Source organism: Hyperolius riggenbachi, chromosome 10, assembly GCF_040937935.1.
Source record: "Hyperolius riggenbachi isolate aHypRig1 chromosome 10, aHypRig1.pri, whole genome shotgun sequence".
Taxonomy (NCBI): Eukaryota; Metazoa; Chordata; class Amphibia; order Anura; family Hyperoliidae; genus Hyperolius; species Hyperolius riggenbachi.
In genome coordinates this window covers 33,938,941-34,083,119 of record NC_090655.1, presented here as the reverse complement: position 1 = coordinate 34,083,119, position 144,179 = coordinate 33,938,941, and the positions used below count along the sequence as shown (strand labels likewise).

Genomic DNA, 144,179 nt, shown 5'->3' with positions numbered 1-144,179 from the left:
CAAGTCCCAAACAGGGTGCAGATTTCAATTAGCATGGTTCAGAAGGGGACCACTGTAGGACCACTACAGCAAAAAATAAGCAGTTAAAATGTGACAGCACCAACAGGTTAGACTACTCGGTCTCCTCATGGAGATGGACTCATCCAAACATACCTTAGCAAGTAAATCGCCACACACACACACAACACATGCATTATGCGTACACACACAGCATTGACATACTGTATATGCTATTAGCATCCAAAGGAATACACAAGCCACACACCATGTATATCCTTATTGATTCATAAAGCGCCAACATATTCCGTATTGGTGTACAACGTAAGAAACAAACATGGGGTAATACGGACAATGGTATACACCAATATTAGCAATATACGAAATACAGAGTTGGTACAAAGTACAGTATTGGTAATTAAATTGGCAAAAATTAATTTGAATACATGTGTAACAAAATCGAAGACACAAAAGGAATAGAGCACATGGCAAATATTTGAAAGTAATTTTTGGACCATGTTTTAGAATGATAACATACAGGAGGCTTCGTTAAGCCTTTGGCATAAGTTACCGATTTATGGGTTTGCATTTTTTTGCAATCGTTCAGCACACTGCTTACAGCAGAATACACGGCGTTTCTGTATAAAGGTTGTAGAGGCTCAACAAAACTGCACAATAAACCTCCAGATGTACTGTAGATAACACACACAAAAAAATTGATTATATAAGAATGAAGGTAGAATAGCTTACCATTTTGTATAAGAAAAAAAAAAAAGAATAGCTTATTCTTTTGTATAAGAAAATAGAAAGAAAGAAATCATAAACTGTCGTCGTCTTCTCATTTTTATTTTCATATTTAGAAGCGTTACAGCGTTTTATATTAGCAATAATACATTGATGATGTATTTTGTTCTTTAGCACACAGAATATAAGGGCGAGTACTGGGCAGATCATCCCACCATTAAAATCTTCTGGGACGTGTTCCACGAATTATCCTTGGAAAATAAAAAGCGGTTCTTATGTAAGTTACTCATATTTTGTTGTTGTATTAGTCAAAAATGTTCCTTCTGTTCAGAAAGATTAGTTACGCCTTTAATAACAGCTGCTGGGCAGCAGAGTCCTGGTGTTGTGGGAGGTCCTAATTAGATTATGTGTAAATCATGTGTTTTTACAGTCACCACTACCGTCTGTATTGTGCTTTGTACAGCAGTTTTCCAAAACATGGACTGTTGGGCCTTAAAAGGGAACTTCAGCCTAAACAAACATACTGCCATTAAGTTACATTAGTTATGTTAATTACAATAGATAGGTAATATAATCTTTTACCCACCCTGTTTTAAAAGAACAGGCAAATGTTTGTGATTCATAGGGGCTGCCATCTTTGTCATGGGGGCAGCCATCTTTTTGGATGAAAGGAGGTGACAGGGAGCAGGAGACACAGTTCCAACTATCCTGTGTCCTGATCACCCCTCCCAGCTGCACGCACTAGGCTTCAAATGTCAAATTCAAAATGTAAAAAAAAAAAATTGCACCAAAACAGCAGAACGAAAACAGCAGCATCAGAAATCCCATCATGCTTTGCACAGCATAAGGGGAAAACTGCCCGGGCAGTTTTTTTTCTGTGCAGCTAGAAATGAGGCTTGTATAAGAGAAACAAAGTTCTGATGCTGTGAAACTGTTAAAGAAACACCAAGCCTTTTCAGTGCTGCTGAGTCGATTTTTAGTCTGGAGGTTCACTTTAAAGAGAATCTGTATTGTTAAAATCGCTCAAAAGTAAATATACCAGTGCGTTAGGGGACATCTCCTATTACCCTCTGTCACAATTTCGCCGCTCCTCGCCACATTAAAAGTGGTTAAAAACAGTTTTAAAAAGTTTGTTTGTAAACAAACAAAGTGGCCACCAAAACAGGAAGTAGGTTGATGTACAGTATGTCCACACATAGAAAATACATCCATACATAAGCAGGCTGTATACAGAATTCCTTTTGAATCTCAAGAGATCATTTGTGTGTTTCTTTCCCCCATGCACTGAAGTTTCAGGCTGCTCTTTTCTTCCTGCAAACAGCTTTGCCCTTGTTTGTAATTCCTCAGTATGTGAAAGCCCAGCCAGCTCAGAGGACGATTTATCCAGCTGATTAGAGGAGCTTCTCTCTTCTCTCTTATCTAAATAATACACAGGCAGTGTGCATAGAGGGGCCAGAAAGGGTGAGTTCATAGCAGAACCACAACACTGAAGAACTTGGCAGCCTTCCAGACACAGGCCGACAAGTCTGACAGGGGAGAGATGCATTGATTTATTACAGAGACTGTCATAGTAGAAAGTGCTGCAGTTAGCCAGAACACATTAGAATAGCTTTTGGAACATGTAGGATGATAAAAAACAGGATGCAATTTTTGTTACGGAGTCTCTTTAAGGACAGGGTTGGGGAACTCTGATGAAAGATTGGAGTTTGCCACGGGGACGGCAGGTCAATCGTGCAATCACTTCTAATAACTCTTATAGAACAGTGAGTGGGTGCAGCCAGCATATATAACCAAATTTAAAGAGCTGCATAAATTGGCCATAAACGCAATTTCATCCTAGTTCAATAGTCATATCTTTATTGCACAATCAATTTCAAGTCACAGGTATGCTCCTTTAAGGAACCAGTACACATATAGCATTAAAAACTGTTTCTGCGCAAAACTCAGTGAATTTAAAACTAAAGAGTCATTCCGCATGCCCCGTGAATGTTCAACCGAGGCTTGTGTGCATGGAGTCTGTCAAAAGGACTCTCATGCTCCATGCATGCAAGCCCAGTCTGCCTAGCTGTCACACATCAGCATACAGCCATACACACAGCAGCTGCTTCCCCCTAATGGGGAGAAGTCCTTTGTTTGGTAGCAAAGCTGCAGCAACCAACATTGGCCGGCTTAATCCTGACGCAGTTCATCAAACTTTTATATGAAGCATTACCGCTCAGGCATCATCCCTCCATTAGTCAAACATTAGATCATATGTCAGTATACTTGCGCTAGCCCATTAGTGTGGCGTTCTCCAGCTTGGTTCAGCTTGTACTGTCACATCCATTGTTTGTTGTTTTTTGTTCATAGTGGTGGACACTACTTCTGTTCACCTTAATGGAACCAGGCTTTGCCGTGGTTACTTCCGGTGTTCGCACGCGAACCGCTACTCCACGGGTGTCCTCAAAGGCATGAGGGGCACCCTCGCTCGGTATCAGCCGCACCTTGCCTGTGGCTGGCAGTTGGCAGACGCCGGCTAGTTGTGTCGGCATAAGGCAGCGGGGACACTTGGGTTGCGTGATGCGGCGTCAGGCTCCCATGAGAATTTGCATGCGAAATTTGCATCTGCATGCAAATTTTTTCCAACGTGATTCCCACTGCACAAGTGGAAACAGGCCCTTAAGCCTCATACACACGGTACAATTTTCCATTAGATTAACCTGTGACCTGATTAGAAGTTGCATCGTGTGTAGACATCCAAATTTTCCCAGATTGATAATGCGATCAATTTTGCATTGATAACTACTCAAAAACGATCAGAATCCGATGGGACCAGTTGGAAATGATCTGGTTGATCTGATGAAAAATTGTATCGCGTGCACCCAGCTTTAAAGTATTAGAGGCAAAGCATCAGCACAGAAATCAGGCATTGTTTATCAGAGAATGAAGATGGCAGCCTCTGTATCACCCTCTCTTCAGGTTCCCTGTGAAATGCAATCAGGTGTCCACTGGGCTTCCTTTTGTGGGTGCCATGCGGTCACATCTAACTAATCTGCTAAGGACCTGAATCCAGAGAAGAAATGAAGAAAGCAACATTGCGGTTTCCAGCACATATGGGCAGAAAATCTGGAATCCTGTCCGTCACTTTGCTTGTGTATATATTGTTTATATTTAATGCGAATTTGTGAATATGGATGATTAATGAGATGCAAATATTTCCAAGTTCATGCAGAATTATGCAAATATATGCAGCTTAGAAATGGACCAGTCAAATGTAGCTGCATGTACAGTATTTCCATACATATTTCCATAATCCTGCATGAATTTGGAAATATTTGCATCTCATTGATCATCCCTATTAGTGAACATTTTTTTCAGTCATATAGTTTATGAACTTTATTTAGATGTGTACTCTTTACAAGGCCTATGTTTATTAAGCAGCCCATGATGTTACTACCAGGGCTGTGGAGTCGGTACAAAAATCTTCCGACTCCGACTCCTCAGTTTCTGAAACCACGACTCCGACTCCAACTCCGGGTACCCAAAATTGCTCAGACTCCGACTCCTCGACTCCGACTCCTTAGTCTAATACTTAACAGGGCTGTGGATTTTGTCCAAAAATCATGCGACTCCGACTCCTGACTCCGACTCCTCAGTTTCTGAAACCACGACTCCGACTCCAACTCCGACTCCGGGTGCCCAAAATTGCTCCGACTCCACAGCCCTGGTTACTACTGTATTTCAAGTAGCTCTTGACACAGGCTGTCTCTACTCTAGTATAGACCGAGATGTATCTTGCTCCTAAAGTGGCTCTCAGAGCAAAATCTTGGTTTATACTCGAGTCAGTGGGCCCTCCTCCCCCTAACCAGCATACAGTAGAGGAAGGGGAGACCACTAGGTACCAGGTACACTCACTGTATAGTAGGGGGGGTGATCTGGTATGGAAGGTTTACTATGGGAGAAAGGACCACTAGACACCAGTGAATGCTCGGAGGGAGGGGAGATGATTAGACACTGGAAAACGCTGTATGGGGAGGAACCAGTAGAGATTGGGAAACACTATATGGGGGAGGGAAGGGGAGACCACTAGACACCAGGCAACCAGACAATTACCAGACAGCTGTATGGGGAAGGCAGGCAACTAAACACCGGGAAATGCAGTATGAAGACGTGAGGGGGGACCACTAGATGCCAAGGAATGTTGGAGATGTTGTAGTTGGCTGAGTTTCTACACTTGGTTTATACTCAAGTCAGACTATTTGTCAATAAACTAAATATATATTCTGTATTGTTTTATTCATGATTTATATTTTTAGAACATTAATTATGATGAATGGACTTTGACAAGCAGACGTAGCACCTGTGTACCTGGGATCTACAACAACTATGAGGACTATCCCGAGATAATGTTCTGTTTTTCTTTTGCAGTATTTTTGACTGGCAGTGACCGCATCCCCATTCTTGGTATGAAGAGTTTGAAACTTATAATCCAGCCAACGGGAGGAGGGGAAAGTTTTCTGCCTGTCGCCCACACCTGTTTCAATCTATTGGACCTTCCCAAATACACCAGTAAAGAGACACTGAGAGCCAAGCTGATCCAAGCCATTGACCATTACGAAGGCTTCAGCCTTGCATAAGGGTCACATCATGTGAAGGGGTGCTTCTTCCATTGGATGAGTGTATTTACAGACCCTTCATAACTGAGCCAGCCAAAACTATATTTAATATTCTATAAATTATGGTTTTCCGATGGCGTTTTTTTGAGGTTAGCAAGGAAACCTGTACAGGCTGTGTAGTTGCAGCACAGCATCGGATTAGTGTATATAGCCACGAGGTACTTCGCCCGGCCCTTAAATAAATTAGAATTTCTGTGAATACAAGTTTCACTTTTCTCAAAAAAAGGATTTCAACCAAGTACACTTTATTTTATGCTACACATGCTTTGTAAACTATTCTGTTCAAAATAAACAAAGGTTTTTACATTGGGCTTTGATAATTCTATGTCATGTGCTTTTGTATTCATTTCAAAGGTTGGTGTAAGCTGGCCACGCGCGGTACAATTGTTCTATTTGCATTTGAGAATTACAACACGTGTGTCCAGTTTTTCCTCAAAGATGAAAAAAATAACTGAAATGTAAAAAAAAAAAAAAAAAGATTTCCACCATAACCAAATGAAAAATGTTGGGGGGGGGGGGGGGGGGATATGGGAAAAAACATTCATAGTGAAAAAAATGGAAAATAAAATGGAAAATAAAAATAGATCCTGACCCAAGAAGAGGAAAGGCTCTGGATCTCTTAGAGCCTGCCTGTTCCTCTCTGCATCTTATAGCCTTCCTGTTCCTCTCTGCATCTCTTAGAGCCTCGCTGTTCCTCTCTGCATCTCTTAGAGCCTCCCTGTTCCTCTCTGCATCTCTTAGAGCCTTCCTGTTCCTCTCTGCATCTCTTAGAGCCTTCCTGTTCCTCTCTGCATCTCTTAGAGCCTTCCTGTTCCTCTCTGCATCTTTTAGAGCCTTCCTGTTCCTCTCTGCATCTTTTAGAGCCTTCCTGTTCCTCTCTGCATCTCTTAGAGCCTGCCTGTTCCTCTCTGCATCTCTTAGAGCCTTCCTGTTCCTCTCTGCATCTCTTAGAGCCTTCCTGTTCCTCTCTGTACCTCTTAGAGCCCTCCTGTTCCTCTCTGTACCTCTTAGAGCCTTCCTGTTCCTCTGCATCTCTTAGAGCCTTCCTGTTCCTCTCTGCATCTCTTAGAGCCCTCCTGTTCCTCTCTGCATCTCTTAGAGCCTTCCTGTTCCTCTGCATCTCTTAGAGCCTTCCTGTTCCTCTCTGAATCTCTTAGAGCCCTCCTGTTCCTCTCTGCTTCTCTATAGCCTTCCTGTTCCTCTCTGCTTCTCTATAGCCTTCCTGTTCCTCTCTGCTTCTCTATAGCCTTCCTGTCCCTCTCTGCATCTCTTGGAGCCTTCCTGTTCCTCTCTGCATCTCTTATACCCTTCCTGTTCCTCTCTGCATCTCTTAGAGCCCTCCTGTCCCTCTCTGCATCTCTTAGAGCCTTCCTGTTCCTCTCTGCATCTCTAATAGCCTTCCTGTTCCTCTCTGCATCTCTTATAGCCTTCCTGTTCCTCTCTGCATCTCTTATACCCTTCCTGTTCCTCTCTGCATCTCTCAGCGCCTTCCTGTTCCTCTCTGCATCTCTCAGCGCCTTCCTGTTCCTCTCTGCATCTCTTAGAGCCCTCCTGTTCCTCTCTGCATCTCTTAGAGCCTTCCTGTTCCTCTCTGCATCTCTTAGAGCCTTCCTGTTCCTCTCTGCATCTCTCAGCACCTTCCTGTTCCTCTCTGCATCTCTTAGTGCCCTCCTGTCCCTCTCTGCATCTCTTAGAGCCTTCCTGTCCCTCTCTGCATCTCTTATACCCTTCCTGTTCCTCTCTGCATCTCTTATACCCTTCCTGTTCCTCTCTGCATCTCTTATACCCTTCCTGTTCCTCTCTGCATCTCCTAGAGCCTTCCTGTCCCTCTCTGCATCTCTTATACCCTTCCTGTTCCTCTCTGCATCTCTTAGAGCCTTCCTGTTCCTCTCTGCATCTCTTAGAGCCTTCATGTCCCTCTTTGCATCTCTTAGAGCCTTCCTGTTCCTCTCTGCATCTCTTATACCCTTTCTGTCCCTCTCTGCATCTCTTAGAGCCTTCCTGTTCCTCTCTGCATCTCTTATACCCTTCCTGTCCCTCTCTGCATCTCTCAGAGCCTTCCTGTCCCTCTCTGCATCTCTTAGAGCCTTCCTGTTCCTCTCTGCATCTCTTAGAGTCTTCCTGTTCCTCTCTGCATCTCTTAGAGCCTTCCTGTTCCTCTCTGCATCTCCTAGAACCTCTCTGTTCCTCTCTGCATCTCTTAGAGCCTTCCAGTTCCTCTCTGCATCTTTTAGAGCCTTCCTGTTCCTCTCTGCATCTCTTAGAGGCTCTCTGTTCCTCTCTGCATCTCTTGGAGCCTTCCTATTCCTCTCTGCATTTCTTAGAGCCTTCCTGTTCCTCTCTGCGTCTCTTAGAGCCTTCCTGTTCCTCTCTGCATCTCTTAGAGCCTTCCTGTTCCTCTCTGCGTCTCTTAGAGCCTTCCTGTTCCTCTCTGCATCTCTTAGAGCCTTCCTGTTCCTCTCTGCATCCCCTCGTTCCATCCTTCAAGTGGAGGTAAGAGAAATGTAAATTAGCTATCTTATAAACTATCACATGCACATCTGTACAGTAAAAAAATTCTAGTTGTCTTGTATTTGTTTAAAAGAAAAGTACACCCACTGGTGCATGTATGGACAACAACTGCGTGACTACTTCTTGCTACACCTCCATATAAGGTCTTTTCATTCATTTTAAAGTGGAGCTGAACTCTTGCACAGAACAGAAGGAAAACAGAGAAATCCACCCTGATTGTATTTAGAGAGTTTAGCCTTTCGAATCCCCCCTCATTTGTGTTTAATCACAAGTTGTAGTTTGATCTCTCCCCTGTGTCAGCTGACTGCAACGGCAGATGAGGCAGATAAGCTCATATGAAAGCGCAGGCTGTAAACAATATGTCTGCTTCCATGAATCAGGAAGTAGAAACTGTGCAAATGTATTGTAGGATTTGTATCAGCTGTAACAAATATATGTTTTTTGTTTAAAGGTTATTATGCTGTTGAGTATCGTTTAGAGTAGAGAGGAGTTCTGAGTTCAGGTCCACTTTAAATAAATCAATGCCAGGCTTTAAGATAACGTGTGTTCTAGAAAGAGTCCTATCTCTACAGACGCTTGGTAAATCGGGCCCACTGTCTCACACCTCAAGTGACCATATTTAGTTACTTTCAATCAATATTAGTTGCCCAGCAGTCCTGATTTTTCTGGCTTCAGTAGTTTCCCACAGCTAGCATGCAGCTAATCCAGTCAGATATCAGTCAGAAATGCCGAATCTGCATGCTTGTTCAGATATAATAATATGCTAGGTACACACTAGGAGATTTTCTGGCAGATTATTTCCGACATGTCCGATCTGATTTCTGATCAATTTCCTATTGTTGTGAACGGAAAACTATCAGAAATCAGATATGTTGCAAATAATCGGGCTGACAGCAAATCTGGAAGAAAATCTCATAGTGTGTATCTAGCATTAGAGGCAGACGATCAGCAGGACAGCCAGGCAAATTGCATTGTTTAACCCCTTCTGGCGGTTTATTAGAGTCCGCCAGGGGGCAGCACAGCCGGTTTTTTTTATTTTTTATATCATGTAGCGAGACAAGGTCTCGCTACATGATAGCCACTGCTCAGCGGCATCCCCCCAGCCCCTCCGATCGCTTCCGGCGATCGGAAATCAGGAGATCCCGTTCAAAGAACGGGATCTCCTGGGATGATGTCACCGACGTCATCAACGTTGTGACGTCAAAGGGGACTCAGATCCACCCCTCAGCGCTGCCTGGCACTGATTGGCCAGGCAGCGCACGGGGTCTGGGGGGGGCAACTGCGGCGCGGCGGATCGGCGGGGAGCGGCGGCGATCGGATTGCACACGCAGCTAGCAAAGTGCTAGCTGCGTGTAGCAAAAAAAAAGTTATCGGCCAGCGGGGCCTGAGCAGTGCCTTCCGGCGGCATAGCCTGAGCTCAGCTCAGGGTTACCGACAGGAGGGTTAAAATCTGTTCAGGGTCGTGCTTTAGGGTGAGCCTGTATCCAAATCCTTTGAGGTAAGGCAAAGCCTTGAAAATATTCCTCGTGTTATCTCTATATATAATTGGCAAGTGTCCCTGCGTCTGTCCCTGTGCCAGTGCTTTTTAGCACTGCGCATGTGCAGGGACGGACGCAGAGACACTGTCGAGAGCCGGAGGAGGATGGGCCAGAAGGGGCGGGTGTGTGCGCGCGGCGGATTACTGACAGACCTAGCCCATTTTTAAGCGGGCTAAGGTCACTAGTGACCTTATAATTGTTCCATGTCTGGGTTCAGTTAAAATTTTCTTTACTTCCCCTCAGCTCCCTCTTTTTTTTTTTCAAATTTTTGGTACCGCCCACTTGGCAGCACTAGATTGCATAGCATTTAAAGAGGAACTCCAGTGTAAATAATAAAAAAAAGTGCTTCATTTTTACAATAATTATGTATAAATTATTTAGTAAGTGTTTGCCCATTGTAAAATCTTTTAAATCCCTGATTTACATTCTGACATTTACTACATGGTGACATTTTTACTGTGGGCAGGTGATGTAGCTGCTGCATGCTTTTTTGGCAGTTGGAAACAGCTGTAAACCGCTATTTCCCACAATGCAGCAAGGTTCACAGACAGGAAACTGCCAAGAGTACCTACTCAGAATTTCTTTGTGGGAGGGGTTTCACCACAATATCAGCCATACAGCGCCCCCTGATGGTCTGTATGTGAAAAGGAATAGATTTCTCATGTGAAAGGGGGTATCAGCTACTGATTGGGATAAAGTTCAATTCTTGGTCAGAGTTTCTCTTTAACAGAGGGCTTTGTATTCTGTTAAGTGTGAAAGGGGCCTAACACAGATCCCCAACCAGCCATGACCACTCCCCTATAATTCACCTGCTGTGAGAGTAACCCTGGCAGGCAGTACTAAGGCTGCAGGCAAAAAGTAGAGTGATGCTGGCTCCTCCTCCTACCCGGTAGCACCATGTCATGTGTCTGGTGATTTTAATATTTCTCCTCAACTGTCACCACAAACAGTAGCAGTAGTAGCGGTGCTGACTGAGCCCTGCAGGCTTCATCAGGCCAAAACACTAGAGGTGAGGAGGAGGAGTTATAATAGGCTGTGGCAAGTTGGGAATGAATTTTTTTTTTTTTTTTTTACAAGTAAAAATTTCGGGACGTTTAGCAACACTGAGGCTGCTTTCACAGTGGGACGTTACAGGCGCACGTTAGAGCAGCCTGTAACGCACCCCCACCACACAGCAATAAAAAATCAATGGGCTGTTCACAGTGCCCACGTTGCATTACACAGTAACGCTTCACGTCAAGACAACGTACTGCATGCAGTACTTTATACGCGGCTAAGCCGCATTAGACTGTTTGCACATGCTCAGTACGGGTGCTTTTTTTTATTTTAGGGGCGGGGAGAGGCCACTACGTAGCCAGGCACATGGCTACTTGGCATTCACTGCACTTGCAGTGTTTACCCTTTGGAGTGGCCGCTGATTGGCTGGCGGGACCACGTGATGCGGAGAGCTCCGCTCACGTGGTCTCCGCAACGCCTCCAACAGAGCAGGCGCACCAAGAGCTGCTTGTAACACGGCTCTTGGTAAAGTCCTGCTCCAACACCACCAGGCGTTGCGTTAGGGGCACGTTATGTGCCCTACAACGTCCCCTAAACGCAACGTCCTCATGTGTAAGTAGCCTGAAATATGGGCTATTACAAGGATGTCTGGTAAACCAAATAACCATGTAGTTAATTCCAAATAATATTGCAGTTCTCTCTTTTAAAATTTTGCGTGTAATACCGTAAATGTCTGTCTGCTGTTGATATCTGGAATTGTGGTCCGCCAGTCCGACCCTTCTGTACATGCAGATAGCGCAATGCAGGGCCAACTGTGTTTACACACAAAGGACTGCCAGCCATATCACAACTTCTATTCATTACCTTGTAAACAAAATGCAGTTTTTGCTTAAAGAGAATCTGTATTGTTAAAATCGCACAAAAGTAAACATACCAGTGCATTAGGGGACATCTCCTATTACCCTCTGTCACAATTTCGCCGCTCCTCGCTGCATTAAAAGTGGTTAAAAACAGTTTTAAAAAGTTTGTTTGTAAACAAACAAAATGGCCACCAAAACAGGAAGTAGGTTGATGTACAGTATGTCCACACATAGAAAATACATCCATACACAAGCAGGCTGTATACACCCTCCCTTTTGTATCTCAAGAGATCATTTGTGTGTTTCTTTCCCCCATGCACTGAAGTTTCAGGCTGCTCTTTTCTTCCTGCAAACAGCTTTGCCGTTGTTTGTAATTCCTCAGTATGTGAAAGCCCAGCCAGCTCAGAGGACGATTTATCCAGCTGATTAGAGCAGCTTCTCTCTTATCTAAATAACACACAGGCAGTGTGCATAGAGGGGCCTGGAAGGGGGAGTTCATAGCAGAACCACAACACTGAAGAACTTGGCAGCCTTCCAGACACAGGCCGACAAGTCTGACAGGGGAAAGATACATTGATTTATTACAGAGACTGTCATAGTAGAAAGTGCTGCAGTTAGCCAGAACACATTAGAATAGCTTTTGGAACATGTAGGATGATAAAAAACAGGATGCAATTTTTGTTACGGAGTCTCTTTAAATGATCGAAAGAATACTTATTTGTCACCTGAAATTAGTATTTGTGATAGTTTAGAATGTGTGCTGCTGTCCCCCAAGGTGGCTGGCCTACCCTGCAGCAATCTAATTGAATGGATTGCTCTCACTTGATGTCACTTTAGTCAAATGACAACTGAAGTGACTGGTATATAGAGGCTGACATATTTATTTTATGTTAAACAATACCAGTTGTCCCTGGCAGCCCTGCTGGTCTATTTGGCTGCAGTAGTGTCTGAATAACACCAGAAACAAGCATGCAGCTAATCTTGTCACATCTGACAATAATGTCAGAAACACCTGATCTGCTGCATGCTTGTTCAGGGTCTATGGCTAAATGTATTAGAGGCAGAGAGGATCCGCAGGACAGCCAGGCAACTGGTATTGCTTAAAAGGGAATAAATATGGCAGACTCCATATCCCTGTCACTTCAGTTGCCCTTTAAGAGGAACTTTACCAAAAGATAGTAGTATGGGGAAAAAAACCAATACTTTGCAAAGCGAGAAGGTAAAAAATGTATCAAGAAATGATTGATATTCGCGGTGTTTGTGATGTTTGAGCCATCCGAAGTGGGTAATTATCTTTACTTCTGGCAGATAAGACAAAAAAAAAAAGTCAACTGCCATTATCTATAAACACACCCACTAGCAATGTGATAGGCTAAAAGGTTGGAGGGTTTATGTTTATATGCACAGAGGGAGATACTGCTTGCTTGGCACTTGGTGCCTAACCCTAAGACCTCCCTGGTGGTGGCTAACCCGAAGTCCATGGCAAAAGATCAAAGCACAATAGTGTGGCACATCCCATAGATCAGGCTTTCTCAACCAGGGTTCCTTGAGCACTCTGCAGGGGTTCCTTGGCATTTTCCCCCATCATGGGGGAAATATAATAGAGCACATTATAATAGGTGGTACTGCAACAAGAAGCACTAAATTGGGGGCTCAGGAGACAGTATAATGAGTGGCAGTGTAATAGGGGTAGTGAAATAAACAGCCACACCTACTTTTAAAGACCATGCCTCCTGCAAAATAAATGCAGGGGTTCCTTGAGATGAAAAAATAGTTTGCAGGGGTTCCTTGAGATCCAAAAGTTATAAAGCAGGGTTCCTCCAGGGTGAAAAGGTTGAGAAAGGCTGCCATAGATTGTTATGTGAGCTGTAGCTAAAATCACACTGGCATATTCACTCTCAGACCATTAGGCAGCACCTGTACTTGCTGTCACAGGATGTGTGCTCCGCATACATGCAGGAGGGAACAATACAATCTGAACAAAACCCTAAGTCCACCCTGGTGGTGCCTAACCCTAAATCCTCCCTAGTGGTGCCTAACCCTAAATCCTCCCTGGTGGTGCCTAACCCTAAATCCTCCCTGGTGGTGCCTAACCCTAAATCCACCCTGGTGGTGCCTAACCCTAAATCCTCCCTGGTGGTGCCTAACCCTAAATCCTCCCTGGTGGTGCCTAACCCTAAATCCTCCCTGGTGGTGCCTAACCCTAAATCCTCCCTGGTGGTGCCTAACCCTAAATCCACCCTGGTGGTGCCTAACCCTAAATCCTCCCTGGTGGTGCCTAATCCTAAAACATCCCTAGTGGTGCCTAACCCTAAAACATCCCTGGTGGTGCCTAACCCTAAGATGACCCTCCTGGTGGTGTCTAACCCTGAGGGCCTTTATCCACTACACAGCTGAATCGCAAAATCGCTAGTGATTTTTAAATTGCTAGGGTTGCTACTTTATCACAGAAATCCTGAGAAGTATTTTCCACTATAGTGATTCGATTTGCAAATCACAATCGCTTTCTGGAGCAATTTTAAAAGGGATAATGTAATGCAAATGAAAGATCGCAATTGCATAACAAAATTAATGAACAAATCACAATCGCTGGCGTTTGTGATTGCGATTGCTAGTGGAAAAGGGCCCTAAGACCCCCCTGGTGGTGCCTAACCTCAACACCCCCCCCCCTGATCCCCGCGAACAATACTATAAATTTCAATGTAATTGCAGCTGCCCACTAAATAGGGTAACGGCTTTCTACATTACGATAAATAACAATTGTGCCCATTTTTGGATGCTTCCTCCCATATGTAGCCTACAGATTGGATAAATATAATGCTGGGTACACATCATGCGTTTTCCCGCTCGATCGGAATCAATTCGACTATTTCCGACGTGCTCGATTCGGGCTTCGATCCTTCCTGCCGTCGATTTGCATGTCAAGCATGCAAAATCGACGGCAGGAATGATCTAAGCCCAAATCGAGCACATCGGAAATAGTCGAATCGACCCGTGGATCGCGCGGGAAAATGCTTGGTGTGTACCCAGCATAAGCAGTGCCCTGACATTGTGTCCCTGTTATCTACCGTAACGGCTCGAGATGCCAAAACCTACGCCAGGCCTATATACCAGCCCGATTCATCTAACTTCAGTAAAATTAAAAGCAAGAGCCACCCGCCTGACCTGGCAACAAAATTGAAAGATAATCTCTGGGGAAGATACACATCTCATTTTTTCTGTCTCTAAGGAGGGTAGCATTTTGTACACAATACATTGTTGCCTCAAACTTAAAAACACATTTTGAAACGGATATTAAATCTCACCAGCAGATAAGGTTGTCCGTTTTATTGGCTCTTGCCTTATTTATGGGAAAAGACAGCATATTATGTGCACTACATACAAAAATGTTTCCAGTAGTAGAATATAGAGAGCTGCATATCCTTCTGGATTTCCTGTTCAGTGCACACGGCTGGAGCCTGGAAACAGTTAAATATTTGTTAGGGCTGGTGCACACCAGAAGACCTTTTCTGAGCGCTTTGTGATTTGAAAAGCTCCTGCTAACGTTATCCTATGTGTGTGTTCACACTGGAGTGATGTGATTAAAGGATACCTGAAGTGACATGTGACATGATGAGATAGACATGTGTATGCTGACCAGGAAGCTGTTAGGGGTTAATGGCCATTTTCAAAATGGAGGATGGAGAATTCCATCAATAGTGGACAAACAGAGGGTGCAGGAGAGGAGAAAGAGATTGATGAGTAGACTACACAGGAGGTAAGTATGATTCATGTTTATTCTGACTTTTATTTTTCAGTTCAAGTTTGCTTTAAAGCGGTATTGTCACCATAAAAATCAAATTTCAACAGCAACTGGTCTGAGTCTATTAAAGGGAACCAGAGAGGAACGAGGGGTGAAAAAAGGCAAAGATTTTATACATACCTGGGGCTTCTTCCAGCCCCATAAGCCTGAATCGCTCCCACGCCGCCGTCCTCAGCTTCCTGGATCCGCCGGTACCGGGCCCGTCACTTCCGGCGGACGCGGCCAATTGTCTGCATCACAGGGGCTCCCTCCATACATGTACGCATGCGGCTGCGCAGTAAGCAGCCACATGCGTATCTGTATGGGGAGAGCACCCTGTGATGCGGAGAATTGGCCACGGCCGACTTGCCGACTCGCGGCAATGACGGGCCCCGGTGGCGGCGGATCCAGGCAGCGGAGGACGGCGGCGTGGGAGCGATCAGTGCACTGGAGGAAGCCCCAGGTATGTATAGTTCCTCTCTGGTTCCCTTTACGTGATAAAGATGCTAATTCTGCATTTAAAACTTTTTCTGCTGTTATGGTTTGGAGTTCTCATACTTTAGGAGCACTGGCCCTAGTGCCAAACAGTGCCAAAGAGTTGAATGCTGGGAGTTCTTTTTATCTATAATATATTCCTCCTCTTCCATTTATTTCCCTGCCTAGCTGATCACTTGTGTTTACAAGCAAGGCTGAGGTGACTCAGTGATTGGATGTGTAAATAAAAAAAAGACTCTGGGAGGAGGGCAGCTTATAAATACACAATGGGCTCTATTCATAAAAGGTTACCGCAAGTTTTCCGCTCAAAACAGCGGACTTTCTCGACCATTTAGCAAAGTGGGCATTCATAAAAGCTGTTCCCGCATGAAAATCTACAATCCCCCAGCAGAGCGAGAAATTTCCGCCTTCTCCAGTGTTTTTCTAGATTTATCTAGAAAAAAGTAACAAAATGGCCATTCATAAAGATTAGAGGAAGCGGTATGTGGACGGGAAATACCGCTTCCTCTGATTTTGCAGATTACATACAAGTGAATGGGACAGACCTCCCAGAGAGAGCAGTGTACGGAGGGACTCTGCCGGCTGAAGTGTTTCCGCATGCCTTCCGACAGCTTACTGCCAGCTTTCAGCGGGAGATCTCCGCTCTTGCATCGCAGCTGCCAACATTTTTTTTGAATGACCACCCAGAAGTCTGATATACCGCTGCGGTATTTTCCCTCCAGGAGTTTTTTCGCCACAAAATTTTTATGAATAGAGCCCAATGAGCAAGAGAAGGGAGGGGGGGAAACAAGAGTCAGGGAGGATATGATGTCAGCATTAGCTTGGCAAGATGGCCACTGCCTAGAATAGGATTTTCTGCTTTTCCTTTATAAAATTCACAGGAATCATTACGTGGATAGCACAATACATCTGTTATGTAAGCAGAAGTAGTATTTATCTACTTATATATGTGTTTTTTATTTCTAGGTTAGCATGGGTGTCGCTTGTTCTTTAAAAAGTCACATAATTGGTGGAATGAAGTCCAGCTGTGGGCAAGTGTCACATGATCTGTCAGGTTTGAACACATCTTTTCAGAAAGGCCCCAGAGGCTTCCAAACCACTAAGCAAGAGGCATCACACCATGAAGACCAAGGAGCTCTCCAAACAATCAGATGCAATGGTAGGTAGGAGGGGAGACGCCCGATGCTAGACGTTTCTTCACCCGTGATTGGCTTGATGAAGTCAGTTGGATCTTACGAAACGTGTTGCCTTGTGCTCAAAAAAATTAGTTTTCTTACCATACCGTAAGTGTCATTGTCTTTTGGATATGAGGATACAGCAGCAGAGTCTTTTGAGGTTCAGTACGGGGGCGCCTCTGATTTACAATTTTAAAATAAAAAAATTGACCATTTGTAATCAAGTACATACTATACTATAATGATTAATGCTGTGTACACTAATGGGGTATTAAATAGCATACCTTAATTGGTTAATATCACTCTGCTCATAAGTATCTGTGCAAAGCTACAAGACTGAAAAAAACTTTTAAAGGGGAACTGAAGTAAGAGGTATAAGGAGGCTGCCATATTTATTTCCTTTTAATCAATACCAGTTGCCTGGCAGCCCTGCTGGTCTATTTTTCTGCAGTAGTATCTGAATAACACCAGAAACAAGCATACAGCTAATCTTGTCAGATCTGACAATAATGTCAGAAACACCTGATCTGCTGCATGCTTGTTCAGGGGCTATGGCTAATAGTATTAGAGGCAGAGGATCAGCAGGGCTGCCAGGCAACTGGAATTTAAGGAAATAAACATGGCAGCCTCCATATACCTCTCTTCAGTTGTCCTAACTTTAACCTCTTAAGGACCACAGTCTTAAACCCCCTAGTGACCAGGCTATTGTTTACAAATTAGGCCACTGCAGATTTTCAAGCCTCGCTGCAGGGCCGTACAACTCAGTACACAAGTGATTTCCCCCCCCCCCTTTTCAGCCCACCAACAGAGCTTTCTGTTGGTGGGCTGTGATTGGCTGCTCCCAGGATGTTTGTTTATTTTTTAATACATATTTTTATGTGTTTTTTGTTTTTGTTTTTAAATTTTTTTTATTATCACTTATTTCCCCAGCTCTCCCTTCCCCCGCCAGCCAATCAGCGTGATCGGCAGTCATAGGCTTTAGCCTATGGCAGTGGATTGCTTCACTGCCGCCCAGGGAGACACCAGTCACACGGCTGTCCCCAGTACAGCGCTGCCATAGATCGCAGCGCTGTACACAGTAAATAGACGGCGGTTTCGCAGTCTAACAGTCTTCTAGCGGCGATCACCGATGGGAGTCTGATGGCGGGGCGGCACAGCGCACGCGATCTCCTGCAAAACCCCGCCCCAGGACTGCACGCCAATTGGTGTGGAGCTGTCTTTCTAGTTAAGGGCCATTACACACCAAATGTGTCAAGTAGCATTAAATCGCATGAAACTAATGCAATGTGACTTTTTTTGCCATAGCGATGCAACTTTTCATTTGTTTGCCGCCCTCGCCTACCGCATTGCAACAAAATGGTGCGCGCAACCCAACTCACAATTGCCGTGGGTGCCTCAACATGTCATGGCGCACTTCTGTTAACAAAAGTCAACGCAAGTTTGCCTGAAAATATGACTCAGTCGTGTAGCAAATGCACCTCTTGTGAAGCTTGCACCTTGTAAGGGGCACATGCGCATAAATAGCGGGGAGATTGTCAACCAAAAATGATCAGCCGTGTGTTGTACTGCCTGCTAGGGATGTGCTTCCGAGTAGCTGTGAGTTTGTAGCTACTCTGATTTGAAATGTTAATTAATACTGATGAAAGCAGGTGTGACCTGGTTAAAGTGACCCTGAGCAGTGACTTAAATGAAAAGATTACACTTACCTGGGGCTTCCTCCAGCCCACCGTAGGCTGCGAGGTCCCCCGGCGGCATCCTGGCTCCTCTCCGTGTGGCCCCCGGGCCAGGTGTCAGGCCGGCTCTTCCTGACGCATGGCGTCATCACGGTGGCCTGTGTGACAGGTCTGCGCATGCGTGGTTTTCTAATGCTAAATTGCGCATGCGCAGACCTGCCATGCCGGCCGCTGTGATGACGCGTAGAGGCTGGCGTGATGACACCATGCATCATGAACCAGGAAGAGCCGGCCCGGGTGTCGCCGGTAACTGGGGCCAGCGGAGGCACACGGAGAGGAGCCAGGAGGACGCCGGGGACCTCGCGGCCTACGGTGGGCTGGAGGAAGCCCCAGGTAAGTGTAATCTTTTCATTTAAGTCACTGCTCGGGCCATTTAACTTACCCAGAAGTCCACGGGGTCCTGTGCAGTCTATTCGCATCACACGTGAAGTGATGGCAGCGTTCCATGACTCACTACTGCACTTCCTCCTTCCGGCCGGAACGCGGTCAACACTTTGCATGTGACACAAATGGATGGCACAGGACCCCTGTACCAGAGGGGACCACTAGGGTCTCCCTTCATCCATCTTATTAGCTCTGCATTAGTGCTATGCTGGTAATGAAAACCTCTATATGTGCATTGAAGAGTGAAAATCCTTAAAGGGAAGATCTGCGCTGCACATAAAAAAAAAACTGCACTCACCTGGGGCTTCTTCCAGCTCCTGGCAGTCGATCGGTGCCCTCGCCGCAGCTCCTCTCCCTCCCGCCGTCCAGCGGTGAAGAAGCCGTCCTCGCCAGGTCAGCTTCCAGGTCGGCTTCTGTGCACTCTACGACGCAGGGGGGGGGGGGGGGGTCACGTGGTATAGGGACGTCACTGGGTCTCTACTGCGCAGGCGCAGAACTACTACACCACGTGACCCGCACCATGGATCGCACATGATGCCGACCCGGAAGCCGACCTGGCGAGGTCGGCTTTTTCACCGCTGGACGCCGGGAGGGAGAGGAGCTGCGGCGAGGGCACCGATCGACTGCCAGGAGCTGGAAGAAGCCCCAGGTGAGTGCAGTTTTTTTTTTTTTAATGTGCAGCGCGGATTTTCCCTTTAACTGTTTCCTTAGGGCTCATTCACACTAGAGGCGTTTTTTGGATTTTTTTTAAGCGCAGGCGATTTGTACAAATCACCCTAAAAGTGCTTACACTATGCTTTCCAATGACATAGTTCTCATTGGGGCGTTCTGTTTGCTTGCCGCTGACAAAAGCGCTGCCTGTACCATTTTCAGGTCGATTTGCCCTGAATGGAAGGTATAGGGAAATCAGAAAAGCGCTTGAAAAAACGCTCTGTATAGTGATTTAGCCCACGCTTTAATGAATAAATAAATTGTATTTATTCAATCCTGGGGCAAAGTAATCACTTCCTGAATGACGCCAGGAAGTGATTTAAATATTTGCTCTGCTAAAGCACTTACAAAAGCGCTTAAAACACGCAGAGAAGAGCAATTTAAGAAAAAAAAAATCGCTCAGAGCGGGCGTGAGCGGAACACAATATGAACGAGGCTTTAGTGCTGGAACCCAAAAGGGCGATTTTTGAGAGCATTTTTGGAGTGTTACAGAGCGCTAGCGTTTTGCCAAAACGCTCAGCTAATGTAATTGGATGGGGCAACTTCCACTGGAGCATTTTGGGAGCATTAGCGCTTCAATGTAAAGTATATAAACACTGGCGTAATCGCTCATCAAAACCTGCATGGAGCGATTTTGCTAGCGTTTTAACGTTAACACACACTGTAACAAAATTAAAATTAATTGAAAGAACCAATCAGACTTTAAAATGCTAATCGCTACACAATCGCTGGCAAATTGATACACTTTGTAAAATCACTTCCTAAAACGCTCATGAAACCGCTGACAAACTGCTCATACAAAATGCTAGCGCTTGCGTTTTGCAGTGGGTTCCAGGCCTTACTCTGATTACACCTCTTTGACACTGCAGCTGTCCTTGATAGGTTTTGGGCCTCCATATTCATATATAACCGCCTAGGAACATCCAGCTCTGCCGGACCCACCAACACTGATGCAAGGCTCATGCCGTGGACACCTAGCCATCCAGGATTTCTGTGCAACACCTGGACCGTAACATACAGTTCTGATCATTGACCAGGAGTTGGGTGAGCATGTTTCATGCTATTACAAGTTGCTACAAGCCTGCATACATGTGCTGTTTGCATTGTGGCTGTTCCTGGTTGATATGAGTGTGGACACGGATATCATGTTGGAATTGTGGCTGCTATTGGGCCGAACTGCGTTCATGACACTGGATTTCCTCTGTAAGGCCTAGTGCACACCAGAGCGGTTCTGCTGCGGTTTGCGATCCGCTTGCGGATGCGGATCCGCAAGGGTAATGTATTTCAATGGGCTGGTGCACACCAGAGCGGGGGGCGTTTTGCAGTAACGCATAATCCCGGGCTGCTACAGATTTTGGATTGCGGATGCGTTTCTGCCTCAATGTTAAGTATAGGAAAAACGCAAACCGCTCTGAAAAACGGCACTTCAGAGCGGTTTGCCAGGCGGTTTTTGTTACAGAAGCTGTTCAGTAACAGTTTTACTGTAACAATACATGAAATCTACTACACCAAAAACGCTTCACAAAACCGCAAAATGCTAGCTGAAACGCTACAGAAAAAGAAGAAACCGTTTCAAAATCTGCTAGCATTTTGCGGATCTGCTAGCGGTTTTTGGTGTGCACCAGGCCTAAATCTTGAACTATTTAACACGGCTGTGATTGAGCCGGGGCTTTAACCAGGACACTAAATATGAATTGATTCAGGCAGGGAACACACTTGTCTTTCAGTTTTCTGCGTGCATTTTCCTGCATACTTTTTCTGCACACCAAGTGTGTTTCTATGCAGGAAAACACGCGCAATTTTTCACAGCAGCTGATGTAATTGATACAAAAAACTGACAAAATGTGCTGAGTCATGATGCAGAATGTCAGTTTTTTTCTGCACGCGAACAAAATATTAAGTGTGAACTAGCCCATTGATTAACATGAGTTCTCAGTTTTTCTGTGCAGAAAACGCGCACGAAAACAGTCAAGTGTGTTCCCTGCCTCAAGCTTTGCATATGCTGCTTAATTGGACAGTCACCCATCTTTGGCCTCGATTCATAAAGCATTACCGCATGCGTTATCGCCCAAGCGGTAAATTACCGCATGGTATGTTGTTGATAGTGGATTCATAAAACGCATGTTTTACCGCATGCGGTAATAGTGCCATAACGAAAACGTTGTTTGTATCGGTAAACTGAATGAAGTGTATTCATGAAAAAAAGGGGGAGTAAGGAAGCGATAAATAACATGTTGTTATCGCCAACAAAGACCTGGGGAGTTTGCTCTACACAGTAGCATTTTAGGTGACAAATGGAGCCCTTTCAACCTAATGTCATGGATTTTTTTAAGGATACAGAGGAAGGGTGGTTGTAGTATCACCCAGGCTTTTAGAAATTGTACAGAGTTAGATAATTTATAAGAATAATTATATATTTATATATAGTATAGTAATTTCTAATTTATAAAAAATAAGTCACGTGTCTAAAACTGCCCACTTCTACCCGGCATGCACGTTGTTGTCATTAGGAAGTCAGTGGCAAACTACCGCACTCAGCAGATTATACCGACAGCTCTCCGCACCACACCGCACACTTACTGCCTTCTATCGCAATCACCTCACACTCAGAATTTTTTTATGAATTCACTGCAACAACCCTCATTTACCGGGGTAATTTCCAGCCCTTCTCGGAACTACCGCACTCATTTATGAATCGAGGCCTTTCTGGGATACTTGATTCGTTTCACATACATTCGAGCCACTGTTTGGTGTGTTAAGACTACGTATAAACATTGCATGGTCTTTGGACTGCAGCTGACATCGACCAGTACTGGGGACGCCAAGTGTGGTCTGACCAATTGCATCTAACAGTGGATGGCGGCAGGGTTAAGGGGGTCTTCAGGCTCTCTTTAGATAGGTGGGGGGTTTGTGTATGGGCACATGTGAGTTTTACTTGGGTGGATACTGATCAGGTTTTGATTTGTTTTTTTTTTTAATGGTCTCCTAACCCTCCTGGCGGTCTATTAAAAACCGCCAGGGGGCAGCAGAGCAGTTTTTTTTTAAAAAAGTTTTTTTTTAATCATGTAGCAAGCCCAGTGCTCGCTACATGATAGCCGCTGTGCAGCGGCATCCCCCCACCCTCTTCGATCGCCTCCGGCGATCTCCGATCAGGAAATTTCATTCAAAGTACGGGATTTCCTGGAGTGCTTTCCCTGTCGCCATGGCGACGGGCGGCGTGACCTCACTGGGAGTCCCGATCTAGCCCTCAGAGCTGCCTGGCACTGATTGGCCAGGCAGCGCACGGGGTCTGGGAGGGGGGGGGGCGGCACGGTGAGCGGCGGCTAATCGGCGGGTAGCGGTGGCGATCAGAATGCACACGCAGCTAGCAAAGTGCTAGCTGCGTGTTTAAAAAAAAATCATGCAAATCAGCCCAGCAGGGGGGGGGGAGGGGGAGAGAAATCCTCCTGCACGGCATAGCCCGTGCTCAGCACGGGCTTACCGCCAGGGAGGTTAAATCATTACGAATTAATAAAATATTTTTCATATGATCTACATGATTAACGGAGGGGATAAAATGCCTGATTCTCCATGTTGTTCCATAGTTATATGCAGGCACTTCCCTTCCCCCATGATTTAATTCTAATTTGTATTTGGTTGACGTTGGTTTCTTTTTTTTGTTTGTTTTTTTGTTTTTTTTCCCCTTTATATAGAGGCACACCACCCTTCCACTATAGCATAGCTCCCCAACCCTGTCCTCAAGGCCCACCAACAGTAAGGCCCCGTTCACACTGCACGCGTTTCCAGCCGCGTTTTGGAAACGTGTGCAGGTGGCCGACACGCACGACATCAGACATTGCATAGAGTGCAATGTCTGATGTTCACACTGCATGCGTTCCGGACCTGTGCGGTCCGGGAACGCATGCTGCACGCATTTTTTGTAAAAACGCGTGGCTGTCCCATTCACTTTTCAGCATACGAATGCGGATGGCGTGCGTTCGTACGCGTTGCGGTCCGCATGCGTTGCGGTCCGCGTTCTGCAGTCTGAACGGGGCCTACATGTGTTGCAGGAAACCACAAACATGCACAGGTGAGGTAATTAGTGTCAGTAGAGCTGATTAACTACCTGTGTGGATTTATACAAAACATGCACTGTTGGTGGGCCTTGAGGACAGGGTTGGGGAACACTGCACTATACTATAGTTGTTTTTCAATAATATAATTCTGGTTAAATAGGGACACAGAAATACCATTCCCCTCAATGAGATACAAATTTTGAGTTGCTACAGTATTATGCACATTTTCTATGCAAATGTATGCATCTTGACCATGAACCAATCAAATCCTGCTGAGGTAAAATTTGATTGGTCCATTTTCAAGCTATATAAACTTGTATAATCCTGCATCAACTTGAAATTATTTGCATCTCACTGACCCTACACATAAATATAATTTTGGTTAAATAAAAAGGAAACCAACTAAGTAGGGATTTCACATTTTGGCTCTTTTCTGTAATTTATGTGAAAATGAAAGTGACGTGTCTACTGAGAAATGCACATGAGACACAAGTGCCAAAATGCTATGCAAAATTATTCAACTCAGAATTTTAAATACTGACTTGAATTAATTTTTTTTTTAATTTCTGGCAAAATTCTGATGCAAAAATCAATTCGAATTTACAGAAAATCTGTGCACTCATGGGATAGCGAGAGAAGCAAACATAAAGCTGTTAATAGTTGTTGATAGTATTTGAATCATACAAAAATAGATGTTTGCTTTGGTCCCTAAAAGCATGGAATATTTTCTTCAATACTGAATTGATAAAAAAAAGGTTCTCTGGATTAAATCACTTCTTCGCTGTGATAAATAGTGGTATTTTTATTAACAAGTGAATGAAGAAACTGAGTAACTACTGTGTTGTAATAAATAAAATATCTCTGAAATAGGGAGCGGCTACAAAAATAAGGCATACATGTAACGCTATACACAATAGAACAAATACATCATGGTAACAAATTAAGGCATACATATAATGCTATACATCAGGCCTGGATTTACATCACTGGAGCCTATAGACACAGAAGTCTTGGCACCCTAGACTTCGCTATCCATGAACCTACAAACCCCCGCTGAACCACGTGTGTGCTGGCTGGCCCAGCTGTCACTTCTCCCTTAGTTCCCTTGCCCGTCATAGCTAGCTACAGGTGCCTCTTAGTATTATGGAGCCAGAGCTATCTTCAGTATTAAGTAGCTAGAGTTGCCTCCGACTGAAGGGAGATCTGGTCAGTGGAATGCCGAGATCTGGGTGAGTAACCTCTCATTTACAGTCCGCTCAGGACTCGGCATAGGGAAGGAGGGAGGAAGGCACTTGGGGAGGGGAGTTAGCCACCTTTACATCATCCGGTGCCTGTAGGCACGTGACTACAATGCCTTATGGTAAATCTGGCCTTGCTATACACAAAAGAACAAACACATCGTGGGTTCAAAAATAAGGCATACATGTAACACTATGCACAGTAGAAAGAATACACAGTAGAAAGAATACATTGTGGAACGGTCACTGGAATACTTGAGGTAAATGTTTTTAGATTTCATAATTTCTGAATTTCCGAAGCAGATCTGAGGGAGCCTCGGCCGACCAGCGGAAGCGCAGGAGACAATAGGTCATATCCGAGCTTCCTGTAATGGAGAAGATCAAAACCATTCAGAGGCAAAATCAGTGCTATTGATAGTTTACTGTATGCTATGTTCAGTTATCCTCCATGCAAAGTACAAGCACTAGCTCAGACTCTGTGTCGTGTCTGTGGTGACCTCTTCTTAAAGTGTAACCGAGGGGCAGATGGAGGTCACCCGAATCAGATAGTGTGTGTGTGTGGAGCCCACTGAGGCGCTACACCTGCTATTGCTGGAATTCTGTTTTGTCCCCACGTTTATTGCCTAATGAAGCGGGCTCGGCCTGCGAAACGTGTTGCACTTTTGGGGTACTATAGAATAAATGTGATTGCTACTTTTTAGACAATCTTTCGTATCTGCTTTATGGAGGTAAGTCCACCACTCCCTCCTAGCAAATTTTAAAGGTTTTATCCACTTTTATTCTGCTGGCGCCTCTGTTCTCCTACTGCAAGATATAGGTGTATGCACAGTCCCAACTCCCAATCCTACATAAAACCAGTTGGTAGAAGAGTACTGCACATTGTGCAGTTAGTGCAAACTTCAAATACATGGTCAACGTGCGCGTTACAATACAGTGATGCAAGTTAACCAAATATTGCTTATTATCCAAAGTAATGCTTGTGTTACTCATGTACTTCGGATCACCCGAATTGTACAAGGCTGTACTCTGCTGGCATTGGTATCGGTAATATTGATGTGCACCACACCTTAGAGAGGAGTGGGGATATCCTGCCCACACCTCTTATGAGGGGAAGACGGGACTCTGCTGGCCACACTTATTATTTTATGTGTAGAAGAAAGTATATTGCACTGCGGGAGAGATTTGTAGTGGCTTCCCTTGATTTGGGGTTGGAGGAGGCTGTTATGCAGAGCAGGGGGGATTGGTAGCACACTTGGTAGAAGGAGAGGTTATGGTGGCTATATTTGTTGTTGCAGGAGGGTTGGAATGGTGACTAGACTTGATGGGGGAGGACTCAGACAGCCACCGTTATCTGGTTATGAAGGCTGCACTTGTGATGTGATGCCAGGTGTCACCATGAAGGGGGGGGGGGGGGGGGGGATCGGTCTTGGTTTTGTAGGTACACCCTTAGTGAAAGGTGTTTTATGAGATCTTTCATTGTGATGTTACCTTCAGGGCTTTTAGGTGACAGCATATCAAAATGTTCTTGTGATTTCTCCAAGACTGGATCGTTCATGTCGTCAGTAGGTTGGGTCTTTTCTTCATCATCTATGATGTCATGTGGTGCTTCGTCTGGAACTTTGTTTGGAGCCTCCAGCATGGCTTCCTTCTTGTTCTTCACAGCCCAATGCATGGACTAAAAAACAGAATATTAAAGGAGAACTGTAGTGAGAGGTATATGGAGGCTGCCATATTTATTTCCTTTTAAAGAGAACCCGAGGTGGGTTTGAAGAATATTATCTGCATACAGAGGTAGGATCTGCCTATACAGCCCAGCCTCTGTTGCTATCCCAAACCCCCCTAAGGTCCCCCTGCACTCTGCAATCCCTCATAAATCACAGCCACGCTGCTGACAAACAGCTTGTCAGAGCTGGCTGTGTTTATCTCTATAGTGTCAGTCTGCTGCTCTCCCCGCCTCCTGCAGAACTCCGGTCCCCGCCTGCATCCCTTCCCTCCCTGCTGATTGGAGGGAAGGGACAGGGGCAGGGACCGGAGCTATGCAGGAGGCGGGGGAGAATCTGAGACTGACACTACAGATGTAAACACAGCCTCACAGCAGGGCTTTGATTTATGAGGGATTGCAGAGTGCAGGGTGACCTTAGTGGGGTTTGGGATAGCAACAGAGGCTGAACTGTATAGGCAGATCCAGCCTCTGTATGCAGATAACATTCTTTAAACACACCTCGGGTTCTCTTTAAGCAATACCAGTTGCCTGGCTATTCAGCTAATCCTCTGCCTCTAATACTTTCAGCCATAGGCCCTGAACAAGCATGCAGCAGATCAGCTGTTTCTGACAAATTTAGACAGATATGACAAGATTAGCTGCATGCTTGTCTCTGGTGTGATTCAGACACTTCTTTAGGCAAATAGACCATCAGAGCTGCCAGGCAACTGGTATAGCTTAAAAGGAAATAAATATGTCAGCCTCCATATCCCTCTCACTACAGTTCTCCTTTAAAGGAGTTGGGGCATACATTACACACCTTACAAAACATGGACCATAAACTTGATATGGTTGATATGGTAGTAATAAAACTTGAAGTCAGCTTGCCATAAATCATTATTTTATATATTAAATATTAGAGTCCATAGGGGTTGATGCATGAAGCTGCAGTAATATTGTTGTGCGCAGACAGAACATGGCAGCACTACCGTTACTATCGGCAGAAGGTTACCGCGAGTTACTCTACTAGCACAACCTTTGGTATTCGAGCAACACTACTGTTGCTACGGTAACAGCAATACTAACCCACGTTACTCTAGCTTTACCAGGCTTTATTTAGGGCCTGTTAGCACCAAAATATCATAACTCTGGATGTAGTCTTGAGGCTAGTGCCAACAAGCAAAGTGAAAAACAGCCAATAGGAAAATGAACTGATAATCACTTCGGAAGTGGTGGTTTGGGTGCAGTCTAATAAAATACACACACACACGTTTTCGAAGGATACTACCAATCAAAGGTGCTGAAGCAGAAATAAGGAAGGAATAGATTACCCTTAGTCATATAATTAAAATTTGGGATGGGAGAAAAAGTGGAAACTTTTTCAAAAAGACCTTGTAGTTTTTGAGAAAATCAATTTTAAAGTTTCAAAGGAAAAAAGTATACATGTAAATACATTAACTGTCATTTACCACATTTTAATGTATACTATTTTCCTTTGAAACTTTAAAATTGATTTTCTCAAAATCTATAAGGGTTTTTTTTGATAAAATTTGCTAAATCCGTGATCACGAGCCAGGATTTGGGCCATGATAACGGGTGCATTCGGAACTGAATCCGTGATCAAAAGGCGATCACGAATCTGAATCCGGCCTTGTGATCAGGAAAAACAGAGCAACACTATTTATTTGTCCCTCTTTCAGGACTTTCAGGACTGATGTAAAAATCTGTGTAATTATATGTATTTTCTAATGAAAACATATGTTTAATTGACTTCCATCCTTTTAAATTGATTTATTTCTGAACCAGGATTGAAAGGACCAGTGTGGTTTTAATTCTAAAATATATTTTTCCTATGAAATCTTTTTGGTATGTGTTAAAAGGGGTGGTTGGGGGTGTGATTAGTGGTGTGCCGGGGGCATAATTAGGGGTGTGGTGGGGCGTGGCTTAAGTGTCCTTCTTTCTTATTTCATAAAGTTGGATAAGGTACAAGGCTAATCATTCTGTTGTACAAGGCTCTTCACTTGAGCATGTGTACAAGGCTCTGTTGTACAACTGCTTCTGAAAGTATTTGGTACATTAGCCATGTCTGTGAAGAGTCCAGATTAGGAAATGCTTATTTGCCAACTTCAGAGAGAGCGTGCAAAAGGGGTTACTGTAGAGCAGGCAGTGACCCATCTGGAAATCACTACAAAGTTTGGATTAGGAAATGTCTATTTGCTAAATTCCGAGGAAGAACAAAATTTGTTTCATCCCATTTAAACAAACTATTGCAAAACACACCATTATACAATCAAAACAAAGAAAGATGCCAGCAGACTCTTCCCCCAATCACAACATAGTCTTTGTTGGGTCACATGACACACCCACCCCGCTCAAATGAAATCCAGGCAAAACATAACCGTAAGCACATGTGTGGCTACATCACACTCACGCAGTGCTTTGTCTAGTCGGGTAAATGACGACTGTTCCTAAGAAATCAGTAATTAGGAAATGTACCATTTTGAGAGAATCCTGCAGAGCTTCCCATTGCGTAAATGGAACTTTAATCCCGCTCCGTCTCCAGTAATCATAGCGAGCCCTGCTCTCCTCGTTGGTTAATGTGTCTTTGGCTTGCTGAAGTTTTTGAAACTCTTCAACTGAAAAGTAGCAAAACAAATTGAAATACTTAACATGTGTTGTGTTATAGAGAAAATAACTGCGTCAGAGCGCAAATAACTGCATCAGAGCTGGTTATAGGTAAATTATAGACTGAGTTGCATCTTTAGGTTTTATTACTTTTAGTATTTTAACCACTTCAGCCTTCAGTGTATTTTCACCTTATGCATCTGAGCAATTTTCACATTTCAGCATTCCTCCCATTCATTTGACAATAACTTTATTACTACTTTAAAATTATTTATATCTTATTTTTTCCACCGCCTATAAGGCTTTCTTTGTGTGGTACATTTATGCTAAGAATTATTTTTTTCTAAATGCATTTTAATGGGAATATTAAACAAAAATGGAAAAAAATCATTACTTCTCAGTTTTTGGCCATTATAGTTTTAAAATAGTACATGCTACCATAATTAAAACCCACGTATTTTATTTGCCCATTTTTCCCGGTTATTACACCATTTAAATTATGTCCCTAGTACAATGTATGGCGACAATGTTTTATTTGTAAATAAAGGTGCATTTTGTTAGTTTTGCATCCATCACTATTTACAAGCTCATAATTTAAAAAATAACAGTAATTTACCCTCTTGACATACATATTTAAAAAGTTCAGTCCCTAAGGTAACTATTTATGGTTTGTTTTTGTTTTTTTTTAATGTGTTTTTTTTTTATGCAAAAGTTTCACGTGGGTATTTATGGAAGAGTGTGGGAGGTAAGGGGTTAATTATACATTATGTGTAGGTCTCTTTATTCAAATAAATGTATATAGGTGTCATTTTACTATTTGGCCACAAAATGTCCTCATTATTAGCTTCCTGCTCGTGCTTTTAGTACGCAAAACAGGAAGCAATGATTGTAAAGGTAATTACAGTGTTTACAAATGACCACAGGCATCACATTGATGCTGCGATCATTGACACGGGGACCTAAAACAATGAATGTGAACTGCATTCCCATTTATTGATCTCCAGTCTAACGGGTGGCAGCAAGAACAAGTTCAGGATCACACACACGGGCGAGCAGGAGAGTTCACAGTGGAGATTTCGGCAGAGTACGTATATTTACTCCCTTGAGGCTTAGATTACGTTTTAAGGGGAGTAGATATACTACTACTAAAACCATTAAGTGGTTAAAGAAGACTTTTACAGAATAAAATTTTATTCACGCCAGAAATTAAAAAAAGAAAGACAGGGATTTTTACATGAGGCATTTTCCAGTCCCCCCCCCCAAATAGTATGTCAGGGTCCCTCAAATCCCTTCTATTGCACTGATGCCAGCTCTGAAAGATCTGCGACTGGAACTCTGGTTGCGCCTACTGCGCATGCGCAGCCTCCTTGAATGCTCCTGCTTCTGGGAGTTTCCTGTGTGCTCTCAAAAGATGGAACCGTGCACGCGCACAATGCTCTGGCAACAGGAGCCCAATCAAGGAGGCACGCAGAAGGGACCACGCATGTGCAGTAGGCATGACTGGAGATCTTGCAGAAGCACAACAAAGGGCTATCGGGACGCCAAAAGATCTGAAAGACGGGGGGGGATTGTTGGAGAAAGCCAACAGTAAGTGTGAAATAAAATTGCTTACTTATCTAGTCAGTGTTCTGCCCTTGGCAAAATCTTTCCTCACCCTGATTTACATCACTAAATTTATCACAGGTAGCAACATCTTTAGGGCTCATTCACACTTAAGCGATTAGCGGGTGATTCCTTTTTTAAAGGAATACTTAAGTCATCAAAAAAATATGACTTCTACTCACCCGGGGCTCTCCTCAGCCCTCTGCAGCTGAACGGTGCCCTTTCCGTGTCCCTCCGATGCGCCTGGACTCGCTGGCGGGCACTTCCGGTTTGGCCGTCACCGGCCGACAGGCTGGGAACGCGGCTAATTAGCCGTGTTCCCGCCCGCAATAGCGCCATCTATAATGCTATTGCGGCCGGGAACGCAAGGAGGAGAGCCCCGGGTGAGTAGAAGTCATATTTTTTTTTTTGATGACTTAAGTATTCCTTTAAAGGGCTAGTGCTTTGTTACCCTATGGCAGTGCTCTCACTGCCGCGATTCGCTCTGATAGCGGGTTTTTTGCGACTAGCGGCAATGCAAATGTGTTACCTGCAGCATTGTTGGAGGGATTCAGAAGCGATCCTGGTACAGTGATTATAAAGCAATCACTCTGAAATTGCAGAAGTGTCCAGTGATTTTACCGTGCTAATCGCAGTAAGATCACCCGTGTAAATGCCGCAGTAAAAATCGCAGTAAAATCACCTGTGTAAATGCTAGCGATAAGCGCTAGTGTTTTGCTATTTTCAGATGTGAACAGGGCCTTACTTCTGGCAAGATGCATCACTGGGGAATGTTGTGTGTCCTGAAGTGAGCAGAGGCACATGGGCCTATATGCAATTCACTCCTAGGAGACAATTTTTCATCTTCTATTTTGAATAACTTTCCTGCACTTTGCAAATGAAAAAGTACCAAAAAGTAGGTGGAAAAGTACTATCAAAACTATTTTAAGTATTTTCTTGCTTGCTGGTGACTTCAAAGGCAATTTATTGACAAGTTTGAAAATATCCCTTAGGAGAAAAAGTGATTGCATATGGGCCCTAGTCTCCTAGAATACTCAAGAAGGAGAATAGGCGGTACCAACTTGTTACGTGCACAGATTAGGACACTTTTTTCACTTTGTCTGAGGAAGCGGACTGTGATCGACGAAATGCATTATCTTGTGAGTGTCTGACTTGCATTAAAGGTTATTATTTTTACATCCATTGGTCTTGCCCTTTCTTGTTAGGCTGCTTTCACAGTGAGACGTTACAGGCGCACGTTAGAGCAGCCTGTAACGCACCCCACCGCACAGCAATGAAAAATCAATGGGCTGTTCATAGTGCCCACATTGCGTTACACAGTAACGCTACACGTTCGTTTGAAGTGCAGCATACTGTGCGTTCTATGTTAGACTGTTTGCACATGCTCAGTATGGGTGTTTTTTTTTTGTGGGCGGAGAGGAGGCGGGGAGAGGCCGCTACGTAGCCAGTCACATGGCTACTTTATATTCACTGCACTTGCAGTGTTTACTTCCAGGAGCGGCCGCTGATTGGCTGGCGGGACCACGTGATGCGTAGAGCTCCGCTCACGTGGTCTCCGCAGCGCATCCGACAGAGCAGGCACACCAAGAGCTGCTTGTAACACGGCTCTTGGCAGCGTCCTGCTCCAACACCACCAGGCGTTGCGTTAGGGGCACGTTATGTGACCTTAACGTGTCATCTAATGCAATGTCATAGTGGGAAAGAAGCCTTAGAGGTGAGCCAAATTTATTCTATTTTAAACCTAAGCCATTTCCTAAATGTACCTTAGGCCACATACAGACATCAGACCATAGTCTTTGGAAAATGAAAGATCACAGACCAATCTTACCACCCTTCCTGTAGTATAAGAGCCATACTCTACACAGTCTTTTCTATGGAGCTGAACTCCACATCAGAAGAAAATCATTGCAAGATGCTGCACACACAGATGCTGTACAGACACAAAAGATCAGTATCTGCAAAAGATCTGTTCCTGCCAAAAATCCATTCCTGCAAATTGCAATGATAGTCTATGAGATCTGCAGATCATCATACACACATGATTTAACTGACATTCATCTGCAGATCAGATCCACCAGGATGGATTTTCAGATCTGCAGATCTGCAGATGAATGTCAGTTAAATCATGTGTGTATGATGATCTGCAGATCTCATAGACTATCATTGCAATTTGCAGGAATGGATTTTTGGCAGGAACAGATCTTTTGCAGATACTGATCTTTTGTGTCTGTACAGCATCTGTGTGTGCAGCATCTTGCAATGATTTTCTTCTGATGTGGAGTTCAGCTCCATAGAAAAGACTGTGTAGAGTATGGCTCTCATACTACATGAAGGGTGGTAAGATTGGTCTGTGATCTTTCATTTTCCAAAGACTATGGTCTGATGTCTGTATGTGGCCTTAGAGTGCCCCCCAACCCCAAGGAGTAATTAAAGTTCCTATCCAATATGTATTGTTGCATGGGTGTCTATTGGGAAGATCCCCTTTCACATACTGCCTGCCACAGAGACAAAATATCCAGACTAATATCTGCTTATTTTTTATTATTATTTCATCCTCAGATTTACCATAAGGCACTGTAGGCAAGTGCCTACAGGTGTCTGATGAAAGAAAGGCAGCTCACTCTGCTCCTTGCGTCTCCATCCCTTCTTCCCTATGCAGAGTCCTGAGACAAGTGTAAATGAGAGGTTACTCACCCAACTCTTGGCATTCCATTGACGAGGTCTCCTTTCAGTCTGGGGCAACTTAATACTGAGGGTACTTCTGGCTACCTAATACTAAGGGGCACCTTAGTAGCTACCTATGACAGGCAAGGGAAGTAAGGGAGAAGTGACAGCTGGGACAGTCAGCACACTTGCAGTGCAGTTCAGTGGGGGATTGTAGGTCAATGGAGGGCACAGTCCAGGGTGCCAGGACATCTGTGCCTATAGGCTCCTGTGATGTAAATCTGGGCCTGATGGTAACGCTAACGATAACACATACTTTCTATTGACCGTATGCTTCACTGTACATGATGCAATGCGCAGATAATGTGCAGTGCTGCTTTCCCATTCCTTTGTGTTCCCGCTGTTACAGGAAGCCCAAAAGCCACTGAACACAGCCTTAAACTTTGTTCCCATGAAGCCAAAATAAGCTTTTGAATACGTTTTATGTATAAGATTTAAACTACACTTTTACTCAAGCTGGCAGACATGGACAGAGGCTTCCTTTACTGAATGCCCAGGTCATACCCCCAGCGTCATTAATCCTGCCCATTTAATGTACAAGACTAACTAGGACTAAAAACCCGACTGTCTCCTATTCTAAGCTTATACTTTTGCACTGACACAGATGTGAGGTCATCACAGGCCCAAAGTGTATTATGCTGTCATTGTGACTTCATGCAGGGGCCTGACAACAGACCCTACAAGGGATGCAGCCGCTGGGGGGCCCAGAAGCAGCAGGGGGCCCCATGGGGGGGGAGAAGTCTATTTTCCTGTCCTGAGAGACTGACAACTAAGGGCATGGAGAGAAAAAATACTTTCTGATCTCTGCACAATTGTTCTAATGACTTCTGCTCAGCCACTGATAAGGAATCCTACAACGTTTTGCAGATCGTCACTATTCAGTGTTCAGTGGGGTCTTGTGTACAGCATTGTTCTGCCCCCAACCTTTCTACCCCTACCCAAGTGCTGTGTAAGGTAGTGATGCTTGAGGAGTCTGGGCAGGGAGAGAAAAAGCTTTCTGCTCTCTCACAATGGTTCTAATGACTGCATCTGTTCAGCCACTGATAACTAATCATACAAAATTTTGTAGACACAGATTTGTAGACAGTCCCTATTCAGTGTGCAGCGGGGTCTCGTGTACAATACCCAGCCCCCAGCCTCTCCACCCCCTCCCCAAGTGCTGTGTACTGTAGTGATGCTGGAGAAGTCTGCAGAGCCAGTTCTGCTCCATCAGAGATGGACAGAGTGAGTGTAATAAGCTGAGGCCGGGAGCACACTCGTATGTCGGTTTTCTGTATGCGTTTTCTGCACACCATGCGTCTGTATGTGTGAAACATGCACATTTTATCACAGAAGCTAATGTAATTGATATAGAAAGTTCTCCCAGTGCCTCACTGCTGTCTGTTTTTATCTGCATGGGGAAAACACATTCAAGTGTGCACTAGCCAACTGACTAACATTGGGTCTCAGTTTACCTGGGTGGGGCCCTTCCTAAGTTTTGCAGGGGGCCCAGTGATTTCTGGTTATGCCCCTGACATCATGGATTTACCTGCTGCATGTTTTCCGGGGTGCTTGTCAGGATGCAATTCAAGAGCTCTGACTTTATATTCTGCCAGAATCTGTTCCACCTGGAGGAAAGAAGAGAAAAAAAAATCCCACAGCATGAGTGGCCATGACACGGTCTATAAACACTACTGTCCTATAGAACAATCTGTATGTATCCTGACAATGGTCGACTCTCCCCACACAGCCCCGGGAACCTGTCAGGATTCATTTTCCACTGCCTTTGCTTTTATGGAGAAGAGCTTTTCCCTGAGTCACTGCTCCTCACCTGATAACAGAGCAGATAAAAGCACAGGAAATCATTACAGGAAACAACACGGGTAAAATATGCAGGAGACAAGCAGCAGCGCTGCACACATCCTCCCTTCATCACCTGCTCTTCACTGGACGTTCACCGCCATACACAGATCAGAAAAGTCCAGACATTTATGGCAACCAGTAATCTACCTTCAGTAGCATAAAGGCATCTGAGCGCCTTATTTTGAAAATATATAAAAAATAGACAAGACAAATAACATTTATATTGCGCTTTTCTCCTTGCGGACTCAAAGCGCCAGAGCAGAGCAGCAGCCACTAGGGCGCGCTCTATTGGCAGTAGCAGTGTTAGGGAGACTTGCCAAAGGTCTCCTACTGAATTGGTGCTGGCTTACTGAACAGGCAGAGCCGAGATTCAAACTCTGGTCTCCCGTGTCAGAGGCAGAGCCCTTAACCATTACACCATGCAGCCACTGCTTACCGACATGTAGCCAGACATGGCCTTGTATTTTGTGTTCAACAGTTGTCACAAGAAAAATTAGACAAGATAGCAGTGTTAGGAAGACTTGCCTAAGGTCTCCTACTAAATTAGTGCTGGCTTACTGAACAGACAGAGCCGAGATTCGAACCCTGGTCTCCCGTGTCAGAGGCAGAGCCCTTAACCATTACACCATCAGCCAAAATATATCTAAAAACGTACCTCCCCTATGATGCAGGTTTTTGTTGGGGGCAGGGTTGATTTACTTACCTGCGGGATGCTGCTCCCTTATCCCCGCCCCCCTCCCTTCCCCGTCTATATGAGGGCATACATTTTGCTGCTGTTGGCGGAGAACTGCAGATTTGTATTGCCCGCAGTGATGTTGAACTTCCCCGGCCACCACAGTGCATGCTGGGAGATGTGATTACATAAATGACTTAAAGGGACTCCGAGCACCTTTTATGGGCATGCCTTTAAGCCAGACAACTTCCAACAAAGTCGTGCTATGACCCCTCTGGAGGAGCGTCTTGCAATGGCCATGCGTGTCACTTCCTCTTCCTGCTTCTCTCAGTGATGCACTTCTCTAACAGAGAAGACAGGGGTGACCCGGAAGTTATAACATAGCCAAGATGGCAGCCGCGATTTTTAAATTACAATTGAATGAAAACTATTTGGCGTAGAATGGTGATTCAGGCATCAAAGGAAAGAGGAGAGCACATGCTACAGAAAGGTATGCATTTTTAAATACTTTGCAGTACTGGTCGAAGTCTTAAAGGCATGCCTATGAGAGGTGCTCGGAGTACTTTTAATCTCCCGCATGCAATGGGAGTTGGTGAATTGCTCAACATCATTTGGCACTTCAAGCCAGCGGTACCAACAGCAAGATGGATGTCCACCTATAGATGGAGGGTGGGGCTGAGCAGCAGCCCCCTGTAGGTGAGTAAATTAACACTGCCCCCCACAAAAGTCCACATAATTTATAAACCTCCTTGTTGGCGGGGGAGGGGCTACGTTTTATATATTTTTAAAATAAGGTGCTCAGAGCCTTTGAATGTACCCATCAATGATACAATCTTACCAAATCTATGTGGTGGAAGGGTAAACTGATTGAATACACTTTGAATTGATACTTTAGGTAGTCCCATATTACATAGAAGTGGTAAGATTATACAATCCAGTGGAGCTGTCCCAAACAGTTCGCATGCAAACTTATTCGCGCGAAGAACGCTGTTCGGATCGGATCACGAACTTTGTCAGTTCGACCCTCCCCCTATACTACATCATTGGGTAAACTTTGACTCTCTACATCACAGTCAGCAGACACATGGCGGCTAATCAGGCTGCACTGCCTCCTGGGACCCCCACCCCCTTATATAAGGCAGCAGCGTCGGCCATGTTCTCACTCTGCGTGCTGCTGTATTAGTGAGAAAAGGGAGAGACATTGGAGAGATAGGGAAAGCGATGGTTAGGCTCTTGTTAGCTTGCTCCTTGCTGATATTTGTTGCTGAAAAAGCACCACCAAAACAGCTCTTGTAAGAGCTAATGTTCTTGTGATTTTTTTTTTTTGATTTTTTTTTTTTTTTTGTGTGGCCCACTGACACTGCATATACAGCCTTGTCTGTCGCAGCTTGCCCTTGCTAATTGCTATACTGTGCCAGGCCCAGCACATTCAGTGCCTAGTGTGACTGCTGCATGCTGTTTTAGATACCAGTCCGTGCATACCTTTCACTGCACCTGTGTGTGACAGCACGCAGTTTTATATACCAGTCACTGCATACCTGTTAACTGCACCTGTGTGACATCTGTGCATTGTATTGTAATACCAGTCCGTGCATACCTTTTCAGTGTGTGTGTGCGTGCGTGTGTGTCAGCTGCACATTGTATTGTAATACCAGTCACTGTCATGGGCGTCCCTACGTCTGGCAAAATGGGGCAGACGCCACCCCCTGGCCAGCTGCTGCCCCCCCTAGCCACCCGAACTCAGAAGTGTTTGAAGCCGCGGCTGCCACTTGCTCCCCGAGGCTGACAGGCTGCTGCTGTACTGCCCATCACCCACCCACTCTCCCCGTGCACTGGGCGGGGGGTTGGCAGGTGAATAAGTCCCGGTGCCCACCCTCCACAGAGTCCCCCTGCGTCCCTGTACCTATGCACTGAAGCGCTATCATCAGACAGATGACAGGCTCTGCAGAGACTGTAGCATTACTGTTGCTAGGCAACAGCAGGAAGCGGTGCCGACTTCTTGCGTGTTGCCTGGGTCTAGGAGAAGTGGCCCCACTTGCTTGTCATCCAAGCCATCATGGGACACGGGAACTTCTGGAAGTCTGGCACTGCACAGTGCTCAGCATCTGACAAGAGACAGGAATCCCCAGGCAGCAGTGAGCTCCTCCACATGACCTCACCAGCCAGCCAGGCAAACTTCACGTGCACTGAATGGCTAGTTGTCGCCCGTACTCTGCTGCAAGACGAAGGTATGGGGGAGGGGGGTAATAGAGGCTGTAAAGCTGCAGCAGAGAGACGTCTGTGAGCATGTCCCCTTCCCAATCACATAACTGTGTACAGGGCCGGCCTTAGGTCTCACAGCGCCCTGAGCGAAACCTGACTTTTGTGCCCCCCCCCCCTTCATCCTCTTCCCACGTGCATATACACACACGCACGCACGCACATATACTAGAGTGACCATATTTTTGTGGGTCCAACCTGGGACGGGGAGGGGGGCGTGGGGGGGGAGGGGGGCGTGGGGGGGGGGGAGCCGCGTCGAAAAGTGGGGAGGACTGAGCGCGCAGCGGCGAAGACTGGGGGGGGGGGGGGGGGTTGCGCGCCGAAAAAATGGGCGTGGCCATGACATTGTATGGGCGGAGCTAACGTAATGATGTAACAGCGAGGCATAAGAAAGCAGTGTTTACGCCATGATGTGGACAAACGAGACTTTGCATCATAGGTGTGCAGAAACTGTGTGATGCTAATAGTATACCGTAACCCCAAAGCAGCAAACATAGCCATCTATGACCATTAAATAATAAATGTAGTAACAGTTACCCCGGACACCAGAAAATAAACGCAATAGGCAACATGTCAGTACAAAATAAACGCAATGCGGGCAACATGTCGGTACAAAATAAACGCACTGCGGGCAAACATTTCACCAGAAAAGAAACGCACTGCGGGCAAACCTTTCGCTAGAAAAGAAACGCACTGCGGGCAAACATTTCGCTAGAAAAGAAACAATGCGGGCAAACATTTCACCAGAAAAGAAACGCAATGCGGGCAAACATTTCGCTAGAAAAGAAACGCACTGCGGGCAAACATTTCGCTAGAAAAGAAACAATGCGGGCAAACCTTTCACCAGAAAAGAAACGCAATGCGGGCAAACATTTCGCTAGAAAAGAAACAATGCGGGCAAACATTTCACCAGAAAAGAAACACAATGCGGGCAAACATTTCGCTAGAAAAGAAACAATGCAGGCAAACATTTCCCCAGAAAAGAAACGCAATGCGGGCAAACCTTTCGCTAGAAAAGAAACAATGCAGGCAAACATTTCCCCAGAAAAGAAACGCAATGCGGGCAAACATTTCACCAGAAAAGAAACAATGCGGGCAAACATTTCGCTAGAAAAGAAACAATGCGGGCAAACATTTCACCAGAAAAGAAACAATGCGGGCAAACATTTCGCTAGAAAAGAAACAATGCGGGCAAACATTTCACCAGAAAAGAAACGCAATGCGGGCAAACATTTCGCTAGAAAAGAAATAATGCGGGCAAACATTTCGCTAGAAAAGAAACAATGCGGGCAAACATTTCGCTAGAAAAGAAACGCAATGCGGGCAAACATTTCGCTAGAAAAGAAACAATGCGGGCAAACATTTCACCTGGAAAAGAAACCTAATGCGGGCAAACATTTCACCTGGAAAAGAAAGCAATGATTTACTCACCTGGCAGAAGTGTCCGGCCTCTGGCGCGCTGCTCCGTCCCGGGACCGTCTTGTTCCTTCTGCTCTTCTCTCCCGCGCCGACAGGGCTACGGCAAGATGGCGCCCGAAGCCCTGTATTGGAGACACAAATAGGTCTCCAGTACAGGGCTTCGGCAGCCATCTTGCCGTAGCCCTGCTCGCCTGCCGGTGTCGGAAACAGACACCGGAAGAGGAGGCTGGAGCGGGGCTGCAGGCAATGAACTGGCACGGCGTCTATAGACGCCGCTGCCAGTTCATTGAGGAGAGAGTGGCCAGAGTCCCGAGGCCGGGACGTTCCGCTGCTGAAAGCGGGACGTTTCCCGGGACCTCATTAAGCCTGGGACAGCGGACCCCGAATCCAGGACGTGTCCCGGGCAATCCGGGACGTCTGGTCACTCTAACATATACACACACAGGCCCATATGCAATTCCCCTTTTCACCTGAGATATTTCCTAGAACAGTGGTTCCCAACCTTTTTGACGTTGTGACACATCATGCCAAATGGACAGATCTCCGTGACACGTCACATTTGTATAATAGAAAAATACTATTAATAACCATGAATGGATGGAAAGTGTGCATTATCATGAATACACTTAAAAATAAAGGCTAGAACCTTTCAGGAATATTAATAAAAAAAAATCAGTGGGACAGTTAGCCGCCTCCTCCCCCATTTAGAATGATAGCACAGCACTGACAATTTGCACCACGCGTTATAGCCACAGTGCGCCCTTCCCCCTCCAAAACGCCCTCAGACTCAGTATAGATAGGTAGCCAGATATAGGTGCCCCCAGTATAGGATCTCATGTATAGGTGCCCTCAATATAGGTTGCCAAGCATAGTTGCCCCAGTATAGGAAGTCAGTTGAAGGTCTCCATCCCCCCCATAGGTAGCCAAGCATAGGTGCCTCCAGTATAGGTAGCCAGGAGTAGGCGCCCTCCCTCAGTATAGGTAGCCAGCTATAGGTGTCCTCAGTATAGGAAGTCAGGTGTTGGAGCCCTCAGTATAGGTAGCCAGCTATAGGTGTCTCCAGTATAGGAAGTCAGGTGTTGGAGCCCTCAGTAAAGGTAGCCAGCTATAGGTGCCCTCAGTATAGGAAATCAGGTGTAGATGCCCTCAGTATAGGCAACCAGCTATAGGCGCCCCCTTGGAAGCTGGCGCCTTGAGCGACCGCTCCGGTCACTCATATCAAAGGCCGGCTATGACTGTGTAGGTGTTCTAAGTCTCCCTGCGCGGTAGAGCCCTCAGTGTAACTGCCTCCCCCCCTCACCTCAGGCATTCATTATGTGTAAGGGGGGTGGGAGTTGATTAGATGTGTGTGTCAGTGTGGTGTATGTGTGTGTGTCTGTGTACAGTGTGTGTGTGTGTGTCTGGTGTATGTATGTGTCTGTGTACAGTGTGTGTGTCAGTGTGGTGTATGTGTCTGTGTACAGTGTGTGTGTATGTGTGTCAGTGTGGTGTGTGTCAGTGTGTGTGTGTGTGTGTGTGTGTGTGTGTGTGTGTGTGTGTGTGTGTGTGTGTGTCAGTGTGGTGTCTGTGTACAGTGCGTGTGTATGTGTGTCAGTGTGGTGTGTCTGTGTACAGTGTGTGTGTGTGTGTGTGTGTCAGAGTGGTGTCTGTGTGTACAGTGTGTGTGTCTGTGTGGTGTGTGTGTGTGTGTATAGTGTGTGTGGTGTGTGTCAGTGTGGTGTGTGTGTGTCAGAGTGGTGTATGTGTGTACAGTGTGTGTGTCTGTGTGGTGTGTGTGTGCCTGTGTCTGTGTGTGTCAGTGTGGTGTGTGTGTGTCAGTGTGCCTGTGTCTGTGTGTGTCAGTGTGGTGTGTGTGTGTGTGTGTGTGTGTGTATATTTTGGCATACATTCAAAGTGTACCTGTCACTAGGGGTAGAAGAGGATTTATTCTTCCAGCCATCAGCTCTGCCATTCTTCCAGCCATCAGCTCTGTTATTGCCCTCCTGGTGCCCTTCAGTGCCAAACACTAACCCTCCCCCTAACTACACCTACCACCAACCCTCCTCCTCCCTACACCTACCACCAACCCTCCTCCTCCCTACACCTACCACCAACCCTCCCCCTACCTACACCTAACACTAACCCTCCCCCACCTACACTTACCACCGACCTTCCACCAACCTATACCTAACAACACCACCACAACTATCAGACATACACACACACACACACACACACACACACACACTCTGTACACAGACACACAGCGGAAAAAGCACCGGTGGAATTTGCACACCTGAGGCGGGAGGCCTCAGGTATGCAAATTCCACCGGTGCTTTTTCCGCTGTCCCTGTCGCTACAGAGTTATGTTCCAGAGTTATGTTGCTACAGTCCCTGTCGCTACAGAGTTATGTTCCATACACTGGGTGGCTCCTGGCGCTACCTAAACTGGGGGTACCTGCCACTAACTGAACTTGTGGGCTCCTGTCACTACCTGAACTGGGGGGCACCTGTCACTACCTGAACTGGGGGGCACCTGTCACTACCTAAATGGGGGGGGGGGGGGTACCTGTCACTAACTGAACTGGGGGACACCTGTCTCTAAATGGACTGGGGGGGGAGCTCCTGTCACTACCTGAACTGTGGGGCCCTGTCACTACCTAAACTGGGGGGCTCCTGGCACTACCTAAACTAGGGGGCATCTGTCACTACCTAAACTATCAAGGCCAGCCAGCCCAGCATCACCACCAGCCAACCAGCCCAGAATCCCTGTCAAAAAGGCCACAGCATCACCACCAGTCAGGCCAGCATTTACTTCAACCAGCCAAGCATAGCCCAGCATCTCCGCCAGCCAGGTCACAGCATAACCGCCAGCCAGTTCAGCCACAGCATCACTGCCAGCCAGACCACAGCCCACACATCACCCCCAATCCAGCCAAAAACAGTATTGCCAGGCCAGCCAGGCACAGCAGCCAGTAGAGGAGAATTCAGAAGCCAGGTGAGAGGTGTCTACCATATTAAAGGATACCCGAAGTGACATGATAATAATTGCAGTATTTGTATAGTGCCCTTCTCCTGTCGGACTCAAAGCGCTTGCGAGGCAGCCACTAGAGCGCACTCAGTAGGCAGTAGCAGTGTTAAGGAGACTTGCCCAAGCAACTCCTTACTGAATAGGTGTTGGCTTACTGAACAGGCAGAGCTGAGATTTGAACCCAGGTCTCCTGTGTCAGAGGCAGAGCCCTTAAAGGATACCCGAACTGACATGTGACATGATGATATAGACATGTGTATGTTACGTGCCTAGCACACAAATAACTATGCTGTGTTCCTTTTTTTCTTTCTCTGCCTGAAAGAGTTAAATATCAGGTATGCAAGTGGCTGACTCAGTCCTGACTCGGACAGGAAGTGACTATAGTGTGACCCTCACTGATATGAAATTCCCATTTTTTACCTCTTTCTTGCTCTCAGAAGCCATTTTCTGCTAGGAAAATGTTTTATAGTTGGAATTCCTTATCACACTGTAGTCACTTCCTGTCTGAGTCAGGGCTGAGTCAGCCACTTACATACCTGATATTTAACTCTTTCAGGCATAGAAAGAAAGAAAGGAACACAGAATAGTTATTTGTGTGCTAGGCACTGTACATACCCATGTCTATCTCATCATGTGACATGTCAGTTCGGGTATCCTTTAACCATTACACTATCCAGCCACTTGACGAGATGGACATGCCTAGCACACAAATAACTATGCTGTGTTTGTTTCTTTCTTTCTTTCTCTGCCTGAAAGAGTTATCAGGTATGTAAGTGGCTGACTCAGTCCTAACTCAGACAGGAAGGGACTACAGTGTGACCCTCACTGATAAAAAATTCCAACTATAAAACACTTTCCTAGCAGAGAATGGCTTCTGAGAGCAGTAAAGCGATAAAAAAGGGTCAATAGTTCATAGATTTTTAGCTGTGGCATGCTTTAATGAATGTGTCATTGAGCAAAAACAATAAAACAGTTAAAACTTAAAAAGTAGATTTAAACATAAAATAAAACTGTGGAATATCTTAAAAAGTCATTTTTAGGAGAAGGAAGAGCGATACAATAGTTTATTTCATTAGTTTATTTTCGCTTCGGGTGTCCTTTAAGGGGGCATTCTGCCTATTTATGTGAAATGCTGTCTTTTTATGTGCCTCATGACTGCTGAATTTGTCTTGTTAGGGCCCTCATGGTTACTGAATTTGTCTTGTTGGGGGCCTCATAATTGCTGAATTTGTCTTGATGGGGGCCTCATGATTGCTGAATTTGTCTTGATGGGGGCCTCATGATTGCTGAATTTGTCTTGTTGGGGGCCTCATGATTGCTGAATTTGTGTTTTTGGGGCCCTCAGGATTGCTGAATTTGTCTTGTTGGGGGCCTCATGATTTCTGAATTTGTCTTGATAGGGGCCTCATGATTGCTGAATTTGTCTTGTTGAGGGTCACATGATTGCTAACAGCGAGACTATGGGAAAAGCTGAATCCTTATCATATGAGAAAATAGCATTAAACCTACTTTTTTAGCTTTTTAAAACAGAAAATAAAACTGGGAGGTTCTAAAAAAAGAATACATTTTTCAGGAGTAGGATGGATGAAATTGTTTATCTTCACAGTTTATTTTCAACTTGGATTTTCCATAGTGTTCATGTATGAGTTAAAACGTTTGTATTTTGTTTAAATTGCTGTTGCCACTTTGCGATAGATAAGTGACTTTTGGGTTGCAGTTTGGGCACTCGGCCTCCAAAAGGTCCCCTACCACTGTCTTAATCTAATGTCCCACATTGCTAAGTTCATGTAAATTTGTCTCCACCCATGACCACACCCACATTCTGGTCCATGGCCACACCCATTTTTCGGCGTGGCGCACTATGCGCGCCGCACAAATTCTCCAACGCTTTCGGCGCTGCGCGCACCGCACCACTTCTTCCTCCCCTTCTTGCCCCCCCCTGGAAAAATTTCTGCGGACGCCCATGGTCACTGTATACCTTTCACTGCACCTGTGTGTGACAGCTGCACATTGTATTGTAATAGCAGTCACTGTATACCTTTCACTGCACCTGTGTTTGACAGCATGCAGTTTTATATACCAGTCACTGGCATACCTGTTCACTGCACCTCTGTGTGACCGCACGCTGTTTTATATACCAGTCACTGGCATACCTGTTCACTGCACCTCTGTGTGACCGCACGCTATTTTATATACCAGTCACTGGCATACCTGTTCACTGCACCTCTGTGTGACCGCACGCTGTTTTATATACCAGTCACTGGCATACCTGTTCACTGCACCTCTGTGTGACCGCACGCTATTTTATATACCAGTCACTGGCATACCTGTTCACTGCACCTCTGTGTGACCGCACGCTGTTTTATATACCAGTCACTGGCATACCTGTTCACTGCACCTCTGTGTGACCGCACGCTATTTTATATACCAGTCACTGGCATACCTGTTCACTGCACCTCTGTGTGACCGCACGCTGTTTTATATACCAGTCACTGGCATACCTGTTCACTGCACCTCTGTGTGACCGCACGCTGTTTTATATACCAGTCCGTGCATACCCGTTAACTGCACCTGAGTGAATTGGTTTTGGCTCAAACAGGTTCTGGAAGTATAGGGGAATAATATCCGAAAGCCAACAGCCGAGGCTTCCATACTACGGCACCACCATTCGCACTTGGCAATCATCTGTCATCCCCAAGGAGACATCTGGGGGGTGGGGGGGTTGGTGGTGGACAGAGGGAGGCAACACAGGAAAATATTTAGTGAACACACCAATTACCACTTGGACCCCCCTCTGCTCCAGGGCCCCATAGCAGTTGCTGTGGTTATTGCTACACCCATATAGACGTCCACAAGGAGGTCCTAGCAATTTTACAGTTACCAGCGGGGTGTACTGGAGACTATTTGTGTCTCCAGTAGAGGGCTTCTGGCGCCATCTTCCCGTAGCCCTGCTCTGCCTGTCAGCGCTGGACTTTCGGAGGCTGGCTGCGCTGCTGCAGGAAGATCGTCGGGGGAGCTGCGCCCAGGGAGAGGAGTCTTCTGCAGGAGAGTAAATGCTTTTCTTTTTACAGGTAATTATACATTTTTAGTGAAAACGCTGCCCGCATTAGGATAATTTTCTGGTGAACGCTGGACACATAAGATTATTTTCTGGTGAACGCTGGCCATATTACGATTATTTTCTGGTGAACGCTGGCCACATTAAGATTATTTTCTGGTGAATCACTGCTGCGTTATGATTATTTTCTGGTGAAAGATTGCCACATCACTTTTATCTTATGGTGAAACATTGCTGCGTTACGATTATTTTATGGTGAAACATCGCTGCATTACGATTATTCTCATCAGGGGGCACCATGCGGGGGGAGGGGGGGGGAGATGAGCGCCAGAGGTTTTCTCGCCTGGAGTGACAAATTGGCTAGAGACGCCCCTGACAACGAGTGGTTAAGATGCGCAATATCTTACCACCGGAAGTAGTTATGGCAAGGTCTACACTTATATTTAAAAAGGGTTAGGATTCTGAAGGGCTTCTACAGCTATGACTGCTCAATAAAGAAAGATGGATTATTTGATCCAGTAAAGAAGATAATTTGTGAGGTTGCTTTTGACGGGAATCTCCTTTCAGCCAACATACATACCTATGCCATTATGAACAGAAGTTAGTTGGTTTGTGGAGGGTCATTACGTTTAGTGTACAGCAGCACAAGCCATTGCATTCTAAAGGTAAAACAAAAATGGGGTATCTGAGGTGCCCTGCTGCACCAATGATCAGCAAAGCAATGCTACCATATCAATAAAATGATCAGTTATATTCCAAAGGAAATGCATTTGAAAGTAAAAATGTACATACAAATTGGTAGTGAACATAAATATGTGGCAAGATCCTGCTACGAACTCATACACTCACCTCATACACTCACCTCATACACTCACCTCATACACTCACCTCATACACTCACCTCATACACTCACTCTCCTGCAGTGAAAGGAAAAAATCTTTTTACAGGAGAATGAGTGTGTGAGGTGATTGTATTTTATTGACTTGCTAGCGTTGCTTTGCTGATCATTGGTGCAGCAGCGCACCTCAGGTACCTCATTTTAGTATTATATTTTCAGTGTGAGGAATCCCTTAATCTGAGGCTGCAACTGACAATCATTTTACAGTCCATAATAATCGTCTAGGCGTAACACTTCCTACATTCCATTTTAAAAGTGCATACACGCAATCAATTTTGATTGGCCATTCACTGTCAATTTTACCATCTCCATGTAGGTGGTAAAATTGACCAGTGATTGGCCAATCAAAATTTGATGTGTGTACCAGGCTTTAGAAAGCAGGTTTCTCAAGATTACCCAATCATAATCCTAGCTTACTTTAAAACCAAAAAAATGGTGCTTACGTATTATACCGTCTGAAGAGTTTGGCAGTTCCTTGTTTAAAGGAGAATAGAGAGAGATGTACGGAAGGTGCCATATTTATTTCCATTTAAGCTATACCAGTTACCTGGCTATCCTGCTGATCCTCTGCCTCTAATACTTTCAGCCGTAGACACTGAACAAGCAAGCAGATCAGGTGTTTCTGACAATTTTGACAGATATGACTAGATTAGCTGCATGCTTGTTTCTGGTGTGATTCAGCCACTACTTCAGCCAAATAGATCAGCAGAGCGGCCAGGTAACTGGTATTGCTTAAAAGGAAATAAATATGGCAGCCTCCATATACCTCTCACTACAGTTCTTCTTTAAGTTCTGTTTTCTCCACTGCCAAAATGTAACCCTTTTTGAAAAGCTGAAAGTCCTGGCTTTCCATTACACCAGGTCCCGTGTCAGTGTAATGCTCCGTTGCCAAGTTAAAGGGTTTTGAGGGAGGGGTGCCCCCTGCATCTTTGCTGCACAAAGCGTGATTGCTGAAGTACCGGACAAACCTGACATTGATGATCAGCAGCATCCCCGGGGAGGTCCTTTTCTGTCGCGGGGGTCTCATTACAGAGGACGAAGGAGCAGACAAGCTACACCCTCCTGACCTCTCTCTCTGTGTGTTACTGGCTGGGGCTTGAGACTCTATTAAGATAAAAGAGCAGCCCAGCTATACACCCTCTTCACCTCTCAAGATGCAGGGGGCACCCCTCCTTCAAAGCCCTTTAACTTGGAAATAGAGCATTACACTGACACAGGACCTGGTGTAATGGAAAGCCAGGAATTTCAGCTTTTCAAAAAGGGTTAAATCTTGGTAGTGGAGCAAACAGAACTTAAACAAGGAACTTCCAAACTCTTCAGACGGTATAATACGTCAGTACCCTAAAAACGTTATGATTGTTCGCTATACGTTACGTTTTCTTTGCACTTGCCCTGATGAACCAGCCCCTTTGTATACATAAATCCTATTAGAGACTGTAGCCCAGGATAAGCACTTTTGTTGCTGCTGCGTTGATGCTTTGTATTCTTTGGTGAAGCAGCGGATGGTGAGTATTGCCTAGCAAAGTAATGAAACCCTCTTTGACGTCAAGGAAAATAAAACAACCGGTGCAATTATCCTGCATGACTAACGTAGAAGGCAAATATGTAACCTGTCATGGAACAGCTGAGGGCTGCACAGCAACGGCAATCTCACAGCTCTGGTACCCAATTCAAATTGACATAAAATCAGTAATTTGGCTACTGTGGATGAAACGGTAGATATGTTTACGTAAAACATTTCATTTTCAAACCATACGCTGAAAAACCGTGCAAACATTTCATCCATCTGTCCCACTCCTTATCTGCTGGGGTTATACAATTAAAAACTGCAAAAAGTTAAAGGATACCCGAGGTGATGTGACATGATGAGATAGACATGTGTATGTACAGTGCCTAGCACACAAATAACTATGCGGTGTTCCTTTTTTTCTCTCTCTGCAGGAAAGAGTTAAATATCAGGTATGTAAGTGGCTGACTCTGTCCTGACTCAGACAGGAAGTGACTACAGTGTGACCCTCACTGACAAGAAATTCCCCTTTTTACCTCTTTCTTGCTCTCAGAAGCCATTTTCTCCTAGGAAAATGTTTTGTAGTTGGAATTTCTTATCAGTGAGGGTCACACTGTAGTCACTTCCTGTCTGAGTCAGGACAGAGTCAGCCACTTACATACCTGATATTTAACTCTTTCAGGCAGAGAAAGGGAAAAAAGGAACACAGCATAGTTATTTGTGTACTAGGCACTGTACATACACATGTCTATCTCATCATGTCACATGTCACTTCGGGTATCCTTTAAAAACAAGCAAACAAAAAAACAAAACAAAACAGTACAACGTGCAGTTGTCAGTAATGTCAGATTGAACCTATCACCAATTTTGGAGGAGTGAAATTAATGAATGGGGATTCCAGATTGTGTATGTTACTGCCCTATTAAAGCACAAGTGAGGTGAGAGGAATATGGAGACTGACATATCTATTTACTTCTAAACAATACAGATTGTCTGGTTGTCCTGCTGATCCTCTGCCACTAATGCTTTCAGGCACAGACCCTGAACAAGCATGCAGATCAGATGTTCTGACTAAAGTCTGACTGGATTAGCTGCATGCTTATTTCAGGTGCTCGACTCATGCTACTGCAGCCAAACAGATCAGCAGGATAGTCAGGCAACTGGTATTGTTTAAAAAGGAAATAAACATGGCAGCCTCCATATGCCTCTCACTGCAGACTGCCTTTAAAGGACAACTGACGTGAGAATATGGAGGCTGCCATATTTATTTCCTTTTAAGCAATACCAGTTGCCTGGCAGCCCTGCTGATCCTCTGCCTCTAATGCATTTAGCTATAGTCCCTAAACAAGCATGCAGCAGATCAGGTGTTTGACATTATTGTCAGATCTGACAAGATTACCTGCAAGCTTCTTTCTGGTGTTATTCAGACACTTCTGCAGGCAAATAGATCAGCAGAGCTGCCAGGCAACTGGTATTGGTTAAAAGGAAATATATATATGGCAGCCTCGATATTCTTCTCACTTCAGTTGTCCTTTAAATATCCTTTTGTGGATGAATCACATACTTTATAAAATTAAATAAATAAATAAATGATATGCACCCTGTAAAAATGTGCAATCCTTTGTTTTCTTTCTTTCCTGCGCCTTAAATTAGCTGCATTACAACCCCCCCCCCCCCCCCCCCCCCCCCCCACACACACACACACACACACACACACACACACACACACACACACACACACACACACACACACACACACACACCCACACACACACACCACACACCCCACCTCACACACCACACACACACACCACACACACACACCCCACACACTCCATATACCAGATGTGCTCTGTGTGCACCTATATAAATCCACAGCTGTACAGAGGCATACAACACACTGACAGAGAAATAGATGAGGAGCATAACATGAGTAAACAGTCTGCAATGTGAATAGGATAGATACATACTGTGGACAGCTCATCACATCCCAGCAGGGTGTAATAATCTGGCCCCAGGGACTCCTCAGTGCAGTTCAGAATAGCATCCATCTCTTGTAACAGGATCAGCACAGCTGGGTACTCTAATCTAATAGCTGGGCTACACCATCCTTTATTTGACTGGGCAGCTCCCCACTTGTTGCTTGCTATTGGCACATGAAAAGAGGTAAGGCTGCTGTGTTTGCAATGCACCATGGGATTTGTAGTGTACAGGCAGAGAAGGGGATAGCTGACTTCAGTCACATACCAGAATGACAAGGATGTGTTTTTGATTATTTTAAAAAAGCAGGTCATTGACTTGGAATAGCTACGTGCAATACGTGCAAGCGCAAATAAACAGAACAGGGGATGTCAGAGGTTGTAATTGTTTGATCAAAGTTTATGGGAGGTTCAATAAGATGCAGTATGTTAAAAGAGAAATCCCAGTTTTGTTGAAAAGAAAATTAAAACGTATTACAATTCGTACAGCTTTGTATACGGAATTGCATTAATGAGCAAATGAACAGGTGTTCCTAATAATCCTTTAGGTGAGTGTATTGCACACATGAACAAAAAGACACGTATTCCAGCTTGCTTAACTGTTTTTATGCACATATAAAACTTTAAAAAGTGTAAAAATTGTTTTTGTGTCTAGACAACCTCATCAATGATGTTATCATTGTGCAAATCTTGGATTTTTTTTCTGAGGAACATTACATGGAATTGCATCTCATTGTGCAACTCAATTGGTGTATCAGGTCCAGGAACTTTCTGATGGAATCTATACAGTCCCAAGTCGTAGGCCTAGTGCACATCAGAGCGTTTCCGCTGCGGTTTGCGATCCGCCTGCGGGTGCGGATGCGCTAGGGTAATGTATTTCAATGGGCTGGTGCACACCAGAGCGGGAGGCGTTTTGCAGAAATGCATACTCCCGGGCTGCTGCAGATTTTGGATTGCGGATGCGTTTCTGCCTCAATGTTAAGTATAGAAAAACCGCAAACCGCTCTGAAAAACGGCACTTCAGAGCGGTTTGCCAGTCGTTTTTTGTTACAGTAGCTGTTCAGTAACAGCTTTACTGTAACAATACATGAAATCTACTACACCAAAACCGCTACACAAAACCGCAAAACGCTAGCTAAAACGCTACAGAAAAATAAGAAAAAGCGTTTCAAAATCTGCTAGCATTTTGCGGATCTGCTAGCGGGTTTTGGTGTGCACCAGGCCACAGTGTTGAATCATATGGTATATACTGTATGTGTGATGGTGTGCACCTCCACTAGAGATGGCCCGAACGTTTCGACCGCGAACTTCGGTGGTTCACAGCCGACACAGTGTAGCCAATCAGGCTACACTCCCTCCTGGAGCCACCCCCCCCCCCTCCTTATAAAACGCAGGCAGCGTCAGCCTTTTCACTCACTCGTGTGGCTGCAGTAATTAGAGAAGGGAGAGAACCTTGCTGCTGACAGGGAAAGCTTAGTTAGGCTCTTGTGTTAGGCTTGTTAGGTTGCTCCTTCTTGCTGATACTTATTGCTAAAAAGCACTCCTCATCCTCAACAGCCCTTTTAAGAGCTAATGTTGTTCTTGTGATCTATTTTTGTGTGTGTGTGTCCCACAGACACTTGTGTTGCATATACAGCCCTGTCAGTCAGCCAGTGCAGCTGCTGGGACCTTGGCCCCTTGGTAATTCCTACTGTGCCACTGCCAGGCCAAGCACATTCGGTGACTACCTGTGTGTGTGACAGCTGCACATTTGTAATACTAATTACTGCATACCCACCTGTTCAGTGCTCCTACCTACCTACATGAGCGCACACAGTGTTATACCACCAGTCACTGCACCTGTTCATGGTACCTGTGTGTGTGACAGCTGCACATTTGTAATACCAATCACTGCATACCCACCTGTTCAGTGCACCTACCTTCCTACGTGAGCGCACGCAGTGATATATACCAGTCAGTCGCTGCTCCTGTTCACGGTACCTGTGTGTTTGATAGCTGCACATTGTATTGATACCAGTCACTGCATACCTGTTCACTGCACCTGTGTGACTGCACATTGTATTAGTAAAGTCAGTGCATACCTTTCACTTCATCCCCCCCCCCAATATGGGCAAAACAGGCAGAGGCCACCCATCAGGTCTGTTCGGGGACGTGCTGTCATGATTTCGTGCGGCCCTGGACCAAAGTACAGTGTTCAGAAGGCGCGTGCCATCAACCCCCAAGATTGTTAGGATGTAGTTGACTATTTAACACAGAACACCTCATCTTCCTCAGCTTCTGCACGGAACCGTGACATATCTTCCTCCACCTGCTCTGATTCTGGCACCCCACTTAACACTCAGTCGGCCGCCACCACCAAAGTGCCATCACCCCAGGGCTCAGCAGTGTGGACATTTTTTGTGTGTCTGCCTCAGATGAGAGCAATGCCATCTGTACTCTCTGCCACCAAAAATTGAGCCGTGGAAAGACCAAGACCTGCGTAGGGACCACTTCCTTATGAAGGCACATGATGACAAAGCACAAACTGCAATGGGATGACCACCTGATGAAAAGCAGCACACAAAAGCAAAGCCATACACCGCAGTGGAAGATACCAGGCCGCAATTATTTCTCAAAAAAGGTGATACCCAAACTGTACCGTGATGTTGAAAGGCAAGTGGTGTAATCTCTGGCACACAGGGTTGGGTCAGGGGTCCATCTGACCATGGATGCCTGGTCTGCAAAGCACGCTCAGGCTAGTGTTGGGCGAACACCTAGATGTTCGGGTTCACGAACGTTCGCCGAACATCGCCGCGATGTTCGGGTGTTCGCGCCGAACTCTGAACATAATGGAAGTCAATGGGGACCCGAACTTTCATGCTTTGTAAAGCTTCCTTACATGCTACATACCCCAAATTAGCAGGGTATGTGCACCTTGGGAGTGGGTACAAGAGGAAAAATATTTGAAAAAGAGCTTATAGTTTTTGAGAAAATTGATTGTAAAGTTTCAAAGGAAAAACTGTCTTTTAAATGTGGAAAATGTCATGTTTCTTTGCACAGGTAACATGCTTTTTTTCGCCATGCAGTCATAAATGTAATACAGAGAAGAGGTTCCACGAAAAGGGACCGGTAACGCTAACCCAGCACCAGCAGCAGCAGACGTGATGGAACAGGAGGAGGCGCAGGAGGAGAAGGCCACGCTTTGTGAGACACAACAACCCAGGCCTTGCATGAGGACAAGAAGCGTGCGGATAGCATGCTTTGTACCGCCATGCAGTCATAAATGTAATAAAGATAAGTGGTTCAATAAACAGGGACCACGCGGCAACGCTAACCCAGCAGCAGCAGACGTGATGGAACAGGAGGAGGCGCAGGAGGAGAAGGCCACGCTTTGTGAGACACAACAACCCAGGCCTTGCATGAGGACAAGAAGCGTGCGGATAGCATGCTTTGTACCGCCATGCAGTCATAAATGTAATAAAGATAAGTGGTTCAATAAACAGGGACCACGCGGCAACGCTAACCCAGCAGCAGCAGACGTGATGGAACAGGAGGAGGCGCAGGAGGAGAAGGCCACGCTTTGTGAGACACAACAACCCAGGCCTTGCATGAGGACAAGAAGCGTGCGGATAGCATGCTTTGTACCGCCATGCAGTCATAAATGTAATAAAGATAAGTGGTTCAATAAACAGGGACCACGCGGCAACGCTAACCCAGCAGCAGCAGACGTGATGGAACAGGAGGAGGCGCAGGAGGAGAAGGCCACGCTTTGTGAGACACAACAACCCAGGCCTTGCATGAGGACAAGAAGCGTGCGGATAGCATGCTTTGTACCGCCATGCAGTCATAAATGTAATAAAGATAAGTGGTTCAATAAACAGGGACCACGCGGCAACGCTAACCCAGCAGCAGCAGACGTGATGGAACAGGAGGAGGCGCAGGAGGAGAAGGCCACGCTTTGTGAGACACAACAACCCAGGCCTTGCATGAGGACAAAAAGCGTGCGGATATAGCAGCAATGCTTTTTGCCGCCATGTAGTCATAAATGTAATACAGATGAGAGGTTCAATAAACAGGGACCGGAAACGCTACACCATCCCAGATGTTCATTGGTCATGTTACTTGGTTGGGGTCCTGGAGTGTTGCGTAGTCATTTCCAATCCAGGATTGATTCATTTTAATTTGAGTCAGACGGTCTGCATTTTCTGTGGAGAGGCGGATACGCCGATCTGTGACGATGCCTCCGGCAGCACTGAAACAGCGTTCCGACATAACGCTCGCTGCCGGGCAAGCCAGCACCTCTATTGCGTACATTGCCAGTTCGTGCCAGGCGTCTAGCTTCGATACCCAATAGTTGAAGGGTGCAGATAGATTGTTCGACACAGCTACGTCATCTGACATGTAGTCCTTGACCATCTTCTCCAGGCGATCGGTGTTGGAGGTGGATCTGCACGCTTGCTGTTCAGTGGGCTGCTGCTGCATGGGTGTCAGAAAATTTTCCCACTCCAAGGACACTGCCGATACCATTCCCTTTTGGGCACTAGTTGCGGCTTGCGTTGTTTGCTGCCCTCCTGGTCGTCCTGGGTTTGCGGAAGTCAGTCTGTCGGCGTACAACTGGCTAGAGGAGGGGGAGGATGTTAATCTCCTCTCTAAAGTCTCCACAAGGGCCTGCTGGTATTCTTCCATTTTGACCTGTCTGACTCTTTCTTCAAGCAGTTTTGGAACATTGTGTTTGTACCGTGGATCCAGAAGGGTATAAACCCAGTAATTGGTGTTGTCCAAAATGCGCACAATGCGTGGGTCACGTTCAATGCAGTCTAGCATGAATTGAGCCATGTGTGCCAGAGTCCTACCAGAATCCTCATCATCCTCTTGTGAGCGTTGTGATAGTTGTTGTGATGCATCATAGTCGTCACCTTCCTCCTGGTCTGCTTCTGCTGACCATTCGCGCTGAATTGTGGAAGTCCAACGTGCACCGCTCTGGCCCTCGTCAGTGGTGGCATGAAATTCCTGCTCCAACTCCAGCTGTTCCTCCTCCTCTTCTTCGTCATAGCTGCTGGGGCCAGCGTTCCCTAAGGCGGATGGCCTGATGTTGGTACCATCACGCTGATCGTTTTCTCCTTCAGATTCCCCCAGTTGCATCATGACAGCTGTTTCCTTGATTTTCAACATTGACCTCTTCAGTAAACACAGCAGTGGTATGGTAATGCTGACTGAAGAGTTGTCACTGCTCACAAGCAACGTGGATTGCTCAAAATTTTGGAGGACTTGGCAGAGGTCCAACATGTTGGCCCAATCGGATCCACAGAAGCTTGGCAGCTGTCCGGATGCGCCTCGGTACTGCGCCGTCATGTACTGGACCACTGCACTCTTCTGCTCACAAAAGCGGGCTAGCATGTGCAGCGTAGAATTCCAGCGCGTAGGGACATCACACAGCAAGCGATGGTGGGGGAGATTGAAGCGCTCCTGCATCTTGGCGAGTGCCCCCGAAGCAGTACTGGAATTTCTACAATGTTTGGCCACTCGACGCACCTTCAACAGAAGATCGGCCACGCCTGGGTATGTCCTCAGGAACCGCTGAACTACTAGGTTCATCACGTGCGCCAGGCAAGGGATGTGTGTCAGCTTAGCCAACCTTAAAGCGCGAATGAGATTACTCTCATTATCACACACAACCATGCCCGGTTTCAGGTCCAGCGGTGCCAGCCACAAATCCGTCTGTTCCTTTATTCCCTTCCAAATTTCCTCCCCTGTGTGCTGCTTATCCCCAAGGCAGATCAGCTTCAGCAACGCTTGCTGACGCATGCCAACAGCTGTGCTGCACTGCTTCCACGATCCTACTGCTGCTGGGTTAGCGTTTCCGGATGAGGTACAGCTTTGAGATGCGTTGGAGGAGAAGGAGTCAGAGAGGTAGGTGCTGCTGTTGTTATCCAGTGGGAGGGACGGCGGTGCAGCTGTTTGTGGCGTGGGCAACACCCGCGCCGTAGCAGGTGAGGAATCGCTGCCAGGCTCCACAAGGTTCACCCAGTGCGCGGTAAGGGAGATGTATCGACCCTGGCCGAACGCACTCGTCCAGGTGTCAGTGGTGAGGTGAACCTTGCAGGCAACGGCATTCTTCAAGCTTCGGGTTATTTTGCTGACCACGTGCTCATGCAACTCAGGCACTGCAGAGCGCGCAAAGTGGTAGCGGCTGGGAACCACGTAACGTGGGATGGCCACTGACATCATGCCCTTGAAGCTGTTTGTCTCCACCACTCGATATGGCAGCATTTCGCAGGCCAGAAGCTGGGCTATGATGGCTGTTACTGCCACGGCCCGGGGGTCATTTGCTGGCAATTTCCTCTTGCGCTCAAACATCTCCGACACAGACAACTGAACCGTAGCGCTGCACACGGAAGGGCTGTTGGTTGTTGTGTTTGATGAAGACTGGGAGACCTCAAGAGCACTACTCCGGAAAGTGACAGTGTCAGCGTCGTCTGATGTTTGTGAATGTTGTGAACCACGCAATGGCTGGGCTACCGCTGCTGCTGAGGCGGGTCTGGTGAACCCAAGGGAGGCAGTGTTGCTGGTACCCTGTCCTGCCGAGTTTGCCCACAGAGTGGGATGTTTGGATAGCATGTGGCGGCTCATGCTGGTGGTGGAGAGGTTGTTAATACTTTTCCCCCTGCTCAGGCGGGTCTTGCACACCTTGCAAATCGCCATGGTAACATCCTCAGTGCAGTCTTCAAAGAAAGCCCAGACTTTGGAGCACCTGCCTTGCTGGCGATTTCTGTTTGCTCCTCTTTTGCCTCTCACTTGAACTTCCACGCTTGTGGTGCCTGAAATTGCGCGCCGCCTACCTTGTGGCACAAGGCGAACTCGTGCAGCAGTGGGTTCTTCAACAGACTCATCTGTGCTTCTGCTACGACGGCGATGTTCTCGTTCACAAACGAAATCTGGGTCTCTGTCCACATTGTCCATACCCTCCTCTTCCATCTCCTCAAACTCGTCATATGTCATTGTGGGGGGCCGCCGCCGTGGAGTAGAGCTCCCCAGAACAACCTCTGCGCAGCTTACTCCAACGTCGTCTTCCAGATCTTGTCGGCCGACCTCCTGCAATTGCAACCCCTCCTGCCCAACTTGCTCTGGGATTTGGGTTTCCGAGTCCTCCTCGGACTCGCCTTGTATTTCAGTGCGCGATGCATTTCCCACAGTTAATGGTTGTAAATCCGGGCACAACATTTCTGGCTGTTCCTCCATTGACCTTTGAAAGGTGGAAGTTTGTTGGGCTGGGAATAGCTCCTGCGAATACCCCATTGTGTCCTGAGGTAATTCATCGGACTGGTTATCTGGCAGTTGTGTGCGTGGTGTCGCTGCCGGTTGTGTCAGCTTTGTGCCCACTGGCTCCTTGTAACTGGCTGAGGACTCGGACCTCGTGCGTGATGTGCTGGTGCTGCTTAACCCACTGCTGGGCGCTTGAGAGGTCATCCAAGTAATTATCTGGTCCTGGTCTTTTGGATTTGTGAGGGTTGTTGTCCTGGACAACATGGGCGGTATTGAGTGGGTTTTCTTGGGTGCTCCCCTGTGGCCTGTACGTGAACCGTCAGGGGAAACACCTCTTCCCTTGCCCCTCCCTCTTTCAATGGATTTCTTCCTCATTTCACTTATCCTTACAGTACACGCTGACTGGCAGCAGTACAGTGGCAGTACAGAAATGCTATACAGTACCACTATTCCCAGCAGCGACACAGAGCACAATGCTATACAGTGGTGGGTGAGCGGTGTACCACTATTCCCAGCAGCGACACAGAGCACAATGCTATACAGTGGCGGGTGAGCGGTGTACCACTATTCCCAGCAGCAACACACAGCACAATGCTATACAGTGGTAGGTGAGCGGTGTACCACTATTCCCAGCAGCGACACAGAGCACAATGCTATACAATGGCGGGTGAGCAGTGTACCACTATTCCCAGCAGCGACACAGAGCACAATGCTATACAGTGGCGGGTGAGCGGTGTACCACTATTCCCAGCAGCGACACAGAGCACAATGCTATACAGTGGCGGGTGAGCGGTGTACTACTATTCCCAGAAGACACAGAGTGGCAGTAAACAGAATGCTATATAGTGTGGCTGAGCGAGGTACACAGAGTGGCAGTAAACAGAATGCTATATAGTGTGGCTGAACGAGCGGTGTACTGCTATTCCCAGCAGACACAGAACAGTAAACAGAATGCTATATAGTGTGGCTGAGCGAGCGGTGTACTACTATTCCCAGCAGACACAGAACAGTAAACAGAATGCTATATAGTGTGGCTGAGCGAGGTACACAGAGTGGCAGTAAACAGAATGCTATATAGTGTGGCTGAACGAGCGGTGTACTGCTATTCCCAGCAGACACAGAACAGTAAACAGAATGCTATATAGTGTGGCTGAGCGAGCGGTGTACTACTATTCCCAGCAGACACAGAACAGTAAACAGAATGCTATATAGTGTGGCTGAGCGGTGTACCACTATTCCCAGCAGCGACACACAGCACAATGCTATACAGTGGCAGGTGAGCGGTGTACCACTATTCCCAGCAGCGACACAGAGCACAATGCTATACAATGGCGGGTGAGCGGTGTACCACTATTCCCAGCAGCGACACAGAGCACAATGCTATACAGTGGCGGGTGAGCGGTGTACCACTATTCCCAGCAGCGACACAGAGCACAATGCTATACAGTGGCGGGTGAGCGGTGTACTACTATTCCCAGAAGACACAGAGTGGCAGTAAACAAAATGCTATATAGTGTGGCTGAGCGAGGTACACAGAGTGGCAGTAAACAGAATGCTATATAGTGTGGCTGAGCGAGCGGTGTACTACTATTCCCAGCAGACAAAGAACAGTAAACAGAATGCTATATAGTGTGGCTGAGCGGTGTACCACTATTCCCAGCAGCGACACAGAGCACAATGCTATACAGTGGCGGGTGAGCGGTGTACCACTATTCCCAGCAGCGACACAGAGCACAATGCTATACAGTGGCGGGTGAGCGGTGTACCACTATTCCCAGCAGCGACACAGAGCACAATGCTATACAGTGGCGGGTGAGCGGTGTACTACTATTCCCAGCAGACACAGAGTGGCAGTAAACAGAATGCTATATAGTGTGGCTGAGCGAGCGGTGTACTACTATTCCCAGCAGACACAGAACAGTAAACAGAATGCTATATAGTGTGGCTGAGCGAGGTACACAGAGTGGCAGTAAACAGAATGCTATATAGTGTGGCTGAGCGAGCGGTGTACTACTATTCCCAGCAGACACAGAACAGTAAACAGAATGCTATATAGTGTGGCTGAGCGAGCGGTGTACTACTATTCCCAGCAGACACAGAACAGTAAAGAGAATGCTATATAGTGTGGCTGAGCGAGGTACACAGAGTGGCAGTAAACAGAATGCTATATAGTGTGGCTGAGCGAGCGGTGTACTACTATTCCCAGCAGACACAGAACAGTAAACAGAATGCTATATAGTGTGGCTGAGCGAGGTACACAGAGTGGCAGTAAACAGAATGCTATATAGTGTGGCTGAGCGAGCGGTGTACTACTATTCCCAGCAGACACAGAACAGTAAACAGAATGCTATATAGTGTGGCTGAGCGAGGTACACAGAGTGGCAGTAAACAGAATGCTATATAGTGTGGCTGAGCGAGCGGTGTACTACTATTCCCAGCAGACACAGAACAGTAAACAGAATGCTATATAGTGTGGCTGAGCGAGCGGTGTACTACTATTCCCAGCAGACACAGAACAGTAAACAGAATGCTATATAGTGTGGCTGAGCGAGGTACACAGAGTGGCAGTAAACAGAATGCTATATAGTGTGGCTGAGCGAGCGGTGTACTACTATTCCCAGCAGACACAGAACAGTAAACAGAATGCTATATAGTGTGGCTGAGCGAGGTACACAGAGTGGCAGTAAACAGAATGCTATATAGTGTGGCTGAGCGAGCGGTGTACTACTATTCCCAGCAGACACAGAACAGTAAACAGAATGCTATATAGTGTGGCTGAGCGAGGTACACAGAGTGGCAGTAAACAGAATGCTATATAGTGTGGCTGAGCGAGCGGTGTACTACTATTCCCAGCAGACACAGAACAGTAAACAGAATGCTATATAGTGTGGCTGAGCGAGGTACACAGAGTGGCAGTAAACAGAATGCTATATAGTGTGGCTGAGCGAGCGGTGTACTACTATTCCCAGCAGACACAGAACAGTAAACAGAATGCTATATAGTGTGGCTGAGCGAGGTACACAGAGTGGCAGTAAACAGAATGCTGAGCGAGCGGTGTACTACTATTCCCAGCAGCGACACAATGACTGGGGGGACCCTGGCTAGCGTGGCTGGAGCGCGAACTACCCTGCCTGCCTACCCAAAGCTAAACCCACAGACAAATGGCGGAAATATGACGTGGTTCGGGTATTTATTTACCCGAACCACGTGACAGTTCGGCCAATCAGAGCACGTTCGGGTCCGAACCACGTGACCCGTTCGGCCAATCACAGCGCTAGCCGAACGTTCGGGGAACGTTCGGCCATGCGCTCTTAGTTCGGCCATGTGGCCGAACGGTTTGGCCGAACACCATCAGGTGTTCGGCCGAACTCGAACATCACCCGAACAGGGTGATGTTCTGCAGAACCCGAACAGTGGCGAACATTGTTCGCCCAACACTAGCTCAGGCCAACCCGAAGACTAAGTCAGTCCTCACACACAGCATCTCTGCCTGCAGGCCGCTTGACTGCCTTCTCCGCCACCAACAACAGGGTCCAGGACCCCAGGCGGATTCCTGAAATTTTAAGGCCACAGTGACCGCTATAATAATTTTTCTGGTGCGTGTAGATGCCTGCCTAATTTTTTTGCCTGCACGCTGTGTGATTGCCTGCCCCAAGACTAAGTCGCTCCCCACACAGCATCTCTGCCTGCAGGCCGCTTGACTGCCTTCTCCGCCACCAACAGGGTCCAGGACTCCAGGCAGATTCCTGAATTTTTAAGGCCGCAGCAGCCACTATAATAATTTTCTGGTGCGTGTAGAAGCCTGCCTAATTTTTCTGGCTGCACTGCAGCTGCAACAACAAAACAAAAGGCATATACATGTGTCAATTCCCCTTTGTGATTGTTGGCTTGCATATCACAATGAAGCAATGACCGCTGGCTATATGAGTGTCTCGGAGGGTGGCACACCAAAGATAATAAGGTCGTTGCTTCATTGTGGACAGACCAAATTTGATCAGCTGGACAGTCACTGTTCTGTCATTAAAGAGAACCCGAGGTGGCATTGTATTACGTTAGTGGGGCACAGAGGCTGGTTGGTCACACTAACACCAGCCTCTGTTGCCCCATCGTGCGTCTCAAAGACCCCCCTGCTCGCCGCTATACTCCCCGCAGTGCTGGCGACACGCAGCGCGTCGCCAGCACAATGTTTACTCTAGCGCTGTCTGTCAGCGCCGCTCCCCCGCCTCCTCCGCATCGCCGCTACCCGCCCTCGTCCCTTCCCTCCAATCAGCTGGAGGGAAGGGACGAGGGCGGGTAGCGGCGATGCGGAGGAGGCGGCGGAGCGGCGCTGACAGACAGCGCTAGAGTAAACATTGTGCTGGCGACGTGCTGCGTGTCACCAGCACTGCGGGGGTATAGCGGCGAGCAGGGGGGTCTTTGAGACGCACGATGGGGCAACAGAGGCTGGTGTTAGTGTGACCAACCAGCCTCTGTGCCCCACTAACGTAATACAATGCCACCTCGGGTTCTCTTTAAGCTACCTCAGCCCGTCGACCATATGGGCTGGAAAGCCGCCATCGCCTGTACTCTGGCCATGGTGCGCACCAGTCCAGCATGGCCGTCAGTCCAAACTCACTGTGTAATGCACGGCAAACAGCTGTTTGTGTAGTGTCAGTGTGAACCAGTACACTAATTACAATACCTGATTGATGTATACACATGCAAGATGTTTTAAAGCACATTAGGCCTCCAATTTAGCATGCAATGTGATTTCTGCCCTTAAAACGCGGCTGTGCATCAAATCCAGATTTTTCCCCGGGACTTTTGGCGTGTATCCCACTCCGCCATGCAAAAACTCAGATGTTAGACCCCTTGAAACATCTTTTCCATCACTTTTGTGGCCAACATAAATGTTTCTAGTTTTCGAAGTCTGCCTCCCCATAGAAGTCTATTGCGGTTCGAAAAGTTTGCGCGAACCAAACTTTTTGCGGAGGTTCTCGTTCGAGATTCGCAAACCGAAAATCGGAGGTTCGAGCCATCTATACTATCCACTTCACTGTCCTTTTTCTTGTTATTCCTGGACAACCAGGACCTCAAATATGTGGCCCTTGCCTTTGGCCTGGTAATAGAACCCATGTGTTCACTAAGAGTCTGGCTGATGGAGATGGACTCTCTGTGAATGTGGAGAGGATATGGAATTAGTGTTCTACTTAAAACAGACTATTTGCTTATTGCTTCAGAAAGGGTGAATGGCCAAGAGGTTTTTCAAAGTGACTCAGATCTGAATTCAGCCCTTTATAGTTCAGTTGGATTGTCAACTACAACAATGTTCCCTGTCCCCTGTTTCAGGCCTTGTTCACATTGCGTTCCGTTCACGTGGCCGTTAGCGTTGAGTGGCTTTTGACGCATATTTTTTCTCTATTCCTGGCGCTTGGGTGGGCGATTCATTTTTGTGCTAAGCGGTTTTCTAACTGTTTTTCCCGAGCGGTTTTTAATTCACTCCCTGACACAAGTCAGCAAGTGAATTCTTTGACACGGAAAATAATAAATACAATGTAATTATTATTAAAACGCGTACGCAATCGATACACAAAGCGATTTTGTGAGCGTTTTGCATTTCGCCTATACCTTCCATTGAGGGCGGAATCGCCTCAAAAATGGTCCACGCACCGCTTTTCTGCCCGCACAGTGCACGACCCACGCTATATGAACCTTCTCATAGACATTCATTGCAGAAGCGTTCGGGGGGCACTTTTAAAAAGCGCACGAGGGAGAAAAAATTGAGAAAACGTCTGCAGTGTGAACGAGCTCTCACTGAATAGCTTCTCTTGGTATAATCCTGGACCTGCAGAATGCATAGGTCTTGCTTCCTTTGGAAAAGGTTTATATTCTCCTGGCTAGAGTGGCAGTACATCTTTCTTCTCTCTTGTGCATCAGATTCTGCATGAAGGTTCTGAGTCTTTGGTTTCCATTCTCCAGGAGATAACTTGTGCACAGTTTCACACTTGGCCATTACAATGACCATCACTCTTTACGTGAAAGAACCAGTCCAGGCTGCTGGTGGACCATTGGGTAACCCTTTTGGTTGCTTTTGCTCATTATTTCAAAAGGTGAAATCTGTCAGGTCCAGCCAGCAGGTGCCTTTCTTGACGGAATAAAACTTATCATGACTGGATCCAGATTCCTTGGTTAGGGAGAAAACCTTATACAAGATGCACTTGCAAAAAGGGTATAGGAGCTATGGCTTTAATGTACAGTATATGGCTTGAATTATGTGGACACATGGGCATCACATCCATATGGGCTTTTTGAAAACTTTAATTTTAAAACCTCTTCTGTATCTATAAAAGCCTCTATTCTTCTGTGAACCTAGAAAGACTTTCCAGTAGGTTACAGGCAGCAAGTGTTAATTATAGATCATTGGTATAGCGTGTATTTCTTTCTTAATGGAAGATAATTTTTATTAATTGCAAAAAATTCATAGTAAAAACACACACACACACACACACACATTTAAAAATAAGGGCAAGTTTGCAGGGGCTTAGTTACACCGCATAACTGGACGACCCAAATTTATCATTCACGCTTTTCACATACATACTTTTGACACACTGAGGAAGCGCCCAGGCGTAGGTGGGCAGGGCTTAAACGCCTCTGGATGAGCACGCTGATCCAACCGCTCGCACGCAATTCCGGACTGCTGCCCAAAAAACCTGCCGGTATGAGAGACGCTAAGGGAGGCTAAGACGTGGAGACCCTGTGAGGAGCGGGCTGGGACGCCAGCCGGTGAGAGGTCCACGCTAGAGATGTAGCGAACGGTTCGCCGGCGAACGGTTCCAGGCGAACTTTGGGGGTTCGCGTTCGCCTGCACCAGGCGAACTTTTGCGGAAGTTCGATTTGCCCCATAGACTTTAATGGCCGCCGACTTTAACGGTTAATAGCAAAGTCCCCTTACATAGTAGAAACACCAAAATTGTTGGGAATGTTAAGTGGAATAGTGGGAACAAGAGGGAATTTTTTTTTTCAAAAAGACCTTATACTTTTTGAGAAAATCATTTTTAAAGTTTCAAAGTAAAATGAGCCGATTCATTAAAAAAAGAACCGATTCATTAAAAAGAACCGGATGATTCAAGAACTGTTAGTATAGCAGAGAATGCATCCTGAGCAGGACGTGAAGCTGCCGGCTCGCTGCTGTCTCTCCCCACCTGCCTGCACCTGTCACCCTCACCTAGCCTGGCACCCAGCGCACCCATGGGTGGCAGGCTAGGTGAGAGTGACAGGTGAGGAGGTGGGGAGAGACAGCAGGAGCCGGCAGCTATGCGTCCAAAAGGAGGCATTCTCTGCTATGTGGGAGGCGTCGGAGATCTTCAATCAACTTAATTGAAGATCGCAACATAAGAGGATACAGTTCGTTGGATCGTTTACCGTGGATATTGGTGTGGAAAAACTTTTTTTAAAGGTACAGGTAAGTATTTATGGTTAATTTTGAATAATAAAATACTTTTCTCGTGGTTTTGTTTTTATTTCATTTAACCCTTTGTGGAAATGGGTAAAGGGTACTTTGTACCCTTATACTCATTTCCCCTGGGAGGGGGATGGGCATCTGGGGTCCCCTTCTTAAAGGGGACTCCCAGATGCTACCATGAACCTCCCCCCCCCCCCCCCTAGGGAGTCGTCGCCCCCACCTCCTCCTGGGGCACCGGAGGTGGGGAAGAGCCCCTTGAGGGCTCGGGGGGGGGGGGGAGGGGAAGGCTTGCCTGCCCCCCATACCGTGGACCATGTGGGCTGGTATAGCTCAGGGTGCGAAGCCCCAGTTGGCCGGGGCTCCGCATTCTGGCTATACCAGCCTGCATGGGGGACAAGGGGTTACAGAGGCTTGGGAGGGGGGACCCCACGTCATTTTTTTTTTCATTCATTTCCCACGCTCAGCACATAAATAAATTATATATATATATATATATATATATATATATATATATATATATATATATATATATATATATATAATGTATATGTGTGTATATATATATATATATATATATATATATATATATATATATATATATATATATATATATATATATATATGTATGTATATATATATGTATGTATATATATATGTGTATATATATATATATGTGTATATATATATATATATGTATGTATGTATGTATATATATATGTGTATATATATGTGTGTGTATATATATATATGTGTATATATATATATATATATATATGTGTATGTATATATATATATATGTATATATATATATATATATATATATATATATATATATATATATATATATATATATATATATATATATATATATATATATATATATATATATATATATATATATATATGTGTATATATATGTATGTATATATATATATATGTATGTATATATGTATATATATATATATATGTATATATATATATATATATATATATATATATATATATATATATATATATATATATATATATATATATATATATATATATGTATGTATGTATGTATGTATGTATATATATATATATATATATATATATATATATATATATATAAATTTTTTTTTTATTTTTTTTTTTTAAGGACTTACGAGGCCACAAGTATGAAAAAAGTTAATTACCATTTCATAATCCAGATCCATGGAGGACGCCATCTGCGCCCCCCGTTCATTCCGCCATGGCACCCGCAGTAATACCGGCCCTGGTCGGGTCCCGACCCCTCCAAACGGGTCGGGTTCTCATTCCTCCCTCAATATGGCCACCACAGATTGCTGCAGCTGCGCAGTCCGCATAGATGCGATTGCGGCTGCACAGCTCTAGGTCCTCCTCCCGATGCGTCCGATGTATGCATGCATATTGATGATGCGGCAGGAGGAGGCCCTAGAGCTGTGCAGGTGCAATCGCGTCTGTGCGGACTGCGCAGCCGCTGCAATCTGTGGTGGCCATATTGAGTGGGGAATGAGAACCCGACCTGTTCGGAGGGGTCGGGAGTTGGGACCCGACCGGGGCCAGTATTACTGCGGGAGCCATGGGGGAATGAACGGGAGGGCGCGGATGGCGTCCTCCATAGATCTGGATTATGAAAAGGTATTCAACTTTTTTCACATTTGTGGCCTCGGAAGTCCTTTAAATATTGTTTCCTGCTATCTTTTTAACATATCCTGCAAATTTGGTGTTGCTAGGATGTAAAGGGCCTTTGCTATTAACTGCTAAAGTCGGCGGGTGATGATAACCAACCAGAATTATAGGGGTGCAAAAGTGCTGAATTCTGCCATAGGCTTCCATTAAGCTCCCTATTTCACTTTCCAAAATCTCACATCTTTTCAAAGGGCAATTGCTCAGCAGTGGCAAATTTTCTAGCGTTGTAGGAACTGTTAGGGGGATCATAACTGGTGAGTTTCGGGCCCCTAGGCCGAAGAGGTCATAGCCTAGGGTCACAAAAACCAGTTTATTTGGGTAATTTTAATGGTGGCGAGTCTGATGTACATAAATCGCAGCCATGGCCGTTAGCAACGTCTGAATCTCGCGAAATGTCTCATGCAGGTAGAAGACATATTGTTAGACTTGGGCTCCAAAGATGGGTTCCCTACATCTCTGCAAACCAGAGTTATAGGGCTCCAAAATTGGTAAAATACCCCATTGGACTTTCATTGGGCCTCCTATTTACCGCTCCAAAATCTCACACCATTTCAAAGGGCAATGGCTCAGCAGTGGCAAAACTCACCAGTCATGATCCCCCTAAGAGTCCTTACAATGCTAGAAAATTTGGTACTGCTGTATATATGTGTGTGTATATGTGTGTGTATATGTATGTATGTATATATATATATATATATATATATATATATATATATATATATATATAAATAATTATTTCCTTAAGGTCATGGAGTGGCCTAGTCAGTCTCCGGACCTTAATCCAATAGAAAACCTATGGAGGGAGCTCAAGCTCAGAGTTGCACAGAGACGGCCTCGAAACATTAGGGATTTAGAGATGATCTGCAAAGAGGAGTGGACCAACATTCCTCCTAAAATGTGTGCAAACTTGGTCATAAATAACAAGAAACTTTGACCTCTGTGCTTGCAAACAAGGGTTTTTCCACTAAGTATTAAGTCTTTTATTGTTAGAGGGTTCAAAAACTTATTTCACTCAATGAAATGCGAATCAGTTGCTATCTTTTATTTAAGGTTATTTTTAGGTTATTTTTTCGATTTTCCTTTTGATGTGCTATCTGCCACTGTTAAAATAAACCTACCATTGAAATGATACTGTTCTGAGGCATTTGCATTTCTTTGTCATTGGACAAACTTACAAAATCAGTGAGGGGTCAAATAATTATTTCCTCCACTGTATGTATGTATGTATGTATGTATGTATGTATGTATGTATGTATATATATATATATATATATATATATATATATATATATATATATATATACATACACATACACATACACATGCACATGCACATGCACATACACATGCACATGCACATGCACATACACATACACATACACATACACATACACATACACATACACATACACATACACATACACATACACATACACATACACATACACATACACATACATATACACATACATATACACATACATATACACATACACATACATATGCATATACACACATACACACATACACACATACACACATACACACATACACACATACACACATATACACATATACACATATACACATATACACATATACACATACACACATACACATTTTTTTATTATTATTTTTATGTGCTGAGTGTGGGAAATCTGAAAAAAAAATGACGTGGGGTCCCCCCTCCTGAGCCTCTGTAACCCCTTGTCCCCCATGCAGGCTGGGATAGCCAGAATGCGGAGCCCCGGCCGACTGGGGCTTCACACCCTGAGCTATACCAGCCCGCATGGTCCATGGTATGGGGGGCTCCGGGGGAGGGGGATTGAGGGGTGGCCAAGCCTTCCCCTCCCTCGGAGCCCTTGTCCAATCCATGGACAAGGGGCTCTTCCCCACCTCCGGTGCCCCAGGAGGAGGTGGGGGCGACGACTCCCTGGGGGAGGGTTCATGGTGGCATCTGGGAGTCCCCTTTAAGAAGGGGACCCCAGATGCCCACCCCCTCCCAGGAGAAATGAGTATAGAGGTACAAAGTAACGGAACCAACTAGGGGGAATGCGTTACTGGATCTGATCATTTCGAATAGACCAGATAATGTATCAAATGTGCAGGTTCAAGAACATTTGGGAAATAGTGATCACAACATGATAACGTTTGATCTGGTGACTGATAGGCCACGGGGCAGCGGGACCACTAAAACTATGAATTTTAGAAAAGCAAAGTTCAATCAAATTAGGCAGGCACTAAGTTTGGTGAACTGGGATAATGTACTACAAGGGGAGGACACTGAAGGGAAATGGCAAGCTTTTAAACGTATTCTCAATCAATATTGTAGTATGTATATCCCATATGGAAACAAAATGTCTAGGAATAAAAAAAGGCCTCTATGGATGAATAGAAAGGTTAGAGATAAAATGAAGAGGAAAAAGAATGCCTATAAGGTCCTAAAACAGGAGGGGTCCGAGGCTGCACTCAGCAATTACAAGGAGTGCAATAAAAATTGTAAAAAAGAAATTAGGCTAGCAAAGATCGAAGCTGAAAATCAAATCGCTAGGGATATCAAATCTAACCCAAAAAAGTTTTACAAGTACATCAACTCTAAAAAAAGAAAGGTTGACTGTATAGGACTCCTAAAGGATGAAGGTGGAAACTCAATGGTGGATGACCAAGGTAAGGCAGAGTTATTAAATGCTTTCTTTGCTTCTGTCTTTACAAAGGAAACAGCACTGTTGCAAATTACAGAGGCGGAAGAGTCTCAATCTTCTAACTGTAATATTAAATACTTAACGCAGGAAGAAGTAAAGGCAAGACTAAATAAATTAAAAATAGACAAGGCACCTGGCCCGGATGGCATGCATCCTCGGGTCCTAAGGGAATTAAGTTCAGTTATAGATAAACCCCTTTATCTTATCTTTTGTGACTCTCTTGCAACTGGCAGAGTCCCAGTGGATTGGCGTACAGCCCACGTTTTCCCATTATTTAAGAAGGGCAAAAAATCTGATCCAGGAAATTATAGACCTGTAAGCTTAACATCAGTTGTATGCAAACTATTTGAGGGGTTACTAAGAGATACTATACATGACTTCATAGTAGAAAATAATCTTATTTCTCAGCATCAACATGGGTTTACTAAAGACAGGTCCTGTTTGACTAACATGCTCAGCTTTTATGAGGTAGTGAATGCTAATATGGATATTGGGAATGCTGTAGATGTGATATACTTAGACTTTGCTAAGGCCTTCGACACTGTTCCCCACAAAAGTCTGGTGCAAAAGATGAGGATGCAAGGACTGGGGAAGAGTCTGTGTGCTTGGATAGGGAACTGGCTAATGGACAGAAAACAAAGAGTTGTGGTCAATGGATCATACTCAAAATGGGAGACTGTTAGCAGTGGGGTCCCACAGGGGTCTGTACTGGGTCCAGTGCTCTTCAATTTATTTATTAATGACCTAGTGGATACAGTAGTGAGCAATGTTGCTATTTTTGCAGATGATACAAAATTGTGCAGAATCATCAACTCTAAGGAAGATAGTGTTATATTGCAACAGGATCTGGATAGGATGGCTATATGGGCACATACATGGCAGATGAAATTCAATGTTGACAAATGTAAAGTCATGCATTTTGGTCGTACCAATGGTCTAACACCATACAAAATAAATGGGATACAGTTGGGGACATCAAACTTGGAGAAGGACTTAGGAGTACTCATCGACAACAAGTTAAATAATCGTACTCAATGCCAAGCCGCTGCAGCTAAAGCTAACAAAATTTTGGGATGCATTAAAAGGGAAATAAAAACTCGAGATGCTAGCATAATATTGCCCCTGTTTAACTCTCTAGTAAGGCCACATCTGGAATATGGAATTCAGTTCTGGGCACCACATTACAAAAAAGATATTGCAGTTTTAGAGCAGGTGCAGAGACGAGCAACAAAATTGATACGTGGGATGGAAGGTCTCACTTACCAAGAAAGGTTAGATAAACTGGGTTTATTTAGTCTAGAGAAAAGACGCCTTAGAGGAGATCTAATTAACATGTATAAATACATCAGAGGGCAATATAATAGCTTGGCGGATGAGCTTTTTGTCCCTAGGCCTTCTCAAAGGACTAGAGGACATGATCTGCGCATGGAGGAAAAACGTTTTAGCCATTTATTTAGGAAAGGGTTCTTTACAGTAAGAGTGATTAAGATGTGGAATGCATTGCCACAGGAAGTCGTTATGGCAAACTCTATACCTGCATTTAAAGGGGGCTTAGATGCTTTCCTTGCGTTGAATGACATCCATGGCTACAATTACTAGGTAATGCCAATGATGTTGATCCAGGGATTTTATCTGATTGCCATCTGGAGTCGGGAAGGAATTTTTACCTTGTAAGGGTTTTTTCGCCTTCCTCTGGATCAACAGGGATATGTGAGGGAGCAGGCTGGAGTTGTACTTTGTACTGGTTGAACTCGATGGACGTATGTCTTTTTTCAACCAAAGTAACTATGTAAAAAAAAGTACCCCTTACCCATTTCCACAAAGGGTTAAATGAAATAAAAACACAACCACGAAAAAAGTCCTTTAATTTTCTTAATTAACCAGAAATACCTGTACTTTTTTTTTTTTTTTTTTTTTTTTTAATTTCCCACGCCAATATCCACGGTAATTGATCCAACGAACTGTATCCTCTTATGTTGCGATCTTCTATTAAGTTGATTGAAGATCTCCGAAGCCCCCCACCCACATAGCAGAGAATGCGTCCTTTCGGATGCATAGCTGCTAGCTCCCGCTGTCTCTCCCCACCTGCTTGCCTGCACCTGTCAACCCCCACCTAGGCTGGCACTCAGTGCACCCATGGGTGCGCTGGATGCCAGCCTAGGTGGGAGTTGACAGGTGCAGGCAGGTGGGGAGAGACAGCAGCGGGAGCCAGCAGCTTCATGTCCTTCCGAGGACGCATTCTCTGCTATACTAATGGCTCATGAATGAGCCGGATCTTTTTAATGAATCGGTTCTTTTTTTATGAATCGACTTTTTTTTTTACTTTAAAATCGATTTCTCAAAAACTGTAAGGTCTTTTTGAAAAAAAAATTGTTCCTCTTGTTCCCACTGTTCTTCTTAACATTCCCAGTAATTTTGGTGTTGCTAGCTTTTAAAAGGGCCTTTGCAATTAACCATTAAAGTCGGCGGGGGTATATTTTCCCACGGTCAGGAGAATTTACATTGAAATTTTAAAATTGATTTTCTCAAAAACTATAAGGTCTTTTTGAAAAAATGTTATCCTCTTATTCCAGAGGTGTCCAAACTTTTTTCAAAGAGGGCCAGATTGGATGAAGTGAACATGCCGGAGGGCCGAACATTTTTCCGAACATTCTTTGAACAATTACAATTAAATGCAAATGAATTATTTTGCATAAAAGCTGAGTTTTCAAAATGTATTTGAAATAAATTTAAAAAAAAACTTACCTGCGCTAATGGGAAGGGTGAAACTGAGATCTGTGCTCCAGCAAACAGGCTTGGTCCGGTACAAAGGCAGTGGTTTTGATGCGCAAAATGTCACGCAGATGAGAGTCACTTAGTCTTGTCCTCACACGATTCTTGTTGAAGTTCATGGCAGAGAATGTCTTCTCACACAAATATGTTGAGCCAAACAAGCTCAGCATTTTCTTAGCCTGTGTTCGAATCTCCTGAAACCTGCCCTTATCCAGTTGGCGGTAAAAGTTCACAAGAGAGAGTTGTTGGTAACGACTGCGTAACTCGCTGTCACATTGCAGCTCAATGAGCTCAAGCTGCAGCTGTTCTGGAGCATCATCTGGGTCAACAGAGAATGGAGAGGAGAAAAGGCTGATCTCCTTTTCAATAGCTGCAAAATCTTGAAAGCGCCGTTTAAACTCTTCAGCCAGAGTTGCGATGTCTGCTGCATACCTGCTCATTTGCACACTGATATTGTCCTGTGAAAAACTGTTCATTATTTCCTGCAATGCTGGGAAATGTATGGTATTGGCCTGTGTTTGTGACAAATGCCTTTGGAAAAGTTGCAGCTTTCTTCCAAATGCCTTGAGGTGTGAATAAAGCTGGTTCACCGCTGCATCTTTTCCCTGAAGACTCGTGTTTAGTACATTCAGATGACTTGTTATGTCAACTAGAAACCCCAAATCAGCCAGCCAAATAGGATCAGATAGTTCTCGCATCGGTTGTCCCTTTGTTTCCAAGAATTCTTTTATTTCCTTTCTGAGAGAGTTAAAACGCTGCAGCGCAGACCCTCGACTGAGCCATCTAACATCGTTGTGATATAAAACATCTTCATATTCAGCATGGATGTCCAGTAGAAACTGTTTGAACTGACAGTGGTACAGAGCTTTAGCACGAATAAAATTAATAGTCTTTACAACCGGTTTCATAACATGATCATATTTGAGATATTTAGCACAGAGAACTTGTTGATGAATGATACAATGGAGTTTAATAGCTTCACCTCCTTTTTCAATAACCTTGTTACAGATTAGGGTTGATAAGCCACTTCGATCACCAGCCATAGCAGGTGCCCCATCAGTAATAATCCCAGAAACTTTGTTCCAGGGCAGTTTCATGTCATCTATTGCAGAACTAACAGCAACAAATAAATCTTTTCCTCTAGTTTGGTCCTTAAGGCTCTGGAGGTCAAGTAGCTCTTCAGTCACATTTATTTCATCGTCCACCCCTCTCAAAAATCAGCAACTGAGCTGTGTCAGATAGGTCTGTGCTTTCATCACAGGCTATTGAAAAGAAGTCAAAAACCTCTCCTTTGGACATCAACTGTCTCTTAATATCTGATGATATGTCTTCAACTCTGCGTGCTACAGTGTTACGAGCCAGGCATATATTGGCAAACTCTTGCTTTTTCTCAGGACAGATATTTTCAACCATTTTCATAACGCACTCTTTAATAAAATCACCCTCAGTAAAAGACTTGCTATTTTTAGCAATTAACAATGCCACATCATAGCTTGCCCTTGTGGCATTTTCATTTGACTCACGGGCTCTTGTGAAAAATCGCTGTTGTGACGTTAAAACTGCTTCAAGTTGCTTTAACTTTTCGCTGCGGTCACGCCCTGTTAGTTTGTCATATGTGCTGCTATGCTTTGTCTGGTAGTGTCTTTTGATATTAAATTCTTTATAAACGGCCACAGTCTCTTGACATATCAGACAAACACAGTTATTCCTTATTTCTGTGAAAAAAAAATCCACTTTCCACCTTTCCTGGAAACGGCGGCCCTCACTGTCAACTTTCCTTTTCTTACTTGTAGTAGCCATTTTTTAAATTGGACAGAAGGGGGAGGGTGAAGGATGCAGTGTTGTTTGAACTTGGCAGGTTTAAGTATTACTTGCTTTTACAACTAGGCCTACCACTGTCCAGCTCCCGATATCCAAGCACATTAAATTGCTGTCTCACAGTCTTCTGTTCAACTGGCTGTCTCTCTGGCTCCTGTCTCAGCTCACGTCACTCTGCAGTACTCCTGACCCCCTCCTTTCTCCTTTCCTTTGACCTTTGAGGCTCCTTGAGGCTCTCAGTGCTGGCAGTCCGTCCACTGTGTCACAGGCGCCGGCATATGACATCACACGCCTCTGTGACTTCTCTGTCTGTAACCCTCGCCTGTGCCCACCCCTGTGCCCGCCCCTCCAGCTGTGCTCTGTGAGAAGGGGGTGTGTATACCCTCGCCGCCGTCACCCGCCCCTCCACTCAGCTCAGCCGCGTCACACCGCCACGCCCCACACCACGCTGATGCGGCCCATGATGCGGCCAGAACGCGGCCAATGATGCGGCCAGAACGCGGCCAATGATGCGGCCAGAATGCGGCCAATGATGCGGCCATAATGCGGCCCATGATGCGGCCAGAATAGCGGCGGACGGGCCGCATTGCCTAAAACAGTGATGGCTGTCCAAAGGGCCACATCTAACTTTGGACATGCCTGTCTTATTCTCACTGTTCTTCTTAACATTTTCTGCAAGTTTGGGGTTTCTAGCTTTTAAAGCGGCTTTGCTATTAACTGCTAAAGTTGGCGGGCGCTTTATTTTCCCACGGTCAGAAGGAGTTACTTTAAAATTGATTTTCTCAAAAACTATAAGGTATTTTTGATTTTTTTTTCCCCCCTCTTGTAGTCACTGAAAGATCTCAGGTGTTAGACACCTTGAAACATCTTTTCCATCACTTTTCTGGCCAGCATAAATGTTTCTAGTTTTCAAAGTTCGCCTCCCCATTGAAGTCTATTGCGGTTCGCGAACTTTTATGCGAACCGAACGTTCGCGAACAGGGTTCGCGAACCAAAAATCGGAGGTTCGCGACATCTCTAGTCTAGTCCACGCAACACAACCAAAGCGTACAGCTACTTAACTGCGCAGCAACGTATATGAAGTAAAAGTCACTATGTGTGACGTCGGCAAAACAAAAGCAGCCGCTACATAGACTGACCAGGGATGGTGGTGAGTTCTACCCTTTACCTTATTGCTTTTGCTATCGCTTGCATTTCTTAATCCATGACTAACATCAAGACACTAACAGCAAAGATTAACGCTTAACCAGCCGGGCGGTATGGACGAGCTCAGCTCGTCCATCACCGCCGGAGGCTGCCGCTCAGGCCCTGTTGGGCCGATTTTCATCAAATAAAGAGCAGCACACGCAGCCGGCACTTTGCCAGCCGCGTGTGCTGCCCGATCGCCGCCGCTCTGCGGCGATCCGCCGCGAGCAGCGGCGAAAGAGGGTCCCCCCAGCCGCCTGAGCCCAGCGTAGCCGGAACAAAAAGTTCCGGCCAGCGCTAAGGGCTGGATCGGAGGCGGCTGACGTCAGGACGTCGGCTGACGTCCATGACGTCACTCCGCTCGTCGCTATGGCGACGATGTAAGCAAAACAAGGAAGGCCGCTCATTGCGGCCTTCCTTGTTTATTCTGGGCGCCGGAGGCGATCGGAAGAACGCCTCCGGAGCGCCCTCTAGTGGGCTTTCATGCAGCCAACTTTCAGTTGGCTGCATGAAATAGTTTTTTTTTATTTCAAAAAAACCCTCCCGCAGCCGCCCTGGCGATCTTAATAGAACGCCAGGGTGGTTAAGTGCATATCATTTGTGCGTTTAAAATTTGCAAGATATATAGGAAGAAACGAACTAAATGCTAAGGACAAAGTGACCAATAATACATATAAATAAGTAGGCCAGTATTAAATTTGATTCCATAATCAATTAAGGTGGTACCACCCAATCCAGTGACTCTATTGCCTAGGCTATTTGTGTGGAGTGTATGTGAAAAGCGTGAATGATAATTTGGGTCGTCCAGTTATGCAGTGTACCGAAGCCCTGCAAACTTGCTCTTGTTTTTAAATGTGGGTGTTTTTTTTACTATGAATTTTTTGCAATCAATAAAAATTATCATTATGCAGTGTATAAAACTGGTTGTGTAAATAGCTGCATTATTAATGTTTATCTACTTGGTCAATATGATCTTTTATTTAAAGTGAAAATGTGCAGTTTATTTGATCAAATAGTGTCAATACCCTACAATTTTTATACAGGCAGCAAGTGATTGAAGTTGACTATGTTCTGATATCAAGACATCCGTGAGGTCTGACATTGATGTTGGGTGATTGGCCTTGACTGTCAGTCAGTATTCCAACTCATTCCGCAGGTGATCAGTGGGGTGCCGGTCTTGGTTTTCTGAAAGCCTGTCAAGTTTTTCTCACCCTAGAATCATAGTAATTTCTTTATGGAGGTTTCTCCATCCATTTACAAGGATGCAGGGATGAAAAGCCTCTTCCCAAACTGCCACTCATCTGGAAGCACTGCATTTCCTAGGATTTCATTGTAAGATTTCCATTCACAGGAATTAAGTCATTGATGAAACCATAAAAACAACCTCAGCCCAATAAGTCTGCACCACCTAAGTTTACATTTGGCGTTGTGCATGTGGGGCACATAGAGTTTTCCAGACATGCTGTATTGGTGTTGCTTTGAAAGTCAATGAGTTCTTCACGGTGACCATACGACTATACTTCAGATGTTTCATGGATGTATGTTTGATTATATCGCTCCTTTCATATGTAGGTGTTAGTCAACTCAAGAACTTAAAGGGAAGGTCCAAGTAGTGTTGGGCGAACAGTGTTCGCCACTGTTCGGGTTCTGCAGAACATCACCCTGTTCGGGTGATGTTCGAGTTCGGCCGAACACCTGACGGTGCTCGGCCAAACCGTTCGGCCACATGGCCGAACTAAGAGCGTATGGCCGAACGTTCCCCGAACGTTCGGCTAGCGCTGTGATTGGCCGAACGGGTCACGTGGTTCGGGCCCGAACGCGCTCTGATTGGCCGAACGGTCACGTGGTTCGGGTAAATAAATACCCGAACCACGTCATATCTCCGCCATTTGTCTGTGGGTTTAGCTTTGGGTAGGCAGGCAGGGTAGTTCGCTCTCCAGCCACGCTAGCCAGGGTCCCCCCCAGTCATTGTGTGTCGCTGCTGGGAACAGTAGTACACCGCTCGCTCAGCCACACTATATATAGCATTGTTTACTGCCACTGTGTACCTCGCTCAGCCACGCTATATATATATAGCATTGTGTTTTCTGACACTCTGTGTACACGGCTTAGCCTGACTAATATAGCATTGTGTGTACTGCCACTGTGCACCTCGCTCAGCCACGCTATATATAGCATTGTGTGTACTGCCACTGTGCACCTCACTCAGCCACGCTATATATAGCATTGTGTGTACTGCCACTGTGCACCTCGCTCAGCCACGCTATATATATAGCATTGTGTTTTCTGACACTCTGTGTACACGGCTTAGCCTGACTAATATAGCATTGTGTGTACTGCCACTGTGCACCTCGCTCAGCCACGCTATATATAGCATTGTGTGTACTGCCACTGTGCACCTCGCTCAGCCACGCTATATATAGCATTGTGTGTACTGCCACTGTGCACCTCGCTCAGCCACGCTATATATAGCATTGTGTGTACTGCCACTGTGCACCTCGCTCAGCCACGCTATATATATAGCATTGTGTTTTCTGACACTCTGTGTACACGGCTTAGCCTGACTAATATAGCATTGTGTGTACTGCCACTGTGCACCTCGCTCAGCCACGCTATATATAGCATTGTGTGTACTGCCACTGTGCACCTCGCTCAGCCACGCTATATATATAGCATTGTGTTTTCTGACACTCTGTGTACACGGCTTAGCCTGACTAATATAGCATTGTGTGTACTGCCACTGTGCACCTCGCTCAGCCACGCTATATATAGCATTGTGTGTACTGCCACTGTGCACCTCGCTCAGCCACGCTATATATAGCATTGTGTGTACTGCCACTGTGCACCTCGCTCAGCCACGCTATATATAGCATTGTGTGTACTGCCACTGTGCACCTCGCTCAGCCACGCTATATATATAGCATTGTGTTTTCTGACACTCTGTGTACACGGCTTAGCCTGACTAATATAGCATTGTGTGTACTGCCACTGTGCACCTCGCTCAGCCACGCTATATATAGCATTGTGTGTACTGCCACTGTGCACCTCGCTCAGCCACGCTATATATAGCATTGTGTTTTCTGACACTCTGTGTACACGGCTTAGCCTGACTAATATAGCATTGTGTGTACTGCCACTGTGCACCTCGCTCAGCCACGCTATATATAGCATTGTGTTTTCTGACACTCTGTGTACACGGCTTAGCCTGGCTCTATAGCATTGTGTGTACTGCCACTGTGCACCTCGCTCAGCCACGCTATATATAGCATTGTGTTTACTGCCACTCTGTGTACACCGCTCAGCCAGACTATATACCGTTGTTTACTGACACTCTGTGTACACCGCTCAGCCAGACTATATACCATTGTTTACTGACACTCTGTGTACACGGCTCAGCCTGACTATAAAGCATTGTGTGTACTGCCACTGTGCACCTCGCTCAGCCACGCTATATATAGCATTGTGTTTTCTGACACTCTGTGTACACGGCTTAGCCTGACTATATAGCATTGTGTGTACTGCCACTGTGCACCTCGCTCAGCCACGCTATATATAGCATTGTGTTTACTGCCACTCTGTGTACACCGCTCAGCCAGACTATATACCGTTGTTTACTGACACTCTGTGTACACCGCTCAGCCAGACTATATACCATTGTTTACTGACACTCTGTGTACACGGCTCAGCCTGACTATAAAGCATTGTGTGTACTGCCACTGTGCACCTCGCTCAGCCACGCTATATATAGCATTGTGTTTTCTGACACTCTGTGTACACGGCTTAGCCTGGCTATATAGCATTGTGTGTACTGCCACTGTGCACCTCGCTCAGCCACGCTATATATAGCATTGTGTTTACTGCCACTCTGTGTACACCGCTCAGCCAGACTATATACCGTTGTTTACTGACACTCTGTGTACACCGCTCAGCCAGACTATATACCATTGTTTACTGACACTCTGTGTACACGGCTCAGCCTGACTATAAAGCATTGTGTGTACTGCCACTGTGCACCTCGCTCAGCCACGCTATATATAGCATTGTGTTTTCTGACACTCTGTGTACACGGCTTAGCCAGACTATATAGCATTGTGTGTACTGCCACTCTGTGTACACCACTCAGCCAGACTATATAGCATTGTGTTTACTTCCACTCTGTGTCTGCTGGGCCTGGGAACAGTAGTACACCGCTCACCCGCCACTGTATAGCATTGTGCTCTGTGTCGCTGCTGGGAATAGTGAAACTGTATAGCATTTCTGTACTGCCACTGTACTGCTGCCAGTCAGCGTGTACTGTAAGGATAAGTGAAATGAGGAAGAAATCCGGTGAAAGAGGAAGGGGCAAGGGAAGAGGTGTTTCCCCTGACGGTTCACGTACAGGCCACAGGGGAGCACCCAAGAAAACCCACTCAATACCGCCCATGTTGTCCAGGACAACAACCCTCACAAATCCAAAAGAACAGGACCAGATAATTACTTGGATGACCTCTCAAGCGTCCAGCAGTGGGTTAAGCAGCACCAGCACATCACGCACGAGGTCCGAGTCCTCAGCCAGTTACAAGGAGCCAGTGGGCACAAAGCTGACACAACCGGCAGCGACACCACGCACACAACTGCCAGATAACCAGTCCTATGAATTACCTCAGGACACAATGGGGTATTCGCAGGAGCTATTCCCAGCCCAACAAACTTCCACCTATGAAAGGTCAATGGAGGAACAGCCAGAAATGTTGTGCCCGGATTCACAACCATTAACTGTGGGAAATGCACCGCGCACTGAAATACAAGGCGAGTCCGAGGAGGACTCGGAAACCCAAATCCCAGAGCAAGTTGGGCAGGAGGGGTTGCAATTGCAGGAGGTCGGCCGACAAGATCTGGAAGACGACGTTGGAGTGAGCTGCGCAGAGGTTGTTCTGGGGAGCTCTACTCCACGGCGGCGGCCCCCCACAATGACATATGACGAGTTTGAGGAGATGGAAGAGGAGGGTATGGACAATGTGGACAGAGACCCAGATTTTATTTGTGAACGAGAACATCGCCGTCGTAGCAGCAGCACAGATGAGTCTGTTGAAGAACCCACTGCTGCACGAGTTCGCCTTGTGCCACAAGGTAGGCGGCGCGCAATTTCAGGCACCACAAGCGTGGAAGTTAGAGTGAGAGGCAAAAGAGGAGGAAACAGAAATCGCCAGCAAGGAGGCAGGTGCTCCAAAGTCTGGGCTTTCTTTGAAGACTGCACTGAGGATGTTACCATGGCGATTTGCAAGGTGTGCAAGACTCGCCTGAGCAGGGGGAAAAGTATTAACAACCTCTCCACCACCAGCATGAGCCGCCACATGCTATCCAAACATCCCACTCTGTGGGCAAACGCGGCAGGACAGGGTACCAGCAACACTGCCTCCCTTGGGTTCACCAGACTCACCACCAGACCCGCCTCAGCAGCAGCAGTAGCCCAGCCATTGCGTGGTTCACAACATTCACAAACATCAGACGACGCTGACACTGTCACTTTCCGGAGTAGTGTTCTTGAGGTCTCCCAGTGTTCATCCAAACACAACAACCAACAGCCCTTCCGTGTGCAGCGCTACGGTTCAGTTGTCTGTGTCGGAGATGTTTGAGCGCAAGAGGAAATTGCCAGCAAATGACCCCCGGGCCGTGGCAGTAACAGCCAGCATAGCCAAGCTTCTGGCCTGCGAAATGCTGCCATATCGAGTGGTGGAGACAAACAGCTTCAAGGGCATGATGTCAGTGGCCATCCCACGTTACGTGGTTCCCAGCCGCTACCACTTTGCGCGCTCTGCAGTGCCTGAGTTGCATGAGCACGTGGTCAGCAAAATAACCCGAAGCTTGAAGAATGCCGTTGCCTGCAAGGTTCACCTCACCACTGACACTTGGACGAGTGCGTTCGGCCAGGGTCGATACATCTCCCTTACCGCGCACTGGGTGAACCTTGTGGAGCCTGGCAGCGATTCCTCACCTGCTACGGCGCGGGTGTTGCCCACGCCGCAAACAGCTGCACCGCCGTCCCTCCCACTGGATAACAACAGCAGCACCTACCTCTCTGACTCCTTCTCCTCCAACGCATCTCAAAGCTGTACCTCATCCGGAAACGCTAACCCAGCAGCAGTAGGATCGTGGAAGCAGTGCAGCACAGCTGTTGGCATGCGTCAGCAAGCGTTGCTGAAGCTGATCTGCCTTGGGGATAAGCAGCACACAGGGGAGGAAATTTGGAAGGGAATAAAGGAACAGACGGATTTGTGGCTGGCACCGCTGGACTTGAAACCGGGCATGGTTGTGTGTGATAATGGGAGTAATCTCATTCGCGCTTTAAGGTTGGCTAAGCTGACACACATCCCTTGCCTGGCGCACGTGATGAACCTAGTAGTTCAGCGGTTCCTGAGGACATACCCAGGCGTGGCCGATCTTCTGTTGAAGGTGCGTCGAGTGGCCAAACATTGTAGAAATTCCAGTACTGCTTCGGGGGCACTCGCCAAGATGCAGGAGCGCTTCAATCTCCCCCACCATCGCTTGCTGTGTGATGTCCCTACGCGCTGGAATTCTACGCTGCACATGCTAGCACGCTTTTGCGAGCAGAAGAGTGCAGTGGTCCAGTACATGACGGCGCAGTACCGAGGCGCATCCGGACAGCTGCCAAGCTTCTGTGGATCCGATTGGGCCAACATGTTGGACCTCTGCCAAGTCCTCCAAAATTTTGAGCAATCCACGTTGCTTGTGAGCAGTGACAACTCTTCAGTCAGCATTACCATACCACTGCTGTGTTTACTGAAGAGGTCAATGTTGAAAATCAAGGAAACAGCTGTCATGATGCAACTGGGGGAATCTGAAGGAGAAAACGATCAGCGTGATGGTACCAACATCAGGCCATCCGCCTCAGGGAACGCTGGCCCCAGCAGCTATGACGAAGAAGAGGAGGAGGAACAGCTGGAGTTGGAGCAGGAATTTCATGCCACCACTGACGAGGGCCAGAGCGGTGCACGTTGGACTTCCACAATTCAACGCGAATGGTCAGCAGAAGCAGACCAGGAGGAAAGTGACGACTATGATGCATCACAACAACTATCACAACGCTCACAAGAGGATGATGAGGATTCTGGTAGGACTCTGGCACACATGGCTCAATTCATGCTAGACTGCATTGAACGTGACCCACGCATTGTGCGCATTCTGGACAACACCAATTACTGGGTTTATACCCTTCTGGATCCACGGTACAAACACAATGTTCCAAAACTGCTTGAAGAAAGAGTCAGACAGGTCAAAATGGAAGAATACCAGCAGGCCCTTGTGGAGACTTTAGAGAGGAGATTGACATCCTCCCCCTCCTCTAGCCAGTTGTACGCAGACAGACTGACTTCCGCAAACCCAGGACGACCAGGAGGGCAGCAAACAACGCAAGCCGCAGCTAGTACCCAAAAGGGAACGGTATCGGCAGTGTCCTTGGAGTGGGAAAATTTTCTGACACCCATGCAGCAGCAGCCCACTGAACAGCAAGCGTGCAGATCCACCTCCAACACCGATCGCCTGGAGAAGATGGTCAAGGACTACATGTCAGATGACGTAGCTGTGTCGAACAATCCATCTGCACCCTTCAAATATTGGGTATCGAAGCTAGACACCTGGCACGAACTGGCAATGTACGCAATAGAGGTGCTGGCTTGCCCGGCAGCCAGCGTTATGTCGGAACGCTGTTTCAGTGCTGCCGGAGGCATCGTCACAGATCGGCGTATCCGCCTCTCTACAGAAAATGCAGACCGTCTGACTCAAATTAAAATGAATCAATCCTGGATTGGAAATGACTACGCAACACTCCAGGACCCCAACCAAGTAACATGACCAATGAACATCTGGGATGGTGTAGCGTTTCCGGTCCCTGTTTATTGAACCTCTCATCTGTATTACATTTATGACTGCATGGCGGCAAAAAGCATTGCTGCTATATCCGCACGCTTTTTGTCCTCATGCAAGGCCTGGGTTGTTGTGTCTCAAAAACCGTGGCCTTCTCCTCCTGCGCCTGCTCCTGTTCCATCACGTCTGCTGCTGCTGGGTTAGCGTTGCCGCGTGGTCCCTGTTTATTGAACCACTTATCTTTATTACATTTATGACTGCATGGCGGTACAAAGCATGCTATCCGCATGCTTCTTGCCCTCATGCAAGGCCTGGGTTGTTGTGTCTCACAAAGCGTGGCCTTCTCCTCCTGCGCCTCCTCCTGTTCCATCACGTGTGCTGCTGCTGCTGCTGCTGCTGGGTTAGCGTTGCTGGTCCCTGTTTATGGAACCTCTTATCTTTATTACATTTATGACTGCATGGCGGTACAAAGCATGCTATCCGCACGCTTCTTGCCCTCATGCAAGGCCGGGGTTGTTGTGTCTCACGAAGCGTGGCCTTCTCCTCCTGCGCCTCCTCCTGTTCCATCACGTCTGCTGCTGCTGGGTTAGCGTTGCCGCGTGGTCCCTGTTTATTGAACCACTTATCTTTATTACATTTATGACTGCATGGCGGTACAAAGCATGCTATCCGCACGCTTCTTGCCCTCATGCAAGGCCTGGGTTGTTGTGTCTCACAAAGCGTGGCCTTCTCCTCCTGCGCCTCCTCCTGTTCCATCACGTCTGCTGCTGCTGGGTTAGCGTTGCCGCGTGGTCCCTGTTTATTGAACCACTTATCTTTATTACATTTATGACTGCATGGCAGTAAAAAGCATGCTATCCGCACGCTTTTTGTCCTCATGCAAGGCCTGGGTTGTTGTGTCTCACAAAGCGTGGCCTTCTCCTCCTGCGCCTCCTCCTGTTCCATCACGTGTGCTGCTGCTGCTGCTGCTGGGTTAGCGTTGCTGGTCCCTGTTTATGGAACCTCTTATCTTTATTACATTTATGACTGCATGGCGGTACAAAGCATGCTATCCGCACGCTTCTTGCCCTCATGCAAGGCCGGGGTTGTTGTGTCTCACAAAGCGTGGCCTTCTCCTCCTGCGCCTCCTCCTGTTCCATCACGTCTGCTGCTGCTGGGTTAGCGTTGCCGCGTGGTCCCTGTTTATTGAACCACTTATCTTTATTACATTTATGACTGCATGGCGGTACAAAGCATGCTATCCGCATGCTTCTTGCCCTCATGCAAGGCCTGGGTTGTTGTGTCTCACAAAGCGTGGCCTTCTCCTCCTGCGCCTCCTCCTGTTCCATCACGTCTGCTGCTGCTGGGTTAGCGTTGCCGCGTGGTCCCTGTTTATTGAACCACTTATCTTTATTACATTTATGACTGCATGGCGGTAAAAAGCATGCTATCCGCACGCTTTTTGTCCTCATGCAAGGCCTGGGTTGTTGTGTCTCACAAAGTGTGGCCTTCTCCTCCTGCGCCTCCTCCTGTTCCATCACGTGTGCTGCTGCTGCTGCTGGGTTAGCGTTGCTGGTCCCTGTTTATGGAACCTCTTATCTTTATTACATTTATGACTGCATGGCGGTACAAAGCATGCTATCCGCACGCTTCTTGCCCTCATGCAAGGCCGGGGTTGTTGTGTCTCACAAAGCGTGGCCTTCTCCTCCTGCGCCTCCTTCTGTTCCATCACGTGTGCTGCTGCTGGGTTAGCGTTACCGGTCCCTTTTCCTGGAACCTCTTATATGTATTACATTTATGACTGCATGCCGACAAAAAAACATGTTACCTGTGCAAAGAAAACAGACATTTCCCGCATTTAAAAGACAGTTTTCCCTTTGAAACTTTAAAATCGATTTTCTCAAAAACTATAAGCTCTTTTTGCTAATTTTTTTTCCTCTTGTACCCACTCCCAAGGTGCACATACCCTGTAAATTTGGGGTATGTAGCATGTAAGGAGGCTTTACAAACCACAAAAGTTTGGGTCCCCATTGACTTCCATTATGTTCGGAGTTCGGGTCGAACACCCGAACATCGCGGCCATGTTCGGCCTGTTCGGCCCGAACCCGAACATCTAGATGTTCGCCCAACACTAGGTCCAAGCAAAATAAAAAAATGAGTTTCACTTACCTGGGGCTTCTACCAGCCCCATGCAGCCATCCTGTGCCCTCGTAGTCACTCACTGCTGCTCCAGTCCCCCTATGCCAGCTAGTTCTGCTTCTACCAGCCCCATGCAGCCATCCTGTGCCCTCGTAGTCACTCACTGCTGCTCCAGTCCCCCGCTGGCAGCTTGCCGACCTCGGAGGTTGGCGGGCCGCATTGCGTACATTTTTACGCATTCCCGCTAGTGCAGGAACATTAACACATACATTTTTTACGCATTACAGGTTCAATGCGTAAAAATGTACGCATTGAACCAGTAATACGTAAAAATGTATGTGTTAATGTTCCTGCACTAGCGGGAATGCGTAAAAATTTACGCAATGCGGCCCGCCAACCTCTGAGGTCGGCAAGCTGCCAGTGGGGGACTGGAGCAGCAGTGAGTGACTACGAGGGCACAGGATGGCTGCATGGGGCTGGTAGAAGCCCCAGGTAAGTGAAACTCATTTTTTTATTTTGCTTGGACCTTCCCTTTAACCTCCTTGGCGGTAACCCCGAACGTAGTTCGGGGTAAGCCGCCGGAGGGTGCCGCTCAGGCCCTGCTGGGCCGATTTGTTTAATTTTTTTTTTTGCTGGACGCAGCTAGCACTTTGCTAGCTGCGCCAGCACACTGATCGCCGCCGCCCCGCTCACGATCGCCGCTATCAGTCACGCCGCAGGCCCCCCCCCAAACCCCGTGCGCTGCCTGGCCAATCAGTGCCAGGCAGCGCCGAGGGGTGGCCCGGGACTCCCAATGACGTCCTGACGTCGGTGACGTCATCCCGCCCCGTCGCCATGGCGACGGGGGAAGCCCTCCAGGAAATCCCGGAGATCGGAGATCGACGAAGGCGATCGAAGAGGGCGGGGGGATGCCGCTGAGTAGCGGCTATCATGTAGCGAGTCCTGGGCTCGCTACATGATATAGGAAAAAAATAAATTAAAAAAAACTGCTGCGCTCCCTCCTGGCAGATTTTTTTATACCGCCAGGAGGGTTAAGAGGTGTTCACATACAGTGGGATGCGAAAGTTTGTGCAACCTTGTTAATCGTCATGATTTTCCTATATAAATCGTTGGTTGTTACCATAAAAAATGTCAGTTAAATAGATCATATAGGAGAAACACACAGTGATATTTGAGAAGCAAAATTAAGTTTATTGAATTCACAGAAAGTGTGCAATAATTGTTTAAACAAAATTAGGCAGGTGCATACATTTGGGCAGAAAGAAATGAAATCAATATTTAGTAGATCCTACTTTTGCAGAAATTACAGCCTCTAAACTCTTCCTGTAGGTTCCAGTGAGAGTCTGGATTCTGGTTGAAGGTATTTTGGACCATTCCGCTTTACAAAACATCTCTAGTTCATTCAGGTTTGATGGCTTCTGAGCATGGACAGCTCTCTTTTTAACTCACACTACAGATTTTCAATTATATTCCGGTCTGGGGACAGAGATGGCCATTCCAGAACATTGTACTTGTTCCTCTGCAGGAATGCCTTAGTAGATTTTGAGCAGTGTTTAGGGTCGCTGTCTTGTTGAAAGATCCAGCCCCGATGCAGCTTCAGCTTTGTCACTGATTCCTGGACATTGGTCTCCAGAATCTACTGATACTGAGTGGAATGATGCGTCCCTCTTTGACAAGATTCCCAGTCCCTGAACTGGCCTCACAGCCCCGCAGCATGATGGAACCACCACCATATTTTACTGTAGGTAACAGGTGTTTTTCTTAAAATGCTGTGTTGTTTTTCCTCCATGCACAATGCCCCATGCATCACACACTTTCTGTAAATCCAATAAACTTTGTTTCACTTCTCAAATATCACTGTGTGTGTCTCCTATATGATATATTTAACTGACATTTTTTATCGTAACAACCAACGATTTATACAGGAAAATCATGACGATTAACAAGGTTGCCCAAACTTTCGCATCCCACTGTATTCTGGTCATGCATCATGCCTAGTGATGTGAAGTCCTGAACAGGTCCTGAAGTCAGTGAACAGGTCCTGAAATAAACAGGTCCTGAAATGAAACTCATATGATATGTCTGAACAGTCTTAAGCCTTGTACATATTCCAGATGGTTCTCAGATGAGGTGGTCAGTCTGGGCCGCCTACTGAGAATCTAGCCGGTGTACAGCTGACCCTAATCGCCCACAGTGCACCGGCAAGCAATCTGTCTAGCGGACCATCATGGTTAAGCATAGGCTGAGGGTATTCTATTCACCCTTGCTACTCTGCTATGCATTGTGCTATAGCCTATAGGCTAGCCACACGTGTTTACTGCCTTGAGATTAACTGTTGCCCAAGGGATCAAGTCCTGATCTCTGCCCTGCAAAGGCTATCATTCATAAAAGCATGTTTGGAAAAAAAATCTGGGTGGGAAAATACCGCATTCGGTATTTTAGACCTTTGTGTGCTAATTCATAAACATTTTCACAGCTGTCTTTGAAGTTCGGTAAATTACCACAGCCCATTGAGCGGTACAGCAGAAGTGTGGCATTATCTCTCTTTTGTTATAAGCTGTAATTATTGTTCCCTGCACAGACTCGCACAGACTTCGGTTCCCTGCACAGACTCAAACAGACTGACTCTCACAGGCTTCGGCTCCCTGCACAGACTCACAGAGACTTCCGCTCCCTGCACAGCCTACTTTGTTCTTATCCGCATGCTTATTGCTTCCTCCAAGCAAGCGGTATTCTCTGTCCCAATACCACCTGCTCTAATCTTTATGAATTGACATTTACTGACATGTGTTGAGATAATCACCGCACAAGGCGGTAATTTGCCTCACTGCTCGGTAATTTGAGCGTTTCATGCGGTAACAGCTTTTATGAATTTACATTTTGCTAAGTGCTCGGTAAAGTCAGCTGTTTTCAGCATTACCGCATGCGATAATGCTTTATAAATGATAGCCAAAAGCTCAAATCTCAGATAGTTCTTCAGATCTGCATTTGATTTGGGTAGGTGGGAATTTGGGGCTGTTGTGTCGGTTAGGCATAGGTTGCTGGGTATGTTAGGGTTAGGCATAGGTTGCTGGGTCTGTTAGGGTTAGGTTTAGGTTGCTGAGTCTTCGGGTTAGGTATAGGTTGCTGAGTCTGTTAGGGTTAGGCACAGGTTAGGAGGTTCCTTAGGGTTAGGCATCAGTTTGGGCATTGGTTAAGGTTAGGCATTGGTTGGAGGGGTTGGTTTGGGTCAGGCATCAGTTGAGGGGGGGGGGAGGTGATGGTTAGGGTTAGGAATCGATAGTGGGAGGGTTCAAGTGAGAACGTGGTCAGGTTAGGTGATAGTAAAATTTTCACCGTCATTTTACTAAGAGTAGAATATCTGTCATTTTACCGATATTCTACTAGCGGCTATACAGTGCAAAAATTATCACTGCAAGCTTTTTGCATGTACGCTCTCACCAGCATTTAACACTGAGTACATAAATTCATGACTCTGATCCTGGGCATTTCAGCCTTCTGCCTTGTACCCATGTTTTTGTATTGGGAAGTGTATGGGTAAAAATAAGGTAACTGCGATGGCACACTAATCTCTTTCAGATAAAGGGGCATATTCACCAAATTCACAGCAATGCACTATTTGTGCACAGCAATTTTACCACAATTGCGTGAATATACCGAAATTGAGACTATTAGCGATTCTGTATTGTTCCACACAGCAGAGCAGAATGACATTTTTTTTATTTATTTTTTAACGTACAACAGATATCTTTCCTTCTCTGCTGAGTGAACGCAAACCCATCACCCACATTTAATTAACTTGTTCAAAAAAATTCCTTGCTGACCAGTCACACTCAGATGCTAATTGAGCACCAAAAGTTCTTTTCACCCAGAGGAAGCTAGCTCCTAGCAGGAGACCAGCCGAAGCGGCACCGCTGGGGAACAGGTTTAAATGCCTACGGTTTTTAATTTCGGTCTGTTAAATAAAAACCGTGTATAGCACAGCTATGAAATTAGTATAGTCTTATTCATTAAAATCTGCTCAATGTGCTGATATAAAATTCATAACAATAACTTGTCCTGTTATTGGTGTACGACCCTCCTTTCGATCCCACTCAGCCTAACGCACTCATGCGAGATGTCATATTAATCGGTATTTTATGACAATTATGAATCTGCTATCTACCCAAATATGACATGTATAGTTTATGAGTTACAGTATTTTACAATTTAAGCTCAAAATTGTCCTAGGAGGAGGTGGACTGTCATTGATGGGTAATTGAGAAGGGGCAGGCGTTGCCACACCCCCAAACCAGCTTCATCAAAAGCACATTGCCAGCAGGCGGACTTCAGTCCTCCATTTTAACATCATCTGGATTACAGCTTGACCTGCTGCTAACCAGAGGACCCCCCCCAGCAGCCATCTTGGAACTGTAACATCTGCTTGGATTACAAAATATACCTAAAGGCCTATGATTCTGAAACCAAGGACTTTGCATTTCTTGTCCCAGAAGGAAATATCCCCACACAGACTGCATTTCGGCGAAGTAAACCTTTTCACAATTATTCCCTTTTATTTTAACCTTTGTGTGTATATGTTAATTAGTGTATGTAAATGTGTGTAATGCATTTTTGTTATTAAACGTTTAAAAATTGTTTAGCGGTTATGACCTGTTGCTGAACATACACAATCGTACTTACTCCTCCGAAAACGTTACCTTGTGTTCTAGAGTATCTTGTATTTATAACTCGTATGCTTGAATCGGGAACAGATAAACAGGTCTGGCGCTGATCCCTGCATACAGCTAATCGTTAACTTACAGTGTTCGCAGTGTGCTAATATATTTACAGGGGTGGCAAGCTTTTGAATTGCACATGTGTAGTGAATCCTTTGGAGTCAGGACGCTCCTCTTGGCTAGTCGGTTCATAGACTGCGAATCCACATATGAGCATCTATGCGCAAAGCGACAGCGAGACTGGGTTTCTGACTCTGAGTGATTGACCCAATCAAGGACCGGCCCGTGTGGTCTGACAGTCATGTCCTGTCACGTTACCCAGAGTCTAAACTTTTATCTTTGTTCTCAAACAAACTTCGAGGTCAGGGTAACCTATTAACATAGGTTTACAGTACTATAAAGCACCCTGGCCTTTTTCTGTCAGCACGCCAAGTAATAGCTTTCTACTACTTCAGTGAACACTGATTTTTACACTAATATTGGCACAATGTAAAAATAACATAAAAACAGCACCTCTTATTGTGAAATGTTTTTAACTTATGGGATTTATTTATGCTGTTAGCTGTCAAGCACAAGCTCTGCTCATTCCCAGCTCACTCTGGGTGGTGCTTACTTGCCAGAGTAACTGACCTATCAGTGGACAGGAATTCTCACACACCACTCGTATGAATACCAAAGTACCTGAAACAAATTCGTGAAGGTATTCTTGAAAGGTGTGTGCGTGCGTGTGATTCTCTGGTTTTTCTTTATTTTCAAAAAAGTGTTTAACTTACCTGGGGCTTCTGCCAGCCCCCTGCAGTCTCCCTGTGCCCACGCCGTCACTGTACGATCCTCCAGTCCCCCGCCTCAGCTAACTTTCGGGACCTCCAACTTGCAAGTCGATGGCCACTGCGCCTGCACAGCCCTGGACCCGCACGGCCTTATTCGCGCCATGCACAGGCAAAAATATGATAAAACCCCTACTGCGCCTGCGCAGGATGCTCTCAGCAAGGGAACGAGGATGTGCACAGCTAGGGTTGCGCAGGCGTAGTGGCCATCGACTTGCGTTACCGAAAGTTAGCCACGGTGGGGGACCGGAGGATAGTTTAGAGATGGCGCAGGCACAGGGAGGCTGCAGGGGGCTGGCAGATGCTGGCCACGGTCGACGTCCGAGGAGTGGATCATTGAGCATGTGAGATATGCGTGCAAATTTATGCGATCTTGTACATGCATTTCTTTTTATTTATTTATTATTTAATACAAGTTGTCCGGCAGCCTTGCTGGCCTACATGCAATAAAGGCGGGTGGAAAAAAGGGCGCTGATTGTTTTTATTAATATTTCTGAAATGTTCTAGCCTACATTTTTAAGTGTATCCAGGATAATTAATCTAGAAAGTGAAACAAGTGCTCTATAGTGTAATACCCTCTTTAAAGTCGACCTGAACTCTTGCACAGGACAAAAGGAAAACATAACAGAAATGCACCCTGTATATATTTAGAGAGTTTAGCCTGTGTAATTCACCCTCATTTGTGTCTAATCACTACTTGTAATTTGATCTCCCCCTGTGTCACATGACTGCCTGTGGCAGATACGCCCATTTAAAAGTACAGGCTGTAAACAATATGTCTGCTTCCATGAGTCAGGAAGTAGAAACAGTGCAGATTTATTTTAAGATTTGTATCAGCTGTAACAAAGACATTTTTTAGTTTTTTTTGTTTAAAGGTTATTATGCTGTTGTGTATATTTTAGAGCAGAGAGGAGTTCTTAGTTCAGGTCCACTTTAATATGACTCAACTTGTGCCAATCAATATATGTACAGAAAATTAAAAGATTCAAGCATGTATCTCAGTCACAAGTTGCTGCTCCGAACTCTGAACCGAACCATATCGGCAGAAGTGGGCTCTATCTGCTGTAGGAGAAAGGTGAAGCTCTCTGTGAGCTAGCTCCAATTGGCATAAAGGTCTAGAGGCTAGCCATCTGACCTATTGAAATATGCCGGTGGCTTGTATAGCCAGAAAGTGATCTATCTCTTGGTCAAATCTGCCCATCCTCACTAGATCTATGGGCATCTTTACTGCAGCTACACTGAGTAAGGTTCTGAATATTGTGGGAGAATATGCAACAACAACATTTACCTTGCCAGCTGTTAAGCTTCACAGGGAATACTGTTAACCTTACCACAGAGGTGAGAACTTCCTAGAGCACAGGGTATGAATGACCACGGGTCTTCACCCTAAGGCCCACTGGGGCCAAAAGGACTTCGCTGCCTAGTGCCCACCAGGTTGTGCTCCAGGTAGCCCTAACAGTGGTTCAGAGAACAGCAACACTGCAATGTGGAGAAGTAAGGTACCAGACCAGCAGGCAATACCGTGGTCGAGATGGTTCTGGGGTCAGGGCTGGCAGAGTTCAATCAAAACGGTAAGACTATCCGAGGGTCGAGGCAGGCAGAGTTCAGGCGTAACGATATAACAGGCACAGGTCAGGGCAGGCAGAGATCAAGCGGAGTCAGGAACAAGCCGAGGTCAACAACAGAAATCAATCAGGATATAAGCGGGCAGAGACACAGGCTATTCCCAGCAAGCTGCACGAACTGACAGCAATGATGCTCAGGACTGGCAGGTTTAAATAGGCCGCTTGGCGCCAAAGGCAGGACGCCACGCATGCGTACAAGCGGATGCATGGATGCATTGCGCATGTGTACTATTGTCCGCATGACGACGGCCACGCGCGTCCGCACCTGTGCAAACTATACAGCGTGGTGATGTCACGCCGAAGGGCGTAACCCCATGCGAAACACACAGTAAATGCCGGCCCTTCCTGCGCGCGCGCGAGAGTATGAACTGATCCCTGGGACAAACCAGCAGGAGGTTGGTGAGTATGACACCAGCTCTAGAGATGTTCTAACTGGAATACTAAAATTTCTAATTCTGCTTAGTCAGGCTAATCTAGTGGTGTATGGTTAAAAGTTCTAATTAAAAAAAAACAACACCAAAACTAAAGTACCAGGTTAAAAGAAAATTGGCAGAAGTTAAAGTTGTCCCCTAAATGTCATCTATGAAACACTACAAACCACACATAGAGTCATAGGATGCAGGAAAACACTCATATGCTCTGTGCTGATTAGGAGTTAACAATAGGCAATTATCTTCTCCTGGTGGTGGTTGTGGGTCTCCCAATGGATCACCCTCTGAAACAATAGCTTTCCTCCTCAGAGGCTCTGATCTAGTGTATCTTTGAGAAATAAAAGTAATTATGTTTGAAAACATTTAAGCTTGTTTTTGTCTCACAATGCCACTGAGAATTGAGCATCGGGGAGTTATAAAGATATTTATTGTTCGGTGAGGTAGGCGGTAAAAATCATAAGGCTCAAGTACACGTTCAAGGTAAATTGCAGTGTTTTCATAACCAACATAAAATGAAGGGTATAGAAAAACAATTTTGTTCCAAAAATCGTGCAAAACACAACTTCTGTATTTATGCCAGGGTTAGAGGTAAGAGGCCTGATCATGTTTTAAACAATTTTATGCAAACTTTCTAGGCAGGCACGGGAAGTTTGGGAAAGCCATAGTTGTCGAACTCCAGTCTTCAAGGGCCATATCCATGCCAGTGTTGAGACAGAGAAATGAAGAAATGTGTTCTACTTGAAGAACCACGGCTTTCCTGTTCAGTCGCATCAATTAATTTGAGCTGTGCCAAAAATGTGTGAGGACCTCAGCCCTTGAGGACTGGAGTCCATCATCCATGCGTAAGCTAACAAAGCTTCCACAGACAGAAGTGTTAATAGTTTATTTTACCAGTGAACAATTCAAAGTGATTGAATAGAAGAGAAATCTACATCGAATCAGTATTTGCTGTGACTACCCTTTGCCTTTAGACGGTGGCATAACTACAAATTATACTACAAACTACAGCAGAACGTTGATGGGGCCCCATATGTTCCCTTGCCTACCCTTGGAGCTCTTCACAGACTTTGGGCCCATCTCACAATGGTCATAAAACAAGAGTGGCCATCAGGATCTTCACACCCATAAACAGTGTAGCCAAAACAAAAACACCTGATCTGAAGTATAGTCCCCTCGTAGTGGAGGAAGGGAAAGTTAAGAAGTTGAGACCTCGAAACAGCTTTGGGCTGCAACCTCTTAGTTATGTCCCTGCCTTCAAAACATCAGTTGTTCCAGGTAGATATGCACACAGTTGTTGAAAGAAAAGGAAGGTTGTACCAAACACCTTGGAGAACTAACCACAGATCTTCTGTGTATGTAGGTTGCCTCAATATCCTTCTGTCTCTTCATGTAATCCCAGACATTCTTGATGATGTTGAGATTGGGGCCATACCATCACTTCCAGGACTTTTTGTTAACACTTAAGATAGTCCATAATTATAATGGGCCTGATTCATCAAGCTGCGCTGCTGAAGCGCAGCTTAATGTGTAGTAGAGCCCGCTAGCCCACGCTTTACATAGCAGCGCTCACTGCTTTGTAGGAGTGTGCCTTCCCTTAGTTTACGTGCATTGCTTCCTTAGCATTGTAAAGCATGGATTAGTGGGCTCTACTGCACATTAAAGAGGAACTCCAGCCTAAACAAACATACTGTTATTAAGTTACATTCGTTATGTTAATTAAAGTAGATGGGTAATATAATCTCTTACCCACCCTGTTTTAAATGAACAGGCAAATGTTTGATTTCAGCAAATGTTTGATTTCATGATGGCAGCCATCTTTTTGGTTGAAAGGAGGTGACAGGGAGCATGATACACAGTTCCAACTGTCCTGTGTGCTGATCACCCCTCCCAGTTGCTAGGCAACATGAATAACAACATAAGAAATCGCATCATGCTTTGCACAGCATCAGGGAAAAACCGCCCGGGCAGATTTCTTTGGGGCAGAGCTTAGATAAAAATGCAGCTAAAAATGATGCTTGGGTAAGAAAAACAAAGTTCTGATGCTGTGAAACTGTTAAAGGGGAACTGAAGAGAGAGCTATATGGAGGCTGTCATGTTTATTTCCTTTTAATCAATACCAGTTGCCTGGCAGCCCTGCTGGTCTATTTCTCAGCAGTAGTATCTGCAGTATCTGAATAAAACCAGAAACAAGCATGCAGCTAGTCTTGTCAGATCTGACTTTAAAGTCTGAACCACTGAAACACCTGATCTGCTGAATGCTTGTTCAGGGGCTATGGGTAATAGTATTAGAGGCAGAGGATCAGCAGGGCTGCCAGGCAACTGGTATTGCTTAAAAGGAAATAAACATGACAGCCTCCATATACCTCTCTCTTCAGTTCCCCTTTAAAGAAACACCAAGCCTTTTCAGTTCTGCTGAGTAGATTTTTAGTCCGGAGGTTCACTTTAAGCTGCGCTACTTTAGCATTGTGCTGCTTGATGAATCAGGCCCAATGACAGTATGTTTGGGATTATTGTCCTGCCAATGAATACATTTAGGACCATTCAGACCCTTCCCTGATGGTACTGCATGGATAAGTATCTACTAAGCTTTCTCAGCATTGAGGACACCATTTAGGCCCCATTCACACTTGCGGTTCGAGTCCGGGGGCCGCAAGTGTCCGGGGATCCGGGTCCGGGGGCCGCAAAGAGACCGTACGGGTCTCTGCGGTGGCCACAAGTTGCGGATCCGGAATGTATCAGTTCCGGCTACAATAAAGTAGCCGGAACTAGATACATTGCAGTGCCAGAAAGGCACCGCAAGCATGGGGGATACCGGCGTGTAGTCCTGGCCCCCCAAGTGGCATTGGACCGGTGCTGGAAGCATCCGGTCCTATTGCCAGTGTGATGAGAAACATCAGTTTCTCATTGCACAGCATGGGCCGCATGTTTGGGTCAGGATCCGGCCCGGGTCCGCAGCCACACCGGGACGGACTGAAAAATAGCGCATGTTGGAAAAAAAGCCGGATCGTCCCGGAGCTGCGTTCCCGGATCGGATCCGGATGAGGACGGCGCACGAGTGTGAATGGATACATTGATTAACAATGTATCCATTCACCATCCGCTGTGTACGGAGCGTTCCGGGTCCGGGGAAGCCGGACCTGGAACGCTAATGTGAACTGGGCCTAATCCTGTCCAAATTCCCAACTCCATTTGCAGAAATGCTGCCCCAACCTTGCTAGGAACCTCTACCATGCTTCACTGATGCCTGCACACACTCATAATAGCAATGCTCTCCAATCCTTTGGCAAACTGCCTTCTGCTACAGCCAAATATTTAAAATGTTGACCTATGAGCCCAGAGCACCTGCTACCATTTTTAGAGTTTATTTTATCACGCCTAAACTGAGTTTAGGCGTGATAATGGGCTTTTCACCAGCGTGCTAACAGTTAGCACGACTTTGTGAATCAAGCCCATGGTCTTTTCCTGGCAAACGACTGACTTATATTACCGTTCTTTCACTGGACCTACATTAGGGCACTATAAGGGGAGGATTTAAGCTGCCGGTAATCTCTGAGACACTTTTAAACATTATCCACAAATGCAATAAATTGTATGTTATAGACTATTGCCTAAAATATTTAATACAGTAACATGTCTTTTGTATCCACAGAAAGACCTAATACTCTTCCTGCCTATATCAGTATTACAGGATGAACTTCAACAAGGTAAGGGTCTTTCATTTATAATTTTGTTATAAAAGGAAAATCAGTTGAGGCAAAAGCTAAAATGAACTATATAAGCAGGACTATTCATTCTAGGCTATGGATTTCCATTCCACACAGTCACTCCTCAGTATGCTTCAAGAAAAACACATAGAGAACCATTGGGAATGATCCTGAATGTGTGTGCCACCTCGTACGGCTCTGCAGCGAGCTGTTAAAGCTGCAGAGCACTGAATTTTAAAAAATGGGTCACTGGGGGGGGGGGGGGGGGGGAGCCTGTGGTCCTTAACCTTTTGGGGACCGCCTATATTAGATCCTATGCCGCACTTGTGGCTGTTCTAGCTTGATGTGGCGTATGATCAATGCCGCCCGTCATTTCCACTTCCAATGCGATCGTGCGCACCCGAGAGGGGAGATCAAATGACTGTTGACATCTCCCCTCAGTGATCAGAAGCCATCACGGATGGTTTCTGATCATATGATCACTGGCGAATCATAGTGATCACTGTGACAGCTGCGGCGGTAGGGGGGGAAGAAGAGGATCCACTCACCACCCTGACGTTCCCCTGGCTATCGGCGCTCCCCACCGCTCTGGCCGGCATCCCCGCTTGCTCTGACATCAGTACCGAGTCGCGACTTGATGACATCATGTCAGCCAGTCCGGAGGGGTCCACAGTGGCTCATCGCTGGAGCCTGGAAGATGAGTGAAGGCTGCTGGCTACAGGAGGGCATCTGGAGCAGGGGCACCATGCCCAGCTAGCACCAGCAGGGATCTGGCTGCCTGATCCCCCCCCTCTAATTCCCCTCCACTGCATGCAAATTCTCCTGGCCCTTAAGGGAGGGGAGGGGGGGTTAGGCGGCTGGTCCCCAAAGGGTTAAGTGGTTAAAAAATGAAACCAATGAATATCAATGGCGTCATTTCCATCGAATGCAAATGTTCGTATGCGGTGCGATGCAGAAAAAATATGGATTGCATGCTACAGATTTCTGCACCACACATCCGTTTCCCATGCAATGATTGTTCGACCCATAAAAAATTTGCATACAGCAAAAATGTATGCAAAATGTATATCCTACTGAAAATAGACCCTTAGAGAGGGAGTGCCCAATACCTGGATGTGGACAGATTTGTGTTCCACTACAGCACTGTGTGTGGGATTGTGTGTAAGACGACCTACCTTTGTGCATAATTTTTTTTCTCTTATACGAATATTACTCATTTGATTTATTCAGGGGTGTCAAACTCAAATACAAAATTGGCCAAAATTGAACTGGGACCAAGTCGCGGGCCAACCTCAATGTGTAGTGGCCACCTACCTCACTTATAAAGTTTCCTGGTAACTAATGCCCCCCTCCCTCTCCTACACAGTTCCCTAATGTCTATTGCCCCCCTCCCCTATTTAGTTCCCTGGTATCTAATGCAAACCCCAGAGGGCTAACAATCGCCCCCGCAATGCAGTTGCAGGGAGAGAAGCCGGGGGGGGGCACGACTCTGGAGCTCGACTAGGGCCATTTTTAGGGGCAGGAGGGGGCACAGTGCAGGAAGGGGGAACAGCACGCACACACAGTGGCGGGGAGGAAGGCCCGACTCCCCCCCCCCCTCAGGCTCCCCCCTCCCCTACGGAAATGACAGCAGCAGCTGGGCAGGGAGACTCACCTTGCTTCCGTGTGATGGAGCTCTTCTCTGCAGCACCTCAGTCTACTTCCTGATCAGCTCAGGAAGTAAAGTGAGGCTTTGCAGAGAAGAGCTGTATCGCATGCTCACAGCTCACATGTGCAGCACCTCTAATAGGCTATCTGCACACTTCACATTCAAATCAGATGCAAATCATATGCATAACTACTAATAAACCATTACTTACCATGCAAACAGGAAACTCAGGAATACGGATTAGCCAACCTTGTAGTTATATACTATAGAAAAAAATAAGGGGGGGGGGGGGGCGTTTGCGCATCCCTAAAAACATGCTGCAATTGACTGGTTAATCTCTCAGGCATGCACCATCTCTATTAGGCTAAGAATGCATGCCCTGCATCCAAACAAATGCTACATTTATTATACTATGGAGGAACTTTAGCTTCCTCTATAGTTTGCATGCAAGGTATAATATACTGGACAGTTGCACCATGATGCAGGCAAACTGCCTAACCCAAGTTAAAACAACATATGTATAACCCTGAGAGCAGCTGGCAAAATGTGTAACAGCGAGGAGAGGGCCAGCGCATACCACAACAGGCTGCATCCAAAATGACCAATGGATGGCAATGGATTCGACTCCAGAAGCCTCTAGTGGAATAGAACTGTATGGTGGCAGGTGTTTGTCACATTACATAATGCAAAAAATGGTAGACCTGGTAATTACAGCGGCAAATGTAATATTAATCATAGGAGACGCTGTAGTCTGGATGTGTATTTGCGTCCAGTGTTGTTGTGACGAGTAGCGTGTGCATGCGCGTGCTCCTGCCGCTCGTTCCAGGTGGCACTTACAGGGGATCGATTGGTGAAGGGGATCATGTGTTCCCCGAGCCAACTGAAGCCCCTGTGACTGAATCAACATGCCTCGAACCATGAGTTCAAGTTTAATCAAAGTGTAAAAAAATAAAATAAAAAAGCACTTCCTGGTAACTAAGTAAGTAAAATTAAAGTAAAAAATAGAATATTTAATAAAAGCTTATTAACCCCCACCCTCCCCCGCAGCTACCAAAAATAAACATGTAAAAGAAAGTATCACCCTCAAAAAGCCTAATTTGTGGAAAAGAAACAAGATATAGATCATTTAGGTGTGGTAAAGTTATTGGCAAATTAATGCAAGGAGCAATACAGGGAAAACTTACTGCATCCTTAAAGCAGCAGGGTCAGCCATACTATGCCAGTAAAAAAAACACACATATATAAGTAGATAAATACTTGACCTACTTACATAACAGATATATTGTACTGTCCACGTTTTTATTTCAGTGAATTGTATATAGAAAATGAAGAGAATTCTGTTCTCTGGCAGTCTCTATCTCTTTTTCTCACAGACTGAAACTAATTCTGATGTAATTTCCTCCCTTACTTTTCTCCTTCAATCTGCAATGTCATCTTTGGCTTGCTTGTAAACACGTGTGAGCATAGGATCAGGTTTCAACTTAGCAGCTTCACACTAAACTGTGCTCAGCCAATCAGGAAGGTGGGACGGGAGATGACAAGCTTCCCTCTATGAATGTCTTGGGTGATAGTGAGAGAATAGAGCCTGGCTGAATGAGATAAGATAATTACAGCCGAGGCATTTCTGAATTGATTGAAGAGCATGCACTGCAGGGTGAGGTTCTTGGCAGCATTATAAACACAGTGCAGCATTTAAATGGAATTTTATTTTGTGGCTGACACTTTAAGGTGAAAACAACCAGCTGAAGTGAAATGTAACAGCAATTAAAATAGACAGTACCCAGGTGGCTTCATGGTGACCTAGAACCACTATGGCCTAGTGCACACCAGAGCGGTTCGGCTGCAGTTTGCGATCCGCTTGCGGGTGCGGATCTGCTAGGGTAATGTATTTCAATGGGCTGGTGCACACCAGAGCGGGAGGCGTTTTGCAGAAACGCATACTCCCGGGCTGCTGCAGATTTTGGATTGCGGATGCGTTTCTGCCTCAATGTTAAGTATGGGAAAAACGCAAACCGCTCTGAAAAACGGCACTTCAGACCGGTTTGACAGGCGTTTTTTGTTACAGTAGCTGTTCAGTAACAGCTTTACTGTAACAATACATGAAATCTACTATACCAAAACCGCTACACAAAACCGCAAAACGCTAGCTGAAACGCTGCAGAAAAAGAAGAAAAAGCGTTTCCAAATCTGCTAGCGTTTTGCGGATCTGCTAGCGGTTTTTGGTGTGCACCAGGCCTAAGAGAGTTTAGGGGACTAAAAAGGACTAAAAAGCCCTCTTACTACAAAAGCAATGCTAAATATAAATAACTTTTGTTTTAAGAAGGCAAAGTTATATTAAGCAGTAATTAAATGTCAGATAAGCCAAACCACAAGAGCATATTGGGAAATTGCAATGAATAGCCTGGCTCATAGGAGCTATAATTCCTCCTGAGGCCCATTATCTTACAGTTGTGATCTGAAGAGCTGTTCAATGCTCCCCCTGGACCATAGAAAGCTTCACTGCATTTGATTCAGTTTTTAATTTTTTCTTATTTGTTTAGCGGCAACATCTTCCATAGCGCTGCACATGGTACAAAACAAATAGTGGGGAATATAGGAACATAGATACATGAGATGTTCAAAACTCTGTACAATCAGGACATCCATCATACATAGCTGATCTGTCATCTGAGACCTCACCAATACTGGTACAGAATAAAAAAACACTAGGAGGAGGTGCCTGTTCTTGAGAGCTTACAATGTAGATCAAGGGTCCACAAACTTTTTTGGTCAAGGGCCGGTATAACATACTTCAAACTAATGGGGGGCCGGAGTATACATAATATGATGTAGAAAACATTACATTGAACCTATGTAGTGTAAACTATTACCTGTTTACATGTGCAGCCCTTTTGTCTCCTATTTAACCAAAGCAGATTTTATGCCTCAGCACAGCATGTGCAGATAGTAAAAAAAAAACCTCTTTTCACAAGACAGTGAAGCATACTTGGAGCAACCTGTCGTCCAATTGGACAGCAGTGTCACCTGATGCAGAATTGGATTGGAAGCCAGCGAATGACTTCTCGCTGGCTTCCCTGTGGATTGATGGTATCAGCACTGCTATTCTATCTGCGAGACCCAATATTTAAAGATGCAGTGGACCGCATTTATATGTAGTACATCTTAAAGGGGGGCCGGTGAAAAAGCCTCAGGGGGCCGCATTCAGCCCCCGGGCCTTAGTTTGGGGACCTCTGATGTAGATGGTAATAGGTTTGAGATCCTTGAGTTAGGCCGTGTTCACGTTATCGTGCAAGCACAATGTATGTGTAAACGGCACAGTAAGTGCATCCGTTTAGGATGTGAGCAGATGAGCTGGGGCGATTCACATGGGCCGCTACGTTTGCATCACCACCTGTCCACTCACCTGTCTGCCGGATTGCAAAATAACCATGTGAATCCTACCTAGCAACAGGGAGGATTCTCATTGGTCCACTTGGAAGCGATGATGATTTTCTCTGTAGCAGGAGGATTCCCATTGGTTCTTTTGCATACCAATAGGAAGCCCTATACTTCCTGGTCAGCTGGATGAGCAGGGATAGGATGAGCAGTAGTCTCGTCCATGCTGAATTTCTGCAAGATAGGTAGCATTTTTCATGCAGTGGGAAGCCTACCATAGCTTTGTATTGTGTCTGATTTGTGTTTGTTGTGGCTGCAGAAAAAATGCAGCAGGTCAACTTTGTGCATATATATTCCATTTGACAATGTAAACCTATCCTATTGATAACGTAGGATGCATTTAACAGCGTTTTTAGCTGTAGTTTGAATGAGTCCTTAGTGGACAAGGCAGTGAACCTCCAATGCTACCTATAGCAAATTATAGGTTTGTCTAAACAGGTTTGTTATGAGAGTACGAGGTTTCTGGGGTTGGAGCATGACAGACAGGTTGGGGGAGAGCATTCCAATGGAGAGGTGGTGCTCATGAGAAGTCCTGGATGCGGGAGTGAGAGGAGGTGACCAAGCTAGAGGACAAGAGGGTCACTTGGGATGAGCAAAGTTTCCGAGTGTGATTGTATCTTGAGATTAATGAGGAAATGTAATGCTGGGAATACACCTTGAGCTTTTTTTGGCAGATGCATAATTTCTAACATGTCCGATCTGATTTTGATAGTTTTTCTGATCAAAATCAATGCCTTAGGCTATAAGTTAATTTGTGTGCAGTGGCCTAACTACAATTCCTGGGGTCCACCAGCGAAATTTTGTTTTGTGGGGGGGGGGGGGGGGGGGGGAGGGACAATGTTCACAACCCTTCCTTTACCTCCCCTTGGTGTCCTTCACGGCCTTGGGGCCCATCTCACAAAGGTCATAAAACAAGTGAGGCCATCATAAACTTCACACCCATAACAAGTGTAGCCACAAAAACACCTGATCTAAACTAAAGTCCCCTGTATCAGAGATAGAGAAGGTTAGTAGCTGGGGCCTCCCACAGCCCTGGGCCCCTCCTGTGATCGCAGGTGCTACCCCTCTCTAGTTACACTCCTGTTTGTATGTCTCCTCCAGTTTCACCATAAGTAGATATTTGGTTGTAAAGTCCAACAATTCTGATATTAAAATAATTGTGGGTATGAAAGGCAACAACTGTGTGTTGTCTTTCGATGTTGTCCCAGGTATATGTGGCATGCTGCTTTTTATGGAGATTCCACATCCATAGTAGCTAGAGTACCTCTACAAGCTGCTTGGCCTAAATCTCACAAGGGGCGTTCCTGCAGGCCTTCCAAAGCTGCCATTGGGCAGCTTTCCCTCTTCCCAGCTGCACCCCCTGCCACTCCCATGGGGGGAGGGACAATGTTCACAACCCTTCCTTTACCTCCCCTTGGTGTCCTTCACGGCCTTGGGGCCCATCTCACAAAGGTCATAAAACAAGTGAGGCCATCATAAACTTCACACCCATAACAAGTGTAGCCACAAAAACACCTGATCTAAACTAAAGTCCCCTGTATCAGAGATAGAGAAGGTTAGTAGCTGGGGCCTCCCACAGCCCTGGGCCCCTCCTGTGATCGCAGGTGCTACCCCTCTCTAGTTACACTCCTGTTTGTATGTCTCCTCCAGTTTCACCATAAGTAGATATTTGGTTGTAAAGTCCAACAATTCTGATATTAAAATAATTGTGGGTATGAAAGGCAACAACTGTGTGTTGTCTTTCGATGTTGTCCCAGGTATATGTGGCATGCTGCTTTTTATGGAGATTCCACATCCATAGTAGCTAGAGTACCTCTACAAGCTGCTTGGCCTAAATCTCACAAGGGGCGTTCCTGCAGGCCTTCCAAAGCTGCCATTGGGCAGCTTTCCCTCTTCCCAGCTGCACCCCCTGCCACTCCCATGCTTCCCTGCAAGATTCTCTGTGAGAGCAGCTCTTCCAGCACTGGTCATGAAAGCAAAAGGGAAAGACTGAAGGTGAACCGAGTGGCGGAGAGCGGCGGAGATGGCAGCTACCTGATCCGCCCAGCACCCCAGATAAGGTAGCATTTATCTTTTTTAATTTAGTGACCTACCTCGGGGTCTCTATAATGCAGATTTTAATGTATCAGGTTGTGATAACGATCAATAGAAATACAGAGATGAGTTCTCTTTAACTGCATTGATTTAAAAGTACAAATCTATGTGGGGAACCTAGTGTAATGTTAACCTAGCCTTTCTTCCTGCTCATTTGAAGATGAATACTTACAAATTCCTTAAAGAACAACTATCAAAGAAACTGTTCTTCTGTAAACCCCACATACCTATAGAGCTTTTAGCCAGCAACAATAGAAAGCTTTTCAGAAGTCTCTCATCACAGCCTGTGTGAAAAAATGCCTGGTTTATCAGCTGTTTGTAACAATTTGTGTCGGCATTGTGCTAGAGGCTAGTGCTATACCATGTAGCTAGGTTCCACTTCTCTGTCACCATTCACAGAGGAATGATTTACTGTTTGTTTCTGCCCTGCCTGCTTTTCTCACAGATCACATGAGAACAGCTGAGGGATTTTTAGATACAGAGAAGGATCTGAAAAGAAGGACCTGTGTTTTTTTTTTTATTTGGATTCTTCCCCTCCATTTAAAGGGGAACTGAAGAGAGAGGTATATGGAGGCTGCCATGTTTATTTCCTTTTAAGCAATACCAGTTGCCTGGCAGCCCTGCTGATCCTCTTCCTCTAATACTATTAGCCATAGCCCCTGAACAAGCTCCTATTGGCATAAAGGGTCTGCCTGTTAGTGTGCGCGCAGCTCTCCATCTGCGTGCACTACTAGGCTCAGACAAACCAGACGCATGCTGCTGCGGAGAAACCGCCGGTCTGCACGCGGAATCCGCCGTCCCGCTGTCAGACCTCGCGGCGGTGTCTCCGCAATCCATTACAAGTAGAAGACAAATTATGTATAACACCAATAAGCAGGTTCATATTTACAATTCACAAACCCTACCATGAAATCCTAAGAAATCAAGCTGAGGACAGTTTAATATTTTCTGAAAAAAAAGGCTAAAAGCATACCTGATTCGACATTATGAATCAACGGTATACACATATGGTACAAGCTCTACTTAGAGATTATCTGAAGTCCCTTTCTGTTTTCCAGTACAGTAATATTAAAATACTTGAGTGGTTATCTATGCAAAAGTTGGTTGACAGATTGTCAAATTCAGTCTGTTTCCTGAGAAGTAAAGAGAAGCTAAAAGGCTAATGTCGGTCAGGGAATAAGGAGATGACAAGGTTTTACTTGAAGTACAGTTCATATAGTCATAATTTCAGTACCTTTTTCAGCCTAAAAGGCAGAGTGCAGATTCTAAACAGTTGTGACAGACTGATGCAATCTAAAACATAAAGTTATAAAACTTTAAATAGAACATTTTGTAGTATAGAAAAGATTCTTATGTTTTTATGTATCACCCATTAACTCATAAGTTTATTATCACTTCAGGTTCACTTTAAGAAATGTTTTTTATATTTCTGTTCAGTCTGACACATACAGGCGATGTGCTCCGGAAAACAGAAGCTGGGAAGATGAGTTCCTGCTCCTCGGATTCACTAATGAAAGAGATAAAGGTATCTTACTATTCATCTTCTTCCTCCTGATCTATGTGTTGACCCTTCTAGGGAATATAATAATAATCTCACTCACTAACATTGACTCATCTCTGAAAGCACCCATGTATTTCTTCTTAAACAACTTCTCTTTTCTTGAGATAGGCTACACCACAGTCACCGTACCCAGAATGCTCTCTGATCTATTATCTGGAAATATGGCAATCTCCTTTAACAGTTGCATCACACAGATGTACTTCTTTTTTCTCTTTGGCACTACAGAATTCTTTATTCTAGCTCTGATGGGATTTGACCGTTACCTCGCCATCTGCCACCCGCTTCACTACAACACCGTAATGAACCATCGGTTATGTTGCCAACTAGTATTTGGTTCCTGGGTAAGTGGTTGTATGGTTCCAACAGTACCCACCATAGTCCTCTCTTGGAAGCCATTTTGTGGGTCTAAAATAATCAACCATTTCTTCTGTGATGTTGGCCCACTGGTAAAGATATCTGCTCCAGATACCACCTTCTTAGACACTTTTGTCCTAATGGTTTCTGCCGTTGTAGTTCTTAGTTCCTTACTACTGGTGACCGTGTCCTACGCTTTCATAATATCCACCGTATTACGAATAGCCTCCTCTTCTGGCCGTTCCAAAGCCTTCTCTACATGTACGTCACATTTGTCTGTTGTGACCATCTTCTTTGGTACGGTGATCTTCATGTACGTTCGGCCATCCTCTGAAGAGAGTCATGAAATAGACAAAGCTGTCTCAGTGTTCTATTGTGTTGTGACCCCAGCTCTGAATCCCCTTATTTATAGCTTGAGAAACAAAGAGGTAAAAAAGGCCTTAAAAGTGCTTTATAAGAACAGACATTTCCTGGATTATTTGGGGGTCTTGTATTCCATCAAGGCGTAGCACAGCCTACTCAATAACAATAATCACTAGGTTGGAATTCATGGGGAGTTTGTATTCTAAAAGTCAGCCCAGAAGCTATATTCACAAAGGACTAACATAGTTGGTGAACTTCCATCCTACAATAAGATATGAAGGGAAAATCGAGAGCCTACAATAGTGTAGTATGTTCACAAAAAGTTTAAGGTGGAGTAATAACGTGCAGTTATACTCACAAGTGTAGGTTACCAATAGGCAATCACAGTATAGGCAGTAAGGGATTTTGGACCCATCTCCTTTAGGTATATTAAGATGTCACTCTCTGTGGACAGAAAAAATGGGGAAAATACCCCTCCACCGTAGTAAATGATGTAACAATGAAATAGGGGCGCCCCTTCAGAATAAAGCAATATTAAAATAAATAAAAAAAAGGGGAAGTAGTACTCACCTCCCCATAGAAAATTCAATGCAAAATTAGCAATAAAAATCTTTAATAGTGTATTCCAATAATGCAAAGTGGCGCGTTTCGTGGGACTCTGTCTACTTTATCAAGCAATAAAACTGGAGCAGCTTTTGATAGTTCAAAGCGAGCATGGTGCCTCCAGCGCTTTGAATCTACTATAGGGAGGTGAATCTACTATGGGGAGCAAATGGTGCCAAAGGATAGTCCTGAGGCTTCCCCCGTCCCCCACGAGCACACTATTACTGCGCTGGAACACTCTGAACCTATTCAACAAGGGCTTGTTGTATAGGTATGCAGGGCTGCGCTCCCGTGCGTGCCTGCGCAGTAGCAGGGAGTTGCACGTGCAGAACTTTTTCCTCCGTGAACAAGTGGCTCTGCTACTGCGCAGGCTGCCACTGTGCCTACACAATGTGGCCAGGCTCATTCACTAACAGAGGTGTGGCCACAAAGAAGAAAAGGTCCTGGTGACCAGCGGTTGGCTCAAGAAGCGTCAGAGAATTCTCTGAAGGATCTAGAGGCTTCTCTACTGAGGTATGTATTTGTTTTGTCTATAAAAGTCATAGGTTTGCTTTAAACATTCATGATGCCATCTAGCCCAGTCATTGGTGGTACCTCATCGTGGCTCGTGAGAGGCAAAGTATCTGTGTTTTCAGATGCCAAGACCTTTTTAAGTCTGATGGTTCCACTTGCATTCCATATAGTTCATTTCATTAACATGCCAAAATACGAAGATAATTCTGTAGAATGTCACTGTTCAGCTAAGTGTTGATAATCAGATGGCAAAATAAATTTATTTTTCCATCTACTATTACGTCATTAATATGTAAACTGATAACAAAATGTAATACTGCCCCTTGCAGGGCTCCACTGCAAACCGTTTCCCATTTAAAGGAAACAGACTCTGCATCAACTTCACCAAACTATGCTTTATTCAAAAAGTAGAAAAAGCTGTATAAACACCAATGTGTCAATTTTAAAACCATAAAAATCACTCTCAATGATGGCAATTGCACACCCGGCTGGGTTCACACTACCAAGGTTAAAGAGTACTATTGGGTAAGGTCCTTTATATTGTGAAGGATCAAAACACAGTCCTTTTTTAGGGGCAGTCCACCTTGCCCGCCATAACCAGTATATTACTTTAGAGAAGGACTCATATAGTTGATGCAATCTCAGGATCACCACAAAAGATTCCTCATGGAAAAAGCTTTATTGACACATATACAAAACGAGTATATCAAAAAGTAGAAAATGTATAAAAACACGGTTCTTGAATTTCAAACAATGGGTCCTCATGGAGCCAGAGTAACAAACAGAATCATACTTTGACTTAGAAAAAAGTTGTAGCTTTATGGGTATTTGTTTTTTTCAAGGCAACGACACACGTTCGTTTCGGGCTTTTATAACAGTAAGTCTGCCCTTCATCAGGCCAAGATACCCAATTCTGTATGGCTCAATAGGAAAAAAAACCGGTAGAGGATTCAAAAATATCGTACTGGGGGTGCCTGAACTTACCAGGCTTACCAGGCGTGGTTCCCACGCTTTAGCGTTTCACTCGCAGTTGGGAAGGTTGTGTACGCCTGGTAAGTTCAGGCGCCCCCAGTACGATCTTTTTGAATCCTCTACCGTTTTTTTTTCCTATTGAGCCATACAGAATTGGGTATCTTGGCCTGATGAAGGGCAGACTTACTGTTATAAAAGCCCGAAACGAACGTGTGTCGTTGCCTTGAAAAAAACAAATACCCATAAAGCTACAACTTTTTTCTAAGTCAAAGTATGATTCTGTTTGTTACTCTGGCTCCATGAGGACCCATTGTTTGAAATTCAAGAACCGTGTTTTTATACATTTTCTACTTTTTGATATACTCGTTTTGTATATGTGTCAATAAAGCTTTTTCCATGAGGAATCTTTTGTGGTGATCCTGAGATTGCATCAACTATATGAGTCCTTCTCTAAAGTAATATACTGGGTTCACACTACCAACACGCTTCACCCATGCCAGTCATGGGAGGGATCCCATTAAATAACTGCTGCAAATGCTATCAGCTAACTGCTACTATGAAGGTAAAGTTCTAACAGAGGCAAACATCACACAATAATAGTGCAACACTTCTTAATGGAAGTATGGAGTAAGTTCAATGGTGCAGCAATAGTTGCATATTTCATCCAGCATTAGAGATGTTGGCGAATGGTTCCTGAACTGTTAGCCGGTGAACCCCTCACCCTTTACTACTTCCGGGTCGCAATGACCCTTAGTAGTATGGCTGCACTGGGCCGGCGGTGCGCGTCCTTGATCGCGCGCCTGTTGCCGGGCACTTTCTGCGCACGTGCGTGACGTCATGAGGGATGTCACGCTCATGCGCAGAGAGTGCCCGGCAACAGGCACGGGATCAAAGATGCGCACCGCCGGCCCAGCGCAGCCGTACCACTAAGGGTCATAGCGACCCGGAAGTAGTACGGCCACATAGAGATTCGCGAGCGAACTGTTCGCTCACATCTCTATCCAGCATAAGCACAATTAAAGCCAAGATTTTTGTCACACAACTATGGAGTATTGCCTCACTGAGGCTCTCCCCACTCAGCAGTTTGAGTCCATGGCTGTCGGATGTCCATGCTACCTGTTGTATGTTGTGAAAACCACTAATGAACTAAAAAAAACGTATACAACAGCATATGGCTGTCATTAGAAGTAAGGAAAACTATGATAAGCCACCTGTTGGGGTACATTTCCACCAACGCTAATCCCGACTTACTGAAATTTAAAGGTATTTACAAAATATAACCGTCAACATACCTCCCAACTTTTTGAGATGAGAAACCGGGACACTTAAGCCACACCCCCAACCACACCCCCTGACACACCCCTAGTCAATCATTATATACATATATATATATATATCTGCATAAATGAATAAATGGTCATTTATTAAAAAAATGTTGGAGAGAAGGGTGAGGGTGCCCAATGGGTGTGGAGGGGAAAAAGAGGATCGAGGCGCCAGCCAGCGGATGTGGTGTGTTGTGTGGGATGCGGGTCTGGTATAAGATTGTCCCTCCCTCCCTTCCTCCGCATGTGGCCCCCAGTGTCCCCCTGTATGCAGAGATGACAGCGCAGCGGAGCGGGCAGTCTTACCATTCATTCTTGCATCCCGGGCATCTGGTCTTCTCCGCTTCCTGCGATGTCACAGGAAGTAGATTGAAACAAGATAGATGCCCGGGATGCGAGAATGAATGGTAAGACTGCCCGCTCCGCTGCGCTGTTATCTCTGCATACAGGGGGACACTGGGGGCCACATGCGGAGGAAGGGAGGGAGGGACAATCTTATACCAGACCCGCATCCCACACAACACACCACATCTGCCGGCTGGCGCCTCGATCCTTTCTTCACCTCCGCTGCCTGCCGGGACACAAGGGGGGGGTATCCCGGGACAGCGGGACCCCTCCCCCAACCCATGACCTTCCCGACGAAATCGGGACGGTTGGGGCCCCTGCCGTCAACAAGAGGAGGCGATTATGATAGAATACTCAGACAGATTGAGACTCGCTGGATCTGCCAGCTTGGTACTTTAACCCCTAATGGTCTTAATACTGAATTTAGCTTTGCCCCCTTTTTATAGATGCCACTTAGCCATCTATAGTTAACAACACCTATATTATGTGAATTAGCCTATCTGACAATATGAATATTCCATGATGAGTATCTGCCATGTCTAAAGCCTGAGTGCTGTATGAATGCTAATGATGATAGGGCAGTAAGCAATTGATCAACCATGTCCTTCAGGTTGAAATAAGGTATCATTTTATGATCTAAAGAGGCCAGTCTTGTTGTACATGATCTCAGTCAAATTAAGTGACTATGGTCTGTCTGTTCTGTTTAGAAAGGCAGCAATAGTATTTAAATGAAGATTGACTGAAGAATATCATATTAATAATGCAACTGCAGTTAGTAATTCATCCACAAGATGGCGAACTAGTGATGTGACTATATCAGCGCATTCATAATGACTAAACCGAGGCCAAAGTTGGAATACTGATGATTATAAATCTAACTGCAATCAGTGACCTGTCCACTAGATGGCAACAAATCAATGCAACCTTATAGGCATATTTGTGTGACTGCAAGCAACCTGACTTTAACAGATGCACTTAGCGTGATATCCACAAGATGGCAATGGAGAAATGCGACGATATAGTCACACTGATATGACATAGTAAGTATGCAGTACACAAGATGGTGGAACATGCGTAGTATGCAGCCTACAAGATGGTGAAATCATAATGCGACCTTATAGTCGCACCTGCTGGAGATATAAAAATGGACCCACAAACCCTTGCCTGCTGATCACATGATTAAATGAAGGCGTGTCACTCTCTGCTCCTACGGTCGACAAACCTGCACAAACCTACAAACGGAGCTTGGCGCCGGCTGACCGGAGGGAAGGTGTAATACAAGAAGGGTGGTGTGGATAATGTTTGTATGCAATATGGGAACATGTGTGCACATGTTCAAGCTGGTGCATAATATACACACTGAAGGGACCCCACTGCTACTGCTGAGTTGTGTGATAGCAAGCAGCTGTATATGGCGAACAACTTTGAAATGCGGCAGAGAGTTTCAACTACAGCGGGACGATCGACAGCCATGGACTCAAACTGCTGAGTGGTGATAGCCTCAGTGAGGCAATACTCCATAGTTGTGAGACAAAAATCTCGACTTGTGCTTATGCTGGATGAAATATGCAACTTTTGCTGCACCATTGAACTTGTTCCATACTTTCATTAAGAAGTGTTGCATTATTATTGTGTGAAACATACTACTGAGGTTTGCCTCTGTTAGAACTTTACCTTCATAGTGGCAGTTAGCTGATAGCATTTGCAGCAGTTATTTAATGGGATCCCTCCCTAGGTGTGACTGGCATGTGTGAAGTGTGTTGGTAGTGTGAACCCAGCCAGGTGTGCAATTGCCATCATTGAGAGTGATTTTTATGGTTTTAAATTGACACATTGGTGTTTATACAGTGTTTTTCTACTTTTTGAATAAAGCATAATTTGGTGAAGTTGATGCAGAGTCTGTTTCCATTGTATCTGCTGTACCCCTATTTTCAGACTCATGCTTATCCACACCTGTGGGGTATCACCTTGCAACCAATACCAGTGATTTCCACAATTTTTTTTGTTTTTTGTTTAGTTTCCATTTGAAGAATAAGGGCCCTTACACACCAAAAATCAGCAAGCACAATCGTATATGGTGTGATTTTAAAATTGCATGCCTGCATTTTTGCAATGTTTGTGTTTTTTCCTTGTGTTTGCATTATTCTTGTGATTAGTTAACAGCAAAAAGTTGGCTTTAACAGCTTCAACAAAAAGTTTCAAAGTCTCCTGGGATTTGACCTAAGAATACGCCATGAATACGATCGCATCAATGTTTTTGTATGAGATTTTTTTTTTTTTTCAAATGCAGGTCATCATGATTTTCATTATTTTTAAAAACACTTTGTGAGTGAAAAACGAATGCGATTATAAAAACGCAGTGCAACGCAGCCAGTGTGTGTAGGCCCTAATGGATTTATTATTATTATTGTAAATCAGAAAACCCATGGCTTTTTACGACCTACCTTCAGGGCCCGTTTCCACTATAGCGTTGCGGAATCGCCGGCGAATCACCGCAGGCAAATCGCATGCGGGTGCGATTCCGCATGCGTTTTTTGCCGCGATTTTGCATGCGATTTCGCATAGGTTAGGGTGATGCGATTTTAACCATGTCACTGCCTGTGTGAATTAACATGGGTACCTATGCGAAATCGCATGCGAATTCGCGGCAAAAAACGCATGGGGAAAACGCATGCGATTTCCCTATTAAATACATTGCGTGCAATTCGCCTGCATTCCACACGCAGGCGAATTCTGAGGGCCCTAGCGTGCAGATTTTTTCTGCACAGAAAAACGTTCAGGAAAACGGACAAGTGGAAACAGTCCCATCCACTTGTACTGGCTATGCGAATTCGCATGCGGGCAACGCATGCGAATTCGTGATAGTGGAAACGGGCCCTTAGTCTTCAGGTAGTCTCAACCACAAATGGTCAATGAGATGCCAATATTTGTGAGATATGTTATTTTTATGCAAATATACAGCTTGGAAATGGACTGATCAACTGCAGCAGTTTCCCTAGTCCTGAAAGTGAGATTTTCTGCCATTCTTGCTTGACATAGAATTTCAATTCACTTTTTACTCCTAAGTTTTTGGGTTTTTTTTTTTCACCTAGGAGATATTTTTACACTTTTTATCAATAAAATGCGTTTCGAGCCACCAGCACGCAAGGAAATACTCAGAATAATTTTGACAGTACATTTTTACCTACTTTTTTGGAATAGCAGAGTGCTGAAAAGTTATTGTAAACATTGTTTGGAAAATTGTCTCCTAGGAGAAAACTTATTCCCCTATGCTTTCAAAGGGCATCTGAGCTGAAAATAAACTAATGAAATAAACAATTGCATCCTTCTCATAAAAATGACTTTTTAAGATATTCCACAGTTTTATTTTATATTTAAATCTACCTTTTAAGTTTTTACGGTTTTGTTTTTGCTCAATGACACAGTCATTGAAATATGACAGAGCTAAAATCTATGAACAGTTGATCCGTTTTATCTCTTTCCTGCTCTCAGAAGCCATTTTCTGCTAGGAATGTGTTTTACAGTTGTAATTTCTTATTGGCGAGGGTCACACTGTAGTCTGACCCAGTCCTGACTGCCACTTACATACCTGATTAACTCTTTCAGGCAGAGAAAGAAAAAAAGGAACACAGCATAGTTATTTATGTGCTTGGCACTGTACATACACATATCAATCTAATCATGTCACATATCACCTCAGGTATCCTTTAATGGGGTACAGGTCTGGACTGCAGGCAGGCCACTTTACACACAGACTCTTTTACTGTGGAGCCATACTATTGTAATGTGTGCAGAATATGCTTAAATGGGAACTTCAGCCTAAACAAACATACTGTCATTAGGTTACATTAGTTATGTTAATTAGAATAGATAGGTAATATAATTTTTACCCACCCTGTTTTAAAAGAACAGGCAAATGTTTGTGATTCATGGGGGCTGCCATCTTTGTCATGGGGGCAGCCATCTTTTTGGTTGAAAGGAGGTGACAAGGAGCAGGAGACACAGTTCCAACTGTCCTGTGTCCTGATAACCCCTCCCAGCTGCACACGCTAGGCTTCAAATGTCAAATTCAAAATGTAAAAAAAAAACAAAAAACAGCAGAACGAGAACAACAACATCAGAAATCCCATCATGCTTTGCACAGCATTAGGGGAAAAAAGCCTGGGCAGTTTTCTTCTGTGCAGCTAAAAATGAGGCTTGTATAAGGCTTCTTGCACACCAAGACGTTGCATTAGGTGCCACGTTAAGGTCGCATAACGTGCACCTAACACAACGTATGGTGCTGCAAGAGCCGACGGTAGAGTGAGCCGCGTTAGGCGGCTCGAGTCCTATAAAGTCTCCTAGAGTGGCGCTGATTGGCCAGCGGGACCACGTGATGCGGAGCGAGACACTCCGCATCACGTGGTCCCGCCGGCCAATCAGCGCCCGCCAGTGCAGTGAATATTAAGTAGCCATGTGCGCGGCTACTGTAGCTGGCTCTCCCCGCCTCCTCTCCGCCCCCCACTGCGCATGTGTAAACAGTCTAACGCGGCTATAGCCGCTCCAACGCCGTAGCATGCTGCACTTTGCACAGAACGTGCAGCGTTACATGTAACGCAACGTGGGCTGTGTGAACAGCCCACTTGTGTTACATTGCTGTGCGTTGGGGGAGCGTTACAGGCGCACTAACGTGCGCCTGTAACGTCTTAGTGTGTAAGCAGCCTAAGAGAAACAAAGTTCTGATGCTGTGAAACTGTTAAAGAAACACCAAGCCTTTTCAGTGCTGCTGAGTCGATTAGGTTCACATTAAGCACTCTTTTCTGAAAATAAGGTCCAGCCTAAAAATATATATATATTTATATGTGTGTATGTATAATGTGTATATGTGTGTGTATATGTATTTCAGTGTCAATGGTGTCTTTCCATATGTGCATTGTACCTATGCCATATGTACTCCCACACCATCACATGTGCTTTCTTGTGAACTGTGGAGCTGATGGTCCTTTTCTCCCTGGCCCACTTTTCTCCTAATTTTTCTAGGTAATATTTTCACACCGTATCAATAAAATGCCTTTTTTAAGCCAGCAGCAAGCAAGAAAATTCTCTGAACTATTTAGACAATACTTTCTCACCTACTTTTTAGTATTTTTTGAATTGGACAGTGCTGAAAAGTTGTTTGAAACAGAACTTGAAAAATTATCCTTTTATGAGAAAAACTAGGAGAAAAAGTGAATCGGATAAGGGCCATTGTGACCATGAGATATATATATATATTTTCTTCGTTTTTTTTAGGTTGTCCTATCACCAGGCAGTATTTCATTGCTTCAGCTCATCTTAAAGAGAACCTGAACTGAAAATGAAAAGTCAAAATAACCATACGCAAGGCATAGTTACCTCCCATGTAGTCTACTCCTCAATCTCTTTCTCCTCTCCTGCGTCCCATTTGTCCACTGTGATCAATGGAATTCTCTGTCCTCCATTTTGAAAATGGCTATTACCCCATAACAGCTTCCTGGTCAGCACACTGTTAAACTGTAATATCACCCACTTGAGCCATATAGGGAAACATGGACATTACCTTGCACATTCAGTTGTAACTGACAGTTGCTGATATATAACTGACAGCAACTGGTATATTTCAGTTCTGACAAAACATTGTCAGAACTGGAAGGGATCACTGTAAGAAGAAAATGGTGAGCTTCTGAGAGGAACTGACGCCAAGGTAAGTATGTAATATTCATTTGCAGCTACGTCATATGTTTATTTTAAATAATTTTACTCGCTTCAGGTTCCCTTTAAATTAGCTTGAGCTTAGAGAATCACTTGTTGCCAATGGAATGTTCCACCAGGTGTTCTTTAGCACGACACGGCCCTTAGACCTGGGACCCACAGATCAGTTACAATCGGTTACCGTTTTGTAAAGCAATTTCATCAGCGATTCTCTGCATTATTGTAGCAATTTTATTTTAGTGCTAGCAACTGCAAAATCAATTCCGATTGGTAATTTAGGTTGTCAAGCTCTGCCAGGCATTTCAGTAAGCAGGTGGTGGTTTCTAGGTAGTACAAGAGCTGCAAAATCACTTTGAAATCACTATGTATACCGATTGAAAAGCGACTTAGCAGCAATACTATACTTAGAGAGTCTGAAGCGAGAATAAATCTCGCTTCAGACCTCATAGATAGCATGGGCATGTGTGCCCCTACTAAACCGCCGCTATCCCGCGGCTTAACGGGGGTCCCTGATCCCCCAAATCCCCCTCCGTGCAGCGCATCCCCTCTTCCGCATAGAGGCAGGGCTAACCGCCGCAGCCCTGCCTCCCACGCGTCTGTCAGCGCGTATCTCCGCCTCTCCCCCGCCCCTCTCAGTCTTCCTTCACTGAGAGGGGCGGGGCCGCGGGGGAGAGGTGGCAATGCGCCGCTGATAGACGCGACTGGAGGCAGGGCTGCAGCTGTTAGCCCTGCCTCCAGGAAGAAATAAATCACGACCAGTTTGCGACCAAGGTATGCGGGGGTGTGTTTGGGGGTGAAGGGACCCCCGTTTAGCCGCAGGATAGCGGCGTTTTAGCAGGGGCACACATGCCCCTGCTAACTATGAGCTCTGAAGAGAGATTTATTCTCGCTTCAGAGTCTCTTTAAAGCCTCCTTCAATGGAAAATTGATTTGCAAAAGGTTTTGTGATTCCTAGCGTGATCGTTTTTTTTACTTTACTGTACAGGAAAGCGTTTTTGGAGCGATTGCATTTTTTAACTCTAGAACATTGAAATGTAATCGCTCCAAAATGACTAAAAATGCTGCATGCATTTTGCAATTGCAATTTGGCTAAATCACATCACACCAGTGACATCACCTCCAACCATTTTCATTGGCATTAGGGATAATCAATGAAATGCAAATTTTTCCTACCATTCAAATTTCATGTAAATTACAGTGGGTTGCAAAAGTATTCGGCCCCCTTGAAGTTTTCCACATTTTGTCACATTACTGCCACAAACATGCATCAATTTTATTGGAATTCAACATGAAAGACCAACACAAAGTGGTGTACATGTGAGAAGTGGATCGAATATCATACATGATTCCAAACATTTTTTTTACATATAAATAACTGTAAAGTGGTCAGGGATAAAGTTATTGAGATTTATTGAGAAATTTAAATCAGGCTTAGGCTACAAAAATGATTTCCAAAGCCTTGAACATCCCACAGAGCACTGTTTAAGCGATCTGTAGAGCTTTAAAATGATATCCATCTTTCCATAGTTACCAGGGCCGGCCCTAGACTATTTGCCGCCTGAGGCAAAAAAAAAAAATTCCGCCTACACCCCCCCCCCAACGCTGCAGGAAGTGACGTCAGTGGAGCGCACGCTTGGAACGAGGAAGAGGTAAGTCCTACCCGCCCGTGCCTCTTACACATAGCGGCTGCTTGTATTTAAGGCTGGAGGGGAGCGGAGCACGGGGGACCCAGGCGAGGGAGGGGGGGGTCCGACCCCCCTCCCCGCCGCTAGGCCCAATACCCCCGTCCTGCCAGCTACCCCTCGAGCTCAGCGGCCGGCTCCCCGCACCCACGGACGGGCGGGTGCCGCCCCTAGAATTTTGCCGCCTGAGGCAAAAGTTTCACCCCGCCTCATGAGCGGGCCGGCCCTGATAGTTACATTGTATTACACAGGGCGACTTTTTCTGCTGAATGGAGCTGCTGACACTGGGGAAAGTGTCGTCCTGTGTAATACAAGTAACTATGGAAAGATGGATATCATTTTAAAGCTCTCTTTCTCCTCTCTCTGGCGACACCTAAATCGTCGCTCTACGCCTTTTAGTTTTCTTTATTTTCGCGATTGAAATCGCGTCCGCTGCAATTTCAATCGCGAAAATACCGAAAACTAAAAGGCGTAGAGCGACGATTTATATATCATTGGAAAGAGGAGAAAGAGAGCTTTAAAATGATATGCATCTTTCCATAGTTTCTGCACTACTCAGAGTCCCTTTAAGGTTTAAATAAAAAGCTGTCTTTTTTTGGAGTCATGTGAAAAACAAGAGCTGAAAGCTCAGCTCCCGCTGTTTCTGTTAGTAGGAAAGGACTAGAACCCGTTTCCAGGTCTTATTACGTTCTATGTCCCTGTTTTAGTAGACTTCCTCCCCTTCTATCCCCAGTGGCAGGTGCAGAGAGGAGGAGTTACTAGTTAGCATTGTTGCAGTCTCCTGTCTGTGTGACACTGGATGCATCTCATTCTCTGGGACATTAACCACTTGCCGACCGCACACTCATAACGTGCGTCGGCAAAGTGGCAGCTGCAGGACCAGCGACGCAGTACTGCGTCGCCAGCTGCAGCCTAATTAATCAGGAAGCAGCCGCTCGTACGAGCGGCTGCTTCCTGTCAAATCACGGCGGGGGGCTCCGTGAATAGCCTGCGGGCCGCCGATGGCGGCTCGCAGGCTAGATGTAAACACAAGCGGAAATAATCCGCTTTGTTTACATTTGTACGGCGCTGCTGCGCAGCAGCGCCGTAAGGCAGATCGGCGATCCCCGGCCAATCAGCGGCCGGGGATCGCCGCCATGTGACAGGGGACGTCCCGTCACAGGCTGCACAGGACGGATAGCCGTCCTGTGCAGCCCCGATCACCGGGGGAGGCAGCAGGTAGGAGAGGGAGGGGGGAATTTCAACGCGGAGGGGGGCTTTGAGGTGCCCCCCCCCGCCACCCACAGCAGGCAGGAGAGATCAGACCCCCCCAGCACATCATCCCCATAGGGGGAAAAAAAGGGGGGCAATCTGATCTCCCTGCCTGCACCCTGATCTGTGCTGGGGGCTGCAGAGCCCACCCAGCACAGATCAATCAAACCAGCGCTGGTCCTTAAGGGGGGGTAAAGGGTGGGTCCTCAAGTGGTTAAAGGGGAACTGAAGAGAGAGGTATATGGAGGCTGTCATGTTTATTTCCTTTTAATCAATACCAGTTGCCTGGCAGCCCTGCTGGTCTATTTCTCTGCAGTAGTATCTGATTAAAACCAGAAACAAGCATGCAGCTAGTCTTGTCAGATCAGACTTATAAGTCTGAACCACTGAAACACCTAATCTGCTGCATGCTTGTTCAGGGGCTATGGCTAATAGTATTAGAGGCAGAGGATCAGCAGGGCTGCCAGGCAACTGGTATTGTCTAAAAGGAAATAAACATGACAGCCTCCACATACCTCTCTCTTCAGTTCCCCTTTAAGTCATTAAAGGATACCATACATCTGTAGACTTGGTAACCGGTCGACCACCAGATTTGATAATTATCAAATCTGAGGAAAATCGGTGCCACTTAGAGCATGCCCAATCAACAAATCAACCAATATCAGGCCGAAATTGGTCACATGTATGTATCAGACATGCTGGGAAATCTCAGGCCGACATGCTAGATCAGGTGTGCAGCAGTAATGGCATGCGATAATTGCAAATGACAAATGTGGCAGAAACCCCTGGCCACTGCCGCCTCTAATGTTTTGTGCGTGTCCTGGTGCCCTTGCAGTTATACTTTACCTGTTCATCATCCGTGCCCTCTCTCCACATTTAAGCCTCACGTGACTATTGGCATATAGCACATGGGGCCACCATGTGGGGGCGCAAGTGCAGAAGTACAGCGCGGACACACAGGGGATGGTGTGACAGGTGAATAATAACTTCACGGGTACTGGGAGGGACATAAAACATGGGGGGGGAGGCGGCCTTACAAGGCTGATTCATGAAAGATTTCATGCTGAAATTGATCAGGAATCGGCGTGCGGTTTATGGCAGCCAGCAGATCTCTCTCCGATCAGCTTCAATCAGAGAGAGATCGCTTTCTTGATTAATCGGCCAACAAAATTGCTAGATGGATGAGTACCTTAAAGTGAATGAGAACCGCATTTAAAAAAAAAAATGAAGCAAATACTTACCTAAGGAGAGGGAAGGCTCTGGGTTGTATAGAGCCTTCCGTCTCCTCTCTCGGTGCTCTCTATCCTGTGCTGGCTCCCCCCCCAAAATTCCCCGCCAAAAGGGTATTTGGAAGTCTTCAGGAGCCGTGTCCTCCCGAAGACGTGTGGCTTCATACTGCACAGGCGTGAGCGTGCAAGAGAGCGTGCTTGTGCAGGCGCAGTACAGGGCCGCCCTTCTTCAGGAACACTCGGGCTCCCTGAAGACATCTGAAGCATCCTTCGGCCGGGTAAAGCAGTATTGGACTAAATTAGTCAAATACTGCTACCGGGCGAGCCAGCACTGGATCGAGGGGACCAGGAGAGGAGCCGGAAGGCTCTATAGGACCCAGAGCCTGCCCTCTCCTTGGGTAAGTATCTGTCTCATTTTTTTAAATGCGGTTCCTATTCACTTTAAGGGGAAAAAACCCAGGAATGCGAAGGGGTTGACAGCTTGATAATAGAGGTAACATTTCTGCCTCTATAATATGTATCTTCATGTTCCTGTCTCCTTCCCAGAAACCAGTAGGCCCTGACACATGGGGGCCACGGCCACATATGAGCTGGACACAGAGTGGGACGAGGACGCCCAGGCAATATTTGAAAGAAGGCAGAAAGTGCAAGAGGTGAGATGAATTTTCAGGCTATTTTGAAACGGTTTTAAATTCTGTTTAACCACTTCGCATCCAGACCTTGTTTCCCACTTATAGACCAAAGCAGTTTTGACAGTTTCGCTATGCCCTTATTTAATCAGAAATAACTTTATCCCTACTTATGACATAGAAATGTATATTGTTTTTTTTTTTCAAAACAAAGTAGGCTTTCATTGTATGCCATTTTTTCCCTCAAAAAATATTTTTTTTATTTTTTTCCTTGTTTTCCCATTAAAAATTATATTAAACACATTATATCTTAGTTTTACTAATTCCAGTTTTTATTATTATTATTTATTGTATTTATAAAGCGCCAACATATTACGCAGCGCTGGACATTAATTTAGGTTACAGACAATATTTAGGGGTGACAACCAGCAATATGACAATACAGGAATACAAGAAAGCCAGATCACGCAGCACAGTATGAGTACAAGGTAATGCTTAAGGTGGCCATACACTGGTCGATGTGCCATTAGATCGACCAGCTGACAGATCCCTATCTGATCGAATCTGATCAGATAGGGATCGTATGGCTGCCTTTACTGCAAACAGATTGTGAATCGATTTCAGCCTGAAACCGATCACAATCTGTTCAGCTGCTCCTGCCGCCTGTCCCCCCCCCCCCCCCCCCGTATACATTACCTGAGGCTGGCTCCCGGGCGTCTTCTCCGCACTGCACCGCACCGCTGTTCTTGCTCCATCCCGGCGCTTCCTGTGTTACTCCGTGACCAGGAAGTTCAAATAGAGCGCCCTCTATTTCAACTTCCTGGTCACCGGAGTGACACAGGAAGTATAAGCGTACACTGGGACATGTGGAAATGCGGTGCAGCGAGGAGAAGAGGACCCCGGAGCCAGCTTCAGGTAATGTATACATGCTCGGATCGGGCCCGAATCGTACGCCGCAAGCGACGCGCTCCTACCGCCGGGCGATCGAGGGTAATTTCCCGCACGGCGCGATCGACGGACCGATCCGATTTCGGGAGGGAATCGGATCGGCGGGTGCGTTTAGCGCAAGCGATTGGCAGCAGATTCGATCCCAGGATCGGATCTGCTGTCGAAACGGCCGTGAATCGAGCCAGTGTATGGCCTGCTTAAGTCAGTCACTGGATGGGAGCATGGAGATTAGGGTAGTTAGGTTCACTCAAATGCATAGCATGGGTGCACAGTAATAGAGGTGGTAGATCAGGTAGGACACAAAAGGAGGAGGACCCTGCCCAAAGGCTTACAATCTAGAGGGAGAGGTAGGGACACGAGAGGTAGGAGACCAGAGTTCAGCTGTGGGTTTAGAGCAATTGTGAGGGGTGGTAGGCCAGAGTGAAAAGGTGAGTTTTGAGGGCCTTCTTGAAGGTGTTGAAGGAGGGGGCTGCCCTAATGGGTGGAGGTAGGGGCTTCCATAGTGTTTGAGCGGCTCTTGAGAAGTCTTGGAGTGTGTATGGGACTGGCTAATGCGGGGGACGGTCAGGCGAAGTTCATTGGAGGAGCGGAGTGAGCGGCTTGGTGTGCATCTCTGAGTAAGATCAGAAATGTAGTTTGGACAGGTTTTGTGGATGGATTTGTAGGTCAGACACAATATCTTGAATCTGATTCTGGACTGGATAGGAAGCCAGTGGAGGGATTTACGGAGGGGAGCCGCCGTGGTGGAGCGATGGGAGCAGTGGATAATTCTGGCTGCTGCATTCATGATGGACTGCAGTGGGGCTGTTCGGGTCATAGGGAGACCAGACAGAAGGGCATTGCAGTAGTCGAGGCGGGAAATTATGAGGGCATGGATGAGGAGTTTGGTGGTGGCAGAGGTCAGGAAAGGGCGAATCTTACAGATGTTACGAAGGTGGAAGTTGCAGGACTTTGCGGGGTTTTGGATGTGGGGAGTGAAGGAGAGTGCGGAGTCCAGGGTGACACCCAGACAGCGGGCTTGAGAGGTAGGGCGAATGGTAGTGTGGTTAACAGTGACATGCACATCTGGGAGGTTCAGGGATGACCGGGGTGGGAAGATCATAAATTCTGTTTTGTCTAGATTTAGTTTCAGGAACCTAGCGGACATCCAGGAGGAGATGGCAGATAGGCAGGAGGAGACCTTGTCTATGGTAGTGGTGGATATGTCAGGGGTGTGGAGGTAGATTTGGGTGTCATCTGCATACAGATGATAGTTAAACCCCATGGAGGAGATAACCTTGCCATTGGAGGATGTGTATAGGGAGAACAGTAGGGGGCCAAGGACCGAGCCTTGGGGGACTCCCACTGAGAGGTGGTTGGGGGTGGACGCGGACTCATTGAAGGCGGTCGTGAAGGAGCTGTTGGAGAGGTAGGATGAAAGCCAGGTCAGGGCGAGATCGTGAATGCCCATGGGTTGGAGGGACTGGAGGAGTAGGGGACAGTGCTGCTCGTAATGGAAAAATCTACGCTTACGGATCATTACGCGTAATTTTACGCTATTACGCATTACGCAATTACGGTTACGGCGAAGGAAATTATCTACGGTACATCACTGTAATTACGCGTAAACTTACGCAATTACGCATAAGGATACCGTAATGAAGGCGCTTACACTACGATGTTACGCGTAGTGCCGTAATACCCATTAATGCGTATTTTTTGACGCATGCGGACGATATGTACGCAATAGCCGTCAATGTGACAGTTATTGCGTACATATCATTCGTATGCGTCAAAACGTACGCTTATACTGAAGGGCGGGAGAAGATACTATTGGTTGCTTAGGATGTTGACTGATTGGCTACTCTTAGAAAATGGGAGATTTTACGTTAGTAATTACGCGTAAAATTACGCGTAAGTGTTCGTAAAATTACGCATGCCTAGCAATTACGGTAGACAGTGTAATTACGATACCACTTACGGTCTTACGCGTAAATAATTACGCGTAAGACCGTAAGTTACGCGTAACGCTTACGCGTAAATTTACATTGAATTACGATGCGTAATTACGCTCATGCGTAATTTCGGCCCAGCACTGGTAGGGGATGATCTACTGTATCAAAAGCTGCTGAAAGGTCAAGGAGGAGGAGGATGGAGTATTTACCTTCAGCTTTAGCTAAGGCAAGGTCATTGACCACTTTGGTGAGAGCCGTTTCGGTTGAGTGGGCAGGCCAAAATCCAGATTGCAGTGGGTCTAGTAGTGAGTTGGCATTGAGGTACTGGGTCAGGCGTTTGTAAACCAGACGCTCAAGGAGTTTTGAGGCGAAGGGGAGGAGGGAGATCGGGCGGTAGTTGGAGGGTAGCGAGGGGTCGAGGGAGGGTTTCTTGAGCAGGGGCAGTACTGTGGCCTGCTTGAAGTCTGATGGGAAGGTGCCTGTGGATAGGGAGAGGTTAAACAGGGTAGTGAGGACTGGGGCCAGATCCGTGAAGTGTGGCTGAAGTAGATCAGAAGGGATAGGGTCGAGGGGGGAGGTAGTGGTATGGGAAGTCTGCAGTAGGTGGTTGACTTCCTCAGTGGTAGTAGGAGTGAAGGAGGTGAGGGGAGGATAGGGTGGAGGAGGAGTTGGTTGTGAACGGGTGGGAGGTGAAGATTGAAGATTGGATATTTCCTGACGGATGGAGACTATTTTGTTGGTGAAGTGGGTGGCTAAATCTGTGGCAGAGAGGGAGGAACCAGAAGGTGTGGTGGGGGGGGGGGGGGTTAAGCAGGGAGTTGAAGGTGCCAAAAAGACGCCGGGGATTGGAAGCTTGTGCTCCGATGTGCTTGGTAAAGTATTCCTGCTTCGCATGAGCAAGGGCAGTGTGGAACTGCAGCAGGTTAGTCTTGTACTGTAAGAAATCCTGGTTTAGTCGAGTTTTCCTCCATTTTCGTTCAGTGGCGCGTGTTTCCCTCTGGAGGTTGCGAGTATGGGTAGTGCGTCAGAGCTGGGGGTTATGGGGGCGGTTGCGGCGGGATATTGGTGGAGCAGCTTTCTCTAGGGCTGATGAGAGAGTTTGGTGATACTGAGCTGCAGCAAGATTAGGACACGTTAGGGTGAGGAGAGTGGAGGATAGGCCATGGAGGGAGTTAGCAAGGACGCTAGGGTTGAGCTTGCATAGGTCTCGCTGCCATCGACCAGGTGGGTGGGCGGGTCGTTTGGAGGTGCCTTCCGTGAGGAGGTTGAAGGTGAGAAGGTAATGGTCTGAGGGTAGAAATGGTGCGATGTCGAGGTCTGCAATGGTGGTGGATTTAGTGAATATAAGGTCGAGAGTGTGACATGCAGTGTGAGTGGGGGCGTTGGTGTGTTGTACTAGGCCATGTGAGTTGGCTATGGTAAGTAGCCGGGTCACAACAGAGTTCTTGGGTTCATTGATGGGAATATTGAAATCCCCGAGGATGATGGTGGGGACGTCAGAGGAGAGGATGTGTGGGAGCCAGGAGGCAAGGTCATCGAGAAATTGTCGTGTGGAGCCCAGAGGGCAGTATAAGACTGCAACAATAGCTGGGACGGGTGCTATGATTAAGGACTAATGTGTGTCTGAAACATGTTAGCGAACTTTTATTCTGTGTGTGACCTGAATTAATAAAGAATTTGATACTTTTGGAACATCAAGCGGAACTTCACATCCTTCAATTATCAATGGCTTGGGGCAAGAGTTACCTGGTTCCTATCTCTGTTCCTAACACCAAGGTTGAGCGGACAGCACCTTGAACAATGGCTGGGAGGGGATTGTAGATGCGGATAGTGTGCGCCTCAAATGATTTTAAAAATTAAAAGTGCTACTGTAGATAAAAAACAGAAATTTTGTTTGGCTATTCTTACCGCTTATCACAAAACTTCGATTATGTTCCGGTCACAATTTATGGTGAAGATATTTTATAATGAAATAAGGCTACAGAGTGTATTTTTCACTATGAACTGAGAAAATAAAAATCAATCTCATTAGCTCAGGAAACTTATATTCCCATTCACCAATTAGTGCTGCATCAGATAGTGCCAGAAATGTGCACAGGAGCAAGCCCAATCCTGCACAGCACTGCTTCTGCTACAAGACGTATATCTACTGACTCGTGGCTTAGATGAAGTCAGAGGACGTAGATATACTGTAGTGGTGGATAAAGTGGTTAAAGTGAGCCTGGAGTGAGCATAAAAGTAATCAGTAGTCATTTTTCTATCTTCATTAGTGCAATGCTGTCATCTCATTTGTCAAGCATAACAAGGGGAAGACGGTGTAGATTTGCATCGCTGTTTGAGTGGAGATCTGAGGAGTAATGGATGTACATTCAGGTTGAGCTTCGAATGGCTCTGTTGTTCTAGATCCATGAATGCAGCTCTAATCATTGCATCTTTACAAATGCTTTTTAGCTTTCAATTTAAAAAAATAATAGTATAATGATTTGAAGTTATCCCTACTAATAAAGGCATCCAGACTTGCATAGCAAATTCAAATTTGCATAATTCTGCATCAATTTGGAATTATTTGCATTTCATTGATCATCCCTAATTTCTAGCTATATTGTAGTCTTTTCCTGGGTCATATCAGATCTTGGTTGCAAACACATACAGTATGCAAACTATGTGAATGGCACACAGCATCCCCAGCAAGAGCTTTTTTTTATTATTATTTTCAATAAATTCAGGATGGCTTCAGTGCCAGTGCCCCAGAACATGTATGCAAAACAGGAGACTGGTAGACCCCATCCCTTTAAAGGGAATCTATAAACTTATGCGATAATGAATTGTATGTGTAGTACAGCTAAGAAATAGAACATTAGCAGCAAATAAATGAGTCTCATATTGTTTCCAGTACAGGAAAAGTTAAGAAACTTCATTTGTTATCTATGCAAAAGAGCTTCTCTGAGCTCTCCGACCAAACTTAGTCGGCTACAGTGCTGTTTTCTGAAGCACTTATACATCAAAGAAACAGTGAAAGACAACCTTTAGATAAGGTTTAACTGCAGGGAAGTTCAAAGGATCATTAGCCCTGCCCTGTTTCATAGTTTAAAATACAGAGTGTAGTTTGTAAACGGCAAATATTAGAGAATGATGACATTTTATTAACAAAATAATTGGTAATTAGTAAAATTAGTAATTACTACTAATGTTCTACTAATTATCCGTATACACATACAATTCTTTATATCATAGGGTTTTCTTCGCTTCAGTGTCACTTTAATAAGATATGAAACATACGTCAGTGGATAAGCTCAGACCAACGGGCTTTAATTGACTTTCATATGCGCTTGTGATATGGAAACTGCTTGGGGGGGAAAAAATAACTGGTGGAGACACTACAGGACGTGATGGTACTAAATAAACACTGATGCGAAAACATATAAAATGCTGCACTAATGTCATCATATTCTTCTCTTGTGCTGGTCAGATGAAGAGAACTACGAAGTGAGCAGTGATGATGAGGACCTGCCTTTCAGATACTTTTATCTGCAGAGATTCCTTCAAAAATCCAATTGTAACAAAGTAAGTTACCAACATTTCAAACTTATGAACTTCAATAGTCCACACCCAAATTGAAAGACCCTCCTCTTTGGTCATCCTGCTAATTACATCACCTGTGCGGGTGGGCGAGGGGGGTTTAATCTTACCCATGAGACGTCTTCTTCGTTCCGTCCCTCGGCGCCTCCTACAATGCGTTCCAATCCACCGTTAAGTGATTAGAAACACTTCCTCTTTCCGGGTTGAAATAGGAAGTGTATATTCACGTGACGGCGGATAGGAGCGCATCATGGGAGGCGCCAAGGGAGGGAATAAAGAAGACGTCTCATGGGTAAGATTAAACCCCCCTCGCCCACCCGCACAGGTCATGTCATTAGCAGGATGAAATCCGACTAACATCTATTCCGATTTCATCCGAAGTCGGTATTTGAGCATGCCTGGTCACCTCTCTGCTGCTTCCACGCGTCACACTAATGCCCTCCAGTGGAAAGTCTGTTCAGATGTTAAAGGACGACTGAAGACAACCTCTATTTGGAGGCTACCAAATTTTATTTCCTTTTAAACCATGCGGATTCCATGGCTGTCCTGCACTACTTCTCTTTTCACCTGTCTGTGAAAGGCTGGCTCAGCGGCACAAGCGGAAGCAGAATACCCTTCAGGCCACCATATGAGGCACCTCCCACCCACAGCTGACACAATCTCTTTGCAGTGTTTGCAAAGGCAGGAAACTGCCATGGCATTTTTTTTTTCAGAAAATGGGTATGGCTAACTAACAAAACTCGGATTTTGTGTCACAAGTGGTCAGTTCTTTCCAGCTCCTCTGTTATAACGTCTGCTGCTTGTGCGGGTTTTATTTCTATACGCCTTTCGGGGATAGGAAGTACTTCTGAAGAGGGCAGCTCTGTACTTGTGCATGCTCAGTACGGAGCCACCCGTCTTCTTCCAAAGCCTCCGAGAGCTCCCAGAGGTGGCAAATTCAAACGGGGGACAGTGCTGGAGCCAGGACACCGAGAGAGGACTGGGAAGGCTCTGTAGGATCCAGAACCGTCCCTCTCCATAGGTGAGCATCTTCCTTTTTCTCCCCAGGCCTCTATAGTATTGCTTTAGGCCTTGTTCACATCTAAAATCGCAATCATTGACGGCAGCATTTTGCGATTTTGTGTGCAATTATTTTTGGCGACTCCCGGCGCTTCCCTGCTAGTTGCAATTTTTTGTAAAGCGCTTTTCTAAGTGATTTTGCTGAGCGATTTGTTTTTTCATTTCCTGACATCAGTCGGGACGTGAACTCTTTGACCTGGAAAAGAATAAATACAATGCATTTATCCTTAAAAGCGCTGAGGAAATCGCTATACAATGCGCTTTTTCTAGCGTTTTGTGATTTCCCTATACCTGCCATTGAGGCAAATCACCCTAAAAAAAGGTACAGGCAACGCTTTGGTGAGCGGATCGTAATTGAACCGCTCAGATGTGAACTCTCTCATAGGGAATCATTGCACAAGTGCTTTTAGGGTGATTTTCAAAATCGCCGGCGCTTAAAAAATCCCGAAAGCGCCCTTAGTGTGAACAAGCCCTTAAAGGACATCTAAAGTGAGAGGTATAGGGAAGCTGCCATATTTATTTTTTATTTTTTTAAACATTGCCAGTTGCTTGACAGACCTGCTGATCTTTTTGTGCATCAATAGTGTCTGAATCACACACCTGAAACAAGCATATGGCAAATCCAGTTAGACTTGAGTCAGAAACACCTGATTTTCATGCTTGTTCAGGGTCTACGGCTAAAAGCATTAGAGGCAGAGGATCAGCAAGACAGCCAGACAATTTGCATTGTTTAAAAGGAAATAAATATGGCAGCCTCCATATGTCTCTCACTTCAGGTGTCCTTTTCCAGCTAAGATAGAAAACTTCTGCAACATTAAAATCTGGTTGTCTAAGGCGCGATTTTTCTCTACTTACAATAAGTGGCCTTATGAAGAGGAGCTTCATTTTTGACTATTAAAGGAGTTATCCGGGCTGTATAAAGAAAATAAACGCTACTTACCGGGGGCTTCCTCCAGCCCCCAGCTCCCAGGACCTCCCTCGCCGCACCTCTGCGCGCAGCCATTTGGCGGAGCTCCGTCCCGGTCCCCGGCGATGACGTCAGAGGGACCTCCAGGTCGCTCTGTACTGCGCCTGCCCGAGCGGCGCTGTCAATCACCGCCACGTGGGGCGGAGCGTAATGCGCAGGTGGTAGTAGTTCTGCGCCTGCGCAGTCCGCTCCGGCCTACGTGGCGGTGATTGACAGTGCCGCTCGCGCAGGCGCAGTACAGAGCGACCTGGAGGTCGTTCTGACGTCATCGCCGGGGACCAGGACGGAGCTCCGCCGAATGGCTGCGCGCAGAGGTGCGGCGAGGGAGGTCCTGGGAGCTGGGGGCTGGAGGAAGCCCCCGGTAAGTAGCGTTTATTTTCTTTATACAGCCCGGATAACTCCTTTAAGGTTGATAAAGACTCACAGAATGAATCATTTGTTACAAATTAAAAAAATCTACTACAGTAGAATCTTCTTTTTTGTACCCATCATGATTCCCATACGTACTTAGCTGAATATTTTCTTCCTGTAGTGTTACACTCCACCATGAGGGCACCTCTATGTTCAGCAGCTGCCACAAGCAGTAAATTGGGGATGTGGGGAATAGTGATGTTACTAGCTGTGCTGGCAGGGACGGATTTTTGATAATGCACTGTAGGCATGTGCCTACAGGCGCTTTGTGTGGGAGAGGCGGTCCCCCCTCCTCAGTTCACTGACCTCAGGAATTTACACCCTAATAACCTTGTCTCATGTTACTAAGGATAATATGAGCCAGTGATTAGAGGGTAAGATTCTACGGACAGTAAGTGATATAAGGCAGGAATTAGAGTTTGGAATATTTTTACTTGGGAGTGTGGCCTGTGTTAGGGCGCCAGAACGCCTGTGCCTACAGGCCTCTGAGTTGTAAATCCGGCCCTGTGCGCTGGAGTAAAGCTGTCACACACTGCATGTGAGGATTTTGCTGATGGGCGATTATATTGCTGTTTTGCTCTTTTAGGTGTAAGCACTATTTCTGTGAGAGATGCGCTCTTCAGCATTACCGGAAGTCTAAGCGCTGCTACGAGTGCAACACACAGTCCAATGGCTAAAGGTATGTAGCTTTGTGTGTGTGATGTCTAGAGCCGATTTTGACTAGATCTATTCACAATGCTCTTGCCTTGGGGATGGGAAAGAGTACCAGTAACAGCAAACTGACACCATAATGTAACCGTTATGGCATTTGAAAAAATGCTCTATGGGTATCCCAATTTTTCTAAAAGTCAAACATTTTTGGATGTTTTTGATGATTTGAGATATCCCCAACATTGGTACACGTTCATATGATAATCTGCAGCAAAATAAGAATCAATAGGAGGAGGTCCCTGCCCTTGCAAGGTTACAATCTAGAGCTGTGGAGGCACTAGGGAAGGAAACACAGGTTAGTGGATAAGGCAGTGAGCCTCCACTGCAACCTACAGCAATTTAAGAGCTTCTGGCTGTAGCTCTGCCTCCATGCGCGTCAATCTCCCCCGCCCCTCAGTGAAAGAAGACTGAGAGGGGCGGGAGAGGTGGCAATCCGAACTGATGGGCGTGTGTAGAGGCAGAGCTGCAGCCTAAAACTCTGCCTCAATGCGGAAGGAGCCCCGCGACGTGCCCCAGACAATTAGGGGTGATTGATGGCGTTTTCAGCCGTGGAGAGGCAGCGTTTTAATAGGGGCAGTTACGTTACAGAAGTTTTTAAAGTAAAAACCTCATTTTTAGGACACTTCAGACTCTCTTTAAGTTTCCATTCTCAACTTGCATTCAGTGTTTATGTAAAATCTAAACACAAGTTTAACTAGCTGACGTGGCAGTAACTTCTTCTGAGAATTTTAATTCTGGGTTGTGTTCTGAGAATTTCTTTTCATCTTCTAGGTAGTGTTCAGTGTAATTTGTTTGCAGAGCCAGTTCCGTTTATCACTGCTGATCAAGGCCTGCTGAAAACATTAGATTTACGGAGATTATTATTCTACCGACAATGCCTTGCATCACCTGGAAAAGCTTGCTGAACCCTATTCTGCATAGAACATTGGTACACTGGCCTGCATCCAGTTTTTACCAAGTACAGAGGGGGCCTGGGCTCAGCTACTAATGCAATTATTAGTAGGTCAGTAGCAAAACTTTGGATGTCTAGCACATATTATTAATTTTAATTAAAAGAAAACAAAAACAGGTGGACCATCCAAGTAGAGGGATACTTCCATACTTTCCTGGCTTTCATTCATTACCTTGCCGCGGTGAAGGGGCTTGCGTATCCCAATGAAGCAATGACCGCCGGCTATTTGAGTGTCTCGGGTGGGGGTGGCACACAAAAGATAATAAGGTCGTTGCTTCATTGTGGTCAGACCAAATTTGATCAGCTGGACAGTCACTGTTGTTCTATCACTGAGCTACCACAGCCCGGCGACCATATGGGCTTGAAAACCGCCACGGCCTACACTCTGGCCACGGTGCGCACCAGTCCAGCACGGCCGTCACTACGCAAACAGCTGTTTGCGGTGCGTTACACAGTAAGTTTGGTGTGTCAGTGTGAAGCAGAACTCTAATTACACTCCCTGATTGATGTATACCCATGCAAGATGTTTGAAAGCACTTTAGGCCTGCAATTTAGCATTCAATGTGATTTCTGCCCTTAAAACGCTGCTTTGCGTCAAATCCAGATTTTTCCCCAGGACTTTGGGCATGTATCCCACTCCGCCATGCCCCCTCCAGGTGTTAGACCCCTTGAAACATCTTTTCCATCACTTTTGTGGCCAGCATAATTTTTTCTATTTTTCAAAGTTCGCATCCCCATTGAAGTCTATTGCGGTTCGCGAACTTTTCCGCGAACCGAACCTTCTGCGAACCGAAAATCGGAGGTTCGCAACATCTGGGAAGTAGCAGCAGTGAGGTTAGTGTTGGTTGTAGCAGCAATGATGATAGTATGGGAAGTAGCAGCAGTGAGGTTAGTGTAGGTGTAGCGGCAGTGAGGTTAGTGTCGGGTGTAGCGGCAATGATGATAGTATGGGAAGTAGCAGCAGTGAGGTTAGTGTAGGTGTAGCGGCAGTGAGGTTAGTGTTGGGTGTAGCGGCAATGATGATAGTATGGGAAGTAGCAGCAGTGAGGTTAGTGTAGGTGTAGCGGCAGTGAGGTTAGTGTTGGGTGTAGCAGCATTGATGATAATATGGGAAGTAGCAGCAGTGAGGTTAGTGTAGGTGTAGCGGCAGTGAAGTTAGTGTTGGGTGTAGCGGCAATGATGATAGTATGGGAAGTAGCAGCAGTGAGGTTAGTGTTAGAAGTAGCGGCAATGATGATAGAAGTAGTGGGCATTGAGGTTAGTGTTAGGTGTAGCGGCAGTGAGGTTAGTATAAGAAGTAGTGGCAGTGAGGTTACCGTTAGGTGTAGCAGCAGGGAGGTTAGTGTTGGGAGTAGCAGCACTGAGGTTGGTATTAGAAATAGCGGCAGTGAGATTAGTGTAGCTGTAGCCGCAGTGTGATTAGCGTCAGGGCTAGTGTTAGGTGTAGCAGTAGTTGGAGAGTTGGAGAGGAGTTTGACACAACCATCATGTTAAAACTAGTATAATTACCAATATTCATATTGGCAGCTTGAGCCAAACTTATTACAGTAGCATCTAAACTAAATATACACAGTTGAGTATCCAGCTCATTGCCTTTCTATGCAGACAAAATGTCTCCATACTGACATTTATCTGTACCAGTGTGACATTTTACGTAGCATGTAGGCTTTCTAGAAATAAATGATATATTTTTGAAAAGGAACCTGAGGTGAAAGGAACCTGAGGCTGCCATATTGAATTCCTTTTTAATCAATACCAGCTGCCTGACAGTGCTGATCACTGGCTGTAGTAGTGTCTGAATCACACACCTGAAACAAGCATGCAACTAATCTAGTCAGACTTCAGTCAGAAACATCTGATCTACATCCTTGTTCCGGGTCTATGGCTAAATGTATTCGAGGATCAGCAGCACAGCCAGGCAATCTGCATTGTTTGAAAGGAAATTAAGAAGTCAGCCCTTTCAACTCAGGTTCCCTTTAATTTTTTTTTTTTTGCCAGCGGCATTCACTGTGCCATCGAAGCAGATGACATGTGCAAACTACCATGAAATCCAGGGACTCATCATGCAGGAGATTAGCCAAAGTTTTAATTACATTGTGGTTAACAGTTCACAGAAGCAAAATCTACGCCACTAATTACGTTACAATTGGGTGAAACCATAAAGCCCAGAGTGAGAGGAGCACTGAGTCAGACTCTTCAGGACACCACCGGAGAAGGTAAGGAGGGGAGGCTGGTGGAGGGGACAGTAGTAACAGGTGTTGGGAAATAGGGTATAGAATTCAAGATCTACTCAGTCCAGTCTAAAGTCAGCCTTCCACTATTTCAGACATTTGTGATCCATGAGAGTGATCAATTATGCCAATGTGACGTCATCCTCCAATTTCTGTTCCCTTTGCCGCAGTTTCTCCATTCAGCCTTAGGCCCTTTAAGGGAATCTTGACGGCTTTCAGCACTGCTGGCAAAGTAACCGTTTGGATTGGTTGGGGAGTCCACATACAATACAAATATGCCAGTAATCTTTAGACCCCTGCAGGCCAATGGACAAACTACTGATCAATTTTGGAGAGTGTGTCAGTAAAAATTGTTTGATACTGTGGGGACGTAAACTGATCGGACATAGATTGGCATGGAATGGATCTCACAGGGTGATGTGCCCGTCAAGTTAGCGTTAAATGGGCAGATTGACCAAGAGACAGCTCTCTCATTCAATCACAGAGAGATTGGTTGGCTGCCAATACATCTTAAGCTCAACACACACCATACAATCTTGGTTGTACAGATTTACCAAATCTATGTAGTATAAGGGCCAACAGATTGAAAATACCTTGAATGATTGATTGGATAAGCTCTTATACTACATGAAAGTGGTAAGATTGAACAACCAAGATTGTATGGTGTGTGTTGAGCCTTAGTCTGATTGATTTCAGCATGAAATCTCTTGGGAATTGGCCTCGTGACTCCACCTCTGCCGCCTAGCTGCTGTCCCTCTCACCCCCTCAAATCTCACCCTGCCACAACTGTCCAACTTGCTTGCTGCTTCCCCATGAGCACCATGTGGTTGCCGCGTATAGCCAGGTGGTGGACAAGCAGTGACCAGGAGCAGCTGGACACACTCACGGCAGGTGAGATTTGAAGGCATGGGGGGGGAGCACATTTACATTTGTGGGCACAGTGGCCAGGGATTCAGTTGCATTAGTTGATTGTCATGATATTGCTCGCAGTTACCGTAGTAGTAAACCCGATTGACAACTTTGGCCTGAGATTTCCCAACGTGTTTGACCCATGCATTTGATTTATCTAAAATTGGTTAGATTGTTGATCGGGCATGCTTGTTGCGGCACCAATTTTTCATGGTTGATTGGCTGTAAAACAAATAGGTGTATGGCCACCTTAAGTCAGCACCAAACTATCAGGTGCAGTGGTTTGATTTCTACTGTAACCTTAATGAGACTGACGTCATGAAACGTGGTAGTGGATGACTACCTTAAGAAACCATAGGGGTTTCATACAGGAGAGGGTCTATAATTTTTGAACTGATACAGCATGATGCAATTTTTTATGCAAATGTATTACGCTTGAAAATTATGTAAACAAGTCCCAAATTGGCTTTTCAAGCTACAAAATTGATGCACTAAAAATGTCCTTAATTCTGAATCTGCTTGGAATGTCTTTGCCTCTCATTGGTCATCCCTGGTTTCAAAAGTGGGCAGCCAGGTGGCATAGTGGTTAGCTCTCTCGCTGTGCAGTGCTGGGTCCCTGGTTTGAGCCCCAGCCTGTGCACCGTCTTCACGGAGTTTGTGTCTGTGTGGGTTTTCTCTGGGCACCCTAGTTTCCTCCCAAGTCCCATGTTTCACCTAGGAGTTTTCTCCTAGGAGATAATTTTTCAACTTCTTTTTAAAATAACGTTTCATTTTATAATCAAAAAAGTAGGTGAAAAAGTACTATGGAAACTATTCTGAGTATTTTCTTGCTTGCTGGTAAGTTTAAAAGCCTTTTTATTGGCAACTTGGTGTGAAAATATCATCCAGGAGAAAAAGTGAATTCCAAATGGCCCCTAAAAATCTAACTTGCCTGCATGGAAACTATGTACAAATAGACCACAGTTATTCCACATTGCTTCCAGCAAAGACTGTCCGTGTTGCAGAGGAGCGCCCTTTCAGCTTTCCTCAGTTTTGGTATTTCACAGTGAACTGAACAGGGACAATACTAATAGTAGTATTCATGTACAAAAAGAAAATATTGGACTTGCCTGTGCTGTATTTATGTCTTTTTCTCTCCCAGGATCTGGCATGATGATGTGGGTAGTGTGCCTTCTTTTCACCCTGAGGGGGCTGCTGGCTGTTAGTGAAAAACCGTAAGTACATTAAAAAAAACAAAAAAAAACCTTACAAAGCCAAAAGAAAATTAGTTGAGTTAAACTAAAATGCTTGGCCACTTTACAAACCGCTTTATGAGTTTCGCCCCTTCTGCCCTCTCCCTGCCCCCATATAACGCACACAAAAAAAGCCAAAGTGATGGAATTTAAAAGACAATACATACGTTATCTTAGGGACTTAGCTTTTTAAACATGTATGCCATGAGGATGTATTACTGTTATTTTTGCAAATAAGAGTTGCAATTATTGAGAGAGTACAAGAAGAAAACCAAAAACACAAAACGGAAAAATAGCGTACGTTAAAAAAGGGCGCCGGGAAAAAAGGGCGCAGGGTTTTAAACGATAATCATGAATAACATTTAAAAAAAATTTGTGCTATATTTCGTTTCAAAATAATGTTTTATAAAGTTATAAATCATTAAATAATGTGTATGAAATCGGCAATTTTAAAAACGTTAATCTTCCCTGTTTAAAAAGTGAAATTTATAATAACGTTTTATAAAACATTAATAAGAATTTTACTAACGCTATACCTAACCCTACTCTCACACAGAACCCTCCCTGTACCTATCCCTAACCCCTAGACCCCCCTGTTGGTGCCTAAACCTAAGACCCCCCTGTTGGTGCCTAAACCTAAGACCCCCCTGTTGGTGCCTAAACCTAAGACCCCCCTGTTGGTGCCTAAACCTAAGACCCCCCCTGTTGGTGCCTAAACCTAAGACCCCCCTGTTGGTGCCTAAACCTAAGACCCCCCCTGTTGGTGCCTAAACCTAAGACCCCCCTGGTGGTGCCTAAACCTAAGACCCCCCAGTGATAAGCATTAATAACGTTTTAAAAAAAATATGGTGCGGTTTTTCGTTTAAAAATGTTAAAAAAAAAATTGTACGGTTTTTCGTTTAAAAATAATGTTTCAAAAATTATAAATCATTAAATAATGGGTAATCATGAGAAGCAGGTATAAAACATTAAAAGTCTCCGGGCGCCGCTTTTAAAACGTTATTTTTCTCCGGCGCCCTTTTTTCCTGTTGGGCGCCCATTAAACGATATTTATTATGGGAGTGAATGGCGGCGCCCTTTTTGTCCACCTGCCTCATGCGCCCAAATTTCCTGCTTCCGGAAAAATACACCTTTTTTAAGGGAAAAAACCCAGGTGAACTCTTAGGCCTGGGACCCACTAGCAGCGCTTTTCTAAGCTCTTGTGATTTAAAAAACTCTTGCTAATGCAATGCTATGGAGGATTTAAAAAAAAAATCACATCCCTTTAGTGGGATCACACCCATACCATTACATTAGCAAAAGCTTTTTAAATCACAAGAGCTTAGAAAAGGCTTAGAAAGGGCTGCTAGTGGATCCCAAGCCTTACTGTCATTTTTCTGAGTTAAAAAAACCCCACTTTCTTCTTTGTATTTTTAAAATTGATTTTCTTAAAAACATGGTATTTTTGAAACAATATAAATATATATATATATATATTATATATAACATCTATAGCAATTGGTGACAATAGCATGTACGGGGGCTTTGCAATAAACCACTAAAGTCAGCACTAAATTACGTGAAAATTACGTGACATTATGAAGGCTTACAATTACAGACAAAATGAATTACAAATTTTCCCAAATTTCGCACTACGATTTTGCAGCTAATTGTGAATTTCGATGCAAAATTTGTGCTCATGACTAAAACACAGTAAAATATGAATATAAAACCGTGTAATGGTACCCATTCACGGCACAATAAAAACATTCGATTTTTCCCATTTTTTTTACCAAAACTAGCGAATCAAATAATAGTTTAAAAACTTTTTTTCAATCAAGAAAAACATGAGATTATCCTGTTTTGTTTTTTTCTATAAAAATCCGGTTAGACATGATGGAAAAATCTTTATATTCGATCTAACGGAATAATCAAACTAAATTATGTAATTGAACAAAATGAAAAAACCTTAAAGGAAAGGTTCAGGGAAACCTGTAAAAAAATAAAAATCCCTATCCACTTACCTGGGGCTTCCTCCAGCCCGTGGCAGGCAGGAGGTGCCCTCGCCGCCGCTCCAGAGGCTTCCGGTCGTCTTCGGTGGCCGACCCGACCTGGCCAGGCCGGCTGCCAGGTCGGGCTCTTCTGCGCTCCAAGGACGGGCTCTTCTGCGTCCCACGCGGGCGCGCTGACGTCATCGGACGTCCTCCGGGCTGTACTGCGCAGGCGCAGCAGTTCTGCGCCTGCGCAGTACAGCCCGGAGGACGTCCGATGACGTCAGCGCGCCCGCGTGGGACGCAGAAGAGCCCGTCCTTGGAGCGCAGAAGAGCCCGACCTGGCAGCCGGCCTGGCCAGGTCGGGTCGGCCACCGAAGACGACCGGAAGCCTCTGGAGCGGCGGCGAGGGCACCTCCTGCCTGCCACGGGCTGGAGGAAGCCCCAGGTAAGTGGATAGAGATTTTTATTTTTTTACAGGTTTCCCTGAACCTTCCCTTTAAGACTGGTTTACTGCCATTTGAAGGCATATTTACACTTCAGTGAAGCTAAATGATAACATTGCCTGCTGAAGAAGAACAAGTTGTCATATTTACTTGTAACTAATAGTTCTGGAAGTTTTCTGCTTCCTTCCTGGGCACAGTGGAACTTTTCCTGCAGTGTTTACACAGCTCAGTACACTCCACCACAATCTGATTATTCTGGACAGCAACTGTAATATTAAACTTTTCCCTTCACTTAGCTGATAATTGATGAGTATTAGCCCTTCCAATAAAAGTCATAACTTTTTAGCTATGCTGTGTGTTTAATGCTGTAGACGATAGATTTAATTTGAGTTTCAGCCTACTTCACCCTTTAGCAGCCAATTTCTTTAGAGGCTCTCAAGTGCTCCAGGCCAAATTATTTTAGTACAGTTTATTATTTCTTATTTGTTACATTTCCTTGCTTCTAATTAGTACCGATGTAATGTGTGTTTATGGCCGTGTGTCCCTAGAGGGCAGTGTGAGACAATAACAGATGACTTCTGCTTTCAGTTTCTATATTTTCTGCTGGTAAAGAGACATCAAAGCATTCCAAGAATTTACAGCAAGAGTTCTGCCCAATGAGGTCAAAAAGCAGTACACACATCCGAAAGGAAATAACACTATTGAAGCTGCTAAAGGCTTAAAGTGGACCCAAATTAAAAATACAAGATTTCAGAAATAAAATCTTTTTTTCTAAATTATAATAATAAATAGCAGCCTTTTTTCAGCTGCATGATGACAAATATAAAATATTTTACATTTATTGGAGGAACCCCTCCCTTCCTTTCATATTGCCGGGACAGAATCCGGCAGACTGGTGGAGTAGATGGTGTCCGGCAAAGGAGGAATTGCTAATGGCTGCCACCTGTATAACCCTAGTTATGAAAAGAGAAGGGTGAAAAGCATGCACTAAAATGCTCACAGGTTTAAAGGAGTGTTTATTTATCTTTGTATGTGTCAGAGTGGTACAACTAAATATTTTGAATTAAAAACATTTTTGGTTTGGGTCCGCTTTAAGGTATACCAGGGTAAATGGAAGCCTTTAGACATATTAATGAAAACAAATGTTTAACTTTGGTACTGGACATTTTAGTAGCATGCATGTTTTTTCTTTTTAAAAACTTTTGTTCTATCATTGCAAAAAACCCTTGCTGTCCTGAAAGTGGCATCATCAGCATGGAAGTGAGATAATTACATTGTTTCCTTTGCAGAATGTTTGGCCTATTTGCTCCTCCTGATATATATTATCCATCAGAAGAACAGATTTGTATCCACACCTCTGGTGACCTCAAAGGCTTCTCCCATTTGTCAGTGAATCTGGAGACTTCTACTGGAAAAAGATGTCTCTATACTGTGCCACCCAACCAGCCTGTCTGGCACTGCCAATCTTTCCAGGTATGTTGTAGCTATGGGGCCTTCTCATGCCAAGGTTGCAACCTTATTCTGCATTGCTTGCTGTGAAATAGCTCAAAATTTTGGAAACTCCAGCTTTTTTTTTCCTTTTAAGACCCCCAACATTTTACAAGTCTTTCATACTTCCTTAGTGGACAGCAGTCTAACGCCTGCTGTTTGGTTTCAATAATTTTTATTGAGTACTAGCTGGGTCTGGCCATTTTTTCTACTCTTGACACACAGTTACTCAATGACCACGTTTGTGAGCTTTGGGGTCCTTGGCATCAATAATGCAAGCATGGAAGCAGTTTATCAATCAGACAAATCTGATTGGCTGTTTGTGGCTCTGCCCCTTTTTCTGAATTTGAGCCCCAGTCATGCAATGACAAACTGTAGCATGTTTGAGGCCTCTGCCATTAACAGTGTAAGAATAACAATTTAAACATTCCACTTGAAAATCAATAGGTGAATTTGGTTGGCTGTTTTAGGCTCCACTCACTTTCCTAAATATTAATCTCAGTGACCAACTGTGCTAAGTTCGAGAACCCTGCCATTAACAGTCTAAGAATGGCTGCAGTTTATATTTTTGATTTATGCTCCACCCACTTGCACAGAAATGTTTAACTTCTGTTGCCAAGTGACCAGCCGTGCCAAGTGTGGGGACTCTGTCTTTATTACTGTTAGAATGGCAGCCTTCTACATTTTCCCATTGATGTGAATACATGAAATCTGATGAGCTATTTGTAGCTCCGCCCAGATTTGCAGGGGGGATTGCGAGACCCCCAGAACATAACATTCCAGGTAGTAAGGGATCTGTATACCAAGTTTCTTTGAAATTGATCTAGGCATTTTTGAGTGATGGCACATATGTACAATCCAAATTTCTGATACCAATTTCTGTCGAAAGGGGTTTTTCTTGGCCTTTGTGTTAATACAGTTATGGAATTTACATTTTTTTTTCTGAATCCATTATAATTTGCAGATGTCCGCTATTATGTTGACATCCTTGACACACTTCTGAATTATCTGGTCCAATACTACCGCGTATTTTCGAGTCCTGTGATTAGCCTAAAAGTTCTGATTTTTAAGCCAATCTCAACACTCGAAATCTCCTCGGTAGTATTGAACCAATCAGAGAATACGGTAGTTTATCGTGGAAATTACAATACTAAGGAGATTGTAAAACTCGGTAGTATCAGAGTCTTGAGACTGGCCTACAGAGTCTAAAATGTATGCGGTTTTCTGATTTCTATGGAAAAAGTCTGCAGCCTGTGATTGCAAATTTTAGCCCATTAACAGCGTTCAAAAGCATTGGACCAATTAGCGGTAATGCTGGATTTCTGCAGAATACTGATTTCCATGACTGATTTTCAATTACTGCTACGGTAAGGCCATTTCCGATCAGACGGAAACCTTAGAAATCGGTATTCCGTGGAAAGTTTCCGACTAACCTTAACTTATTGGTCCATTCGAACAAAACCATCATTATTTTTATAAAACTGTAATACCCTTACGTTATATAATGTGGGAAATCCCTAAGACCTATAACCAAAAACAATCATCCGCGTGGTCTATGGCCTCCTTCAGTATCCATGGTACATACTCCAACATGTTCACTTATTTAAAGTTGGAACCATACCTTACACATACACCTACACCCGTGAACCTGTACGAGCGAAGTGGCACTGGCAGCAAGTAAAAAGAGGAAGATGTGGAGCAGGACTGGGAAAGGGGAATCTGAGAGATTACTTTGACACCTCTTAGTAGCATACATATGTGTATTCAGGACTAAACATGTGTAAGTCAGCCAACCTCATTCTATCCAACGGTTATTGTCTGAATTCTGAGGTGATGACACTGGTTCTGTTCTGAAGAACATAATCAAATATTCAACAAGGTGGTTGGAGAGAACATGTGGTTATATTGAGTATATAGTAGACTCCTTTTCTTCTCAAACTTTGGTTCAAGCTCCAATAGGGCCCATGGGTCAAAGGTAACCTGCACCCACCCAGCAGATTTAGTCCCCAGGGTCTCAAAGCCGTGCTTCCCATGGCCCATGCATGATTTTTGGCAGGTTTGCAACTCCCCAGTCCTGGCACCTTGCTCCGCCGGGCTCCCCATCTTTATCCATCCATGCTGCCTGCTTCTTCTTAGTGATGCGTAATGACGTGATGGGTGATGGAAAAGAGGCAGCTAGCGGGGATGGAGACATGGAGCAGCACGCCGGGACTGGTGAGTTGTAATCCTGCCAAAATAGTGCAGGGGCCCCAAGGAGTAAATATCAGGGGGAAAACCTGGGGGCCCTGGAGCAAATGCCTCCTTTCCTGCCGACAGTTGCCAGGGCAGCACTCATTGAGGCGAAGAGGGAGAACCTTTTGAGGTTGAGTTTGCAACATCTGTTCCTATGCCCCTACATGTGGCTTTGGGTTCTGCATTTAAGGAAAGCTATTTATAGAAGTATGTTCGTTTTGTTATACTAAATTCATAATCCGTTACTATTGATATATAAAAGGAACAACATATTCTACATGCTTTGATTTCCAGGTTCCGGAGCCCACTAACAACACAGAGACTGTTCATATTGAGGTCGAAGGAATGGAAATTGGAGGTGATAAAGTGCAGCTTGGCACCAAAGCGTTAACTCTACGGAAGAAGAGTCGCAAAACCTTTATCCAGACTGACAGACCTGTCTATAAACCAGGACAGGAAGGTAAGTGGATCCGTATTTCTGGCTTCCTAGAAGACCCAGTGGAGCCCCATGTACAGCATTAGAGATCGCCCGAACTGTTTGCCAGTGGACAGTTCCTGGTGAACTTGGGCTGGTTACCATTCGCATTTAATGTGATTTTTTTTTTGCTTAAAATTTGTGTTCGTTTTTTACATTAAAGTCACTGGCCGCCGACTTAAGCGGTTAATAGCAAAGCCCTCGTACATGCTAGAAACACCAAATTTGCAGGGTATGTTAAAGAAGAACTTCAGCCTAAACAAACATACTGTCATTAAGTTACATTAGTTATGTTAATTAAAATAGATGGGTAATATAATCTCTTACCCACCCGGTTTTAAAAGAACAGGCAAATGTTTGTGATTTCATGGGGGCAGTCATCTTTTTGGCTGAAAGCAGGTGACAGGGAGCATGAGACACAGTTCCAACTGTCCTGTGTCCTGATCACCCCTACCAGTTGCTAAGCAATGATAACAACAACATCAGAAATCCCATCATGCTTTGCACAGCATCAGGGGAAAAATGCCCGGGCAGTTTTCTTTGATGGGGCGGAGCTTAGCTAAAAAAGCGGCTGATGCTGTGAAACTGTTAAATAAACACCAAGCCTTTTCAGTTATGCCGAGTAGATTTTTAGTCTGGTGGTTCACTTTAAGGACGATAGTTGGAACAAGAGGAACAAAAATCAAAAAGACCTTATAGTTTTTGAGAAAATCCAGTTCTTGGGTTGAATGTGGGAAATGCTTAAGTGGCTAATAGCAAAACCCCCGAACCCCCCGAACGTCCTAGAAACACCAAATTTGCAGTGTATGTTAAGTAGGAAAGTGGGAACAAGAGGAGAAAAAGCACTGCTATCGGTGTTCCAGGGTGCCAGTGTGGGTGGTCTCTATAGGTGCGGTGGGCAGGGAGTAGAACGGGCGCCGTGCTGGAGGACAAAGCTCTAGCTATACTAAGTATAGCAGACAGAGCCAGGATAAGGTCCTCCATCACCCAAGGCTGAGACACTAGAGTGCCCCTCCATTGTTCCCACCCCAGCCGTCACGCACTGATTGCTAATAGACTAAGAGGTGCGCCAGGGCCCCAACACCTTAATCTCTAGTTATCTGGCTTGCAGTCACTGCCATGTATCCCCTTTTCTTATTTCTCTCTGCTTCAAACACAATTAGGAATGACAGCTGAGTGAGTTGTACGCCCCCTCCTACACTGCGCCCTGAGGCTGGAGCCTCTCTCGCCTCTGCCTTGGCCCTGATAGCAGAGCTCAAAGCCTCTGCTATATTATTTTCCTGTATCCCTAGACGCCAGTCTTCCATGCATGGAAAAACAATCATAACTATGTGAACATTCCCCCAAGATTCCTGAGACTCTTCTGTACACTAACAGCATGTTTTCCTTCTGTACCACACACCGTCCAGTCGAATGGCGGCCATCCCACCAGTATCTAGCCGAAATTTTCAAATATTGTCTATAACAATTTTTTTTATGTTTTCCTCATATTTATCTGAGATAGAATAATAATTACCTCAAAATAACAGTATTAAAAAGGACAGAATATCACCTAGAACAATGAAAATAAATTTACAGTCTTAATGAGCATAGTAAAACATTGGTAAATATTACCAATAATTTACTACGACTAAACCTAATTTTACTCTAACACAGAACTTCCCCTGCAGCCCCCCCGTGGTGCCTAACCCTAACCCCCCCCCCCCCCCCGGTTGTGCCTAACCCTAAGACCCCCTTCCTAGCACCTAAGCCTAAACCCCCCTTTCTCCACTGCAAATAGATTTGTTTTAAGAAAGTGATGCATTTCTAAGATAATACATTTCAAAATGATAAGTTACAACATTACTTTTTGTCAAAACTAATTTAAAAATGAAAAATTTCAGTTGGACGGGCCCGGTGTCGCTTTTTATCAGGCGCCCAAATTTCTCCTTTGGCGTCCAATAGGCAATATTTTGCATTACTGCCCAAATAGTCCATTAGCCCTAGGCACCCAAATTTCCTGATTCTCAGATTATACCAGCTGCTGAAGCTATAGGAGCTCTGGCTATACAAGTTATTTAGCAGTTGCCTTGCCTACTCACTTTTGTCCAACAAAACACCACTAACATTTATACATGGAACTGACCTGCTACCTGTTTTTAATGTCTATGGCTGTCTAATTGTACCACTTCCATGGACTATGAGAGCTTATCTACACAGTCTGTTCATAGTACTTAAAGTTTGTTGGCATTCATGTTGCATTGCGGGTGGTAAAATTGATTGGGCAGTAACTTAACCTCCTTGCCGGTTATCCCGAGCTCAGCTCGGGGTAACCTGCGCAGGAGGATTTCTCAGGCCCCGCTGGGCTAATTTGCATAATTTTTTTTTCCTACACGCAGCTAGCTCTTTGCGTGTAGTACGTCGCTACCCGCCACGCCGAGCCGCCCCCCCCCCGCCCCAGACCCCTGCGCAGCCTGGCCAATCAGTGCCAGGCAGCGCTGAGGGGCGGTTCGGGACTCCCTGTGACGTCCCGACGTCGGTGACGTCATCCCGCCCCGTCGCCATGGCGACCGGGGAAGCCCTGCAGGAAATTCCATTCTCAACGGTATTTCCTGCATACTCTGATCGCCGCCTCC

General features: G+C 45.4%; 7 protein-coding genes across 15 annotated transcripts in view; 3 read left to right on the top strand and 4 right to left on the bottom strand.

Annotated features, from left to right (window-relative positions):
* The window catches only part of HERC4 (HECT and RLD domain containing E3 ubiquitin protein ligase 4), a 123,606-nt gene extending 117,890 nt beyond the window's left edge, over positions 1-5,716 (top strand). For both annotated transcript variants that reach the window (XM_068257375.1, XM_068257374.1), the window contains exons 23-24: positions 916-1,018; positions 5,149-5,716. In XM_068257375.1, coding sequence (XP_068113476.1) covers positions 916-1,018; positions 5,149-5,357 — 312 coding nt within the window. In that variant the 3' untranslated portion in view covers positions 5,358-5,716. The remainder of the gene's footprint in view (positions 1-915; positions 1,019-5,148) is intronic.
* Positions 5,717-6,015: 299 nt separating this feature from the next.
* On the bottom strand, positions 6,016-6,516 carry LOC137536640 (involucrin-like). The gene has a single exon (XM_068258889.1). The coding sequence runs from the start codon at positions 6,514-6,516 to the stop codon at positions 6,016-6,018; it is 501 nt and encodes a 166-aa protein (XP_068114990.1).
* Positions 6,517-6,607: 91 nt separating this feature from the next.
* LOC137536638 (zinc finger CCCH domain-containing protein 13-like) lies at positions 6,608-7,876 on the bottom strand. Its single transcript, XM_068258888.1, has one exon. It carries the CDS (start codon positions 7,874-7,876, stop codon positions 6,608-6,610), a length of 1,269 nt encoding a protein of 422 aa, XP_068114989.1.
* Positions 7,877-24,422: 16,546 nt separating this feature from the next.
* On the bottom strand, positions 24,423-50,309 carry DNAJC12 (DnaJ heat shock protein family (Hsp40) member C12). Its single transcript, XM_068255370.1, has 5 exons — positions 50,164-50,309; positions 35,055-35,133; positions 29,072-29,211; positions 26,362-26,548; positions 24,423-25,238 (listed from the first exon to the last, which is right to left on the bottom strand). The coding sequence occupies exons 1-5, from the start codon at positions 50,242-50,244 to the stop codon at positions 25,144-25,146; spliced, it is 582 nt and encodes a 193-aa protein (XP_068111471.1). The 5' UTR covers positions 50,245-50,309; the 3' UTR covers positions 24,423-25,143.
* Positions 50,262-105,911, top strand: LOC137536636 (olfactory receptor 6F1-like). The gene is made up of 4 exons (XM_068258886.1): positions 50,262-50,359; positions 96,256-96,310; positions 104,925-105,012; positions 105,274-105,911. Exons 2-4 carry the CDS (start codon positions 96,296-96,298, stop codon positions 105,909-105,911), a joined length of 741 nt encoding a protein of 246 aa, XP_068114987.1. The 5' UTR covers positions 50,262-50,359; positions 96,256-96,295.
* On the bottom strand, positions 72,003-73,121 carry LOC137536637 (general transcription factor II-I repeat domain-containing protein 2A-like). Its single transcript, XM_068258887.1, has one exon. The coding sequence runs from the start codon at positions 73,119-73,121 to the stop codon at positions 72,003-72,005; it is 1,119 nt and encodes a 372-aa protein (XP_068114988.1).
* A 26,676-nt stretch (positions 105,912-132,587) lies between the features above and the next one.
* Positions 132,588-144,179, top strand: part of LOC137533846 (alpha-2-macroglobulin-like protein 1) — a 220,453-nt gene continuing 208,861 nt past the window's right edge. For all 8 annotated transcript variants that reach the window (XM_068255094.1, XM_068255096.1, XM_068255097.1 and 5 more), the window contains exons 1-4: positions 132,588-132,797; positions 134,863-134,935; positions 138,659-138,842; positions 141,384-141,549. In XM_068255094.1, the coding sequence (XP_068111195.1) occupies positions 134,871-134,935; positions 138,659-138,842; positions 141,384-141,549 (415 nt within the window). In that variant the 5' untranslated portion in view covers positions 132,588-132,797; positions 134,863-134,870. The remainder of the gene's footprint in view (positions 132,798-134,862; positions 134,936-138,658; positions 138,843-141,383; positions 141,550-144,179) is intronic.

Excerpts from the sequence above, each read along its gene's own strand:
- LOC137536637 (XM_068258887.1), bottom strand. The coding sequence starts at position 73,121 with ATGAAACTGCCCTGGAACAAAGTTTCTGGGATTATTACTGATGGGGCA.
- LOC137536640 (XM_068258889.1), bottom strand. The coding sequence starts at position 6,516 with ATGCAGAGGAACAGGAAGGCTCTAAGAGATGCAGAGAGGAACAGGAGG.
- LOC137536636 (XM_068258886.1), top strand. Across the intron at positions 105,013-105,273 it reads CACTAATGAAAGAGATAAAG|AATTCTTTATTCTAGCTCTG; the intron begins GTATCTTACTAT and ends TTGGCACTACAG.
- LOC137536638 (XM_068258888.1), bottom strand. The coding sequence starts at position 7,876 with ATGGAACGAGGGGATGCAGAGAGGAACAGGAAGGCTCTAAGAGATGCA.
- DNAJC12 (XM_068255370.1), bottom strand. The coding sequence starts at position 50,244 with ATGGATGCTATTCTGAACTGCACTGAGGAGTCCCTGGGGCCAGATTAT. Across the intron at positions 35,134-50,163 it reads GATGTGATGAGCTGTCCACA|GTGGAACAGATTCTGGCAGA; the intron begins GTATGTATCTAT and ends TCTTTCCTCCAG. Across the intron at positions 25,239-26,361 it reads GTCACCTAAAAGCCCTGAAG|GAAGCTCGGATATGACCTAT; the intron begins GTAACATCACAA and ends TCTCCATTACAG.